General features: G+C 37.0%; 4 protein-coding genes across 8 annotated transcripts in view; 3 read left to right on the forward strand and 1 right to left on the reverse strand.

Moving 5' to 3' along the window:
* Positions 1-4,686: 4,686 nt before the first annotated feature.
* Positions 4,687-62,170, forward strand: tead3a (TEA domain family member 3 a). Of its 4 annotated transcripts, XM_073874924.1 has the most exons (14): positions 4,687-4,927; positions 20,881-21,134; positions 45,718-45,782; positions 47,526-47,588; positions 47,702-47,764; positions 48,300-48,311; positions 54,021-54,149; positions 54,440-54,483; positions 54,564-54,628; positions 55,912-56,048; positions 56,151-56,324; positions 56,713-56,856; positions 57,167-57,319; positions 59,804-62,170. In XM_073874924.1, the coding sequence occupies exons 2-14, from the start codon at positions 20,996-20,998 to the stop codon at positions 59,915-59,917; spliced, it is 1,302 nt and encodes a 433-aa protein (XP_073731025.1). In that variant the 5' UTR covers positions 4,687-4,927; positions 20,881-20,995; the 3' UTR covers positions 59,918-62,170. The 4 variants fall into 4 exon arrangements, with proteins under 4 accessions (XP_073731025.1, XP_055044231.2, XP_055044230.2 ...); XM_055188256.2 differs by lacking the exon at positions 47,526-47,588 and having other exon boundaries at positions 4,688-4,927; XM_055188255.2 differs by lacking the exon at positions 47,702-47,764 and having other exon boundaries at positions 4,689-4,927.
* A 687-nt stretch (positions 62,171-62,857) lies between these two features.
* Positions 62,858-77,795, forward strand: smpd2a (sphingomyelin phosphodiesterase 2a). Of its 2 annotated transcripts, XM_055188249.2 has the most exons (11): positions 62,858-63,015; positions 63,287-63,370; positions 64,374-64,470; positions 65,881-65,957; positions 68,122-68,215; positions 70,051-70,140; positions 70,618-70,700; positions 70,828-70,960; positions 71,291-71,395; positions 74,573-74,744; positions 76,589-77,795. In XM_055188249.2, the coding sequence occupies exons 2-11, from the start codon at positions 63,321-63,323 to the stop codon at positions 76,999-77,001; spliced, it is 1,314 nt and encodes a 437-aa protein (XP_055044224.2). In that variant the 5' UTR covers positions 62,858-63,015; positions 63,287-63,320; the 3' UTR covers positions 77,002-77,795. The 2 variants fall into 2 exon arrangements, with proteins under 2 accessions (XP_055044224.2, XP_055044225.2); XM_055188250.2 differs by lacking the exon at positions 63,287-63,370 and having other exon boundaries at positions 62,868-63,015.
* A 1,611-nt stretch (positions 77,796-79,406) lies between these two features.
* pkp1a (plakophilin 1a) lies at positions 79,407-118,812 on the forward strand. The gene is given in 15 exon segments (XM_055188242.2): positions 79,407-79,756; positions 82,249-82,364; positions 91,615-91,859; positions 94,593-94,737; positions 96,805-97,012; positions 99,902-100,079; positions 102,279-102,301; positions 102,304-102,395; positions 104,326-104,472; positions 106,431-106,598; positions 106,676-106,829; positions 106,978-107,164; positions 109,132-109,216; positions 114,966-115,057; positions 115,136-118,812. Coding segments are annotated over 14 exon segments (2,004 nt in total). The 5' UTR covers positions 79,407-79,581; the 3' UTR covers positions 115,047-115,057; positions 115,136-118,812.
* A 15,239-nt stretch (positions 118,813-134,051) lies between these two features.
* tnnt2a (troponin T type 2a (cardiac)) overlaps positions 134,052-144,179 on the reverse strand; it is a 14,585-nt gene continuing 4,457 nt past the window's right edge. The window contains exons 5-13 of the mRNA XM_055188258.2: positions 143,600-143,629; positions 143,151-143,175; positions 142,999-143,062; positions 141,346-141,462; positions 140,539-140,616; positions 140,344-140,451; positions 139,124-139,233; positions 135,903-135,993; positions 134,052-134,096 (exon numbers count right to left, since the gene is read on the reverse strand). Coding sequence (XP_055044233.2) covers positions 134,052-134,096; positions 135,903-135,993; positions 139,124-139,233; positions 140,344-140,451; positions 140,539-140,616; positions 141,346-141,462; positions 142,999-143,062; positions 143,151-143,175; positions 143,600-143,629 — 668 coding nt within the window. The remainder of the gene's footprint in view (positions 134,097-135,902; positions 135,994-139,123; positions 139,234-140,343; positions 140,452-140,538; positions 140,617-141,345; positions 141,463-142,998; positions 143,063-143,150; positions 143,176-143,599; positions 143,630-144,179) is intronic.

The following is a 144,179-nucleotide window of genomic DNA, read 5'->3' on the forward strand; positions in this document are numbered from 1 at the left end:
CATGCATGTAAATATTTAAGAAATATTTGCATGTGTATAAAAATGTGTATATTTACATATAATTTATATCATATATAAATATTTCAACCCTATATCACGCAAATACGTGACTATTTCACGTATGGACCAACGTGAAAATGTCACGTTTTGCCGCGTTTGAACGTGAGCATGTCACGCTTTGTGTCACTGTCACGTATTGGTTACTCAACTTTTTTGTCCTATTTTCAAACCATTGTCACTTCGGTTTAGGGTTAGATTTGGTGCTTGCATTACGTATATGTCACTTTAAGTATTTGTCACTTTAAGTATTGGTTTATTAAAAAAAAGATACAAGACTTATTCTTTTATATTTTCTAAACTTTAACCAATTGTCACCTGACGTTGGGGTTAGAGTTTGTTTAGGTAAGGATGTAATTTTATGTAAATCTAACCCTGAACCGAAGCGACAATGGTAAGAAATTAGGACAAAAAAGTTGAGTAACCAATACATGACAGTGACACAAACAGAAAACGTGAGCGGCAATACGTGACATTTTCACGTTGGTCCATACGTAAAATAGTCACATATTTGCGTGATATTGGGTTGAAATATTTATTATATCAATATTTTTCCTTAAAATTATACATACATGCGTTTGTATTTATATATACATAATATTTGTTGATGTACTGTGTATAATAATTATGAAAACAAAACTTTTATTCTGCAAATGAATAGTCGTGACTAATCACTAGGCAGCCCTAATATATACATGTAGACAACATTTTTGTGGATCAGGTGCCTGAAACATGAGAAATCGAGAGCTGCAGGGATGACATATTTTTGTAAGCAAAACCCAGAAGCGAATTGGGATTTTAGCACCTCCGATTAAAAAAAAAAACACCAGTGAAACCCCCACTCGTGACTTTTTAAAGCTTTAAAGTGTCTTTAAAAGGGCGGTTGCTAACAAGTTGCTACATGTGACGACAGACTTTGTCTGGGACTTTAAACGTTATCATGCATAAAGATCTCAAAAACAGTGCAACAATTCTCAAATCTCTTTCCTTATCAGGAAACAAGTTTTTAAATGTTTAATAAAGTTTAAAAGAGCTGTCAGAAGCTTGGTGGTGATGACGTTGATGTCTAGAGACTGGTGTACTCCCCTTGTAGCCTAAGGTTAACTTTTCATTTCTAGTAAATGTATTTAGTCTTCAAAATTAATAATAGATGTGTTCATCTGTAAAGATTATTGTTGGACAAAATGTGTGTCATAAACTTTTGTTAAACACACATTTTATTTTTACGATAATCCAAAAGTCTATGGGAAAAATGAATGGGCTTTTTGGCAAGGGTGTCCCGGTAACCTCTGGGTCATCCCTGCGGGACTTTATAAAGTTTGAAAGAGATCTCGGAAGCTTGATGTTCAGCGACTGAATGTGGTGCATAGTGTGTTGGCGATCAAACATCAGATGCAAACTCTGAATCAGAGTGCATTGTGGGTAAAAATGAGTAAACAGATGTAGGCAGTAGGGGTTTTAAATCAGAATCTATACTATTACTACATGGTGATAAGGGAGATAGGAAACTGCTTCAGACACGGCTAGTAACAGGTTGCATGCTCTTGAAGCCATTGGCTATACAATTGGTCTCATTTCAGAAAAGCAAGTAGATAACTACAAAATACACCCTTAGATTGTGAACTTACACTGGTATGTGGAGGACGCATACATTCTTCATCTGAACACATGACCCACAATTCTTTGCGTCACTGCCCTTACAAAAATATTTTTTTTGTGTAGTGACCATGTTTTTTGGTGTATCAATTATTACTGGCAAAACATTGGGTGTACTACAGTAACCATGTTTTTTGGGGGGGTTAACTGTAGTAAAACCATGGTAAAACCATGGACCAAAGTGCATAATGTTAAATGTAAACAACTTCTGATGTAATAAATGAAATGAAAATAAATGAAGGAAAAATGTTTGTTTAAACTTCCCAAACTGTAAATAAACTCTTCAAATACCTCTTGTGCAAAATTTTTCATTAAATTTGGCACCGTTAATGTAGATTTTTTGTTTTAACGAAATGTTATTTGAAAGTGCACATATTTCATTGCTAAAAACACATTTATTTTGTGTATTTGATATAATACAATGTGTTTGTGTGGTTTATGGATAAAAACACATTATTGTCCACATACCTTACATTTGTGAAGCTCCAGATATACTGTCTTCTTGAAATGCACAGATTTGAAAAGCTCTGTGTCCCTGATTGGCCAGCTAATCTGTACGTTGTGATTGGCCTGAATATCTCTGACATCAGCCGAAAAATGTGACGCTCCTAACCATGTTTAAAAGATTCGCTCACAATGCAATGCTAACAGGAGTTAACTTACAGGTTGCGAGTCCAAGCGGGAGGAATTATGATAATGTTGGTCTTTACTACATCACCAATCCCAGGAGGTAACAATCTCTGTGTTTGTTGTAGTCCAAGAAAACAGATTTATGTTGGGGAGATGATAACTCGAGTCATCGTTTACTTTGGGGTTTGTACCTTTTGCATATCGTTAACATGTACTAATACACTAAGGTGACCAGACCCGTTTTTTGGTGTTCTTTCCCCGACTGGAGCTGTCCCCGGAAATGTCCCCGTTTTACAGCATGTCTAAAACAACGAGCAAATACACTGAAAAAATCGATCAGCATGTAGCCTTTGTAGTACCAGCCCGGAGCAATCTTGTAATGATTATTTTTACCAGCAGAGGGGGCCGCGAGCTACACTGATTACTTTTGCGCGCCACTAATTTAGCGAAGAAGAATTTACTATGAGACACATGAGAGCGTCATCAAGTTATCGTCAATCAAGTTATCATAAGATATGAAAACAGTCAAAGTTATAAACTACTCATGTTAAAGTAATAAACAAATGAAGTGAACTGAACACAGCATAGTATTGAGCATTTGTTTTGTGTAGGCTAAATTTTACATTTTGTATTTTTCCTTCTGTTCTTCACGTTTACAATGCTATAAAATCAGCTGAAGTAGTATCTTAGAAGCAAGTGTGCCGCACAAGCCCTGAAAAGTGAAGCCAAAACTTCTCCATTGCCCCCCAGTGACTGGTCCCAGTATAGGTCATAAACCCCGCCTCCCCATGTTCTTCAATGGGACTTGAGACCAACTAAACTATTTAATTACACTTCAATTATCTTTTTTGTCATTTACTGTAGTTTTTATCATGCTGATGTAAATTCAAATGTTTGTTTTTAAAATAAGTTTGTTTTTAGTTAGTTATTTAATGATATAAAAACGGTGGTGTCACGTCATGATTGACAGCTGTGATATGCGCATTCTGCAAGAGCGAGGGCGGGGTCTTGATTTCGCGGCTGTACTTCCTGCTCACTACTGCGCAGGACTGGTCCCAAAATCGCTACTGCGACTCAAGACCCAAGATGTCAGCGCCGTATCGGGACACTGACGACTTCACTTTTTACCAATGGAAGAGAGCGAATGGGCGTCGTCCATCTTTTTTTACAGTCTATGCTTAGAAGTCATTTTTGATGAGGCTTGTCATATTTGTGCACGGAATAAAAAAAGAAAAGAAATTGATTTATGCTACAGAAATTGTTCAATTAATTGATTTTTTAAATTAAAAATCGTGGTTTTAGTACAAATATTTAAAAATTCTTAAAACAGGATTCATTTCCTTCATGAGCAAACTGACCCAAGAAAATAAGTCTAATTTTTAGACCAAAAATATCACATTCATGCTTAAAACAAGCAAACAAATCTTACACCATTGGCATTGGCATTTATTTTATTTTTTTTAAGCACAAATTCACTTCAGTTTAATATTTTTTGTCTTAAAGCTAGATATTTTCTTTGGGGATTTTCCTGAAGAAGAAAATGCATCTTGATTTAAGAATTTTTAGATATTTGTACTGAAACACACACACACACACACACACACACACACACACACAAAAAAAACTATAGTAAGTAATTTTTGCAGAACATTTTGTCCCCATTTTTTAATTCATGGATGACAACAAATGAGATTTTAATGAGATTTTGACCATTGAACTAGGAAATGCCCCCGGTTTTCATTAAAAAAATGTGGTCACCTTATAATACACACTTACACACCAAAGGAAATGTAAAATCGTGAATTGGATGATAGGTGCTCTTTAAGTAGATGTACACCCTACAGAAAAATCTAGCTAAGACCAGCATAAGCTGGTGAGCTGGTTTAAGCTGGTCTTCCAGCTTGGTGGTTTTGCTGGTGTAGCAAGCACTTTTTAAGATGGTCTAGCTGGACTTATGGTCAAGCTGGTGGGTCAGCTGGTCTTCCAGCCTGATCTTTGCTAGACTGGAAGAGCTTAAACCTGAAAGATTTTTTAGTCTGTTATATAAAAATAGGCTAAACTAAATACATTTTATCTAAAAATATTTTTAATTATTTTTAACGTTTAACATCACTAACATAATGCTATAAAATAAGTAGTCCTAGTGTTTTTTATTGAAGACTTCATAAATCCCCCTCACAGAATAGCTGTGTAAAAACTGCCTGAATAAAAAGCGCGCATTTTTTTCACATTTATTTTTTGTTTACGTGTGTTTTGCGTGTACATGATGCCCTGGGTTTTGAGACACGCAATCGCAACCAATGAGCGCATCTCGTCTGATACCCACGCCTGAGATTTGCTCGTAAAGTTTGAGTGGGGGTGGAGAGTTGACCTCCTTCTCCTCATGACTCCTCCTCGAGCGCTCCGCTCGAGTTCTCCGTGTTTCATACCGAAGTCATACTTCACATTCCAACTTTACTGTCAAATCAGGAGAAATATTTCTTCAAAAACATCGGCGTTGTTTGAATTTGTAAACGGACTCATGAGATAGTCCCTTAAATCTCGTTTTGTTGCACACACAGCAGAGCAGAGGTTTGCTTTTAAGGTAAGTGCCAAACTCTTATTGCGCTCCTTTGTTTCACGCAGTCGCCGCGCTCGCGCTGGAGTTTTTAGATCATTCTCATTTTTGGCATTTTTTCGGAGCAGCCTGAGTGATGACTGTATTACACACACTCACACACGTGGGTTTACAGATGTTAATGCATTGCTGATATACAAATGCACACGCGTTAAGGTTTTATAGTACTGTATGCATATATAAAAACGTTTGAATACTAATAAAGTGAAGCAAATTATTCACAGAAGACAATGTTGGTTTTATGGCTTTTAGTGAAGAATTTATCTCTTGTGTACTAACTTTATGAAACTTATGAAACCAGACTGGAGAGGTAGGTATACTCTTCATTTGTACCCCCATTTTTTTTTAAAGTGGCCCAGCTAAGGTTGAACGTCCTGTGGCATGTAAGTGTAGTCTTGCATATTTAATTTACTCCAAAATGGGCCCAGTATTGTCACTTAACTGGTGCTTAACTTCACAGCATAAAGATCATTATGAAATTAATATTATTATTCAATATTTAAAATTTAGAAGTGGGTATGCCATCTAATAAAGAAGTGGGTATACCCTGGACTACATCACTAACCATAAGGTGTCACGCATATGGGTCATAAGTCATCTTGAAGTTTAGGGCAAAGTTTATGAAGCTTTTTAAATGTTATTATGGTTTTAATTTTCTTTGTATATAGTAGAATTTTATGTAAAAACAAATAAATTGAATCATTTTCTACAAGTAATTATGTATGCATTTAAAAATGAGCCCATACATACAACACATAGTATTTATGTTATATACATAGAGAGGTCTTTTCATACTGTACATTTCTTTTTGTATTTCATATAGCCTGCCAGTCTTTTCTAATGTGATATGAAAACCATGCTGCTTAATTTTGTTTCTTGAGGTATAATTCAGTGTGCATACCAAATCTTCGAATGGTTCATTTACAGTTAAAGGGAGGGTAATAATCTCATTCATCTGAAGTATTTGACGTCTTTTAGGATCCCTCGCGTCTCAGTTCATTCAGCACATGTGTCAGTTCCGCACGCCTCCTTAGTTTCGCTGTGCAGAGATTCGACAGGTTTTTCAGGCTGTGTAAGGTTGCAGTGAGCAATCAGATGAGAATTTCTTGCGACAAATGTTATATACTACAGGCGTGATGCCAAAAAATCCAGAAGTTTCCTTGTTGAAGTATGACTAATTCTTTAACATTCACTACTAGATTATAAGAAGTCATACAAGACTATAAGAAGTCATCTTAAAACCCAGTCATAATTTTTTTTTGTTAAAAAGTGCAAAATTAAAATGTTTTTCATCCTTGGATGCATACACCCAGCAAGCAATAATCATTTACTGTCTATAATAACTATAGAACGGATATAGTCTGACTATTGAGCCAAAATAAACTAGAATTTGGTTACGCGTCTTTTTGCTGAAATAATTTGTGAGATGTATGATATTCCATCATGTAAGCAATTTCAATTTTCATTTATATTTTTTATTTTATTTCATTTATTTTTTGCTTATGGTTAGACATCTTTAAAATTTTAACTAGCTGGGTTTCCATCACTCTGATTTTATGCGCAAGTATCGCATAAGAAACGAGTGACGAAAATGCCAAATTTCGAATAAAATCGCTTAATTTGCAAAAAGTTTTTACGTTCACTCAATGTGCTTTTTGACTTATGTGAAAAAAGTGGGAGTAAATGCGAATAACATGAGATGTTAAAGGAATAGTCTACTCATTTTCAATATCAAAACATGTCACTACCCCAACCAAGAACTGTTGAATCATCCCTCTGTCATCCGCGCGCGCGCACGCAAGCACCGGAGCGCGCCGCCACGCCACGATAGCATTCAGCCCAGCCCCATTCATTCAATGGTACCATTTAGAGATAAAGTTAGAAGTGACCAAACACATCAACGTTTTTCCTATTTAAGACGAGTAGTTATACGAGCAAGTTCGGCGGCACAAAACAAAACACAGCGCCTCTCCAAGCGGACTCAAAAGAGCAACTACATTTCATGGCGCAATAGCACCCTTGGGAGTACCTCGACTCGCCTGAAAAGTCTGCTCCCCTTCTCACTCTCATAATGGGAGAGGGAGGGTGTTACTGCGCCGAGTCGAAGTACTCCCAAAAGTGCTATTACGCCATACAATATAGTTACTCTTTTAAATCCGCTTAGAAAAGCGCTGTGTTTTATTTTGTACCACCAAACTTGCTCGTATAACTACTCGTCTTAAATAGGAAAAACGTTGATGTGTTTGGTCACTTCTAACTTTATCTCTAAATGGTACCATTGAATGAATGGGGCTAAGCTAAATGCTATCGTAGCGTCGCAGCGCGCTCCAGTGCTTACGTGCACACACACAGATGACAGAGGGATGATTCAACAGTTCTTAGTTAAGGTAATAACATATTTTAATATTGAAAATGAGTAGACTATTCCTTTAACGCATGTACTGAATAAATTGTGGCGTAGCGAACATTAAAGGTGCAGTGTGTAATTTTTAGAAGGATCTCTTGACAGAAATGCAATATAATATACAAAACTATATTATCAGTGGTATATTAAGACCTTTCATAATGAACCGTTATGTGTTAACTACCTTAGAATGAGATGTTTTTATCTACATACACCGAGGGTCCCCTTACATGGAAGTCGCCATTTTGGGCTGCCAATTTTTATTTTACTAAGTTGTCTCCGATGATGACATGTTTTTCCGGTGGTGGCTACAGTAGCTTCTCTATGTGTTTCAAAAGCCAGGGGTGAGCAGTGGACTAAGCCGTTGGTTGCAATTCACAACCTCACAACTAAATGGCGCTAAAATTTACACACTGCACCTTTAAACTCACGGGACTGATCATCCAGCTGTATCAGCTGACGTTGTTTTTACCATATACTGTATGGGGCTCGAAGTCGTCGCAATGCTCTTGCTGCTAGTGCCTACATTAAAAATGCTGCATTCCTTTTTCTGTGCACAGCATTCATATAAGCTGCACTGCTATTCAATTTATAACATACCAAATCATAACTAAATGCAGTCCTGTCTCCATTTTTTACGCCTGTCTTGTTCTGTTTACTGTTGGTTACTAATACCACGTAATTCGCTCTAACAACTTGATGTAAACGCACCTAATTCGTATTTTGAAAAGATTCGCTTCACGTTTCGATGGAAACCCAGCCCAAAGTTTTAGCCTGGGCTGTGTTTGGACGGCTATTAGATTACTTTTAAATGAGATTGCTTGCTGGAAAGTGTTTAAACGTGTTTTCTGATTTATTAACATAAAATTTGTCTTGCTCTCGATGAATGTAACCTAATGTGAGGTGGACATTTTTTCGACACTGGCTGTGAGGCTTCAAGAGAGTCTTGCAAAACATGACAAGTGTGTTTGCTGACCTCATGGCTTTAAATAGCATCTCAGCGTGTGATTCACCCTTCAGACCGGTACACACTCGATAACTTACTGAATTACAGATGCTGTTGTTTGGTAAAAAACTTACAAGCACTGGTTTGCTTGTCAGTTTTCTATATGCTCAGAGATTTAGTTCATTAGTTTAGATTGGGTTACTCTGGCATTAGTCTGGATCAGATGTGAAGTCTGTAAATCCAAATCTTTAAAATTGTATAATTTCATGTTGATCGTATACTGTTACTAGACATCCATGATATATTCTTTATGCATGATAAAAAAAAAGTTACCACCAAAATCAGAATTTTATTAGGTCAGTATTAAAAAGAAAATTCTTAATTTTACGCAGAATCCAATATCCCTCATGTTATTCTGTCATCTTTTCTTCCTTTTTTCCCAAAACGCAAAAATGCAATAAATCCGCTCAACAAATCACAATGCACCATTCAAGGCATTGTAAACAATAATGGTGGCGCGTTGAATACACACAGAATCCTACTTTTTTCCTCATTTGCTTTTTACTTTGTGATCAACTAACAAACAAAAACAAAATAATACTTTTGATGGCCTTGATAAAAATAATTAATAATTTTCGCGAGAGGCACTCGTGAGACGGAAAAAAAATGTCGGCTGTTGCTTGTTTTCACACCCTGAATGTGGCTATCTGTGCCGCTACGCGTGGGTTGCTGCCCAGTTTAATGTTTTTTTTTTTTAATGTAATATGTTTAAATAAAGGCTTTTTATAACACTTTTTAAAATAAGAAGAGTGCCTTGGAAATTTTTTTTACCTTCATTTTTTTCTAAAATTTCTTTTGCTATTTCTGAGCACTTTGGATTTTTCCTTATTTCATGGATTTATTGCGATTGGAACCAAACTCTTCATATATTCTTTACACATGATGTGCACAACTGCATTGTTTTGTTTGCCATGTAGAAAAATAAATGTGACATTTTCTATTTATGAGTAGTACATTTACACTCGGTATTAAGACACGTTTTGGAGAGATGCATGTTTGTTTACCCCTGGTGTTTCAATCCGTCTCATTTGCACGCTTTCAACCGCCATGATTACTTTGAAGGGATGGTCTATGTGCGAATTATCAAAACACGAGCGGGAGAAATAGCGGGTTTAAATTGATGCGCACTAATATTATGTCCGAGTCCACTGCTTGTGTTGTAATAAACATGCTGCACAATGTTTTGTTCATGTATATGTAAGAGCTTTCTAAGATATTTCTGAGCAATTGATAGAATAAGCTTGCGCAACTTTCAAATGCTCGCAAAATAGAACAAAAATGTAAGGGGTGGATAGCAGGTGCTTTAGTTTTATCAGTGATTGCCTAAAGAATACTGTTAACACTGAAGTCAGGGCCGATGTAAAAACATTGTGCTCGGCACATCACACATTAGATTGGTAGGCGGAGAGTAAGTGGGTTTTTTGTGACTGCTCGAACATGCGTTTTCGGCTACCCCTGTATGTGGTTGAAATTGGACCCTGTTCAAACCTGTATTTAGCTTCGTCTACAGGGCCTAAAGGTCTGTTAAGAGGTGCCTGTTGGCAGACTTGAAAGCCAAAATGTAACTGTTGTTTTATGCATCCATAGTGTTTTAATTTTGGAAATGTATTTCTCAAATAAAAACTGTGAAAGTGAAATGGTGTAGATAGATATACTTGATACATGACAGGTCATGATAGTTACCACAGCCATGTAAGCTTGGACGTATGGAGGGGAAATTGGGTAATTGACAGGGAGAATCTGGGTGTCAAAAATATAAAATAAAAGATCACTATCTTTGGCAGACTTCAAGCTTGTTCAGTAAATCCAATTCACTAAATTTCCTACTTTATCCACTGTTACACTAGATCTTATTATCATCTGCCAAACACTCGAGTTTTATTTTCATCACTTTCCAGTACTTTTTTCTTATAAATCAAATAGTTTATAATTATTTATATTTACAGAAAACTGTTATTTGCAATCAAATATTCCTGTTTTCGACCCAGTTAAAGTTGATATCATGGCAAACAGTCCCTTTCCCTTGCTTGAAACATACTATTATTTCACAAACTAAGCCTTAATGCAAGAAAAAAGGCCGTACATTTTGAAGATGCTGTTTGCCTGAAAGGGGTTTGGGTTTTCTTAAGAAACTCGATGTCTAAGAAAACTGCAGTGGCAGGTTGATCAGGTTTAACATGGGTTGGGTCCATAGAGGAAGAGAGGCGGTTCATTTCTCCCTCCTTTTAGCATGTCTTTGTCTCTTTTGTGTGTCCAGTGAAGGGTTTTTCACATATGTGTATTTGCATTTATCATGTGCAACACCTGCACATGGCTGCTAACTGTCTGGACTTGTCAGTGTCCTGCCCACCTTACTATGAACCTTCAGGGGATTTTTAACTTAATTGAATGCATTGATTGTTGGTTTACCGCATTAGTATGTTTTTATTTAAGTTGTAGATAAAAGTAGCTTGATCATTTTTTTCACACCAACCCAGTTCAAGTTTTAGGTTCCTGTAGCTTTGCATGGGAATGGATAATGAGAGTAAATGTAGAAATAAAGTGATATTTCAAAATAAGATGATATGATGTTTTTGTTATATTAGTAACTTTTTTAGAGGTTACATTTGTGCTGAAGAGCACAAGTAAAGAACAGACTCAGAAGGCATTTTTGGAGATTTGACTGCCTTTTACTTCAACCTGACCACATTGAGTGTTGTTTAAAATAATGGGGTGTATTGGTTTTGATTAGTTATGTGTAACCACTGTCTATGGCTAAATCAAATTTAAATGTTAGAACAATGTGAGAAGTTAGAACAACTTTATGTGAGTATTCAACTTAAAGGAATATTCCATTTTCTTAAAAGAAAAATCCAGATAATTTTCTCACCACCATGTCATCCAAAATGTTGATGTCTTTCTTTGTTCAGTCCAGAAGAAATTATGTTTATTGAAGAAAACATTGCAGAATTTTTCTAATTTTAATGGACTTTAATAGAACCCAACATTTAATACTTAACTCAACACTTAACAGTTTTTTTCAACGGAGTTTCAAAGGACTATAAACCATCCCAAACGAGGCATAAGTGTCTTATCTAGCGAAACGATTGTCATTTTTGACAAGAAAAATAACAAATATATACTTTTAAACCACAACTTTTCGTCAAGGTCCGGTCCAGCGCGACCTAACGTAAATGCACATTTGCGGACCATTTTAAACAATAAACTGCCACAAAGACATTAATTAGTATCAGTTGACATACAACAACGTCGGAACGGTGCTTTTTCACCACATTTGTAAACACTGGGGCGAAGTTTCGCGTTTGTCCTCTGTGACCTCTTGACGTCATGACGTATTGCGGTGACGTAGTGGGGTCAGCTGGCGCATCACGACCGGATCTGCACGACGAGAAGTTGTGCTTTAAAAGTGTATATTTGTTATTTTTATTGTCAAAAATGACAATCGTTTCGCTAGATAAGACCCTTATGCCTCGTTTGGGATTGTTTATAGTCCTTTGAAACTCCGTTGAAAAAACTGTTAAGTGTTGAGTTAAGTATTAAATGTTGGTGTCTATTAAAGTCCATTAAAATAAGAAAAATCCTGCAATGTTTTCTTTAAAAAACATAATTTCTTCTCGACTGAACAAAGAAAGACATCAACATTTTGGATGACATGGTGGTGAGTAAATTATCTGGATTTTTCTTTTAAGAAAATGGACTAATCCTTTAATATTTTTATACATTATTTTAGTGCTAAACTTTATATATATAGCACAGTTTACTTTGGCTGTTTCTCAATTTCAAGAACGCAAAGAACACACTTGCGTTCTCGCGTAGACTGGTCTTGCCTGGCGACCTTGAAAGAATGAACTCAGAAGGTTGCGAGAACACAGAACGCACTTGTGAGAACTGAGATGTGTGCGATCTTCCTGTTGGTCACCTGACCTCTCCAGATTTCAGCAGCAAGTCTGCACTCGATGCATCCTCGATATCAAGAACACATCCGGGTATTTTCATGCGTCCTCTGTACTTGTGTTCTTGAGAATTGGGCTGCGTCCCAAACCGCATACTGTTCAGTAGGTACTAAATGAGATGAACTACTTGCTTACTGACTGTTAAAACAGTAGGTACTGTATAGTATGAATCCTAGTAGTATGAGTGCGATTCTGACATACTATATCCGCCATGTTGATACATCACGTGACATATGTCGTCTTCACGTCATGTCATACCAGTGCGAAAACGGCCGCATCGCTGTTTCGCCTTTCTTCTTCGTTGCATAACTCCGCTCCTGGGGCATCATGGGATAGTGAAGTGTCCTTCGTATGCACACTTCGAAATCTAACCGGAAGTAGTAGGTCATCCGGGTACTTTTCACATACTGTTTTTGGAATACTACGTATTCGGACATACTACTCGCCTTGCCTACTGCTCTTCGCCTACTGCTCTTCGCCTACTATATAGTATGGAAGTAGGCGGTTTTGGTTGCAGCATTGGAATTGAACTTCGACGGTTGATGATTGATGACGTAGAGCGAGAACACAAGGACGCAAGATCGCTGAAGAACGCATGTTGGGGAACAGCCTTTGGCTGAACAAAAGAAGAGACGTCAATTGCGCGTCCACTCAGTTTCATCTGCCTTCGTAAAAACTTTCTGATGCGCACAACAGGGTTAAGGTACATTCACATTATAAGTGACTAGAAGTAGGAGAGCGATGTGATCTTATTGATTTCAATGGAAGCTCGGTGGCATCTGGTGACACGAGCGAAAGTGACCGTTGACGGCGCAACAAAGTTGAGAATGTTTAACTTTATGCAAATTATGAGCAACATTAGGGAGGGACTACCAATGAGTACGAAGCAGGGGAGTTCACGTCGTCCGTCTCTCGTCAGTTACTGGAGTGGACGGAACTCATTTGTTTATGACAACCAGATATTGAAACGCCTCTTTTGAAATAGACGAGCGACACACAGCAACAAAGTCGCTTATAATGTGAATGTTCCTTAACGTGAATGTCTAAGCTGCACACGTGATAGACCAACTAAGCACTTTTAATTTACATTTTCGTCATTTACAAGGCGAGGTGTCATTTTAAAAAACGTGCACTTTGAAACCCGCCATCAAAAGTTTGCATTTTCAGTTGTCTAGCCTGTGGAAATAAAACACATTTAAACTTGGATCACAATAGCATTTAGATGTAGATTGTCTTTCATTAAATCAGATTGTCCAGCATTGCTTGTTCATGCCTTAAAATGCCTTCCTTATCTGTAATCCGATCTCAAGTAGCAGCTGCTAGTCTCCTTGTTGCCCTGTTGTTCTTTGTGAAAGGGTGTGTGTGTGTGTGTGTGTGTGTGTGTGTGTGTGTGTTATTGTGGAGTGTGTTAGGGGAGAGTAGTTAAGAGAGCAGCACTGCAGCTGTTTTCCAAGTCTCAAATGAGAACAATCTCCTGTCTGCACTCCTAAAGCCCTAGCAGATAAACAGAGACTGAGTTTGTCAATCACTTAAATTTAATTGTTATTTATCCACCTAGCAGATATTGGTAAGATCCAATAATAGCTCAGAACATAACTTTTGTTCAAAAACCAAATTTCACCCCAAATCAAGAGAATAATAAAAGATTCTTTGAATTTTGTAACGTACACGCCACACTCCGAAGTGTGTGTAATAGCAGTTAAAGATGCTCATTTAATGAACATTTGTTATCCATCAAGGGTGTGGGATGCTTTTGGTTTGTCACTTGATTCTGTAACCCGATGTCTCTTCAGTGGCCGCGCGCTGCCGGCAGGTGACCTTTTCGTGACGGGTGTTCACAGATATGGTGACATGTTTAGACTCAAGGTCAATATTTACTCATCGGCTCGAACCGAAAATTCGCCCACACTCTTTATACATTTTTTTTCATTGCTTCTTTGGTGTTTGTAGAGTCTTGAATTATTTTAGAGTTGCATGCCCGGTAAATTAGTCAGGTCTATTCATAGATTACATTCGCTTTCGTATATGAAACCAGTACTCTTAAAACAGCAGGATTGTTCTTGGGGAGAGCGCTGTGTGTTTCCTGAGCCTAAGCGCGCACCTAAATTGGTCAGGCAAGCCATACTCCGACCTCCTACTATGTCCCTGTTCCTCAGACCTTTTTTGGATTTGGACTAGGGTGCTTGTGAGAGGGAAGGAGAAGAGAGGACGGGAGGGGAAGGACAGAGTGGAGGTGCGGGTGATACAACAGAGAGAGAGAGAGACTGAGAGTGTGTTAGCGCACTGTAACTGTCTTAATAAGGACATGTCTGGAATTTCAGGCCCTTCGCTTTCTAAAGGTCCATACCAGTGGTCCTCCATGATAACCACTTTGGCTCCACTAATGTTGTTTCTGAAGTCTGGTTTTGTTGTTTGTGGCTTTTTCTGCATGTTTGCCATATTGTGGTTGAAAGGCACTAGGTGATGTTCTTGAAATTCGTTGGTTCTTTAACTACATCAGTAGCAATGTTAGACTCTAGTAACTGTGTGGGTCTTAAAGGGACATTCCACTTTTTTTGAAAATATGCTCATTTTCCAGCTCCCCTAGAGTTAAACATTTGATTTTTATCTTTTTGGAATCCATTCAGCTGATCTCCGAGTCTGGCGCTAGCACTTTAAGCATAGCTTAGCACAATCCATTGAATCTGATTAGACCATTAGCATCGTGCTAAAAAATAACCAAAGAGTTTCAATATTTTAAACTTGACTCTTCTGTTGATACATCGTGTACTAAGACCGACAGAAAATTAAAAGTTGTGATTTTCTAGGCAGATATGGCAAGGAACTATACTCTCATTCTGACATAATACTCAAGGACTTTGCTGATGTAACATGGCTGCAGCAGGCGTAGTGATATTACGCACTGGCCGAAAATAGTCCACTGCCATTGAAAGTAACCAAGGGGACTATTTTCGGGCAGTGCGTAATATCACTACAAAAAATGTTAAGCAAAAATGTTTAAAAACAAAATCTCGGAAGCAAAACATGTGGGTGGGTACAAAACATTTACTGGAGTAGATGTAATTTTCTTATAATGTATTCTAGTGCCCTTTATTATAACAATTGCTTTAAAGGCTCTCTAAGCGAATAATGTGCGACGTCACTTCCTGTTGATGTTTGAACTGTTTTCAAACAAACGGAGCGTAGCTAACGCCTCCCCCTCCCTCTCCCGCCCATGCTTTCATGAACGCGCCCAACCCCCACCCCCAAATCCTTCTTGTCGTTTATTGGCTGGAACACTTTGTTATGTTTTGTTGTGCTAGGTTTGGCCACTATGTTGATATTACCGTTTGTCGAGCCTGAGCTGTCTACAGAGATCGCGTTTTTTTACAGTTTTATCAGCGGACAGGCAGCAAGCAGATAGTGAGGAGATGTTTGCTGTATGTAACAAAAAATGTTTTATGGTCTAAAACTCGTCAATTCACTTAGAGCGCCTTTAAAGCCTAAAAGCTTTGTTTATCTTGTTGTGTTGTGGCCCGTAGGATTGCAGAAAGTAGCGGAAACATGACATGGAGTTTAAAGTGCACCTATTTCATTGCTAAAAACAACGTTATTTTGTGTTTTTGGTATAATACGACGTGTTTGTGTGGTTTATGGTTAAAAACACATTATTTTCCACATACCGTACATTTTTGTAGCTCCAGATTTCACTCTCTTCCTGAAATGCTCTGATTATGTACAAAGCTCATTGAACTGAAAGACCCTGATTGGCCTGAATACCTCTGACGTCAGACGGAAATGTGACGCTCCTTATTATGTTTGAAAGATTCGCTCACAATTAGGGCTGGGATAAACAATTATTTTTTTAATGATTAATCTAGCGATTATTTTTTCGATGCATCGATTAATCTAACGATTCATTTTATCAGTCTGATTCGACTTCGATTCGATTCTCGATTATCTCCCCATTAATTAACTAATAGCAATTTATACATGTTGATTTACATATCTGAATGTAAACATTTCAATTATGTTCATTGCTCTTAAAATTTCAAAATAAAAAAGACTATACATCTGCAAAATATGGCATTCTTAGTCAGAGGTAGCATTCAATAAAGCGTTTGCAGCTCATACTGTGTATAAAAATCTCAAGTTCAAATTACTTTATTTTACATGCATTTATGAGCAAAACCTCTTCAGTGTAACTTTTATAACTTGATTTATTTAATCCACATTGTTTTCGTGCTGTTCTAGTCCATTTAATGACAGATATAAACACAATTATAGAATTAAGAAGCACATATATTATTAAATCTCTTTCTCTTAAGTTTGTTAAGATAGATGAGGATTCATTTACTGCTGGACAGAGAGTGAATGAAAGGCAGTCTTCTGGCAACAGTGACATATTTCATTGCTTTCTGTTAAATTGCTCAAAGTCACGACTGTTTAAAACACACTTCACATTCATGATTTTATGGTAAAATTATACTTTTTCGCGTCAATCCACGAGCATTTAAACTATAAACAAAGCACTTTCACTTTCATTGAGCATGAGCAGCGCAGCAGAACCGACGCAGAAACGATTGCAGCACTGTTGCTACAGAGCCGCGAGCTCGCGCTGCTCATGCGGCGGGGTGCATGCTTGTTAACATGGGTGCTGAAAAAAACACGCGCCGCACGTACTGCTCACACTTGCTGTGTGAAACCGGCGTGGACTGAAGCCACTCGCGCTGCTACTGTTCTACGGTGCTGCCATTTTGGGTCTGACGAATCGATGCGCATATTTTAAAATACGTTGACGCGTTGTCCCAGCCCTACTCACAATGCAATGCTAACAGGAGTTAATTTACAGGCTGTGAGTCTAAGCGGAAGGAATTATGATAATGTCGGTCTTGTCTACATCACCAATCCCAGGAAGTAAACTGTTGCCTACAATCTGTCTGTTTATTGTAGTCCAAGAAAGGAGATTTACGTTGGAGACGATAACTCGCGTCATCGTTTACTTTGGGAATTGTACCTTTTGCATATCATTAACATGTACTAATACACACTTATGCTATGTACACATCAGAGATTACTAGATTACTTGCAGGATTTAACTGTTTGTCAGAGTTGAAAATGTTCAACTTGTGCGAAGGCACGTTTGAGGTGAATGGAGCTTGTTTTCGTGGACATCGTGCCGCCCAATTTGCGTAATTCGCATCGCCTGCGCAAGGACGCGTCTGGTTGCGTCTTTGCATTGACTTTGTATGTAATCTACTTGCGCAAATCGTTGAACTCGCGATTGGTGTTTATGCCCCATTACACACCAGAAGTGGAGTGGATTTGAGGAAGCAGCAGCATAGAAAACAAAGCTGTAGCTAAAACATGGAACGGAGTTTAATTTATCAGGGCATTCCTCTAGTGGGTAAATTGGAGAAAAAGTAGGTGGGTCCATTATCATTGGTCTAATAAAGTGGGTGGGTATTTTTCCACCCACATATAATGGTGCTGACGCCCATGGTTTTCTCAGGATTTTCCTTTTGTCACTTTTGATTATGAAAGTGAACTTTCTGTGTTCTACGAAAGCAATAAAGTCTTATGGGACACTGGACCACAAAACCAGTCATGATGTCGCACTGGTATTTTTGTAGCAATCGTCAGCTATACATTATATTGTTCAAAATTATAGATTTGTTATGTCAAAAATCATTAGGATATTAAGTAAAGATCATGTTCCATCATGGTAAAACAACACATTTTGTGACACATTTCTGTGTAATTATTGAAACATTTTGTATTTGTATAATACCGAGCCCCTAAGGTGACACTGGAGCAAAAATTAAATAAAGTTTAGTTTTGCGTGCTCACATTAAACTTTGTGCGATGGATTCACGTGTGCACGCGGTAGATTCACATGTGCGCGTAAAACTAAACTTTATTTAATTTTTGTTCCATGTCCCCTTAGGGGCTCCGTAGTAAAAACTTAAATAAAAAAATAACCTTATGACTGGTTTTGTGGTTTAAAGTCACATATGGGTTCAAACCAACATGAGAATGAGGAAATAATTTTTGAGTTAAGTATCCCTTTTGTAAATCAATGTTGTGAATGTAAATGGTAGACATTTTTATAAATACTATCACTTAAATTGTAATGATTTTTATTTGGCACTACAAATAAAATGCACCAAGTCTACTTATCTGCGTAAGGATTTTTGTCTGAGAATTGCTGTATGATTGAATGCAAATGGTTTGTACAAAGTGCTCACCACACATGAAATCCATCGCCACAAAAATGCTTTGGGGTGAGTTGTTATTAGTTTCTCAGTACATGCTGTTTCATGAACTCGCAGATTCATTTTGCATACGGACTGAATGACTGGGGAAACGATGGTGTTTCTTGAGTTGGATCCCAGTCTGTTTAAAAGAAGTCAATATAATCTGTGGTGAGGGGTAATTTTTAAATGTAGCATTATAATAACATTTTATTAAATGCACTAATGTTTTATTTGTTCTGTTGTAAAATTTGAAAGATATTGCGAATCTAGTGTATTTGTCTCAATAATTGAACAATAATTACAAAAAGTTATGTTTGTGTGTGACAATATAAAATTAAGCAACATCATGACACGGATTTTAAGTAGTCCATTAAGTCTGACATTAACAGCCCCACCCTCTGTCCTGACTCATGAGTTTAAAAGGACAAAGACAGAGATTTTTGATATAATGTTTTGATTCAAGAGATATTTCGTTTTATTATTACAAAATCTAAAAATAAATATCCCTGTGTGCCATTTTATGTGCTTCACCATGTTTTACCAACATTTTGATTTGATCAGTGGTTCTCATACTTTTATGGCGTGTCCCCCCCTTGTGTACGTTGCATCCCTCCATGGCCCCCCAAATAAAAATTATGACATCATAAAACATTCTAAAACTTAAAATTTGATTAAAACAAAACATATTAAAAGATACAATGCAATGCTGTTGGTTAGTAGTATGTTTTAATTACATAGAATTTAGGATAAATTAATGTATTTTATAAAATGTCATAAAACTGGGGCCCCCATGGTGGACCGTGGCCCCCAGTTTGAGAACCACTGGCAAAAGTGATGGTTTATCTGAGCTTTAAAGTCATTTACATACATTATATATAATGTATATATTTTTTGTCATATTTAAGTACAAATATCTAAAAATTCTTAAATCAAGATGCATTTCTTGATGAGCAAAATGATCTAAGTAAATAAGTCAAGTAAATTTGTGCATAAAACCAGAAGAAAAATCTTTAACTTTTGTCTTAAACACTTAATTCATGAAAAATTCAAGAACATTGTTCTTTCCCCATTGGCTGATGTTTTTTCTTATTTTAAAGCACAAATTCAATTAAATTTTATATTTTTTTCTAAAAACTAGACTTATTTTCTTAGGTCATTTTGCTTATCAAGAAAGTAAAAAGAATTTTCACTGTAAAGAATTGCTGTAATTATACAGTTGGTTGCCAGTAACACACTGTAGAAGATAAAACTGAAAGTGTTTCATGTTCATTTAACTTTGAACAAACTGTTGCCAGTAAATAACATAAATGTAAAATCTACAGTAAGTTACTGGCAGCTAGTTGCCAGTAATACCCAGTAATACCCTGTTCTACAGAATTTTTTTACAGTGTATTTGTACTAAAAACCCGACAAAAACACTAAGTAAGAAGGTCATTTTTTGCAGTGCAGAGCACTTGATGTTTTAAATATGTATGTTTTTTTTTAAGTTATATTTTTGGCCATTTTTGCCTTTAATTAACAGTAAGTAAGTTGAGGAGGGGACAGAAAAAGTACAGGTAGGAGAGAGAGGGGTATGGGATCGGCAAATGACCACGAGCCGGGAATCGAACTCAGGTCGCCGAAAGTGGGAGCGCTGCCCACTACACCATCGGCTCCGACTTAAATATGTATGTTACGTATCACAAAATAGTGAGACTTTTCAATTATGCTGCTGAGCCCTACTAGTTATTTTTATTGAAAGGACGTAAGCTCATGTTATGGTGAACGTCCATGAAAAGCTTTTACACGTCACGTTGGTCGGCCTTTGCTCAGTCTGCCTTGTTGACAACAGGAAAATCTGTCACTGTCTTCAGTAGGATGATCTTGATTTTTAATACGATCGCTATTAATACCCTCCAGCTCACAAAGGCTGTAAAGCACGGCCTTGAAAACCTGATATCTCATAACCTGAACTTCGCTTGACATCAGGAGTCTGAAAAATCTGGCGCCTTACTTGGCAGCTCAGTGCGTGCTGGCTCTCCGACATCCATTTTGTCTTTCCTTTTTTATTTTGCGCTTTCCACACAAAATACGATAAACTGTGCTTGGGTAAATGGTAATATGATCTTCAATTAAGATTATTTATGTGCAGGTTTGGAAAAAGGTCCAGCTCAAAAGTGAGGTTTAAGGTCACATCATCTGCATCAAGCGGAAGTTAACTTTTTTTTTATTTTTTGTTAACTTGAGAGGTCGATATGCTTGTACCTGGTCATGTGCTTGTTCCTTGACGACAGGTTTTAACTGTGTTTTTCCAATCTCTGTCTTTGTCCATTTCTCTGCAGTAGTCTCGGGTGTGTGGGCTCACGTAGGGGCCCAGGTGGAGCCGCCACCATTGCAGCCAACGAGTGGAGCGCCAGCGAGAGCCCGGAGGAGGGGCACGAGGATGGAGTGGATGGGATGGACAAGGGCGGAATGGACGGGGATGCGGAGGGTGTCTGGAGCCCTGACATCGAACAGAGCTTCCAGGAGGCTCTGGCTATTTATCCACCCTGCGGCCGCAGAAAAATCATCCTGTCAGATGAAGGGAAGATGTATGGTGAGTCAGGAACGCCTCTGGATAGATTTATCTAAAGCTCAGATAACTCAAAACATAAAATACTTTTAAAAGTACTTTTTCGTTTTCAAATAAAATCGGTACTTCCTAATTTGGATGCAGGAGGAAATCAATAAAAAAGTGTGGTTTATGTTTGAGACACGAAATACATTTTTCCTGTTTTAATCATAAACTTCACTACATTTTGTTAGATTTCTTTGAAAACAAGACTTTTATTATGTACCAGTTTAAAGTAAACATATCTCTCTTTAAGGATGTTTTGGTTTTTTTCCGGTAAACAGAATCATTGTTTAGTAGAGCAGCGCTATTATTGAATCAACATGGATAAGTCAAAACAACATGAGGACAAACACATCCAAATCATTGCATGGGAGTTTTACCACAGTGAGTCAAATGGTAAACTTGTGACACTCCACACCTCCAGATTTTCCTGTTCCCACATGGGATCCACTGACAGGAATGCTGCCTGTTTCTCCTATTTGAGTCAGCATTCTCAATATGGTCACTAATGCTAGCTCTTTATCAAGAGCTTTGACTTTTTTACGTATTAGAGTCATCATTACTGAATGCATGATTCAGAGTTAACAGTAAACAGAGATACATTCATGCTTGACTCATTTTAGTCTCCATAGACTATTGGATAAACTTGTTGAAAGAGGTCATCAAAACATTCCCAAGTAATTTTGTAAATGTAATGGAAAATATATATATATATATATTAGACACTCTAAACTGATTTTAATGTTTTATGATATACAAAAACGTATGCCAGCAGATCATTTTCAAATTATCAACATTATAAGTAGCTGGAGATGAACTTCATGTAGATCATAAATCATTGAGATCCGTTTTGGATTGTAAACATTACTATGCATTTTATCCTTGTTTTTTGTATATGTTTATAGAGCAGTCTTTAGGATGTACTCACACTTTTTGAATCAAACCCCAAAGTCTGGTATTGTTGATTAGCGTGATTGCTAGGGCTGTTACGGTTGTCATAACCACCGCACCACCGCGGTGGTCAAGTGGGGCTTGCAGTGGTGTGCACATCACAAACGATGAAAAATATAAAGTACAATCTTGCCAAGCGAGATGTCTTCAAGTTTGTGTAAAAGCAAACGGCTAGCAGCCTCAGAGTTAATGCGCTATTCGCAAGGGGAGGAAACCGAATCAGTGATGATCTGCTGGCTTAAGGGCGGAACAATGAGGCAAGATATTCTCTCTTGGTGACTAAATGTTGCGAAATAGTCTCATTCTCCATATCCAATGCGAAAAAGTCTTAATCTGCGCTGCCAATGCGAAAAAATCTCAATCTGCGCTACCAATGCGAAAAAATCTCAATCTGTGCTACCAAAAAATTTCAATCTGCGCTACCAATGCAAAAAGTTTCAATCTGCGCTACCAATGCAAAAAGTCTCATTCTGCGCTACCAATGCAAAAAGTCTCAATCTGCGTTACCAATGCGAAAATGTCTCAATCTGCGCTACCAATGCGAAAAAATCTCAATCTGCGCTACCAATGCGAAAAAATCTCAATCTGCGCTACTAAAAAGTCTCAATCTGCGCTACCAATGCGAAAAAGTCTCAATCTGCGCTACCAATGTGAAAAAATCTCAATCTGCGCAACCAATGCGAAAAAATCTCAATCTGCGCTACCAATGCGAAAAATCTCAATCTGCGCTACCAAAAAATCTCAATCTGCGCTACCAATGCAAAAAGTCTCAATCTGCGCTACCAATGCGAAAAAGTCTCAATCTGCGCTACCAATGTGAAAAAATCTCAATCTGCGCAACCAATGCGAAAAAATCTCAATCTGCGCTACCAATGCAAAAAATCTCAATCTGCGCTACCAAAAAATCTCAATCTGCGCTACCAATGCAAAAAGTCTCAATCTGCGCTACCAATGCAAAAAGTCTCAATCTGCGCTACCAATGCGAAAAAGTCTCAATCTGCGCTACCAATGCGAAAAAGTCTCAATCTGCGCTACCAATGCGAAAAAATCTCAATCTGTGCTACCAATGCGAAAAATCTCAATCTGCGCTACCAAAAAATCTCAATCTGCGCTACCAATGCGAAAAAATCTCAATCTGCGCTACCAAAAAGTCTCAATCTGCGCTACCAATGCGAAAAAGTGTCAATCTGCGCTACCAATGCGAAAAAGTGTCAATCTGCGCTACCAATGCGAAAAAGTCTCAATCTGCGCTACCAATGCGAAAAAGGCTCAATCTGCGCTACCAATGCGAAAAAGGCTCAATATGCGCTACCAATGCGGAAAAGTGTCAATCTGCCCTACCATTGCGAAAAAGGCTCAATCTGCGCTACCAATACACCATTAGAACGCAAAACAGTATAACCACAATAAGGTTCCTCACTTGAACCGTGTGTTGTTTCACAGATGAAAGTGCTACAATAAACAAGCTCATAGGTGCCGATCCCATGTGTTCTCCAGGGCTCGGCTCTAGCACCTACCGGAATGGCCAAGAACATATGCTCAATTTCTTCACATTTTGTGTCGAAAACCACACAGACAAACGTGACACTGCCGCTTTCCTCTGCTTGGGTGCTCCAGAACGTCTGCCGTTTTTTTTCAACAAACTCTTTATGGAATACTTATTGGCTTGATGTTGTGACAAGCACCCACCGGCGGAAAAAGAAATTGGCGCCTATGAACATGCACGTTTGTTATCAAAACATATATCTGATCCTTGTTTACATTTTATATTTCAAAATATATGTATACATTATATATAAGCCTATATGCATCAATGTCCATGTGCACATACGCGTTGTTGGGGGTAACGCATTACATGTAATGCGCATTATGTAATAATATTATTTTTCTGAACTAACGAGTAAAGTAACGCATTACTTTATAAATATACATATTAATATTTGAGTGCTTTTCCACCATACAGTATAGTTCTCATTTTTGTCTGCTTAAAAAATCGGCACATTTTATTTTGTGCCACCATACTTACTTCTGTAACTACTAGGGATGTAACGGTATCAAAATTTCACTGTACGGTAGTATTACGGTAGGATGCCCACGGTACGGTAATTATTGAACCATTTACAGGAAGGAAAAAACAAATGAAGACTTGTAAAAACTGCCATAAGTGTTTATTAAACAAGACTGAACATTACAATGATGTACAAAGTGTAGTGTAGTGTTTACAATTTTCATTAAAAGGAAAAAAATAATTAGACCATGTAATAAAAAAACCTCCCTCAATTGACCTAGTTTTTTAATTTATTATTATTATTAATGCTAATGCTTGGTAGTCCTTTGAAAACAACAGTTGTGATTGTAGAAGATTGTAGAAAAGATGATGGGTTTTAAGACGGGTCAATTCCTGAAAACAAAAACAAAAAATGAAAACAGCAGCTTACTTATTGTAGCTGGACCTAGGCCATGTTTACATTAGAGCATTTGCGTTTTAAAACGGCATTTTAAAATGAAAACGATCCTCGTTTATACTGGCATTTTTAAAAGAATCTTCATCCACACTATACACCACCATAAACGCATGAAACATGACCAATCACGTAACTGGGCATGCGCATATAAGTGTAAAATATCTTATTACTCTACTAATAGCTTACCTTTGCACGTTTACGCAGCCTATAGGGGTGTGCGATATTGACAAAAAGTCATACATGGGTCCTTTGCTGGCAACTATAACAGACACTATTTTTGAACCTATAAAAATGTGTTTGGGAAAGTCTTATACTGTTCTACTTCCCCCCTACAACATATTAATATGATTAATAGGTTAATTTTTATTTTATAACTAAACAGAAAGGTCTTTATGATTTAAAAAGAAAGCATTCTAAACAGTAGCAAACTTGAAGCAAAAATAAATTTCAGCAAATGCAAACTTTAATCAAACATAGTAAGAGGTGAAGAATTGCTTTAGCCTACCAGAAATGCTTATTGCATTAATTTTTAAAAGTGTGCGAGGTCCGTGCACGTCCTCCGCTAGCAACACACAAATAGCTAAAAGCGCAAGCGCCTAAACGAGCATCATATTAATGACGTTGAGTTTATTGTTTTTATTAATTTATATTCACAAAACTTATCAACAAAACATCGATTAAAATTAAGAGACAAATTATCTGAAACGAAATTCATTTTAAAGTAGCAAACAAAACTTACATTAAACTGGAAAATAATGTCTGACCCATTACAATTCTCCCTTCATATTGGCCTTTACAACGCCTATATTGCGTTTAAAATTACAGTCTATCTTTCGTAAGCTAACTAAATTTAAACAAAACATAAACACTTATACTGTTCTAGCTCCCCCTACAACATATTAATATGATTAATAGGTTAATTTTGATTTTATAACTAAACAGAAAGGTCTTTATGATTTAAAAAGAAAGCATTCTAAACAGTAGCGAACTTTAAGCAAAAATAAATTTTAGCAAATGCAAACTTCAATCAAAATATAGTAAGAAGTGAAGTATTGCTTTAGCCTACCAGAAATGCTTAATGCATTAATTTTTAAAAGTGTGCGAGGTCCGTGCACGTCCTCCGCTAGCAACACACAAATAGCTAAAAGCCAAGCGCCTAAACAAGCATTATATTAATGACGTTGAGTTTATTGTTTTTATTAATTTATATTCAACAAACTTATCAACAAAACATCGATTAAAATTAAGAGACAAATTATCTGAAACGAAATTCATTTTAAAGTAGCAAACAAAACTTACATTAAACTGGAAAATAATGTCTGACCCATTACAATTCTCCCTTCATATTGGCCTTTGCAATGCCTATATGGCGTATAAAATTACAGTCTATCTTTCGTAAGCTAACTAAATTTAAACAAAACATAAACACATTAAACCCAACAATACTCAAACATTAATATAAAACAGACATTATCAATAAGGATACATGTTAAAACAATCCGATATAGCGTTTATAATAGCTGGTTGGTAGATGTTTACTATTTTTGGCAAAACCTCCATTGCAAACCAACATTTACATTAATAAAATAATTTTTACTTTGAAAATGATGCGCTGTCACGTAAATATCAGCTGTTCGTTTACATAAGACTCCGTCTACGTTCATTTACACTCAGAGCAACGTCTGAGTTCTCAAACTAAAACAGGGTCTTCAGCGTTTGCGAACGAATCCGTTTATGAGGGTCGAAAACGGTGATGTAGTGTAGATGAAAGGCGTAAACGTAGCAAAAGTAACGCGTTTTAAAGCATAAACGCATTTATGTAAACATAGCCCTAGACCTGAGGTCAGCTCACTCAAATAGGGGTGCGTTTCCCAATCGGAAGTCTGCAGCCTCCATAGGTCGCATTTGTAGGCTGCATTTTTGTCATGAAGACCATCTTATTTCAAAATATTAACATTTTTCAAGTTGACTATTATTCTTATTTAATCGTATATTGTTGTAACACGCTTATGACTTGCGAATGTAATACTCAGTTAACTTAAATACACCAGGCGTGTAATGACGGATGCAGCCTGCATATGCGACCTAGGGAGGCTGCTTTCTTATTGAGAAACGGCATACACACTCTGCTCATTCACGGATTTACTCACACTCGGTTTTTGTATGTCCATCACATTTTGTCCTTTCTCATTTCTTGTCACAGCGAACGCATCAGATTTAAAATGTGCTTTTTTTTGCTTCTGCCATTGTAGCTCCACTTATAGAGACGCATCAGAGTGGCACGCATGGGATTTTGGGAATTGTAGTCCCTCCACTCGCTTCACTTGGCCGGAAAAAAACTACACGTGTTGCCCGGAAGACCCAACGTTTTACCGAATCATGTGACCCTGGTTGTACCGGGAAAAGTTTATACCCGCAATACCACAAAATTTATAATACCGTTACATCCCTTATAACTACTCATGTAACAGTCTTTAAATAGGGAAAACATGGACGTATTTGGTGGCTTTTAAATTCATCCCTGTTTGGATCCTAAGGAATGAATGGGGCTAGACTAAATGCTAACACATTCACAACATGTTGTACAAAGATTTAGTGCACATATTGAAAAAGATAGTTATGTATTAATTCATACTAAGTTGAGATAAGAACATAGTAAAATGTTGAAAAACGGGGGTGTTTTCCTTTAACTGTGCCGTTGTCTTCTTGCAGAGGTTGTCTCTGGTACGGTTAAGTTTGGTTCAGGGGCAGCCCGCAATAGTATGAAGCACGACTCTGAAAGCTTGATGTGAATTATGTGACTGTTTATCCTCCCTCAACTCAGCTGTCACAGTAAAAACCCTTCTGATACAAACAGCACGATTATGTACAGCCGCGTGCCACTGCGTCCCAAATAATAGTTCCAGGCTAAAGTCGCATAATCTAATGATGATGATACATATCAAAGTTTAATTATTGAGTTCAGTGTAATTTCAATCTTTGACATGACATATTTTGACATAATCTTTGACATATTTGACAATGTTTTTTATATCATGTAGGATGAGTTTATGTAGAAAACAGTCGATCACAAACAAATGACTCTAGGTGGGTTTTCACAGGTAGTGACACCTCATCCCTCTACAATTTCTCTGGTACACTTGTGATATTTCCAAACATGGATAGTAATTGGTTAGGATTAGGTCATCATCTGTCTTAATTAACAAACGCTGCTTTATGATTTACCCATAATCCTTTTTGTTAAACTATTACGACACTAAGCATCGGGCTTTAATACAGGATTGTTAGCGCGGATGAGCTCATTTGGCTTTGGGGTGTTTTGACCTTTGACCCTCTCTTCAGAAAAGGCTTACGGAGACCGGCCCACATTCTTTCTTTTTCCTCGGCTTGAAGGGGACACACATTCCACAGCTCTGTGGCCTTGTCCCGCACCCTACCACTCAACCCACGCCTGTCACATGAGCTCTAATCCCCCACTCAACAGATGAGGAAGGTTTGTTTCAACAGCCAGCCGTTTTGTCCTTTTGTGGTAACATGGGCTGTCAGGGTCCCTACAGTGTCTTACCAACTTTAAGTGCTGTGGGTTTGCTCTCTGAACCCTCATATAACTCTATATGACAAGATCACCTTTTTAGGGACATTCACACTAAGGACTAGAATGATAACTATAAGTACAAATATTTTATTAAATTGTTTTATGTTAAAGAAAATCGCGTAGTTCGGCTTTTAGGGTCAGATTTTGGAGGAACAATGTTTGGCATTATAGTTATAAACCAACAGCGGGTCATCTTCATCCTTTTTTGTCCCTAAAGGGCCGTTCACGCTTTAATCATAACTGTAACATTAACTATAAAGATTATTTTTGCGTCCACACCAGCGGACAATAATTTTGTTAATTCGGTCACGCTCCACAGTATTCACGCAAATCATTTACCTTTAAGTAATTTCCTGCTAATCTTTTTTTGACAAGTTGCCCGCCAGTATTGTTTGTGATTTTCACAAAATGCCTTCAAACTTTCTTCTAAAATATATAAACATACAAATATATCAAATGAAAGAACAGACCCTCTGCTTTCAAACAAACAATAAACAAATAAACAAACAAAATGGGGAAAAACATTTCATCGTATCTATATTTTTTTCTCTTGAAACTCTGAAACATTGGTATTTTTCTTCAAAAATATATTTTTTTTTTAACAAAAAGCTGCATTTTTGCAAAAAGCTGCAATTTTGTTAGAGATCAGATTCAGAACGATTATCAAAACATACACGGAGTGTAAAATTAATATTTTTTTGCTTCAGTTTTTCATCTAGTGGATAGTCGCGGTATTACAGATAACCATAAAAACTCATCTGGAACACATTTTTTATACAAATGTTTTTTCTTAATTGACGAGATAACTTGTCAGTGGCGGGGAAAGAGTTAATGGCCCTAATGTTGTAGATTTGATAAAAACTTCTGCAAATGTTTACAATGTCATTAAATGAATAAATATGCTGTTTTTGTTGCATTTACAGTGGCTATAACCAGCAAATAAATATTCTGCGGATCTTTAAAGTCGCCATGAAACGGAAGTAGCGATTGCCTTATTTTTCCAGTGGTGACGTATATCCGAATGAAACGGCTTTTGAGATGAAATAAGGCAGGGCTGGATTTGAATTTGTCCATCGAGATCTGATTGGATCGTTTGAAGTTGGGTCGTGTTGCTAATTGCTAATCGCTGCGATCATCTCCCGGACCCCGCCCACCTGCCATACTTTTGACCGGAAGTGAAGAGAGATCATTTTGAGGAGGGGAGGAGATTTACATTTTTGATTAAAGATTATGAGCACACACAAATTTTTAAAAAATAATGAAGCTCACAGATAAGTCATTTGTTAATATTTCGAAACGGATAGAGAAGCTACGGTAGTCACCCCATGGACAAACATGTCGTCGTCTGACATAGCGTAGGGACGAAACACGCTCTGTAGAGCAGTTTGTCCATTTAGGGCTACTGTAGAAACATGATGTCGACTTCCATGTAAGGAGACCCTTAGTGTATGTAGTAGGGCTGTAACGATTAATCGTGCGTCCCATTAAAAATGCCTGTCTGAAATCGATTCTGAATCGCAAGGCTGCGATTCTGTGTTTCATGCACAGCTTGTGCGTGTACTACGGGTCTTTGATCAATAGGAAGTCATTATCAATATAAAATCATTACGAGTCAGAGTCGTTTTAAAAAAGCAACACTCGTTAAACAAAATCATTCAAAATATTCTTTATTATCATGAAAATACCTGAAACAATTTGAAGAACAGCGATATAAATATTCCTGTAGACATTTCCTGGAATAGTGTTTGTAATGCTACTTCTTCTGTGGCACAAAGGGAGTTTCTGCACGAGAGCACCCCCTGGCTTTTGGATGTGGCGGCATTTCACCGTAATTCATTCAAATTCATTCATTGAGAAAACGCGCATTTGCACGCTTAATCGTTACAGCCCTAGTATGTAGATAAAAACGTCTCATTCTAAGGTAATAAAAACAATCCAGTTCATTTTGTAAGGTCTTTATACACCACTGATAATATAGTTATGTAGATTATATTTCATTTATGTCAAGAAATCCTACTAAAAGTTACACACTGTACCTTTAAACGGTGAATCTAGTTTGTGTAATCGATCATCTTATTTATTGGCATAAGCAGTGTAGTAGAAAAAAAGCATTACTTAGTCAACAAGAGGTAATTTTAGCTAATTTTATGTTATGGACCTCAGCGATGCGCTTCTACACAGTGTCACCTTCAACTTCACTCATTAAATTTGAATTGATTTAATTGGCTGTCAATGGTTTATCGTTTATCAGCTGGAAAAAATGTATGAATACCGTTTATTGTATTTTTATCTTTACAGTTGTGTTATGAACTCTGATTTTATCTTTAAAGGCGGGGTGCGTGATTTTTGAAAAACACTTTTGCAAAATGGAGTCGGGCCGAGTACCAAAACACACTTGTAGCCAATCAGCAGTACATCATTGCCTGGGTTGCGTATGTGTGGAGCAAGTCTATAAAAAAAGGTCCAGATTCTATTGGGGTAGGGGCGTGTTTGTTTAGGTGATTTCAAATATCAACATTGGCTTTCAGAGATCATGCACCCCGCTTTTAAAGGTGCATTGTGTAGTAACTTTTAGAAGACTCTCTTGACGGAAATGCAATATAATCTACATAACTATATTATCAGTGGTGTTTAAAGATAAGGATGCACCGATATGGAAATTTTGGCCGATACCGATAACCGCTAACTCTTTATATTTGGGGGCCGATAACCGATATATATATATATAGGCCGATAAATATTCATATTATTTTCACAATGAAAAACTCCCAGACCGCGGACATCTTGTCTTTGCGCTAGACTAGCATACTCTTCTTAAAGCTCGCAACACGTGTCATCTTCGTGCTATGTCACAGAAAGCACCAATCAATACTCCACATGGCCAGCAATGAGCAAGTGAAGTGGTTCAACAAACCAAAATAATCCATCATTTATCGGCTTTCATTTATCGGCCTAATTTTGCTATCAGACCGATAACCGATAATATTAAAAATAAGCAGTTATCGGCCGATAACGACATGTCGGCCGATATATCATGCAGCCCTATTTAAAGACCTTACATAATGAACTGTATTGTTTTTATTTACTAAATATAAGCCATTTTTATCTATATACACTGCGGGTCCCCTAACCTGGAAGTTGCCATTTTGTGCCGCCATGTTTCTGCAGTAGCCTGTTATGTCACTACGTTGTCTCAGACGATGATGTTTGTCCTGTAGTGGCTACCATAGTTTCTCTATACTTTTTAAGGGAGGGGTGAGCTGTGGACTGAGCCATTGGTTGCAGTTCACACCCTGACAGCTAGATGTCGCTAAAATCTACACACTGAACCTTTAATTTAAAAAAAAATTAACTATAAAGTTATTGTTAACACTTAACACTGCAGGGCGGGAGTTTAGAATGAACATTATCAGAATTGTCTATTAGTGTTAATGCTAGTATAGTTATAGTTATTGTCATAGTGTGAACAAACAGGCTTGTTCCAGACGTTAATGCCAGGACCCTAATGTTAATCTCCGATGGTGCACTGGGTATCCTGATATGCCCTTCACCTCCAGTGCTTACAAGTTCACCAGCCGCAATGTATACTTTGACTAGACAGCACTAAAATAGTCTGGCCATCTGGGGGAGACATCGGAGAGATGTCCCAGTTGACTTTGTGCTTTCGCCATCCAAATCTCTTACCCATAGATTAGATCGTAAAGATTCTGATTTTTCAAAATGTTACCACCGTCTCACTTGTAGCTCTATTCGAAAACCTAAAGCGTTGCTGTCGACTACCTATATAAGCAGCTGTCTTTTAACTTGTGAATTTATGACTCATACGGGGGGATTTATTAACTTTAGCGGTGGATGTGTGCCAATACCAAAAATTCTCGCAGTGGGGTATCCTATTCATAATTTCGCTAGCCATTAGGGTTTGTAACAGAGCCTTTGTGCCGGGACACTTTGTTCACTGGAAACTGAAAACTAAACAGTCAAGCTTAATTTTGTCTTTATCATCAATGCCAACATTGTTAATGCTCCTCAGAGCTTCATTACTCACTGCAGATCTCCTGCTGTCTCCTAACAGAAAGCAGCTCTCCCAATAAAGTTCACTCTCTTTGGAACGTGGGAAGACAAGTTAAACTATCCAGCGTTCTCATTGTGTGTCTGGCCGCTTTAATGAGCTTGATTTGTCATCTAACACCTGTGATGTGTTGCCAGAATGTTTTTTTTTAAGTCTCGACCTGCAATCACTTAAGTTTATTGCTTGTGTGTCAGAGCTGTTGAGTTTTAGACATGATATCAAGGCTATCACTTCGTAAATGATCTCAAGGTCTTTCGCTGGAAATCTGTTTGCAATTATGCTTCTTTTCTTGTTATGGTAGTAGCTTTTTATTGAAGTTGTTGATAGTTACGGTCGTCTGTTCTCGCAACCTTGCGAATTAGCAGGCGCATGACATCATCATCTCAGCTGCACAAGCTCAACAGATGTGATGGTTTTTTCCGAGGAGATGACACGGATGCATCTGTGTGATAAATGATAGCGAAGCTGATTTCCAAGAAGCTGTGGCAGATGTGAGAAATCGAGAGGAAGTCATTGGCTGGCACTGCAGTCGGTACACATGTTAAGCTGAGATACAGGCGACGCAGGCTCAAGTCTGGCCTGCAACAATTTCTTCTCTCTATCCTTTTCTTTATGAATGTGTATCTAATAAGAAAAACACTAAGCAACGTAGCCTACGTTTACACAACAACAAATGCACTTAAACAAAAATTGTCTCCTTTGTGAGAAAAATCTGTATTATACGTGTTTCACATTTTTGCATTTAAAACCGCACGGAAATGCGACGGAAATGTTTTTTCAACATGGCATTCTGAAAAGTTGAAGAAGTTTCAACTGGCTGCAGCGCAATCTATTTGAGCGCACTCGCTACGCATCTACATTCAAAATAACGTGTTTGCACGCGCAAAATATTAGAAAAGTTAACTGAATCTTACACACGCTTGGCCAGTAGATGGCAATGTTACTTTGTAAAGAAACACTACATGTCTGCGCAAGTCCAAACAATCAAGATGGCTAAAACGCCAAGCGGTTTTCTTTGGATGGACAGTGAGGTACGATAACCTGGAATATAAAAAGCTGAATTTTTTTGTAAACTTTGTCGGAGAAACGTTTATTAAACTCAGTATCTTGAGAGGCACAAACACTGGGTCTCCTTCACTAATAATTGCGTACGTTTTTCGTATTTTTACGCACACTTGAACTTCTCATGAAAATTTTACGCCTAATTCACAACACATGCATTTCACATGAGTTTGTTTTTATAGTTGTTCTTACGTTAGTGAATTTGGAGTGCTCTACATGAGCGGTCGCGTGCACAAGGTTGGTAATTTCCATAAAACACACCCAAACCAACTCCATATAAGGGATTTTTTGCAGGCTGGTCCACAGAAAACTTTAGAGCAGTTTGTCGTAGAAGCAAAAGAGCTCGAAAAGAAATTCATGATTAAATTTATTTTCGGTAAAGTTACGTTTTGCTTAGAGCATTTTTTATTTGGGAGGTTTTGCTGTCGCTGGAGGAGGCCAGTGCTATCCACCGACCGGAGTAACACTAAGTAAGTATCGGATGCGTTAACAAATACGACATTTAATTAATATGACAGAGATTAAAATTAATCATGTTAATTTTATATATCAACATTATTATAAACATTATAATTATAGCCTAGTATTTGATTATAGTGTACGTAAATATTGCGTACGAGCGGTTTTAGGTTTTCTTGAATAGAATATTTGCGTATTCTATTATACGAAAGTTTTTGTTGAATCACGATTTGTTCGTGAAAACATCCCTATGCACATCTCACGCACAAATTTGTGCCTCGTCGAAAATAACACATGCTTCGGTTAATAAGACGCGGGGAGACGGCGATCATGAATCACTGCTGTGTGAAGGGAAGTTTGGCAGCCGATCTGTAGTTAACATTGTATACATTATATGCCGTAGTACACATTTTACACAGTAACATTAGATTAGTGTAGTTATTGATACGCTTTAGCTATGATTTGAACTAAGGTAATCTACGTGTTGTTTATTTTGCTTGTTACTACTTTGTTATATTGCGAAAGTTTACCGGAAGTTACGTATATTCCACGAAAGCCGTTTGTTTATGTTGTTACTGCTGAAACCGTCTATAGACTAAACACATAATACGCATACACGTGATGTCATAGTTTTTAAAGATTTTATTTTTGTTGTTTACACAGAAACAATAATGGTGACTTTAATACACTGTTGTTGTGTAAACAAACAGACAAAACACAAAAATATCCGGTTTTTGGCTTAAAACGTTGTCGTGTAAACGGCCCCTAATAAAGACACTGGCTCTCCGACAACAACATGGAGTGATAGAGCCGTGATTTAGGGAGTTGTTGAGATATAAAAGGTTAGACCGGGGGAGGGCCGCCCTCCAGGGGTTGTCAGAGGTCAGGGAGTGTACATTTAAAATTTTGTGTACTCCACTTCAGATAAGTGCTGGCCTTGAGTGACCACTAAGACTGTGAGATGAAACTTATTTGATCCTTTGACCTCTCGCTGCGGGGACGGTCCACCCATCTTTAACTCAACCGGCATGTTTTGACAGCTTATGTGTGTGCTCGTATCTGTTTTCAGAGCAAGTAAGAACACGTTCTGCAGGATTGCCAGAGGTTCAGACTGGCTCTTCCAGAAATGTGTGAACTCACACTTATATATTCATGCACATAATGACATACTTGCAATAATTGCAAACATAGTCATTATGTGTCTTGATTTAAATCGTGACTTTAATTAGTTCATTATGGATTCACTGACATATCTGTGTATATTATTACTGTTTTGTTTTTGTATGAATCTTAAGAAATGACTAAAGAAACCTGTTTCTGTGCCATCAGAAAGTTTGGCCATTTTATTAAGACTCTAGAAAGAGTGTAACTATTTGAAGTATTTACTGTCTGTAAAGGTATTGCGCAAATCAAACAAGTACTGTAATTAAGTTGTGACTAACTCGTATTTTGTACTTCAGATGCACCAAGTAGGTTTGTAAAAAATACCTCCTTGATTTATATAAGGCTTTATGCAGCACTGATTGTTTCAAAGCAGTTTCACGATAATAAAGAGTTAAATAAGGAGAAATTATGCTAACTTAATTCAGTGTGCATGCTAAAGTAAATTTGTTCGGGTTAAGTTTGATCAATTTCAAGCTGGCCATGTTGATATAAATAACACTAAAGATTACTAGTACTACTTAATTTTTACATTTAATTTATTACATTATGCAATTGACAGACACTTTTATCGGAAGTGACTTACAGTGCATTTAAAGGTGCCAACGAATGCATTAAAATAATCTGTTTAATTGCTCTCTGATATCTACATAGAAGGTATGTGGCTTTATTAAGTGCAAAAATCATACAAGAGACGGTTTTACGTCCATTTAAAACCCTAGGATTATCCCACAGAATGAAATGGTCTATTATTACCTTATTTGAAAGGGTCATGAATAATAATGTTGAGCTCTGCTCTGATTGGCTGTTTTTCAGAGCAGCTCCTTTAGTAGCTATGTGTGTCTAAACAGACCTTGGGCCAATGCAGTGCAATGTGTGCGACACAAGTGTCTATTGCAAGTTTCAATCTTGCGCAATTATTATTTTTACATTTAGCGGCACTTTGTTTAAATAGCAAATGCATTTGCGCCCAATTTTGCGCCCATGGGCATTTTATTCTGAAAACGAGGTGTGTTCAGGCGCATTGTTGGCGCGTTGCTATTTTGAAGCAACTAAAATAGACTACACCATTGACCAACTAAAACATGCTCTAAAGTTAATGGCGCAGTATTGTTTTTGTTATTTAATGAGCGTGTTAGTAACAGTGGCGGATGCAGAACGTGACATATGGGTGGGCATGGATTAAGTCCGGGTGGGCCTGAATCTATGGGTGTCACTTTTGAATAAGAAACTATAACAAGTCTATAAAATTCGTCAAAACTTCAGAACACTAATTTAAACAGAATACACACACACCCGAACTGCACGTCACATTTTTGACATTATTGATACTTTAAATTGTAATGCAATGTGACATTTATTAAGCCTTTTTGGTAAAAAAATATTGGGCTCTCATAGCCTACAAAAAAGAACCTGCACACAGTGACAGGAAATATAAATGAACCCAAAAAAACCTTATACTTTTTTAAATAACCTATTAAAGTGTTTAAATAAATACGGTTACTAAATGCTTAAAATGAAGCTTCTAACATCATATTCTCTTCATGCAAATCACTAAAAATATATGTTCGTTCTCACATATTTAAGTTAACTTAAATAGATAAAGAAAAAGGGAATTGCTAGAATAATGTTAGACTCTGGGGTTAAACGAAATGACAAATAAATAAACATTTAATATACTTTTTGATGAGCACAAGAGCAAGCCTACTCGTGAAGAGCGGAGCCGAGGAGCGCGCATATCAGACGTGAACGAAAGGAATAATGGATTGAATGCTTTCACTTAATTTCCTGACAGTTTCACTTGTTAGTGAGGATAGTAATGGCTAACAAGATGACGCCGAATTACATACAACATAATTACCTAACTAAATCTGAGAGAATGCAAACACATTACAATATTTTTCTCCGCCCGACGGCCAAGGCGCATCATTTTTTTTTAGCCCGACAGGAATTCGCCATAGCCCGTAATGGACGTCGGGCAAGCGATTTTGCGAGGTTTGTTTTGTAGAAAGACTTGCTTTAAAATGAATTTCGTTTTGTATAAATTGTATCTTAATATTAATCAATGTTTGATCAAACAATTGCCTCGATTTAATAAATAAGAAGCAAACCAAGAACGTCTGTGGTGTGGATTGAAGTGAACCCACTATATTTCCGCAGCCTACGTCTTTCTGCTTTAATGCATTTCTTAAATTAATGTCTCAATTACACAGTAGGCTTATAGGTTGTTATGATAGGCTATTTGTTGCTTAAAAGCAATAGGCTATATTGTATAAAGTGTAGCAATAAACGTGGCGTGACATATAGTGCTGCTATATCGCTATATCAAACAACATCACTATGATCAGATGTTTTCTTTCTATTTTTTACCCCGCTGTCATATTTGTTGTGTGTTTATGTTATTGAGAGGAAAGCGCGCAGCACATATTTATAACGTGTTGTTATTCAAAATACGTTTTCTACTTGCTTGCAAAAAAAAGATCTCAAAGTGATCATGGCTGAAAGCTGCTCGGGAATATTTCATTATAACGCAACATTCAACTGCTTTAATAGTTTTTAAATAGTTATCACGCTTACTTATAATTTTACTGTTTTTAACATAACATGCAATAGATAAATTACACCACATAAAGTAGTATACATGTCTAACTATACAGAGTAGTATTTTTTACATTTCTGATTGGGCGGGCCAGCTGTCAATCCGCGCCTGGTTAGTAATATGCGCCTATAAACGGGACTACAGCGCACGTTTGCTTATCACAGACATGGATGCGCAGCGAAGTTTTTGAATATGAAAAATGAAAGGATTAAAATGTAAATGTTTATTATTGAGTCTCTTGGACATAAATGAGGACCGTTAATGGACGTTTCTGAGTGGTAAGTTTGTGTTTTTTCAGTATGGACACGCAAAACGTAACTGTAACTTCAATAGCAGAACTTTAGCCTAAACACTAGCATATAGCATTATGTCCACCGCTCATCCCTTCCTTTCTAAAATGCATAGAGAAGCTATGGTAGCCACCACAGGACAAACTTGTCATCGTCTGAGACAATGTAGTGACAAAGGCGCATTATAGAGCAGTTTGTCCGCCAGTATGTGTGTTTTCTAGGATGAAACCCATGACGTTTTGCACTGCTATGCAATAATTTACCAATTGAGCTACAGCAGCATATTTGTCCACATCCTGATGTATTGTCTGAGATGCCAGGGAGTGGATTGCATCAGCTTGTGAGAATCTGGTTTTAGCCAGCGCAGGAAGGCATGACACCTGTTTTTAATTGGCCCAGCGGTTTGGGCTTTCTCCTGATTGGCAGTTTCTAATCCTTGACTTTTTACTGCGGGCCAACAGGTGGGTGGTGGGAGAGTTGTTAAAATGCAGGTGGTTTTAGTCAATAAACACGCATGCATCTGGTCGGATGGAGGGTTATCCAGGGTGAACCAAGAAGGATACTGTGAAAAATGATCCATAAACAAAAGAAAAACTAGTGGAAACATACTATAGACAACATCCTTATTGATTTCGTTCTTCCCAATGGACAGTCTCACAGTCAGTTCTTATAAGGCTTAAGCGCTTAAATCTGTGTCCACCATCAAACAGTCTGGGAAAGTCAAAATAGCCAAACACCTTTGCCATGGTGATTTATATCCCAGCAAGGTGCCCTTTCTAATTTGAGAAAGGTCAGAGTCATTAAAAAAAGTTTTTTATTTTGGGGATAAATGCGTACAAAGGAGGTTTCATTTCTCCCGTGCTTTTCCTGGATGCACTTTAGAGGAATCTTTAAGCGAATCGGCACTTTCTTTGGAACGTCTTTAGTCAGATCTGCTTCTTTTAGATTCAGCACTTGGAAAAATGTATGGTTAAACTATTTCATTTTCCTACCAAAGAGAGAGATAAACGTCTTTAAACTTTCTACTTTTTTTCCTGATGTGGTTCTTGGATTGTGGCCATACTGGATGGCTGGTGTGCAAATGATCTCAAATTTAGCTGATTTTACTTATAGTGACAAATGGGAGACACGGAGAGGAAATGAACCGGTAGACGTAAATGGGATCGGGACTTGACATAATCCAGATTTAAACATGATTCTCCCACATGACTGCCATACAACTGTTGTCACAACCCAAAAGGAAACACTATAGTGCTGAAAGATATGGGATGGTAACCACACAGTTTTAGGTTCAAGCTCAGGAAGAGTTGCTTGAACCCACTTTTGGTTATTTAGCTGTGACCAATGTTCTTAAACAAAGCACACGATGACTTGCATAAAGTAGCTTGAGAGAGATTGTTAATGCATTAAGATGCTTTAGATAAAAATATCTGCTAATCTCAGCAGTCAGAAACAGATGTTTTGCAGCCTGTCTAGTATGAATTACATCTAAGCTGCAAAGACCTCTTGTTTCCAGTTTCACATGTTTTCCTTACTTCCTGCTACTTTCTCCCAATGTTATCTGTCCTTTTTTCCAAGCCTCCCAGGAAGTACAGCATTTAGTTTAGGGTCATAAACACACTATTTGTGGGCAGGTAGAGTGCAGCCTTCTGAAAGCTTTTGGCTGGGATTCAGGAGTTCAAGGCTGTTGGGAACGGTCCAGATTCTCTCTGCCTCTATATCACGGTCTCCTCTGTCTGTCTGGAACAGAATATGTTTGCCCTCTCCTTTCCATGTGCATTTTTTTATTTAGCTGTCTGGCCGTCTAATCCCTTTTTGACATCCACCTGTGTTATCATTTCATCAGTACTGGTTCATTAAATAAAAAAGCCTCAAATTTGTTGGGGTTGGTGTGATAAATACTAACCCTAACCCTGCACATGGTAGCTATTGGTGCCAAGCATTTGTTGATCTTAAAAGAACTTCAATATGTTTTTTTGTGTGTTTGGTATGTGTTGTACAGCCATACAAATATCTAAGAAGCATGCATTATATGTGACCCTGAACCACAAAACCAGTCATAAGTACCACTGTATATTTGTAGCAATATTTGGCCGAGATACAACTATTTGAAAATCTGGAATCTGAGCGTGCAAAAAAGTTTTGAGGAAATCACATTTTTGATCATTTATGGTAGGAAATGTACAAAATATCTTTATGGTGCATGATCTTTACTTAATATCCTAATGATTTTTGGCACAAATGTTGATAGTTTTGACCCATACAATGTTTGCTAACGAATCATCAACATGATCTCACTGAAACTCGTGTTATAGTCACGCAAAATTTTATTAATTTATTTGTGTCCATTGCACAAAATGTACTTTTTTTCGTGTCTTGAGCACAAATGTCTTTTTCTTGACACTTGCACGAATTTCTATGAATAGTTTCTTGTGTCCGTGGCACGACTTTCTTTTTCATGTAATTTTTTGTATTGTTTTCAATTTTTTTCCCTATTTTTATATCATTGTCGCTTGGGTTTGGGGTTAGATTTGGGGTTTGGGTGTAATTTTATGTATTGGTGTCTACATGTTTTTCTTCTGCTTTTAAAACTATTCTCGCCTGGAGTTGGGGTTAGAGTTGGGGTTTGGGTTAGAATGTCTAAAAATATAACAGAAAGTGATTCTAATTCCAACGCCAAGCAACAATGGTAAGAAAATAGGAAAAATCAATAAGAAAACAATACATAAAATGAAACGAAAAAGAAAGTCGTGCCACGGATACGAAAAACTGTTTATAGAAATTTGTGCGAGTGTCACGGAAAAGCTGAATTTCGTGCCATGAACACGATAAAATTTTGCGGCACTATAACATTTATAACAGACTTTCCGTGAGATCAGTCTGCAAATCATACATCAATGGAAAGCTTATTTATTTACATTTCAGATGAAGTATAAATTTTAATTATTTTAATTTATTTAAATTATTTTTTACCCATAAGTACAGCAATTAAAAGTCGACAAACTGGCCGTATCCACTTGTTTTGCACAATATTTATTCAGTATACATTTTAAAATAAAAAAATATTTATATAGCATATATATTACTATTTTACATTGTTTCAAAGTAACTGTACATGACAAAAGAAACACTTAAAAAGTGAAGCCTACTATTCTACGCAAAACAGTAGGCTACAGTAGGCTACAGTACTATTTAAAAAGGTTGTTTATAAAATGGGCAGTTCTGGTTCTTCGTTCTAATTGGTTGAAACCTGCGATCTTACCCAACTTAAACACTGACGCACAGGGGCGGAGTGGGACCAAAAAATCTACCGGGAAATTTCGTATACCACCGGCCCTCCGTGGTAAAAAAAAATGTCTCGTAGCCTATTTGTAGTAAAACTATGGTAATACAAATCGTAATCAATTTGCCCCCAAAAAAACATTTTCATAATATTAATAAAATCATTAAATCATGGCTAATTTTCCTAAATGAGTAACTATACAAAATGATACCTGGTTGAAAGACGGAGATGCGCACCTGTCAATCAGCTATTACATAACAGAGCGAGTATTATGGAATAATTTGTGCATCTTTGAATAACTGTAAGAATATTTCCTTTAAATATAATTTTTGTCATATAAAGTTTTGAGAGATAATAATGTTTTTTCCACGGTTATTGCTTATTTATTTTAACGTGTTTGGCTCATTACCTCAGAGTTTATTTCAGTAATATTGCTTTTTTCCCGCTAATAATAATACAATTTACATGCCAATCCTGCTTCCTTGTCTTTTTATTAATTTCATTATGCTGTAATGTTAATTTATATGTGGATATTTAATGGCATATGAGACGTTCATTGCCGTTATATTATCTCGTCTAATATTCAAATCATATCCGGAATAATGTGTGCATCTTTGAATAACGGTAAGAATACAGTTCATTTGAAAATAATTTTTGTCAAAGTTTTGAGAAATAATAATGTTGTGAGGATATTTATATATTTCAGTTGAATACCTTCGTCTATTAATATGCAAATCTAATAGAAATCTAATAGTAGGAAATATAAAATGTGATACTGCAAAGTTACCCTTCTAAATTTTATTTATTATATATAGTCATATGGAGATAAACCTTTGCAAATGTGCTGATTTTATCCATTCAAGCACTGACCACCAGGCTAGAGATTTTAAACATCCTTAATCCACACTTTCTATCAAATAGTCTCCGCTTGATGGATCAATCCGACCGCATATGTACTGAAATAAACAGGCATTCGGCGACGCGGCTTTTCACATCAAAGGCCGACAGGCTATGCAATTTGGAAAAGGGGCCGTTCAATAATCCCCCTATATTTTTTTTAAATCCTAAACATGGTTGGACCTGCCGAACAGGTTGAGCACTTTTATATAGCCTACTGTGTTGAGCAAAGAGGCTGCACAGTTTGACCAGAGGGAAGCGGCCGCACATCAGGCCGCCAGACGGGGTTGCTATAACTTGCAATGTATAACTATTATCCATTATCAGACCAGCCCTCGCAGCCTCAAAACACTACCGGCCCACCGGGAAATGTCCCGACTCTCCCGATGGCCACTCCGCTACTGCTGACGCATTTACTCAACACTAAAACACTGTGTACGTTTTGATCAGACACTGAATCTGATCTTCACAAAAATGGAATTATCTCCGCTTTTAGCTGAAAATTTGGGTAGGATGAAACAGTTTTTTTTGAAGCGGAGGGTCTGTTCTTTAATTTGATATTTTATGTTTATTTAAACTAAAACTGGGTGGCAACTTTAAAAATATAACGCTGACGGGGAAAGAGTTAAGCATGCTTCCAAGCATATTTGATTATCACTTCAACAGTTGCACGATATAAATGTTAATTTATAAATTAGATGAATGTTAATTTATAAAATTAAACACCTCAATCTTTAATCATATTTTCATTGTGTCTTTGCTGCATCTGTGTTGGTTGGGAACTGCGCTCTGTTTCAGCAACACTTGATTCTGAGGAACTACTTTGTTTGGCGGAAAAGTAATATTTGTACTAATATAATTACAACTTATTTTTGTTTTATTTGATGAAATCCTGCTATGCATATGAAGTAACCGTTTTAAAAAAGCAATAAGCCCTGCGAAGCAGTGGTGTTACAGTGCATTTTATAACAGCTTAGGGGGTTTTAGACACTTTGCTTCAGGTCGTGCCTAACAACGCCCCTTAGTTGTTATAAAATGCACTGGTAACCCCACTGCTTCTTGGGGCTTATTGCTTTAATACACTACACTTACTGTATGTTGTTACACTTAGTTTAATAAAAAATAAATGTAAAAAATCTATTTAAACTATTCTGCTTATGTTTTATAAACAAGAAATCAAAAGACATTAAAAATGTTGATAGGGTTCAGTCAGAAATTGGTCAAAACTTGGCCCGTTTAGTATATTTTTATATATATATCGAACCCTCCCTCCCAACAGAGCATCCCCACAAAACAAATCCCAATTTAACCCCTGTACATATACTATATATATATTCTCATTATTTTTAACACATCTGTAGTTATGCGCTGGCACAGAGTTAGACTCTTTTGACTCCACACAGAAACAGCAATGCATGCGGCATGACATAAGGAACATCCTGGTTCTGTTTTTTCGCTCTTATTTATTCTTTTTTTTATGTATTATAGAAGTATCGGATCGGGACTCGGTATCGGCAGATACTCAAAATCAAATGACTCTGACTCGAGGGCAAAAAAACCTGATCGGGACATCCCTAATAATTTGTGCGAATTATGACTGATATTATTGCAACCCCATAAGTAGCACAGGTATATTCGTTGCAATAGCCAACAATACACACTGTATAAAATGCAGCATTTTTGTCAAATCAACATATATTTTTATGTAAGTTAAACAATTTCAACTTATTTTTATAAGTTATGTCAACTTTTCACAAGGTAAACCTTAAAAGATTAGATTGAAATGACTTCCAAATGCAAGTTGTTTTAACTTTATGCTGCATTTTTTTACAGTGCATTGTATGGGTCAAATTATAGTTTGATATATAATTTTATAGTTTTTTTTTTTTGCCAAAAATCTTTAGGATATGAAGTAAAGATCATGTTCCATGAAGATATTTTGTAAATTTCCTACCGTAAATATATCAAAAAGATTTTTATTATTAGTAATATGTGTTGCTAAGGACTTTATTTGGTTAACTTTAGAGGCGATTATTTAGATTTTTTTGCACCCCCAGATTTTCAAATAGTTGTATCTCGGCCAAATATTGTCCGGTCCTAAATAATAGCACATCAGTGAAAAGCTTATTAATTTATTAACATTATTTATTATGTCTTATGAATTGGAGTATCATACTGCATTAATGTGCTAATGTATTTGATATTTATTTTAAATATAATGGTTTGTCGTGACCTGTGTGTATCAGTCTCTGGTGTAATATGGGAGCTGGGGTTCATGTGTATGGGCCAGGAGGTCTGGCCGTCAGTCAGTCGGATGTGTCGGGGGGTGGTGGGACGTCCAAAAAAATCATGGCTGAAACTTTGCACAGCTGTTCACAAGGTCGAACCCTTTATAAACCGCGATGAAATCCTCTTTATCTCTCCTCCCCCGTCTTCCTTTGTTCCCGATCATTTCTTCCATAGCATCATACTTATGGTATTACCCAAACAGATTTATTGTTGTAAACATCGAATAAATCGCCCTTTGTATGAAAACATTTATCCGCTCGGTGTGACCCGATTGGCCGATGCTTCTTTTTCATTTTGCCAAGTCACCACCCACATCACCTGACTCATCTATCACAAGCCTTGTCTTTCAATGGTCTATAAATAAACTAATGGTCACATACGAGGCTTTACACCCTGCTGTGATGTTGCTGGTAGAGGCATTAAAGCATTCTGTCTATAAGAGTCCTTGTTTCCACAAGCTTTATGTGAGAAGTGTTAAATTACGTGCCAAGGGAAAAACATTTACATGTATTCGTTTCAGACAAATTGCAGCACATACATCATATCAGCACATGTGTTCCCTGGGAATCGAACCCATGACCTTGCTGTTGGTGTCATGCTTTGCTTTATTAGCTGAGCTACAGGGGTCAAAAAGAAAATTCAAATCATTTCATATAAAAAAAAGAGTTATATAAATGCTTAAGTGTGATATTTAAGACATATTATGTTTCATTACTGCAATGGTATTGTTATTATTTTAAAGGAGACATTTAATGACATTTTTTTAAATGTAAAATAAGTCTTCATTGTCACCACCAGAGTGTCTATGTTAAGTTTTAGCTCAAAATACCCCATATTTTTAGGTGTAAGCACCACTTTGTAGGTGTTTCACTTTAAATGCAAATAAGCGGATATAATGCAAACACTGATCACCATAATGTTTTTTTATTTATTTATTTAAACTCAATTGTGCTGTCAATTATTTTCTCTCTCACTCTCTATCTTTGTTCTAAATGGTTGCCGTGGTTGGATAGTGCAGACTAAGGGGTGATACTATTGTAATAAAATCCCCTTCTGACATCACAAGGGGAGCCAAATCTGTATGACCTATGTTTTTCACATGCGTGCAGAGAATGGTTTACCAAAACTAAGTTACTGGGTTGTTCTTTGTCACATTTTCTAGGTTGATAGAAGCACTGGGGACACAATTAAAGCACTTAAACATGATAAAAGTCCAATTTTCATGATATGTCCCCTTTATTTCTTTTGTTAGTCACTTCTATCAAAAAAATTATAATTATGTCATATCATTAAACTGATGTTGTTTGCATTGAGCACATAAATGTTTAAGTGTGATATACTGTAAAGGCCTATATTGTTTCTCGTATTATATTGTCATTGTGCCATTGCATTGCTGTTTTTTTTTACAAATACTAATCCTGTTTCTCTTATTTATGCTGATCCAGGTCGCAATGAGTTGATAGCAAGATACATAAAGCTGCGGACCGGAAAATCCCGAACACGAAAGCAGGTATCATCAGTATTACTTGTAATAAATACAAATGTACACTACACAGGTTACTTTGCATACTGTTATTTCTGTTTTGCCAAACCTTCACTCACCTTCTAGGCAATAAAAAAACCTAAATGTGAGAGTTTTCGCATTAACTCTTTCCCCACCATTGACGAGTTAACTTGTTATTTATGAGAAAACGCTTGCGTGCCAATGAGTTTTTACGTCAATCCGTATTTCCGCTATTATCCACCAGGTGGTGCTCTTACCCAACTTATAAAACGAGGAAGTAACCACTAAGGCCAAGCAGTAAAAATTCTGTGTATGTTTTAATGATCGCTCTGAATCTGATCTCTAACAAAAGTCCTTTACAAAAATCCATTTATCTCAGCTTTTTGCTCCAAATTTTGTATTTTTAAGAAACCTACCCATATTTGATAGGTGATAAAAAAGAAACAAATGTAGATAGGATGAAACTTTTTTTAAAGCAGAGGGTCTTTTCTTTCATTTGATATATTGTATGTTTTCTGGAAGGCATTAAATTTGTAAAAAATCATAAAAAATGCTGGTGCTTTAAAAAAACACTGGCGGGGAAAGAGTTAAAAGAACACGCCCAGATTTTGGGAGTTTAGCTTATTCACCGTATCCCCCAGAGTTAGATAAGTCCATACATACCTTTCTCATCTCTGTGCGTGGTGCTGTGGCTCTGTCTGATGCGGCCCCCGCTAGCTTAGCTTAGCACAAAGACTGAAAGTGAATGGCTCCAGCTAGCAAACTGCTCCCAATAAGTGACAAAATAACGCGAACATTTTCCTATTTATGTGTTGTGATTTGTATAGTCACACCGTGTACAAATAACAAGGTGATATGAGAGAGCCATCTTTTAACAATGTACATACTGGGAACTATATTCTCAGAAGATGAAGCACTGCTACATGGGCGGAGTGATTTGCACGACTCTGACCGAACTCTCTGCTCCTCACCAGGGGCTTCTTGCCTGCTGCGAGCAAATCACTCCGCCCATGTAGCAGTGCTTCGTCTTCAGAGAATATAGTTCCCAGTATGTATACGGTTAAAAGATGGCTGTCTCTCATACCACCTTGTTATTTGTACACGGTGTGACCACACAAACCACAACACATAAACAGGAAAATGTTCGCGCTATTCTGTCACCCATTGGGAGCAGCATGCCAGCTGGAGCCACTCACCTCCAGTCTCCGTGCCAAGCCAAGCCAGCGGGGGCCGCGCCAGACAGAGTCACAGCACGCACGGAGATGAGAAAAGGCATGTATGGACTTATCTAACTCTGGGGATACGGTGAATAAGCTAAATTCCCAAAATCTGGGCGTGTTCCTTTAAAGGTGCAATAAGTGTTTTTTTTTTTGTTTAGTTTATTGGTTAGTACAACAGTAGTCTTGGAGTTCATTAACACCTAATGGTGAGAATGCAGTATTGCAAAAAAGTTTTTGTTGATGCATAATATGAATTTATTCAGCAAAACAAAGTAGTACAAAGTAATAATAGGAGGCATGTGATCTCATGTAATCTCAATATGGTGCATGCCATTAAATGAAACAATTCGTCATTGTTAAATTCAAAATGAAAATGCTAATTTTTACTGTAATCATGGACATTCTTGTCCCCCTGGAATGCAATAATAATATTATTATGATAGAAAGTATAGCTTTGGTTCATTGACAAATGTTTCAATGTGTTTGTATAAGAATTGTACCAAATGTCTGTGGCCATGTTTTACCTCAGGTGTCTAGTCACATTCAAGTGTTAGCCAGAAAGAAAGTGCGGGAATACCAAACAGGCATTAAGGTATGGCTGTGCTGCCACCTTGTGGCATCTTGACTCCATCTCTTTTCACTGGCTCGCCTCTCTTTCTTTTCCTTTCTTTCTTTCTTTCCCCTCCTCTGGCTTCCTCCCTGCAGGTGTCTAGCCATCTGCAGGTTCTTGCGCGGAGAAAGTCTCGCGAGATTCAGTCTAAGCTGAAGGTATGCGCTTTACTGCAGATTCAGCCTGACCCATGCTGTACACTTTACCTGTCTAGATACTATTCATAAAGACGTTTATTGAAACAAATACACTGTGATAGAAATTAACAGCATGGTTGCAATGTAATGCCATCCTTTGGAGGTTCACTGTATTCTGCGTGGCATGCTAGTTGTATTGCTATATTGTGTTTGGATCAATCTGAACCTCCCTCCTTAATCTCTTCTCAAGACTAAATCATTGCTCATTCATGTATTTACTTTGTGGAAGTATTTGGTTACTTTCACAGACAGGTTCACATATATGTACTAAACAAACATAATTATGATTTTTGTATCATATCTGGGTGGGGAAGTAATGGTCGCATGACCTCCCAAAAGTGTGAAAAGAAGAAGTAAGAACATTCTTTAAAAGTAAGACGACATTTAGAGAAGAACGACATTTTCTGTGGTGTACGTCGCTGAGGACGCAGTCTCAATTCACTTGATCCGTTTGTGTCATCAGCATTTTAACACTTTCTCTTCCCTTCAATTTTAGGCCATGAACTTGGTAAGTGAAATGTTTCCTGTTGTCTGCTTTGCCTTTAGACGCACACAGACACCTGCAGATGCTTGGCTTTGGCTGGTTATGTCACATAGGTTCGGGCAGTTGTGTGCTTTGGCTGCCAGTTGTGTGTCACCGACCTCACCTGTTTAAGTTGTGTTAAGCAACCATAGCTGTTCTTTTTGTTTTGGGCCTAAGTGTTTGTTTATTCAAGGTTGAAACAAAATATGTGGTGTTTTGTGATGTTTCATTACTACAAGGGTATTATTTTAGGGGGGTTTCACATAAGCCCTTTTGGCCCGCACCCAGGTTCATTTAACGTCAAAGTTCGGTTCGTTTGGATGATGTGAACCCTGTTTTCCAAACACTTGAAAAGGGTGGTCTGGGGTACGGTTTGTGTGGACTGCGGTACTGTTCGCTGCTGATATGAACACAACCGAACTAAATCGCGAAAGTAAACCGGTATTAAAGGGACATTCCACTTTTATTAAAAATATGCTAATTTTCCAGCTCCCCTAGAGTTAAACATTTGATTTTTGCCGTTTTGGAGTCTATTCGGCTGGTCTCCGGGTCTGGCGCTGCCACATTTGGCATGGCTTGGCATGGTCCATTGAGTCTGGTTGGACCATTGGCGTCGCGCTCAAAAGTAACCAAAGAGTTTGGATATTTTTCCTGTTTGAGGCTTGACTCTACTGTGGTTGCATTGTGTACGAGTCGAAGATATTATTTTTTAGCGCAATGCTACTTTTAATTTTCTGTCGGTCTTGGTGCGGGATGTGACTGCAGAGGAGTCACGTTTTAGATGGGAGAAATGTTAAAACGCTTTGGTTATTGTTTTTTAGCGTGATGCTGGTGGTCTGGTCGGATTCAGTGGATTGTGCTGCGCTGTGCTGAGGGTGGTGGCGCCGGACCCGGAGATCGGCTGGGTGGATTCCGGGACAGTAAAAATCAAAAAGGGCAGCTGGAAAATTGGCATTTTTTTTTTTTTAAAGTGGAGTGTCCCTTTAATGATGCGAGTGGGTGTGTTTGTGCTCTTTTACATTGATGGTAACCGCTTGCGGATATTTGGGTGCGAGAGTGATGCGCTGTAAGCATAATTTCTGTTAATTTTCTGCTTGCCTCAGCAATCATTGGTGGACAGCCCACTTTCTTTTGTACAAGTTAAGTACTTTTGCAGCAGACAGATGCAAGTGGGTTTCTGCATTTATTCTTTGAAACCAAAGAACAATGAGGATACGAACATCTCTGTCTATTTTGCTGCTTTCTCTTTTATAAGGACTACTTGACTGTCAAGTTCGTCACCGCCCCTTTTTAGGGGAAATAAACTAGACTTCCATACAAAATAGTGGCACAAAGTAATGTTCGTACACAGCCAGCAGGCTTGAATAACTTAAGAAATCACTCAATTATATGTCCACCCTGCTTGCCATAGAGCGTGAAAGATACATCCACAAACTTAATTTGGTCAATTTAAAAACATCCCTTCATTGTCCCAGCGTCAAATTTGTGTAACAACGCTACCCAGTGGCTCGAGTCAACAGGGAAATACTTTCGTATTTGAAAGTAAACATCTTTTAAATGTATATGTCTTTATATTTACAGTACTGAGTGCACTCTTCTGTCCAGCCATACAACTAGCCTGGCTTTGCTTTCGATAGCATCATGATTTTAAGCAAAGTATGGATGATGATGGCAGGTAGCCTGGGATAGCTGATAACAGACATAGACTAAGATAGCGCGGCAGTTACATTGAGGAGGGTGGGTGTTTGGACGCCCTGCTGTTTTGCAGGTTCTCCCACTTAGAAATCATGGAGGGGTCTGAAATTGTCATCGTAGGTGCATATCCACTTTGAGAGACATAATCTAAAAAAAATCCAGAAATCACAATATATGATTTTTTTAACTATTTATTTGCAAATAAGTATTTAAACACCTGTCTATCAGCTAGAATTCTGACCCTCAAAGACCTGTTAGTCTGCCTTTAAAATGTCCACCTCCACTCCATTTATTATCCTAAATTAGATGGACCTGTTTGAGGTCGGTAGCTCAGGGATATGGGGAAATTGCCAAGCAGCTTGGTGAAAAAAGGTCTACTGTTGGAGCAATCATTAGAAAATGGAAGAAGCTAAACATGACTGTCAATCTCCCTCGGACTGGGGCTCCATGCAAGATCTCACCTTGTGGGGTCTCAATGATCCTAAAGGCCGGGGTGTACCTTTTTTCCGCGTTCGGCTCGCGCGCGCACACGTCCGCGCAGCTTTTCGAGTATACTCCCCACCGCTACACGCGGATGGCTGCATTCGACACTATACGCAATACAAATGATTTCTTATTCAAATTATTAGTCTAACAGGCTGTCAGGGCAGCACTGATTTGGCGATATTTACAGTACATTAAAACATTAGGATAGGTGAAGAAAAGTAACTGATCCACCATTGCAAACACAGTTTAGAACAAACAATAAGACAACAAAGAACAGGAATCAAACAAACATGCTCCAGAGCTTTCTGTTCTTGGAAGAAGTAAAAGTTAAAGAAGAAAAACGATAGTGTGTGTGCTAGGGGTGTAACGGTACGCAAAAATCACGGTTCGGTGCGAACCCCGGTTTTGAAGCCAAGGTTCGGTTCATTTTCGGTACAGTAAGGGAAAAATGCAAACAGTTTAATGTAAACTGCAGGTTGTTTATTACTATAAACTTTGTTTACAATTTGTTTACACTTTTTTCAAACACTTTTTATTAAAATATAACATATAAAATATATATAAAATGAAAAAATAATAAATAAAATACTACAGCAAAGTTATTTTTTACATTATTTTATAACAGAAGGTAACTCTTTTCTTAACCTTCTCTTAAACTTTTTCTACTAAAACCTTGAACTAACAAATTCAATTCCTGAATACAATTATGAACTATTAGTCTACATTTTTGCCACCAAAAATGTTCTGTTTTGATTTATTTTGGATTGTTTAACTCACAGTATTGAATTGTCTATGTACCATCTCTGTATAAAAATAATATTACTGCTCTATGTGTAACTGCATAGCAAGCAACATGATGATATACTTATTATACATTCATTTTGAGATTAGCGAGTTGCATACATAGCCATCTTTGATCTTTTGCACGTTTCTCCTAATCTTTGCTTGTGTTGTCAATGTAAGCTGCCTTTGAATTTACTAACGAATCCCTCCGCAGCTGAGTAACAGCTGAGTTAGCCCAGGTTACAGCTCTTCTCTTTCCCGACCAGCTGATCGCATTGTGACAATGATATGATTGACGTGAGGTGCAGATAAAAATTCTGATCACGCATTCCTTATTCTCGCTGTCACAGAAAGCGCGTCTCATGAATGCGTAGCAACGAAAGACGCGCAACCTCTCACGCACTTTTGAAAGAACAAAGCAGCGCGTTGACACGCGTTTAACATGCACTTTTAGATACGACACGTAAACGTTTTTACATCAATAATCAAACGGATATACAACTAAGTAAATCAAAAAATTCGGCCCGCAGAAAGAATGTTATATGTTTGACAGAAGACTTGCGCTGAACGAGGAGACTTCCGCCACTTAATATGCTCGTGCGGAAACGCACGTATTATGTTCCGCACAGGCGCACACAAAATGCATTTGGCCTTTCGGTGCACGTGTGCACCGTGCCGAAAGCCCTGAACCGAAACGGTCCGGTTCGAATACACGTACCGTTACACCCCTAGTGTGTGCAAATGCTGTCTATTTCCTTTGTATAATTGTTTATAGTGGAGTGCTTTATCTAAATATTTTCACGCGCATGCGCTGTTGTACGCAGACTGTCCGCGCGGTCTCAAATTTTGGGCTGCACGCGGACCGTCCGCGCGGCCCGCCGCGGACCCTCTTGATGACGAAAATGACGTCATGCGGACAGCGCGCATACGCGGACGGCCCGAGTATACTTTCGGCTTAAGATAGCCCAGCAGTAATGTAAAAGATAGGTTGTTAAAAATTGGAATTGTGGGAAGGTTACACTAAACTGTAGTTTAAGGTTGCTAGTGTCCTGCTTTATCGAGCTTGAGATGCCATGCACACAACAAATCCTTTCATGAGACTTTTTTAAGATAAAATAAGTCTTCATTGTCATCAGAGTGCGTATGTGAAGTTTAAGCTTAAAATACCCAATAGATAATTTATTATAGCATGTTAAAATTGCCACTTTATAGGTGTTAGCAGAAATGTGCCGTTTTTGGGTGTGTCCTTTAAATGCAAATGAGCTGATAAAAACACTGATCGCCATAATGTTTTTGTAATTGAAACTCAGTTGTGCTCTCTCTCTCTCTCTCTGCACTAAATGGCAGTAAAGTGGTTAGATTAAAGGAATAGTCTACTCATTTTCAATATTAAACTATGTTATTACCTTAACTAAGAATTGTTGATACATCCCTCTATCATCTGTGTGCGTGCACGTAAGCGCTGGAGCACGCTGCGACACTTCGATAGCATTTAGCTTGGCCCCATTCATTCGATGGTGCCATTTGGAGGTGGAGTTGGAATTGACCGAGCACATCAACGTTTTTCCTATTTAAGACGAGTAGTTATACGAGCAAGTTTGGTGGTACAAAATAAAACGTAGCGCTTTTCTAAGTGGATTTAAAAGAGGAACTATATTTTATGGTGTAATAGCACTTATGGGAGTACTTCGACTCGGTGCAGTAACACCCTCCCTCTCCCATTATGAGAGTGAGAAGGGGAGCGGACTTTTCAGGCGAGTCGAAGTACTCCCAAAAGTGCTATTACGCCATAAAATATAGTTCCTCTTTTAAAACCGCTTAGACAAGCGCTATGTTTTATTTTGTACCACCAAACTTGCTCGTATAACTACTCGTCTTAAATAGGAAAAACGTTGATGTGTGTGCTCACTTCTAACTTTATCTCTAACTGGTACCATTGAATGAATGGGGCTAAGCTAATTGCTATCGAAGCGTCGCAGCGCGCTCCAGCCCTTACGTGCACGGACACAGATGATAGAGGGATGTATCAACAATTCTTAGTTAAGGTAATAACATATTTTGATATTGAAAATGAGTAGACTATTCCTTTAAGGGGCGGTATTATTATAATAAGATCCCCTTTTGACATCAACCTATTTTTTCACATGCTTGCAGAGAATGGTTTACCAAAACTAAGTTACTGTGTTGCTCTTTGTCACATTTTCTAGGTTGATACAAGTACTAAGGGACCCAATTATAGCATTTCATGATATGTCTCCTTTAATTTTTTTGTTAGTCAGTCACTTCTATTGTAAGGCATAATAACTAGGTGTGAAAAATGCAGACAAGAATATAACTCAATCAGAGAGACTTTAGAAACACTGGATGGGCCAGAAATCTGTCGTCGTCTTTCTGTCTGTTTCCTTTTCTTTTTCCGCTCAGCTGAATGATACGTGCTTTGTTTATGCTTTGTTTGGGTTTATTGCTGGTGGTTGCAAAAATAATGTCATGTAACAATACCATGATATTTGGCTGGTGCTCTTAAAACGCATGCTACCATATATCAATCTTTACTAAAAACTGCACTCGAATTTATACATTATGCTTAATAATAATAAATGTTTAAAATGTAACTTTTACACGGGAGACCCAGCCCCTAAAATATAATGGTAATTATACATCTTAGAACTAGTATTAGTTTAAGTATCCAGAGTGTCTTGTACATTATTCCATTTTACTCCCGTCTCTCAGGATCAGGCCTCCAAAGACAAAGCCCTGCAGAACATGGCCGCTCTGTCATCTGCTCAGATTGTTTCTGCAAGTGTGATGAAGAGTCAGTTGCCTCCTCTTCCTCAGCACCCATACCCTCCTCCACCCAGGGTTAGTTGCACGCTTAAAAAGCAGTAATACACTATCAGAAAAAATTGGTTTAAAAAAGGTCCCTAGCTGTCACTAGAGTAGTACCCTTTTGAAAAATGCACCTAAAGAGTTCAAATTACTCAAAGGTACATATTGGTACCAAATGTATACATAACTGTTATGATTATGATTGTATTTTAAAGTGTACTGCCCCAGTGACAGCTTCTGACCACAATAGTGCACACTTTAATACACTTTAATAATGTAAACTTTAAACTCAGTGTGTTTTCTTGCTCTGTTTTGTCAACTAGTTTTGGCCTGGCCACATCCCAGGACAGTCTGGACCTTCTCAGGAGTAAGTATTTCTATAACAATGACATCTGATCATCTGGTCACTTTGAAAGCCTGCTGATCTTAATTTTTGTGTTTTTATAGCATTAAACCCTTTGCACAGAGTCCATACGCCAGCCTACAACCCCCACTACCTACACCTATATCAAGTAAGAGAAATTTATATACAGCAGTGTATATTTGAAGAGTTTTGTTGCAATTTTTTTTCTTTTTCAGAAGTCTTGCTTTTTGTTTGTGCATTCCAATTAATATCAGTTCAACTGCAGTTGGTTTGGTTATAACTTAAAAAATAAAGCTAAGTAGCATCATAAAACAAAATAATAACATGATAAAATAATAATAAACATGTTTTGACAAAAATTTTAAAAATGGATTTATCTCGTTTTGCAACGAAACTCTTCATATAGTATTTGTATATACTATCTACTTGGGTCAATGACATGATATGCGTAATACTTTTGTGTACAGGGCATTATTTCCTTTTAAAATAACTTGATCATTTATAACATTTGTCACTTTGTAACATATATTTAGTTTTAATACATTTTTATTATTTTTTTATAATAAATATTCCTTTTGGTATCTCAAACTTGTAAAATGACAGGTGGTGCAACTGTCCAAACCGATTACGATAACTATTAAAAATGGTGATTAAAATGATAAAAAATTCAAAATAAGACACTCAGGCATTATTTTATATTCGAAACCTTTCCTATAAACATTTTAAAGATTAAAATATTTAAAAAAAAAAAATATTAAAAAATCTTTAAAATTATGCTTGAAATGGACCAAATAATAAAGAAAAAGAAGCGAATAAGAGCTGATAGATTTAGATGTGAATTAATACTTCAATACTATTTAAAGGGAAACACCACCGTTTTTCAATATTTTACTATGTTCTTACCTCAACTTAGATGAATTAATACATACCTATCTTTTTTTAATCCGTACACTTAATCTTTGTACAGCGCTTCTTGAATTTGTTAGCATTTAGCCTAGCCCCATTCATTCCTATGGCTCAAAACAAACGTTTTATTTTGTGCCACCATACTTACTGGTGTAACTACTCATGTAACAGTCTTTAAATAGGGAAAACATGGAAGTGTTTGGTGGATTCTAAATCCATCCCTGTTTGGATCCTAAGGAATGAATGGGGCTAGGCTAAATGCTAACACATTCAAGACTCGCACGATTGCTTTTTGCAATTTTTAGGCAAATATAGAATATTCATATTTATATACTAATATATTTTAATATATAATTATATATTTTAGATATTTTGATACAAACTGTAGTTATATTTGTGTCATATAGTTTATCATAAGTTTACTATTATGCAAAAAATATAAATATAGAAAAAGTGATCCCTACAGTTTACTCTTTGAGGTTTATAACTGATCACCCAGTCTAAACTAGTATATTTCCTCAACAGGTTATGAGCCCTTAACCAACCAACTCCCTCCCACCCCAACAGCGATGCCTGTATGGCAGGATCGGACCATTGCCTCTTCTAAACTCCGCATGCTGGAGTATTCTGCCTTCATGGAGGTCCAGAGAGACCCTGAAACTGTGAGTGCTTTTGTTTTACAGTGAATTCTTTACATATCTACCTCATGTGTGTCATGTGTATAAAGGGGAATAAATGTTACATTTTCTCATGTTGCTCCACAGTATAGCAAGCACCTGTTTGTCCACATCGCCCAGACAAACCCCTCATACACCGACCCCCTTCTGGAGGCGGTGGACATCCGTCAGATCTACGATAAGTTTCCGGAGAAGAAGGGAGGGCTGAAGGAGCTGTATGAGAAAGGCCCTCAGAATTCCTTCTTTCTGGTCAAATTCTGGGTTAGTTCATTTTAATTTTTAAAGTCCCGGTAAAGTCAATCTTGAAAATTGTTTCGCATTATGAAGGTTAGAAATGTATTGCTGAAAATACCACAAAGACTAAACTATGTAGTACTGAATTGCAGAGTTTGATCGCTAAACAGTTACACCGCGCATGGCCCCGCCCCTAACACAATAACAAGCATCCATTCAGTTTGTAGTGGTATTTAAGAGGTTGAGAGAGACAGCAGCTTTCCTGCGAGTAATGGAAGAAGCAGCAAGTAAATATCACACATAGTAATAAACCAAACTAATAAAGACAGGACAAGATCAGATCACTGCATTATAATGCATTATCAAATTACCTCATCAGGAAGAAAACTGATTATTTGATCACTGGATCTTTCAGGCTGATCTGAACAGTAGCAATATTCAGGATGGGGCCGGCTCGTTCTATGGGGTCAGCAGTCAGTACAGCAGTGCTGAAAACATGACCATCACTGTGTCCACTAAAGTCTGCTCATTTGGGAAGCAGGTGGTGGAGAAAGTTGAGGTGAGTTCACTTTTTATGCCGTCCCTTTCATAACCAAAAAAAAAATTAAATTTGGGTTAAAATATTTTGCAGTAATCTTGTCATTGAAAGTTGAGCTTTTAGCGGTGAAGATTGTGTAGTGAATATCTGATTGTGATAGCCCTAGTCTCAAATGACTTAAACAGTCAATAAAGAAATCAAACAGGAACAAATACTGTAGATATAATGGGTGTTGTCCACATACTTATGATCATATAGATAAATACTGACTATAGCCGTTAACATTTAGAAATCAGCCTCCACATTGAAAGTTTGAGTTTGTGACCCACAGACAGAATATGCTCGTGTGGAGGGTGGGAGGTACGTTTACCGGATCCATCGCTCCCCTATGTGCGAATACATGATCAACTTCATCCATAAACTCAAGCACCTACCAGAGAAATATATGATGAACAGCGTTCTGGAAAACTTCACTATACTTCAGGTAAGACTAGCGCAGGGTCAATGTCAAAAATCACTATACTGCATAATGTCATATACTGTACTTTACAATACGAATAAATGTAAAAGAAAGTTTACTGTACTATACTGTATAATGTAGTTTATTGTCAGAAACAAATAGTCCTTAGCTCTCACTGGGGCAGTGCCATTTCAAAAGATACACATTTAAACTAAACTAAAGAGAGTCAAATAGTGAATATAAGTACCCCAAAGGGACATATTAGGACCCCATAAGGACCCCAGAGGTACATTTTGGTACAAAAGAGTGATTATAAGCACCTCAAAAGTACATATTAGTATCTCAGAGGTACATAGTAGTACCAAAGAGTGCATACTAGCACCTCAGATGTACATATTTTGGTACCAAAGAGTGAAAATAAATACCTCAAATGTACATATGAGTGTCTCGCAGGTACATATTAGTACAAAAGAGTGCATACTGGCACCTATAAGGACCCCAGAGGTACATATTGGTACCAAATAATGCGGATAAGTACCCCAAAGCTACATAATAGGACCCCAGAGGTACATATTGGTACCAAAGAGTGCATACTAGCACCTCAGATATACATATTAGGACCCATAGGTATATTTTGGTACCAAAGAGTGCATATATGTACTTCAAATGTGCATATTAGGAGCTCAGAGGTACATTGAATATAAGTACTCTAAAGGTACATTTTGGTAAGAAAGAGTGATTATAAGTACCTCAAATGTACATATTAGGACCCCATAAGGACCCCAGAGGTACATATTGGTACCAAAGAATGCGGATAAGTACCCCAAAGGTACATATTATGACCCCATATTAGGACCCCAAAAGAACATATTGGTACCAAAGAGTGAATATAAATACCTCAAAGGTACATATGAGTGTCTCAGAGGTACATATTAGTACCAAAGAGTGCATCCTAGCTCCTCAGATGTACATATTAGATCCCAGCGGTACATTTTCATACCAAAGAGTAAATATATGTACTTCAAATTGACATATTAGGACCCCAGAAGTACATATTAGTACCAAAGAGCGAATATAAGTACGTCAAATCTGCATATAAGGACCCCAGAGGTACATATTGGTACCAAAGAGTGCATACTAGCACCTCAAATGTACATATTAGGACCCCAGAGGTATATTTTGGTACCAAAGAGTGCATATATGTACTTCAAAGGGACATACTAGTATCTAAGAGGTACATTTTGGTATCAAAGAGTGAATATATGTACTTCAAATGTGCATATAAGGACCTCAGAGGTACATTTTTATGTCAAAGAGTGAATATAAGTACTCTAAAGGTACATTTTAGTAAGAAAGAGTGATTATAAGCACCTCAAATGTACATATTAGGACCCCATAAGGACCCCAGAGGTACATATTGGTACCAAAGAATGCGGATAAGTACCCCAAAGGTACATAATAGGACCCCAGAGGTACATTTTTATATCAAAGAGTGAATAGAGTGTACCCAAAGGTACATATTGGTACCAAAAGAGTGATTATAAGCACCTCAAATGTACATATTAGGACCCCAGAGGTATATTTTAGTACCAAAGAGTGCATATATGTACTTCAAAGGGACATACTAGTATCTAAGAGGTACATTTTGGTATCAAAGAGTGAATATAAGTACGTCAAATGTGCATATTAGGACCTCAGAGGTACATTTTTATGTCAAAGAGTGAATATAAGTACTCTAAAGGTACATTTTGGTAAGAAAGAGTGATTATAAGCACCTCAAATGTACATATTAGGACCCCATATTAGGACCCCAGAGGAACATATTGGTACCAAAGAGTGCATTCTAGCACCTCATATATACATATTAGATCCCAGCGGTACATTTTCATACCAAAGAGTAAATATATGTACTTCAAATGGACATATTAGGACCCCAGAGTTACATATTAGTACCAAAGAGCGAATATAAGTACGTAAAATCTGCATATAAGGACCCCAGAGGTACATATTGGTACAAAAGAGTGCATACTAGCACCTCAGATATACATATTAGGACCCATAGGTATATTTTGGTACCAAAGAGTGAATATATGTATGTCAAAGGGACATATTAGGACCTGAGGGGTACATATTAGTACCAATGAGTGCATGTTAGCACCTCAGAGGTACATATTAGGACCACACAGCTACATATTGATAACAAAGAGTGCATATCAGTACCCTAAAGGTACATTTTAGTATATCAGAGGTACATATCGGTACCAAGGGTACATGTAAAGGTACAGATGAGGAACTTTTTAAAGGCTACTGCCCCCTTGGGGACATTTGTGACATTTTTTCTGATAGTGTACAGTACTAAATTAATGTGAAAGAAAGTTTACTATACTGTATACTGTTGTTTACTGTACTGTACAATACTAAAAACCATTAAAAGTTACCCACACTGCAGTGCATACTGAAACTGTATAGTGTTACATTTTCTAACGTATATGTTATTCCTCTCAACAGGTTGTAACAAACAGAGACACACAAGAGACTTTGTTGTGCATTGCATTTGTGTTCGAGGTGTCCACAAGCGACCACGGAGCACAGTATCATGTTTACAGACTCGTGAAGGACTGAACGACGACGCTGTGCCAAGTGTTTAAATGACTACAGGCAAAAAAATGAAACAAATTTTAGACGAAAACACAAACAAGGACAGAACCCAAACCAGGATACTATGCACTAGGTTGTATTGTATATTTAGTAAAGTTCTTTAAAAGGAAAGAAAATGTACTTTCAGGGATAATTGTTTCTTTCTTTGTATTAAATGTATTGTGAGATGAAAGTTATTGAACGTGGGTTGGCTACAACCCTTTTTATGGTAAAACACTAAAGGCACAAAGGTCTTTTTAAAGCGATTGTATGCAAATAGCAAATGAATGCTGGTCAATTCAAGTCCATCTCCAATCAGGAACTTTCCCAATCTATTTTGATCACAATCTTCCATTTTGACACACCAGCACACGCTACCTCTAACCTTTAACAGATTAGGGGGGAGGACAATATGACTGTCACAAAACTTATAGGAGAGGAACGTTGAATGTTTGTTACGATGGTTAAGCGCAAGTTACATGAGTGAAGCATATCAGGGTCATGTTCAATGTTACACACGTTTGAAAGCGTTGCTCTTTATTTGGCTTGAATTTCTGTTTTTTTTTTAAGTGTGTGAGCTGTTTCTACCTCCTGGCGTTACATGCATTTGGAGCATTTTTATTTGTTTTGTTTTTTTAGTTTGAAAGGTCTCAAAAATAAGTACAACTGCCAATGCAATGTTGGTTATTGTGAAAAACACTGCATATGCATGGTGTTACTTGATAGCCCTCATTTTGAGTGCCTTGTTCGCGGCCTATCTTCAATATATCTGTGAGTTACTACAGTATTCTGTAATCAAGTATCATTGTTTAAAGCAATACAGAACAACCATGCTATTGGTTTAATGGGTCACATGGCAAATCTCAAAAGGCAATGTCAGAAAAAATGGTTTAAAATGTTGCCAAGCTGTTGCCGGGAAAGTACCCTTAAAAAAGGTACCAGGCTGTGAGGGATGAACGTCCAGACCGTGCGCTTTAAACCTATGGATCATGGATTGTTAAAATTAAAAGGGACATATGATCTCATTTTGAGATAAGAGCAGCGCAATGTGTACATTAAATCTGTTTTGTTATTAGCCTGTTGGCTAATCGCTAATGTCTAATGTTGTAAGCATGCATACTTTTCTTTAAAGCAAGTATTTTCTGAATGACCACCATCCTGGTACAAAACAATAGGTTTAAAGCGAGGTCCCTCACAGCCTCAGTTTGAAATCAACATGGCGGCGGACTATAAATGCTGTATTTCTATACATTTTGTATTAATATGTACCTAGTATGCACTGATACATGTGCCTATAGGTTCCGCCCCAATGACAACTAGGAACCATTTTAACTATGATTTCTGACAGTGTGTAATGCTTAGTTTTAAATTTTCACCAAATTTCATCCTCACCAAGCAATTACGAACACATTAGCTTTGTTTTTTATGTGAAACTGAGTAACATTTAATGCAAGACTTTGTAAACAGATGATTTTTAAGTGCACAAAATGAATTTAACCTTTAATTCCATTGCAAAAGTGCAATAAGGTTTGGACTATCCCGACTCAAGGGTTCTCAGGTTCCTTCAATAATATAGAAACACACTAGGTTCAGAATGTTAGTAGTACGCAATACTTTGAGTTTAGGTTACTGTATACATGTTTATGCTTCCATTAATGGCACCCATAGCTTATGGACCATGGATACCTTCGTATGGTTTTTCTAAACAAGTGTTATGGCACTGTATCGAATATAATTAGTGACATTTATTTACAATCATCTGTTTATTCATTTATCACATTTTGGTACGTTTATATACGTCTGTGCTAGGCTTTATGCACATACTGTATTGATTTTACATTGAGGATGACTGTAAATTTCTGTAGGATATTTTCGTTTTGAAATATTGAATGCAAATAAAACGTTTTAAAAGGGTTCTTTTAAAGACTTATAAATGATGTTTTAACCAAAGAGGTCTTTATTCGGATGACATCCAATTGAATGTGAACAGCATCCACCACAAAACTTTGTGTAGCCTTTTTGTGTGGTTCAGATCATCTGTGACAAGTCATAATTTTGTGTGTGTGTGTGTGTGTGTGTATATGCTTGGATGTGTGAGAGAGAAAAAATTGATTTGTGAATTGTGTATATTTTAAGTATGTTAACAGGAAACGCTTTTATTTTGGTTCTTCTCTTTCATTGCTTTGTTCAAATATCATTCAGGCTCTGGTTATTAATAAATATGGGTTGTAAAATCTATGCAGCGTTTCAAGTTTGTATATGTATTGTACAATTGTATATTTTTAAACGACAATAATATTTTGACAATTCATATTAGGCTACAGTGGTTGTTGATATCTTTAATTATGTAGTGTTTAATGATGCACAAGTCATATTTTAAATTTAATTTATAAACTAATCCATGTGTTTTATCCTCTCTGTCCAGGTAATATGCTTTAAATGATAATCAATTTATCATTTTTTTCCTGTGTCCAAACTATGACTAGAACCATATGGAATTTGATAAATTATCTTATGTTTTGTGGTATTCGTATTAAAAGTTTCTCTCTAAAACATTACATTGTTTAATAAAATGACAAAAAATATATATAAAAATATTATTGCTTATACCACGGTAACCACAAACATTGCTCTAGTCTAGTGGTTATTTTAAGACATTTTACAGGTCAAGTGTGCGTTTATCAAAAAATAATGCAATAATGCTGTTGACCATTTTTCAACCAATCAGAATAAAGCATTCAACAGCCCCGTTGTATAACATATAGCCTAATAATAAAATAAAAATCTCTAGGTATAAACACACCGTCGCATTAAACTGTCGGTGAGCGGTGGTCTAACCTTAGAGCTTCATTTATCAGCGCGCTATTAGAACACTGACTACATTACCCACAATCCATGCGGCTGTTTACATACAGTATGTCATGCGCATGCGCTGCTCTGTGCTGCGTACTGATACAGTGGAGGTCAGACTGGACTGGACGATGACAATCATCGATATGCACAGTGAAAGAACACTGTCACGCGCTCGCCAATGGAGTTTTTACTGAGCGCTGGCCAGCGATTTGAGTGCCAGTCTCATGCAGGTATTTAAATTGCATATTAAAAAATTAAATATGTAACCCGAATACTGTGCATGTATTAGGCAAGTGAATATCTCATTTATAATAAAAAAAATTAACACGTCGAGTGTTCGTGTTAAAAAGAAAGCGTCCATCCATGAGTTGGATCGCTTTGTGAATTAGTTATAAGCCCCGCCCCTTACACGCTCGAGTGTGTGTGTGTGTGTGTGTGTGTGTGTGTGTGTGTGTGTACAGCGGCTTTAAAGCGCGCACTCAAATGACTCTCGCTTTACAGGCGCTGCTGACTGACTGAAGCCTGCAGCGGCACCATGGCAACCGGGCGGCCCGCCAAACTGCGCGTCTTCTCTCTCAACTGCTGGTGAGCGCAAATGATGCGGTTATCTTATGATAGACAATTCCTGCGTGTTTTTTTACTCATATTTACTTATTCTAAGGGCCTAAAGAAGTGTAGCTTGCTTGTTTAATTATGTATGTATTTATTTATGAATATTTTATACGTTTTCTGCACACGTTTAAATGAGTGCAGTGTAACTTAGGCAGTTTAGGAAATGTTTTAGTAATAGGTTCATTCACTGTTTTGTCGTGTCTAAACAGTAAAAGAAATACAAAGAGTAATAATATGACCTCTTTCGTTTCAATTGTTTAATAACCAAACATAAATACACCATCTGTGATGCTAAAACTTGATTAAACACAATTGTCTTATTACAGACGTCTGTGTGATAGAAAATGAATTGGTTTGGAAATATAGTTGACTGTATTTATTTATTTACTTATTTGTTTATTTTATTACGACTTTCCCACAGGTTTAGGTGTAAAGTAGGCTACAGTGTTATTTTTAAATTATTTATTTAATTTGTACTAATGTATTTCTATTTTGCATGCATTAAGTTCTTTAAACTATATCCTGTGCTTTCCCATGTTTTTGTGCCTATTTCATTTGATCTGTCAGTAAAGTGTTTCTGGATAAATTCCTCTGTAGAAGTGTCTGGCATTCGTGTATGTATGAAGGTGAAAGCACATGATCTGACTGCACTGGTCACATGACGTTCAGTCTGGGCTCTGTGCTGCTGATGCCAGCACCATTCCAGAACAACAAGCGAAAATTCTGCAAGTGACACTCACGCAGCTTGTGATTGTACTGCTGAAACAGAAAATGTGGTTTTCAAAACTTCCACTTATTTTGCTGACACATTGTTTCATTAAAAGCGCACATGCCGTTGATTGAATGGTGTCAGAGGTCAGCTGATAATGCAACGTGATATTGTGATGCGACTGGAGTTTTCAGGGTGGGTTAGGGGTCGACCGTAAGACAAAAGTGCCTGTGGTTTTGTGTTTCTGATCTTTTGCTGTGTTTTCAGGGGAATTCGATTCTTCAGTAAACACTGTTCACCGCGGTATGAGATGATTGGAGAATTACTCGACCGAGAGCGGCATGACATCGTCCTGTTACAGGAAGTGAGTTGCACTGTACATACTCTATTTTCAGAGTTTTGTCCTCCAATCTAATTCCAGCAAATCCAACTTTTACATACTTTACATAATGTACAAGTAACTTAAATAGCAGCACAAAAGGTCATGGGTTCAATCCCGGTGAACACAAAAGCCCCATTCACACAGCACTTCGAATCCAGAAAATTTTCATAAAATTGGCAGAGATAAACAAACACAGGACGGGACTGCTCCCGTAGAGGGGACCTTGTAACATTGCCGTTACATTTACGGAAAGCTTTGTGTGAACAAAGACAGAAACAATGCTGTAATGCTGCGTTTACACCAACCGCGTTTGAGGCTTCAAAATCGCGCCTAGTTTCACTTTTGAGTCACGTGACGTTTATCGACCCGCGCCGTTTATTTTCCCCCTATAGTAAGCTGACTAAATACAAACCAGTAACTCTCTTGATAAATGCACAATCAACATCAGCCATCCTGCAAACAGACAACCACATAGCACTTGCCCCTTCCACAAGAAGCGGATTTTGCCTCTGACGCGCGTCAAATGCTTGCTTTTTCCGCGCGTCTACTTCACTCTTGATGCGCAAATGCATTCAGACTGTTCAAGCAACAAACTATGCGCGTTAGACACGATTTTGACGCCTGAAACGCGGTTGGTGTAAACGCAGCATTAGAATGCATTCGCGCGTCTAGAGCGAAGAAGACATTCAGGAAAAAGCAAGCATTTGACGCGCGTCAGAGGCAAAATCCGCTTCTTGTGGGAGGGGCAACTGTGCAAGTGCTATGCGATTGTCTGTTTGCAAAATGTCCTTACTTTATAATCTTATAAAGGATAATAATTGATAATAAGCAAACTTCAGACACTGTGGAGAAAAAAACTCTTTTAAACCCTTGTCAGGATCTTTACGGCATGTGTGTGAATGCACGCAAAGATTTCGGAAAATCATTGACAGCATAAGCCAAATATCAAACCATCCCGGACAAATCCCGGGCGCATTTTCCATGTATTTTTCATAATGTCTATGTGAAAAGGGCCATACGGATAAAATGTATACCTTGAATGTAATTTAGGTCGGATAAAAGTGTCTGCCTGGTGTGTGTATGTTAAAAGTCACAGCCACTTCATATACAGCTTAAGTATGTGAGGTGAGATTTTGAACTAATAAGCCAATGAACTTTCACTGTGGACGGAGCCAATCATACACAATGGAAAAGCAACCAAACGACCAAAAAGTGTTCTGTTACTTATGTATAATGTGGCAAACATTTCCCTATCGCTATATCACGTTGTGTGTGGACATGACCACGCTTTGCATAATATTCAAATATAAAAAACATCCTTATGCTTAGCTGTACACTGTGCAAAAGAAACTGGAATTGTTTGTAATCTGGGCTTGTTTGACACTTTTTCAGGTGTGGAGCGAAAGAGATTTCATGTTCTTGAAGAGAAAGCTCTCCAACTCTTATCCATATGCCCACTATTTTAAAAGGTCAGTTCAAATCAATACAGCATACAGTAGAGGAACTTTGAATGTCGCTTTGTACTTCAAAGTGATTTGGATTTTAAAGAGACTTTCTAATCCATAATCCAAGTGGGTAGACTTTCTCACACATTCCAGATGAAGAGACTTCAGGTCAAAACAGGCCAATTAAAAAGAAACCTCAAATGACCATTTCTGTCAACTTAAAGGGCTGTCAAGCAACAAACACAGCATAGAAGAACGATAAGATAGTCCTTATGTCTTGTGAGCTATATTTGATATCTTCTAAAGCCGTACAATATCTTTCTGTTGCACATTCAGTTAAATTTGACATAAAGCGTATTTTTGGGGGAACTTTTCCTTTAAGAAATGTCTGAAATCTTAACTTTGGTTATAATGTGTAGTGCAGTCCCCCATTGGCTGCTGTCTAATTCGTATCATTATAAGACAAGAAAAAATACTGATCTTAAAGATCCACTGTGGAGATTTTTAGTGGCATCTACTGTAGCTTTGAGACCAAATTGCAACCAACAGCTCAGTCCGTAGCTCAACCCTCCTTTCAAAATGCAAAGAGAAGCTACAATAGCCACCATAGGACAAACATGTCATCGTCTGAGACAAAGTAGTGACCTAACGCTCTCTATAGAGCAGTTTGTCCGTTTAGGGATACTGTAGAAACATGACAGCGACTTCCATGTAAGGGGACCTGCTGTGTATGTACTGTAGATAAAAACGGCTCATTATGAGGTAATAAAAACAATACAGTTCATTATAAGGTCTTTATACACCACTGATAATATAGTTATGTGTATTAAATATTGTATTTCTGTCAAGAGATCCTTTTAAATGTTACACAATGCACCTTTAAGGGGCCCACTTGTGGGTCTGTTTAGTCCAGTTAATGGCTAGCAATGACAACGTTTTCGATATACTATAAGGTATTTTGGTATAATGTTATTATCATATATGTGTAACCATATTTCCATTTAAAATATTGTGGCTATCTGTTAAAATGGGTTACGAAATAAAAAGTTTGGGAAACCCTTAAGGCACGGCATCAATAAAGTTGAATTTGCGAGCAGCAGTACTACAGTATCTACAGTCAAGATTAAACTAGTGTTAGATGCTCACCAAAGCATGGAGGATATCACATAACAGCTTATATTAGTGGTAATGATTACTTAATGCAAAGTGTCTGTACGAATACATAACCCATAACTTGTTTACCACTGTTTGAGCCTCAAGCATGTATGCTTTTGTGCAAATTTGTGCAGATTATTGAGGAGGGTTTTAATTTTTCTAAAGAATCAGGTTAATTATTTTTGCCTGATGGCAATTCATTTGTTCCCTGCCTTTAAAAAATTTAAAGGAAACATTTCACAAGACTTGTTTAAGATATAAAATAAATCTTTGGTGTCCTCAAAGTACATACAGTATGTGAAATTCTAACTCAAAATCCCATATAGATAATTTATTATAACATGTTAAAATTTTTAAAGTTAAAAAGTTTTTGGATGTGTCCTTTTAAATGCAAATGAGCTGATCTTTGTACTAAATGGCAGTGCTGTGGTTGGATAGTGCAGATTAAGGGCAGTATTATCCCCTTCTGACATCACAAGGGGAGGCAGATTTCAATGAGCTATTTTTCACATGTTTGCAGAGAATGGTTTACCAAAACTAAGTTACTGGGTTGATCTTTTCCCATTTTCTTGGTTGATAGAAGCACTGGGGACCCAATTATAGCACTTAAACATGGAAAAAGTCAGATTTTTATAATATTTTCCCTTTAAAGTTTTTTTTGTGATTTATTGTATTATTTACATTATTTATAATTTAAAGAACATTCTGTGAAAATAAATGACAAAGATTAAAAACAATGTGAAATCTTATCATTAAGATTATGAGACTTTAACCTAAATTTCACAGATAGGGTCACAAAGGTGAAAAAATATCATAAGCCCACACTGAAGGATGGACTTTTTTCTCAAATACATATCCAGTTTTCTTTTGTTACCCTATAATTTCTTCAGACAAAAGTCACATTAAAGGCTTTAGACAGAATGAGAGCAGCTTTGTGATTTTTGGCTGATGTGTTCACAGAAGAAAGCACAGCGAGAGATGTGTTTTCTCTTTGTATTACTTACCTTCATATATCTGATATCTGTTTTTACAGTGGAGTTATTGGCAGTGGTCTTGCTGTGTTCTCCAAACACAGAATCCAAGATGCCTTCATCTACCAGTACTCCCTCAATGGGTATCCATACATGGTGAGATATTTACTATATGTGCGTATTATATATGTGTATAAATACATTTTATGTTTATAATATACATTGAGGAAAATAAGTATTTGAACACCCTGCTATTTTGCAAGTTCTCCCACTTAGAAATCATGGAGGGGTCTGAAATTGTCATCGTAGGTGCATGTCTACTGTGAGAGACAATATATAAAAAAATCCAGAAATCACAATGTATGATTTTTTTTACTATATATTTCTATGATACAGCTGTAAATAAGTATTTGAACACCTGAGAAAGTCAATGTTAATATTTGGTACAGTAGCCTTTTACAGAGGTCAGTTTTTTTACCAGGTTTGCACACACTGCGGGAGCGATTTTGGCCACTCCTCCACACAGATCTTCTCTAGATCAGTCAAGTTTCTGGCCTGTCGCTGAGAAACACAGAGTTTGAGCTCCCTCCAAAGATTCTCTATTGGGTTTAGGTCTGGAGACTGGCTAGGCCACACCAGAACCTTGATATGCTTCTTACAGAGCCACTCCTTGGTTATCCTGGCTGTGTGCTTCGGGTCATTGTCATGTTTGAAGACCCAGCCTCAACCAATCTTCAATACATGGTCCCGGTCATCCTCTCCTTAATACAGTGCAGTCGTCCTGTCCCATGTGCAGAAAAACACCCCCAAAGAATGATGCTACCACCCCCATGTTCACAGTAGGGATGGTGTTCTTGGGATGGTACTCCTCATTCTTCTTCCTGCAAACACGTTTAGTGGAATTATGACCGAAACATTCTATTTTGGTCTCATCTGACCACATGACTTTCTCCCATTACTCCTCTGGATCATCCAAATGGTGATTGGCAAACTTAAGATGGGCCTGGACATGTGCTGGTTTAAGCAGGGGAACCTTCCGTGCCATGCATGATTTCAAACCATGACATCTTAGACCAACAGGTCTTTTCAGGTCATTGACCAGCTCCTCCCGTGTAGTTCTGGGCTGATTTCTCAACTTTCTTAGGATCATTGAGACCCCACGAAGTGAGATCTTGCATGGAGCCCCAGTCCGAGGGAGATTGACGGTCATGTTTAGCTTCTTCCATTTTCTAATGATTGCTCCAACAGTGGACCTTTTTTCACCAAGCTGCTTGGCAATTTCCCCGTAGCCCTTTCCAGCCTTGAGGAGGTGTACAATTTTGTCTCTAGTGTCTTTGGACAGCTCTTTGGTCTTGGCCATGTTAGTAGTTGGATTCTTACTAATTGTATGGAGTGGACAGGTGTCTTTATGCAGCTAACAACCTTAAACAGGTGTGTCTAATTTAGGATAATAAATGGACTGGAGGTGGACAATTTAAAGGCAGACTGACAGATCTTTAAAGGGTCAGAATTCTAGCTGATAGCTCACAGTGGACATGCACCTATGATGACAATTTCAGACCCCTCCATGATTTTAAGTGGGGGAACTTGCAAAATAGCAGGGTGTTCTTATTTTCCTCACTGTATGTAGGTGTGATATTTATAAGACAAATATGTTTCATGTTATTGTATCACTTTATTTCCAACATATTTGTTAAATAGATGTACTATACTGTATATGTACTGTATAAATAATACGAATTAGTGAGTGTGAATGGATGGCCTTTGAGGTATTGCGAAAAGTCTTGGCCAAACATTAGAGTGTATTTCTGTCATGCTTTTATGCATGTCCTAAGCTTTTAATGGAGTGTAAATGACACTGAATGTAATGTTACTAAATCTAGTACGGTAATCTGAGTGTTTTCACAGTGATTCATACAACAACCTCCTTGCCCAAATTAACTATCTGACATGTTTTCTATGTTTGTCTTTTACATGTGTGCTCATTTTAGCTTCGCCATGGGGACTGGTTTGGGGGTAAAGCAGTCGGATTGGTCATTATAGATGTGTTTGGGATGAAGGCACACGTTTATGTTACACATGTAAGTGACACATAAAATAATTGAGCTTAGCAAATGTACATTTATTGTTTTGCTCAAGAATAATTTATTAATAATATTATAATACATTATTGTTAACATGCTGGCAAAAATATTAATGTTGCTTATACTCATGTAAGGGATTTAGTAAAATTCACACTAAATGTTATGAACAAAGACCAGACTTTCATTTGGCAGCTAAATTGGTTCTCAGCGACTTAAGATTGGGCTTTTTTTAAATTGGGACAGTAAAAACAAAATACTTTAGCGACTGCATAGCAAGGCCATGGCAATCACCCATCCTGGCATGGTGAGATTTGCATGGGTTAGACCCAGTGATGTTTTTTTCTTAAAAACACATAAATAGTTGTAAATCTAGTCAATATGCAATTTAGTGTATAAAGTGTTACAATCAGGTTTATTTGTGCGTATGTAATTGGAGACGCTGCACTTTGAGTAATGATACGTTTTTTTTCTCAGTTGCATGCAGAGTATTCAAGGGCTCGGGATGAATACTTGCCCCACAGAATTGTACAGTCGTGGGAACTAGTGCAGTTTGTGCGGTAAGAGACAAAGTGTTTATTGTTGGTTGACAAGTAAAGGTCAGAGAGATAAAGTGTGTAATATAGAGAGGATCAGAGGTGTTATAAACATGGTATAAAATTCACTATTGTAAATCTCTGTCATTAGCCACACATCTTGTGGAGCGGACGTGGTGATTTTGGGAGGGGATTTGAACATGCACCCTCAAGACCTTGGAAACCGTCTCCTCAGAGCTCACACTGGACTCAGAGACTGCTATACTGAGACAGACACATTTGATGTCAGTCTGCTTTGTTTAGCATGTACATTTAATTTTTTACAGTTTGTTGTATGTCTTTTTGTACACAAAGGGGCGGTTTCCCAGACAGGGGTTATCTTAAACCAGGACTAGACCTTAGTTTAATTAAGAAAAATAACTAGTTTGAACAAACATGCCTTACTAAAACATTACTTGTGTGCATTGTGAGGCAAAACAAAGGGCACTGATTTAGATATGTCCTTGTTTTCAGTTTGAACAGCTATTAAATTTATTTAAGTCTAGGACTAGTCTAATCCCTGTCTGGGAAACTGCTCCAAAGAGTATAAAGTATAGTAATGTTTTTTTCGGCAGGGATGTGAAGATGGCCACACACTCATAGCAGATAACCAATTTACAAAGAAGCAAGATCTTGTTCCTTTTGAGAAAGGCATCAGGATCGACTACATTCTCATAAAGGTAAAACAAACAAAACTACTACTTACTACTAAACAACAAATGATAATGCAGTGTGTGGTCACACTATATTTATGTCCTTGTTACAGTGTAATTATATATGTACGTATTGAGTAAAAATGATTAACAACATGTAATTAATATAAGGTTGAGGTTAGGAGAATGAAGGCCTTTAAAGACTGGCTCAGGCACAGGCATACTTTTAAAAATGTTACCTCTGGGAGAAAAACAGAGACAGTAAAATATAAAACATGGTTTAAAAAGTTTTTTTAGAGGTTATTCTCTGAATGAGAACTTAAAACAGAGATAGTTTTTTTAAAGAAAAGGGGAGGAGGTAATTTTTGGGGGGTAAGGGTTGGTAAAGGATGGTGTTTATTTCAGCGGTATTAGGGTTAGGACTATAAGATGGTTGGGATTTCAAGGGGTCTAGAGGTTGGGGTTAGAGGAAGGAAAGTTGGCGAGTTAAAGGACAAGTTCGGTATTTTACACTTAAGCCCTGCTTTCAGATTGTTTATGATGAAATAGAATGGTTTTGACTGAAATTTCGACATATGCGGCTGCCCCGAGAATTTTCGCGTGTTTGTGTTTCACCTCCCACCTTTACAATGGGTTTAATGGTGCACTGGAACAATCCTTCCTAAAATGCATTAAACTTTCGTTTACAAAGACGTGAAACTCACCGAGTGGTCAGGGGTGTTCACTGATATGCTCACACAAAAAATAATATTATCGTGCCTCTGGCCTAATCACAGCCGTGATGATATAGAGCTATATCACACGACTCCGAAAGCGATATTGCTTTTATACAACAGTTCGACGGCACACGTTTGAAAAACGAAAACTAGAAAACAACAACGGAGTAATTTTAAAAGCCTCTTTGTTTGAGAACTACTTCTTCCACCACGGATTTGAGGGCGGCCAGAATGACAGGAAACACTTTCGGCTGCTTTGAATCTCATATTAATTCAATGGACGGATTCGCCATTTTTAAATATTACAATTTCTTGGTCACAAAGTGTAGTTTTAAGATTAGTTCAGTCGAGAATATATATGTATTATATTTAAATCTACAGTCGATTTGTAAAGATAGCACCTGTTTGAATGTTTGCTTAGTGAGATTTGGTACGTATGAGAACCAAAGCATGAGCGGACGTCAGTGTTCACTCCCCTGCTGACCACCGCCCTCTCTGGGCTACATCTCTGACAGGGATACCCTTGCTCTCATGTTGGCCTTGTTTTTTTATGATCGTCAAAATGAAATCAAATCAGCAGTATTTGGTGTCATGATGAAACTATTACTTGTTTTCTTATTCATATTTAGTGTCTTTTGTGTTGTTATTGTTTTGGCGCGAAGTAAAAGTGAATAAAACTATACTTCTATAATGTTACTATTGGTTTACCATTTCATCTTAACGCGATACGAGCACTCGGTTATTATTACACTTCGTTCTTGTCAGTACTATATAAAACCCTAACCCTAACCCTTTTTATAAGTGTCAGAGAGATGTTTTTGCATGCTGCTTATAAATATACCAGTGGCGATATCTCATAACATGTTTTAATAGTCACGTCGCGATTAAATAAATAATCAATGTCCACATTTAAAAGCTGAGATGCTTACCTGCAGTTCCACGGTGTTTTCGCGTTCTGATAAGAGATATTGCTCCAGAAAAAAATGAGTGTTTACATTCCTCTTTCCAAGTGTTAATCGTCCACACGATGTGACAAGATATTACTCCCATTAACTTTAACGTAACATCCAAGAGCGCTGATCTTTGACGGAATATTAACTTCCGATTGGGGATTCACAGACTGATTTATTAGCTAGTGAACTAATGAGACACACGGAGAGTGATTCAAAACAGCGCGGTTGTGTGTGTCTGCAGGTTTTCCATTCAGAGATGAGCCTGTTTAGGACCTCCATTCACTAGCTGGCGGAATGATATGAAGGTGAAGCGGTTACTGTGCCGTTATCAGTAGAATATTGCACGCCTCTTAGCCAATCAGATTCGAGAACCAGAAAGAACTGTTTTATAAATATATATACATAATATTAACTTATGTTTTTTTGTTATAGGTCATAAATAAAAACTTTTAATTACTGAAAACTCATATTTTCTTTTTTTAATATTTTAAAAACAATTGCAGTTTAACATTGCAAGAACCAAATTTTAATAGTTCAATAAACATTGCACACAAAAGTGCAAGTGTAAATAATAACGTAGAGCTCTTAAACATCTTTTATTTATAACTGTTTAACTTACATAAATTGTTACATTTCAAGTATTCACAACATATAGTCTTCTTCTAATGCTAAAATTGCACTTCATGTTTTCTTTTTTAATATCTTAAAGATATAAGGGCTGAACCGCCTTTCAACTGTACACTACATCTGGACACGGCTGGCATTCCAGGCAGCTTATTTCTGACTCTCTTTCCATATTTTCAGCTGTTATTTGTCATGTAAAGTAGAAAGTTAAAGTAACTACGCTGATTTTTAAATCAGACAAAGATGACTGGCGTGCCAGATAAAGATGATTGGAGGGCCGCATTTGGCCTGTGGGCTGCCAGTTGACTAGCCCTACCATATAGTGAACTTTAATGGACCTCAACGGTTTACAGTTTCAATGCAGCTTCAAAAGTCTCTAAATGCAATATAAGGGTCTCATCTAGCGAAACGATTGTCATTTTCGCAAAAAAGGTATTTTTAAACCACAACTTTTTGTCATGCACCAGCGGTGTGACACGCCAAGTGTGACCAAGGAAATCACTCACTTCTTAACCTGCAGACAACAGCAGATATCACTCTCTTGCCCGGCAGTGGGGCAGTCCCATAAGTGCAATAAAATGTATAAGTTGACCAAGCTGTCTAACTCTAAAAATGTTGTAAAGGTGAATAGCAAATTAAATCAGTTTTTGCGTTTAGAGTCATAAGTGACAACCTATTTGCGAATAGATTCATCTTTTTGATAATGGCTGAGATTTGTTACAATCTATACAAAAGTACATGACATCAGTGTTTAACTATATTTATTATTTGTAACTGATTAAAAAAATATGCAAACTTCAGATCAGTGTTTAACTCAATAAATTGGTTATGAACCACATGAACAAACTAAATTTTAGTTTTTTTCTCAAATAAATGAAACCTTAACAATAGTGTTTGACTTATTTGTGCAGGACTCGAAGACAGTGGGCATGAAATGTGAGTCCCTTTCCACCACCAAAGGTTCAGTGGCTCATAAACCCTTTCCATATTCTGACCATGAGGCTTTGACAGCTGAACTGGCCCTGCTTCAGTCTGAAGAGAGCAAACAGCAGGGACAGAGGAACATCAGGGACTCAGATACTGGTACAGTATTACTGCAGAGTGTTTAGACTTACAAGGGAAATGGATTGTAAATGGAATAGTTCACCTATAATTAAAAATTCTCTCATAATTTGCTCATTTTAATGACGTTATGAAGGAGATTAAAACGATGTAGATCACTTGCACCTGCAGAAGCATCAGCTCTGCTTATTTGCGATCCTGAAATTATTTGCACTGCTCTTCAGCTGTTGCGCCTCTGTTATTTAAATTCCTTTTTGGTAAATAACCCGCAAATATTACCACTCCCATCTGCGCTTTTGGAATTGCGCTCTCACACTAATTTGCCCTGTTTAGTTAGCCTGGCCCCAAGTCACTAAAAGGGCGACAATTTTCAAGGGAGACAAGGGATAAGCTATTATTTAAAACAGGAATTACATACAGCAAAAATATACTCTTAAATTTATTTTTAAATATATTTCAAAATATATATATTTTTTTTATATAATAATAATTTGCTGAAATATATTTTGGAATATGTTAACATATTTTGTATTTCCCACTAATATATATTTTTTGCAATTTTATGTATATTTTGAAATATATTAAAAAATATATATATATTAAAGCATATAAAATAGGGCTGTGAAAAGATTAATCGCGATTTATCGCTTACAAAATAAAAGTTTGTTTTTGCATAATATATATGTGTGCACTGTGTGTAATTATTTTTTTTGTATTTTGTAGATTTGTATATATTTTGTAATAAATAAATACATTTTTTCCCTTAAATTTATGCATGTATGTATGTATTTATATATAAATAATATTTACCCACAATACACACACAAATATAATATGCAAACACAAACTTTTATTTTGTATGTGATTAGTCACGATTAATCTTTTGACAGCCCTAATATAAAACATATATTTAGCCCTTCAGATATTTCAAACCAAGGAAATATATTTACGTCACATTGGAAGGAAACCTTTATTTTATGTTACAAAACTTCAAAATATACTTTATAAAATTAACTTGTATTTAGCATATATTTAAAATATATTTTGGCCAAGAATACATTTCCATATTGTAAAATAAGAAATGTATTTGCTTGCCCTTGAAATACATTTTGAAAAATTATTTTTCTGGATTTACAAATCCTTAGAAACTTTTTGAATATACAGTACACAACTTCCTAAAATACAACCCAATGTGCAAGTGATTTTTAGATATTTCATTACAATAATCTTACATATTATGGCTTCAATGTCAAATAAATTATTCATCTGTTGTTACCTAAAGAAAGGATGTCATATACATTTGAAAAGGCATGAGGTTAAGTAAATTATAAGCAAATTTTCATTTTTTGGGTAAACTATTCCTTTGATGTTGTAGCAAGGCTTGTTTATTTTAGGATGTTGTCACGTAATGCTCTCACATGTTTGAACAATGCAAAATATTGAAGTAGGGACAAAAGCAATAGATTTTTATATAATATTCACTATACTGTTTAAATTAAATATGTTTGTTTTGTATACCGTAATGTTTGAAATAGTACACAGACTGAACAAAAGAGCAGTGTTACCAAAGCAAGGTTTTGGTGGTGCATGTCTAAATGTGAACTGAGTGAAAGTGTGTTAGAAAATGTACTGTGGGGGAAGTATGAAGAAATTGTATAAAAACAGTTGGTTTTGCTTTAGTGTTTAAAAGGAATGCAAGAATACTGGATTACTGAGCAACTCAAAGCAGCCGATATGTAATTACTCTTTGAAGAGTTATGCACTGAACTGTCATTTTCGCAGGTTTCGCGAGCGGTTTGATTGATATACTGTAACTGCAATTTGGCTGTACAACCACATATTTATCCATCATTGACCTCTTACAGGAGTATCAGAGCAGATAGATGCAGTCACAGAAGCATGTGCGGTGGTTACAGAAGGCTTGAGTCGCACAGAAACCCTGCAGGCCAAAGCCTTGAATCTGATGGGTGGAGCTCTTCTGTTTCTTCTGCTGTCTCTGGCCATGGCTCTCCTGCCCTGCTTATGTGCAGACAGCCTTTTCTCTCTCACCACCACAGGGTTATTAGTGACCTTGTGCTCGACCGCCCTGCTGTCCGGAGCGTTCCTTTACATTTTTTTCACATCGCACATCAAAATCCTGAAAGAGACCGAAGACCAGATGAAACTGACCTCAGATTACCTCCAGAGCAAACTGGCTGGGTGCAGAGCGGCTGGGTCTTCGTCCTCTGATGGCTCTCCAGAGCTTCAACCGTTGAGTCCTTTTAAATGGGAGGAGTGAGTTAACGGTTAAACGCTGGTCCTGGATCAAGGACTGTACCTCAGTGTTACATAATAGCTAATAGGATATTACTTGAAATGCTGACCGTGGATCAGTGCTGTGAGGCTGTATACCTACCTCAACACGATGGAAGTGGACAGCTTTTTTGGTTTGAAAAATCTGAAAATCTGGAAAGTTATCGAATCTGCATATTTTCTCCAACTTATAATATCATGCAATATATAAAACACAATAGCTGTGTTATGAATGAGAGTGTGCTCACTTATATTTTAGTGCTGTACATTTCTGCAATAGTTTTTTTGTTACATAAGTAGTACCATAATATAAGCATTTTAAACACATGTTCAGTCATGAAACATTTAATTTTAAAATGTTTAAAAGTTCCTTGCCATTCCACAAGGTAGCGCTCTTATTACTGATCAACTCATTCTTGCAGTACACTTACATAATAGCAAATATGCCCTTACTGTTTTTTTACAAATTAACCATGCTTACTGTAGTAAAACCATGGTTAGCACAAAATGACCATGGTTTTCAAAAAGCAAACCATGGTTACTGTAATAAAACCATACTTTTGCTTATAGAAATCCATACACCAAAAATCCATGGTTATTTTTTGTAAGGGTGCACAAAAATAAGGTATTTACACATACAGTATGTTTTCCCACTGGACTTAACAGCAAAGGTAAAAAGTGATTGATTACATTATTACATTTATTCATATATTTGTCTACTTGAAAAGTTCCCAAAGGATTGATAATTAAAAAATAAAATAAAAAATAAGTGCAAAACAATTCGGCTATTGTTTTCTTTGAGAAACACTTTCTCTAGTGACGTAAAGCGTCTGGTTCCTGACGCAGAACAGCAAACAAATGAACAGCAACCTATTTTTAACCTTTAGCTGCTTCCAATGAACTTACACGTTGATTCCAAGGAAGATTCAAACAATATACATTACTATGTTTCTTTTAACATTCCAGGGAGTATGTTTCTATGTATGTTATATAAAAATAACAGATTTAGATCTTGGCTTTCTATATAATCAGTTATAACAACAGAATAATCCTGCCTGTCTATCATTTTGAATACAACCTTAAAGGGATAGTTCACCCAGAAATGAAAATTCTGTCATTTACTCATCCTCATGTTGTTTAAAACCTGTATGAATTAATTTTTTTCTGATGAACACAAAAGAAGATATTTTGAGAAATGATGGTTAACACACAGCATATAGTGTCCACTGACTTCCATAGTAGGAATAAAAATATGATGGAATTTAATGGGTACCATCAACTGTGTGCTTTCCATTATTTATCCAAATATTTTTTTCATCATTCATCACAAAACTTCCAAAATATTTTTGGAAGTACTATGGAGGTCAGTGGACACTGTGTGCTGTGTGTTTGCCATCATTTCTCAGAGTATCTTTTGTGTTTATCAAAAAAAATAAAAAAATAGATAAAATAAAGAGAAATTCATACAGGTTTAAAATAACACGAGGATGAGTAAATTATGACAGAATTGTCATGTCATGTCAGAGATTTAAATTAAAGTGAAATAAAACTGAAAGACCAGGTTGGTTGGTTTTAGCTGGTTTTCCAGCCTGTTTTTAGCTGGTTAATATGGTATAGCAGGTTGGTTTTAATGGGTTTTGGCCACTGTGTTAGCTAAAATGGAAGTAGCTGGTTTAAACTGTTTTAAAGGCATTTTGACAGGCTGGAAGCACCAGTTAAAACCAGCTACTTCCATTTGAAACCAGCTTCCCTGCTGAAAGAAAACAGCATAGACCAGCATTCTCATCACCAGCATATTGGCACCAAAACACAACATATGCTGGTCTTGCTGGTAAGCTGTTTTTTCCAGAAGGAATTAGCCAACCAAACAGCCTGGTCAAGCTGGTTTAAATGGATAGTTCGCCCAAAAATGAAAATTCCGACATCATTTACTCACCTTTACAAACCTGTATAACTTTCTTTGTTGATGAACACGAAGGAAGATATTTTGAGGAATGTTTGTAAACGTTCATGATCAGCTCCTCTGTCTCCTCTGGGTAAAATATTGATTCTGTTTCATGATTATATTGTGTTGGTTTGGTGCAAATGTGCAGAATTGTATTATAAGAGTGTCAGTCCTGCAAGATATCTATGAGCAATGTGTGACATAAGCACCTAGTCATAAAATGTTTAACATAAGTGACATGGATGAGTATAGATAAAGTATTTCTGCAACAATTACAAGCATGTTGACATATGAGACAACATTATTATTATTATTTTCTTCATATGCTTCGTTCTACGCACCACAAGTATTCGTGTACAGGCGTGCACTTTTGCTTTTATTAATAACGTACACGCTGGCGTACTGCTACAGTTTAATTTTTCCAAACGGTTGCTATGAAACGCCAGGTAACTGACAGGTTAAAAAGTGAATGGAGGCCTGCGATTGGTCGGCAGTGCGACACCTTCGGTGGGCGTGACCTGGGTGTGGCTCGCCACAGAAGTGCGAAAAATCCGCAGGACCGCTTCCAGAGTGAAGACGTGCAGAAGATAGCGAGACGGATTTGGGTGAACATCAGCGAAGATGGCGGACCCGCTTCGTTCGGCCAGGAGCACCAGCGCGACGGAGGACACGTCTCTTGTCCTCCCGTCCGACAAGAACAATTTCACCGGGAAGCAGCGAGTCATGCAGCAGGTGAACAGCATCAAGAGAAGCAAGTCAAAAATAGTCAGAAATGACACGGGGCAGTCACCAACATGTAAGTTTGCTGCTCATATGCACGAATTTCATTGCACTTTTTTGCTTTTAAAGCTAAAAGAGAGCGCACGTTAACTTTCCTGTGTGAGTCTGGCATCTTAAAACATTTTTTTATCAGCAGCAAGTTGAAGCAAGTCTGTGAGGTCGAGCTTTTATTTGTAATCAATATCACAAACGAACTCGAGGATTTTCGGGCAAACTCACAATGGGTGTGTCTTCCCAAAAATATTGTCCCGAAAATATGAGGCGGTGGTGCCAAAAATGTAATAAGGGCTTACAAAATGTTTTAAGACATACCCAAAATGATAGTAGGCTATTGGATCCAGTGATGAGAACTGACGCATTGCCTTAATGTGTCATCCAGTGCGGTCGCAGACTGTATTTTTTTAGGTTTTGGTGACACTCATCTAATGACTTAACCACTAACCATATAGACATACATAATAATTACACATACTTTAGTGTAAACTAGTTTTGGACACGTGACATTGCATTGTTTGACATGTACTGCATCAGTTTACAAATTACCACTAATGACCTACTAACCATTATATAATGTATTGCTGTTTGTAAACGGTTACTGTAAAAAGTAGGCTAATAGTGAACAGTAAATAGTAATTAGTTTCATTTAGTTATTTATTTAAAGAAAACATACTTGATAGACGCTGCCTCAAAAGCATCTCGAGTTTGACAATACAAGTGTTATTTAGTTTAACACTGTTTAATGAATACAACTAGTAAGGTGCGTATTGAAGGTGCATTGTTTATGGAGGTGGTCACTAGTGAACTGGATATAAACCTAATGTTAGTTACACTAAATCTTGCTTAGGCTAGCATTTTAAGCGTAGTTAATCTGCAGATAAGTTTGTTGTGATTAGGGATGGGACGGTATGAAAATTTCATATCATGAATATAGTGACCAAAGTTATCACAGTTATCAATATTATCATGGTTTTGTTAAAATGAGATGGAAATGTTCAAAATGAACTGATACACACAATGAAAACATTTTTAAAAAAGTTTTATTTTTGAAAATCACAATTTAATATTTCATGTCCCTGAAATTATTTCTGTGAAATAAAACGGTCTAATACACTGTAAAAAATACTTTGCTGACTTAAAATTTTTTGTTGAATCAACTCGGATTTACAAGTCATTCCAACTTACTATTATTTATCTTGATGAGAGATGATTTGGTATAACTACAGGTAAGTTGTTATAACTTATAAAATTAATATATATTTTATAAGTTGTGACAACTCATCTCTGTTGACACGACTTGTAAATCTGAGTTGATTTAACAAAAAATTTTAAGGCAGCAAAATATTTTTTACAATGTAAGTTTTCCGTGAATTATTACAATACATTATCCCTTAAATGCCTTCTTGTGCAAAAAACTATGTTGCATGTGCGCACCTGCATCAAACTGATTCTGGCTGGACAGGATTTACCGCGAGTTTCAAAATCATGGTAGTCAAACAAGGTTGTAATGATAATTACATTTTAAACGGTAATACTAACTAGGGCTGTCACGGTTATGAAATTTGGCTGACGGTTAATTGTCTAATACATTTTTTGCGATTATGACAATTAATTGTTTTAGTGTTTTGACGATTATGACGATTAATTGTCTGTTTTATGCTTTGACATTTAATTCTCATACATTTTTGTTTATTTATGAAATAATTTTCAAGTTTGTGATTATTTAAATTAAATATTTTGCAACGTTTACCTGGCAGTAAATATTAATACACATAACACATATTTTAAAGTAATCTGATCATGTCTCATTTATACAGGCACTGCAGCTCCCCCTTCTGTTTTTTAGAGAGATGTGCAATCATTGCGGTGATCTGAAATCATCGCGATGAGATCAAACAATCGCGATGAGGCATCATTGTGACAGCCCTAATACTACTAACCATCAGGACATTTTATTGTGGTTAATCGTGAAACCAGTAATTGTCCCATCCCTAGATAATGCAGGCATACAGCCAAGTAGTAGTGGGCAAAGATGAACTGCGATTAATCACATACAAAAAAAAGTTTTTGCATAATATATGAGTGTGTGCTGCTATATATATATATATATATCAACCCATTCTCACCAAATAGCGTACAAATGACACGCAGTGTGATTATCGTGCAATAGATACGCCAAATTCCGATTTTGCGTGCATATGATACGCCAGTCCTTCCCATTCACTTATATGGCAAATCGTTTCGTGTCGTTTTATTTATTGTTTTCTCATTTGTTTTCTGTTTTTATCCCTTTGTCGCTTTTCACGCCTGTTACATGTAAACTGTAGAGTTGTTCAACTTTTCCTGACTCTTAAAATGCCTTAATTAGAAACATTTAAAATGTAAAACGTTAAAATTGACGTTAAATGACAACGATGTTCATAGTGTGCCTGAAAGAATAGAAATAGTAAAAATAACTACATTATAAATTGTTGCATTGATTACAAATTTGCTTGTCTGTTTTTCCTGCAGCTCCATCATCTGCGACGGAATATAGTGAGCCTAAATTCCAGTTTTCCCCAACAAAAATGAATGGCTCTCTCTTCAGAAAGAGCTCGGCCAACATGAGCAGACGCCAGAGCAGAATGGTACGGACTTCACTTACAGTAGGCCCTGCAAAATCTTTCATTTATGCTGAAGGACATAGTTTAATGATCATGGTACACGCTGGTTCAACAGATTATAAAAAAAAATTGTTTCATAAAGTTGTTTGCACCGCATACTTCTGTTACTTCTTTTTTGATATGGTACTGTATAGTTCTTTTATTAGATCATGATTCAGAGTTTATAATAGTTTTATTCCTGATATGAGATAACCTCGATGATCTATGCAGCTGACAAATTTGACCCTTCGGAGGACACAGCCATGTGATTTTACAATGAGAGAGTTTGGTTTTATTCTCTGCATCGCTACCCTTGTTGTTTATACAACAACACTACAGCATACCTAAGAATTTCCAGTGTAAAGGAGTGTTACGCAACATTGATTGATTGATAACAAAGTGCCAAGTTTTAAAAAGTGACATGAATGTTAAACCCAGCTATCAGTGTGTTGTTTTCATAGTGATAGTGAATGTCTAATGGAAAGATGTTTGATCAGGTTCATTTATTATCAGTTTATTAAACATTGTGGTTTAACTCTGATCAGACATGCTTTTCCCAGAGTTTATTAGATTATGTCTTATTCTTAGTCTTAAATTATAAAGTATTCGTTTTATAAGAAATCATTGATCCTTACTAATATGTAAAACAACTCAAGCTAAAACTCAAGCAGAGCATTTTAAGAAACAAATCAGATTTTTCAAGAAATATTTTTTATTGAAAACTTTTTATTGAATTAGCTTTGATATAGCTATAATTTATTTTTACATTTTATTTAAGTAAACATTTAAATATAAGTGCTGGTAACTAATTAAATCTAAAACATCATACTTAGCTATTAGATGTAGGGAAGCACCTTCATATCACCTATTTAACATTGCATATTGGTTTTATAGCTCTGCAATCACAGTCATTTCAGTTCACAAGCGTCTGTTATTTGCATGCGTTTTGAAGTCCTGAAAGCTTAAACTTTTAAGGGGATTTTACAGTCACACACAGATTAAGTAATAAAGTTTTGTTTTGCATGCTATTGCTATAAAACTGCCAAATATACATAAGCAAAAATACCCAAGGTTCACATAAACGCAGTCAATTATGGGAATGTAAACATTCAGATGTGTATTAGTATATTGGAAAGGGCAATGTTAGGCAAGCTATTGATTTTTTCTTTAATTTTGATTATTTTATGGCGTAACCATTAAGTTTATTTAAAAATAATATTACATTTTAATAATAATGTCAGCTCAAAAAAATGCTATGGGTTAAATTAACCCAGAAAATGTTTATATTTGATCCAGCATTTTGGTTTAAAACAACCCAGCATAGGTTTATTGAGGAGCTCAGATGCAAAAGCCGCTAAACTCACCTCCGTCAAAAATGAAATGATGATATTAACCGAATGGTATCGTCAGGTATTATACGTTCATCAAATAGTTTCGCTTCAAATCCACTTAATCCCAGCCTCGGGTCATTCAGAAACAACGGTTTGTTGGCCCAAACCTTTAAGAGTCTGATAAAAACATGTCAAATGCTTGTTAACCCAACGGGTTGAGTTTGTCCTTTTAATTGAAACTAGTCATTCTTTTATTTCATTCTAACCTATATTGTTTTTAGCTGAGAATGAAAAAAAATATTCCCATAATATGAGAAAATATATCAATATAAACACACACACACACACACACACACACACACTTTAATATGCTGTTAAACTCCAACTCAATGTACAGCCAGAAATTAAGCTTTTGTTTTTTGCACAGGCCTACTAAAGGGTTAATGGGGCCACATGGTGATTAAAGGACAAGTTCGGTATTTTACACTTAAAGCGCTGTTTTCAGATTGTTTATGATGAAATAGAACAGTTTTGACTGAAATTTGGAAATATGATGCTGGCCCGAGAATTTTCTGGTGTTTTTTCTATCACCTCCCACCTCTACAATGGGTGCACTGGAACAATTCCTTCCAAAATGCACCAAACTTTCGTCTACAAAGTCGTGAAACTCATTGTGTGGTCAGGGGCGTTCAACGATATGCTCACACAAAAATCGCCGCAAAAGATGCCTTCCAACAGGTGTTTTAGCATTCGTTGTAAACTTGTGGACCTATTTTTCCAAACACCTCACACCCGTACATTCTTTTGCTGAGAGCTTGAATAATAAACACTCCAGCCCAGTTGGTGGCGCTAATCCACCCTTGCCAAATGCAAGAATAGAAACAAAGTTCCCTGCGCGGAGTAATACCTCACAGTACATCTAATACAAGTCAATGGAGTTGGACAAAAACTACGATAAAACCTGTTGGAAAGCATATTTTGCAGCGATTTTTGTGTGAGCATCTCAGTGAACACCCCTGACCACTCGGTGAGTTTCACGTCTTTGTAAACTAAAGTTTAATGCATTTTAGGAAGGATTGTTCCAGTGCACCTATGCACCCATTGTAGAGGTGGGAGGGGAAACAACAAACACCTGCAAATTCTCGGGCCAGCATCATATGTCCAAATTTCAGTCAAAACCGTTCTATTTCATTATAAACAATCTGAAAACAGGGCTTTAAGTGTAAAATAAAGCAATAAACCCCAAGAAGCAGTGGGCTACCAGTGCACCCCACAACAGCCAAGGGGCGTTGTTAGGCACGACGCGAAGCGGAGTGCCCAAAACCCCCTTAGCCGTTATAAAATGCACTGGTAACCCACTGCTTCGCGGGGCTTATTGCGTTTATAAAACGGTTGCTTCAAATTATGTATAGCAGGATTTCATATAATAAAACACAGCAAATAAGTTGTAATTATATTAGTACAGATATTAGTCTTCCGCCAAACAAAGTAGTTCCTCAGACTCAAGTGTGTCTGCAACAGAGCGGTTCCCAAGCAAAACAGACGGAGCAAAGACACAATGAAAATATGATTCATTAAGACTGTGGTGTTTATTTTCATAAATTAACATTCATCTAATTTATACATTAACATTTATACCGTGCAACTGTTGACGTGTGGATCAAATATGCTTGGAAGCATGCTTAACACTCCCTGCCAGCATTTTTTAAAAGAGTTGCCACCCAGCTTTAGTTAAACATTAATGCCTTCCAGAAAAATGTTCTTCTTTAGATATATAAACATACAATATATCAAATGAAAGAACAGACCCTCTGCTTTCAAACAACAAAATAAAAACGTTTCACCCTACCTTCAATTGTTCTTTTATCCTCTCAAATTTTGAGCAAAATGTTGGGATAATTCCATTTCTGTGAATGACTTTTGTTAGAGATCCGATTCAGATCGCTGATCAAAAAATACACTTGAGTTTTAAAGTGTTGAGTGAAAGCATCAGTGTTTATGTTGTTGTGTAAGATCGCCACCCAGTGGATAATATACGGTACAACTACTCCTCACGGAAGCATTAATCAAGAAGAAAACTCAACAATATTTATTGACACTTATCTGGATATCGCCATTAATTGTTCAATTGTTGAGGATTATAATTAATACAATATAATATAATTAGCCCACCCAATAAATCAAAATTGACAACAAAATCCGACATTTTGACAGTTATTTTCTACAGTACACAACAACAGTGGCGCAGTGATACAAGCTATGTAATACGGTTTGAGCCGTGGGTTTACTGGTGAGTTTTATCACAGCTGAGAACGCGTTTCAACCAATCAGAATGAAGAACCAGAACTGGCCGTTTTATAATACCCAACTTGTCTTTTAACGCACTGTCCACACATCGTACGTGAATGTACAGAAGAGATATAATTTCTGCGTCAACAGCCTGTGCAGTGGTATGCAAACCCACGCTGACTGACAAGGGAAAACATACTGTCACACCAAGCAGACCATTTGATGGTCCTCCAGCTTTTTGCAGTTGCAAATATTTTGTATGCTTTGCATATTTACGAATAAACATTGCAGAACATTGAATTGTGGCGAAATGCATTCATTTGCATAAATGTGGTACCAATATGTACCTTTTGAGATACTAATCGGCTCTTTAGGTGTACTTTTTGGGTGTACAGTGACAGCTATAGGGACCATTTTTTGACCATTTTCTCTGACAGTGTATAAAGAAGAATTATGTGTTTAATTAAGAAAATGTTATGGACCTCTGAAAGCCTTGGTTTTAAAAGTGCCTTCCAGCAAAAATTTGTACAGCAAGTCTTTTCTTGCAGATTGTACGTTTGTGTTAGTTAATTTTTCTTAAAATTGTTTCTTATGGATGAAAAGACCTCAGGTGGCCTTTAATAGTTGCATTGTTTCAGGAGCTTGGCCTGTGAGCGGGACACAAATACCCAAATTATTACCAGTCCACTGTTTCTTAAAGGAATAGTCTTCCCTTTTGCCATATTAAACTATGTTATAACCTCAACTTAGACGAATTAATACATATCTATCTTTTTTCAATGCATGCACTGTACAACGCGTGGTGAATGTGTTAGCATTTAGCCTAGCCCCATTCATTCCTATGGTACCAAACAGGGAAGCCACCAAACACTTCTGTGTTTTCCCTATTTTAAGACTGTTACATGAGGAGTTATACCAGTAAGTATGGTGCCACAAAATAAAACTTTTTTTGGTACCATAGGAATGAATGCGGCTAGGCTAAATGCTAACACATTCACAACGCGCTGTACATTGCACGCATTGAAAAAAGATAGGTATGTATTAATTCATCTAGGTTGAGGTAATAACATAGTTTAATATGGCAAAAGGGTGGACTATTCCTTTAAGTTATATAGCATCTGCTTAACATTTTCTGCTAACGTGGCTAGTTTAGACCAATTCAGTTACATTTCAGATTTATTTCACAATTTTGCATGGTTGCAAAGCAGCTACTGTTAGAGAACAAACGGTAGAGACATACAAAATAAAAAGTAAGGAAAAAACAAATCATGAAAAACTTGAAAATTAGGATATATATAAGACATGGTGTTATTGCGAATCTTTCATAAGATATACATCAGCGTAAAAAATGTCTGTAGGATTGCAAGCAGACCACTAAATTCTTACCACTAACAGCAAATTTGTGTCTTAACATGTGATCATATCTCATAGTATGTGAAATAAAGAGAACAAATTTAAATCACGATGCACACTGATAGATCATAAAGTTACATAAGAATTTAAAATAGCAATTTAAAGGAAATAAATGTAATTTCATAAAAATTCAAATCAGTTTACAAAGGGATTAAAGTGTAGTCAGTGTGAAGCAGCAAAGTGCTCATTCAGTAAAAGCAGAGTAAAAGGAAAACACCACAGTTTTTCAATATTTTACTATGTTCTTCCCTCAACTTAGACAAATGAATACAAACTTATCTTTTTTCAATGCATACACTTAATCTTTGTACAGCGTGTCATGAATATGTTAGCATTTAGCATAGCCCCATTCATTCCTTAGGATCCAAACACTTCCATGTTTTCCCTATTTAAAGACTCAGGTGGCATTTAGCACTTAGTTTGCAGCACTTCGACCTCGGTACGCAGTAACATCATCACTCCTGACTATTCCCACTCTTGCTCAAACTTCCCTCAATATTACTGCACGCGAAACTAAGTGCTTCCGCCATACAATATACTTCTCATTTTTAGCACTTAAAAAAATTGTCTTTTTTATTTTGTTCCTCCATACTTACTCGTGTAACTACTCATGTAACAGTCTTTAAATAGGGAAACATGGACGTGTTTGGTGGCTTCTAAATTCATCCCTGTTTGGATCCTAAGGAATGATTGGGGCTAGGCTAAATGCTATTCATGACGTGCTGTACAAAGAATGTATTAATTTGTCTAAGAACATAGTAAAATATAAAAAACGGTGGTGTTTTCCTTTAAACAGATGTGTTTTTAATGTAGATTTAAAAGTGTTTACTGTTGAAGCACATTTGATCTCTTCTGTAAGCTGATTCCAGCTATGGGTGGCATAATAGCTAAATGCAGCTTCACTTTCTGTTTTAAGTGAACTGGTTTAACCCTTGGTATTTCTCACTGATTTGATCCTAATGATCTGAGTAATCTGTAAGGTTTATTTTCAGTTAGCATGTCTGCAATGTATTTATGTCCTAAGCCATTGAGTGATTTATAAACAAGTAGTAACACTTTAAAAAAATTTCTAAATGTAACTAGAAGCCACTTTCTTAAAAAAATCCTGATAATTTACTCACCTCCATGTCATCCAAGATGTTAATGTCTTTCTTTGTTCAGTCGAGAAAAGTTTTTTGTGGAAAAAATCCATGATTTTTCTCTATTTAGTGACCTCAACAGTTCACAGTTTCAATGCAGCTTCAAAGGGCTCTAAACGATCCCAACCGAGTAGGGGTGCAATGGTTCTGGGTAAAGAATAGTACCACCCCGTTTTCCTCCCACTGTTTGGCACGAACGTGCATCACGGTGCATCGTGTTTGATTCGACCACGCATTTCTAATATAGCTAAAAACAACGCATAGAACCGCTAATGTATGGTTCTGAATAAGCTCTGCGTGTGTTTACGTGAGAGTACCTCTCCAATCAACTCGAAGTATGCAAATCTGTTGCCAACCTCATAGTTCCTCCTCACGTGTTGGTGTGTGTACGTGTGTTGCGGACCATTTAGCGCGGCAAGATCATTTAAGTCTACTGTAGAAAGAAAACGTGGACAAAACTGTGAAATTTGCTTGGTGCGGGTGCCGTATTCTCAAGGCAATGCATAGATATATACACTAGATGTCACCTTGGGGTTCTAAGCATGCGTCAAAACCGCCGCCATCTTGAAACAGGGGTCTTGTCATAGGAAGTAGCCATAGATATGTACACTAGATGTCGCCTTGGCTACGGCAGTTCATTGGACCGAATGCGTCAAACAGAGCCGCCATCTTGAAACAGGGTAATCCCGCATCAGCGTCATTGTAGGCAATCGTGTAACAGAAATAAAACCACCATAAATCGTCATGAACACGATTTTCTTGGTTTTCGTTGGGTTCGTTTCAACAATCAGATATGTATTTAGCATTTAGTACAGGTAAAAAAAAAAGTTTAGATTTTATGAAAATGTACTTTTTCTAACTGTAATGCATAGTGCTAGTAGCCCTTTCATCCATGCGCAGCACAAAAGTCCGCCATCGTTCATGAATTCGAAGTACAGGCGGAGATAGCAGCTTTACCTAGATACTTCCTATGACAAGACTCCTGTTCTAAGATGGCCGCGGTTTTGACGCATGCTCAGAGCCCCAAGGCGACATCTATCTATGGGAAGTAGCTAGGTAAAGCTGCTATCTCCGCCTGTACTTCGAATTCATGGATAATGCCGGACTTTTGTGCTGCGTATGGATGTTAGGCCTACTAGAACTCTGCATTATAGTTAGAAAACGTAGATTTTCATAATATCAAAACTTTAGTTTTTTTCTGGACTCAATGCTAAATACATGTCTGACTGTTGAAACGAACCGAAGGAAAACCAAGAAAATCGCATTCATGACGATTTTATTTCCGTTACACCATTGCCTACAATGACGCTGATGCGGGATTCCCCTGTTTCAAGATGGCGGCTCTAGCTGACGCATTCAGTCCAATGAACTGCCGTAGCCAAGGTGACATCTAGTGTACATATCTATGAAGGCAATGCATCTAATATGACGAGTTGCTTGCGCCGTCATCACCAGGGTGTTGTTGATAGCACGCGGTCGCAGCTGAGACGAAACAGCACACATTGCCTTCTGTGTTTAAATGTTAACAAACCGATTTTCTTGCGAAAAACTTGAAGATGGTTAAAAACTGCTTAGGTTTTTATTTTTGTAAAGAAGCCTGTTGTGACCAAAGTGTTGGGTAAAGAAATGTATTTTCTTTGAATTTGAAAGTAGCCTTTTTGTCCCCGTAAACAAACACACACCGAACGTACCGAAACCGTGACCCCAAAACCATGACAAACACCGAACCATGAGTAATTTGAACCGTTGCACCCCTACAACTGAGACATAAGGGTCTTATCTAGCGAAACGATTGTCGTGTTCTGCCAAAAAAAAGTACTTCTTGTCTTGCACTAGCCGTGTGGCGCACCAGCGTGACCTTACATATTACGTAATAACGTCGAAAGGTCACACATTAGTTATGTAAAACGCACACTTGCGGACCATTTTAAACAATAAAGTGACACGAAAACAATTATTATCAATTAATATCAAGTTGTATTAGTATCAAACAACGTCAGAACGCTCCTCTTTCTCCACACTTGTAAAAACTGGGGTGGTAGTTTCGCATACGTCATGCGTGACCTTTTGAGTTGATTATGTAATGTGTAAGGTCATGATGGCGCTTCACACTGATGAGAAGCAAGACGAGAAGTTTGGCAATCGTTTGGCTAGATAAGACCCTTATGCCTCGGTTGGGATCGTTTAGAGCTGCATTGAAACTGTAAACTGTTGAGGTCCATTAAAGTCCACTATATCGAAAAAAATCCTGAAATGTTTTCCTCAAACAATTTTATTTGCTCTGGAAAACTCTGTTTAGGTCAGACCCTAAAAATACTGATTTTTGACTTTGTTTTGTCTATTTAGACCCCTAAAATCAAGGTATGTGTTTCCAAATTTAATAACTTTAGGAAGTTTTGGTGCATCCAACTGTTAATTTCATCAATGTACTGGCATAGGGAGTCAATGGGGTTGTAGTCATTGGGTAATAGGGCTAAGTACTGTATATCTGGGTGTCATCTACATAGCTGTGGTAAACAATTTGTTTCTTTTTCATTATTTGCCCTTTTTACAATTATAGTAGGTGACAGTGCTACCCACCTTATTACTAAAAGCAACATTAGGTGGCCACCTCACATGTCCAGATGTCCACTTCAAGATTTGGATTGTAGTAACAGCAGTGCACGGCAGAAGAAATTTGTTTTATATAGTCTTTATAATTTGAATGTTTGAATGTTAAATTGAAATCTTTACTTCAGAAAATCTTTAGTGCTTTAAATGTTGTTTTAATGATCTCAACAGCCGATGATTCACCAAAGAAATATTACATGGTGGATACAATACTGTAGTTTAATTCTATGCAAGATCATTGCTTTAAATAGAAAGGGGAAATGTCTTACCGTTCAAAAGTTAATAAGTTATATGGTCAGTTTTTGGCTGGTTATGGTTCAGTGATTTTTTCTTTACATTTAAGTTTTGGTTATTACCCTGCTACACAGCTTTATCAGACCAGACCTATGCTCTGTCCCAATCGAGAACTTTAGATGCATCAGATTAAATGCACTTTTCTCATTTTTCCCTCAGAATGGCCATAGCGAATCTGTGCGCAAAACCGTGAGAAGACAGATTCAGAGCACCAGCCAGTTTGAATCTCAAATGCAGATGCAGACAGCATTCAATGGCATAAAGCCCAGTGGCAGCGATCCCACCTTAAATCACGCCGCCACCGTAATGAGGGGCAACCTATCACGTGCCGCAACCTATCATGTGAAATCTGCCAGCTCATCACAGTCGATGACGAAACCCAGGAGCAAATCAGAAGCGTTGAGGTAAGCGTTCAAAAAATGCCTATGAGGAAAAACATCTTGGCTCCGTCTAAGTTCACATAATTATACTATGTACTAAAAGCGTCATTGCCAATAGGGAAAGCCTGTACTTTGTTGCAGTGAGAAAAGTGTAACCAGCTTATGCTTTAGCAACTGTCTATGAAATGTGATAACCTGTTAGGTCTATTTAAAATCTAGTGTGGCAGATTTTGTAATGTTTCCAACAAGATTTTGTGAGACTGTTGGTGGTGGACCTCTTTGCTAGCTGACATCATTCACATATTCATGGAGTCACAATATTTGCATGTCTGTCTTACAGATATTTTGCATCTCGTACTGTATTGTAATACATCTGAATGTCCAAAAAAGCTGTTCTCATTTCCATTTTCTGTTCTCAAACAATCAAAAGCAAGGATGAAATAGTGACTAAACTTGACTCATTAATAATGTTACTACATGTTACTTAGCAGTCACTTTCACTGAACTGCTACAATCCTGATTTATAACCAGTTATGTCATCTGACAAAATTACCTACACGTTTCGGAGCAGCTATTTTTATTTTGTCTACGTTACTTCCCTATTTGTTTCTCTTACAGCCTCTGTCTGTGTAACACATGATGCACATATTTACAGACAAGCTGTGTTCATGTTCATATGTTTAAACAGTCAAATTAAATTGTCTACATTTTAAACAAAGGAGGAGCAGACAATATACAGTGACAATGTCGAATTTGATGAAAAAGGTGCAAGAAATGTCTGTTTTTTAATTTAAACTGCAAGTAATCGCAAGTGAAATTTACCCAAGTTTTACATGGCATTGACAACACTTTTAGTTTGCAGTTCTGTTTTAGTAATATTATTGACAACATTTGGTGAATTTGCAATAAAAATCGCATTTTATACCCGAACCCTAAAACTGTGGTTGTCACTTAAAGTTGCCAAGTAACAACATTCATGTATCCCAACCTGATCTGGTGCGACACAGGGCTACTGCAAGACGAGAAGTTGTACTTTTTTGGCAAAAAACTACGATAGTTTCGGTAGATAAGACCCTTATGCCTCGGTTGTAGGGGTGCAAAGGTTAAAATTACTCATGGTTCGGTGTTTGTTGTGGTTTTAGGGTCACGGTTTCAGTACAATCTGATCTCCATCATGGAATATTTAGCTAATTTTTCCGTGGCCCTACCACGGACTTTCTTTTCCGTGGCATTCTCACGTATTGGTTACTCAACTGTTTTGTCCTATTTTCTTACCATTGTCGCTTCGGTTTAGGGTTAGATTTGCATAAAATGACATCCTTACCCAAACCCAACTCTTAACCCCAACGCCAGGCGACAATTGTTTAAAGTTTAGAAAATATAAAAAAACAAATCAGAAAAAATAGTATAAACCAATACTTAAAGTGACATACTAACGCAAACACCAAATCTAGCCCTAAACCCAAGTGACAATGACTTGAAAATAGGAAAAAGCAGTTGAGTCTTTTCCTGGGCATTCTCACGGATTGGTTTAAGTCCGTGGTAGGGCCACGAAAAAATGCGGAGATCCGTGAGAATGCCACAGGAACAGGAGCAAAAAATTCTGCGACTATCCCACGGAACTTTGTGAGATCACGTTGCGTATCTACACAAGCAGTTGTTCAAGCAAATTGGCTTTGGGAGACTTTTATCTTGAATACTATTTATAAGGCTGGCTTTACACTGCAAGTCTTGATGCCCAATTCTGATTTGTGCCCTGCATCTGATTTTTTGGACGACCCGCTTACATCATCTTTTAAAAGCGACTTGTATCTGATATCTGCATTTACACTAAACACTTGGCAAACAATTCAGGACACCTTAAACCACAGATAAAGTAAAATGTCACGATATGCAATACACAGACGATTATAAGAAGATTATAAAGATAATAAATTTTTCTGTAGCAAAATGTACAACTTCAACATTACTCCACTAAATGGAGCTGTCGACCTCCATTGCGCTGCTAAGAAGAGTCATGTGATCGCGGGTGGTGTCCACCTGAGTTATTTGCCAGCGTCGCATTTTCAGTGACGCATGACACATCTTGATGGGAATATCTGATGTGTCCGCTTACATTGCGGACGCGAATGCATGTATCTGATTCATATCCGATTGATTTCCACACATGAATATGGCCTGAGACCAATCAGATCATATTGAAATATATGCGCTTTTTTGCCTTCGTACACGTTTGCGGAATTGAGTCACTTTTAACATGCAGTTTATACAGGCAATAGTAGGCATTCACATTTGCATGTCACTTCTTCACAATTCAGTTTCTCTTTGTATGTGACATTAATTGTGTTCCATGTATTTTTTGATAATATTTCTATTAGCATTCTTTAGGGCTTTACACACTTGAAATAGTTAATCACAAATTTTTCTAAACCCCAGGTAAATGCAATCCTTGGTTTCACACTGCTCCTTCCTAATCGGATGTTACACACTGTACATTACAAAATCCTGGGTTATCGTGTTGTGCATTTTGCATATTTACAGTAACGACTGGAAAAATACAGCAGCATCCAACAGTGAAGTCACTGTGACTTTACACAGACTCTGTTCAGTTCTGTTTTTAACCATTAACTATTTAACCCCATTGTTTCACTACACACATTCTGCCCGCAATGCAGTTTTAACACGGTTTCTAAATTATAAGTGTGAAAAGTTTGACAAACTCATTGATGTCATTAAATCTCTTTGTTCTCCATTTAGTACAAATGATCTCACAGCAGCTTTTGCTGGCATGACTCTGAAGGAAGCGGTGGAGTGCCTCAAACACTCAGACGACATATATCAGTTGCGTGGAGCATCATTCATACAGCATCACACCTTCACAGAGGACAGTGCCAAAAATGAGGTCAGTTGAAATGTACAAAAATTACAAAAACTACCTCCATATATATGGAGGAATCGCAAACAACTTTGTCCCGGTCCGCAAACAATGGCCCTGTCCCAAATGGCGCACTTCATGTGGACTTTCGGTCTCATGGCCTTAAATTGCGCGTGCTCGTTTGGTCTACGAGTCCGTAGGGTGTCCCATCTGTCATTTTCACGCTCCGAAGTGTGCTCATCAGCACCCCCTTTGCACCCTTGATGCGGTCTTCAGCGAAGTCCACACTGCTCCACTCCAGTTTTAGACACGCACTCACAAACTTCCCTAAACACTTTCCCTCGGGGGAATCCCTGTCACCATTTTGAAGTGCGTTCCACTTTGTCAAGTGAACAGGGGAAGTTTATATGGACAGACCCTCGCTCCCTTGTTTTTGACGGAGAGAGCGAGCCTACTTCATATGTACACTTCAGGCAGCTGTCCCGGTTTAAGGCCACGAGACCGAAAGTCCACATGAAGTGCGCCATTTGGGACAGGGCCATAGTTTGCGGACCGTGACAAAGTTGCGGTCCGCATTACTTTGTCCTGGTCCGCAAACTATGGCCCTGTCCCAAATGGAGCACTTCATGTGGACTTTCGGTGTCGTGGCCTTAAATTGCGCGTGTTCTTTTAGTCTACAGGTCCGTAGGGTGTCCCATCTGTCATTTTCACGCTCCGAAGTGTGAGCATTAGCACCCTCTTTGCACACTTGATGCGGTCTTCAGCGAAGTCCACACTGCAGCAGGCTTCATGCACTTAACCAACCCAGAAGTCCTTGCAAAAGAGCAATCAGACCAATCAGACGATGGAAAGGAGGAGTTCACACTGATAGGCAACTTTTCTTTCTGGTTCCGGCGTGATGCATGAGTCTGTCCCAAAATACAACTCCGGTGAGCCCTCTTGCCTGTGTTCCAGTTTGTTTTTTATGACCTTCCCTTGCTAACTTTCCTCATTCCCATTCACTTGGATGTACGTCATTGCTTACATTGTACGAGTGCCCACTACAGCTGGAACACTTGAAGTAGGTTCAAATGGATTGCCCTAAGCCCTTGATCACACAGAAAGTGGAGACCGTCCCCGCCATGAATTGAAACGTGCAAAGTGCGAGTTGCTGAAGTGACGTCACAATCGTGTTGCTTTGTGGTATATGGAGCTGCCTGAAGTGTACATATGAAGTAGACTCGCTCTCTCGGTCAAAAACAAGGGAGCGAGGGTCTGTCCATATAAACTTCCCTTGTGACAGGGATTCCCTCGAGGGGAAGTGTTTTGGGGAAGTTTGCGAGTGTGTGTCTAAAACTGGAGTGGAATGCAGCCTTGGACTCGCGTCAAGGGTCCCTAAGGTCTGCACTACATGATGTCATCAAAGTGTGGACTCTTAGGAGATCCACAAGTATGGAGTGAGCCATTTGGGCCAAAGTCTCACAACCAAACGCATGCAAGAAGTCACGCAAGGAAACAACGCAAGGTCGCGATGCAAGACCGTGGGACTGGGATTATAACTCCTCCCCGAACATCCAGCTGCCCTGTATGTTGCTCTCTCATTGGCTGTAGGTCATCATCGATGTTATTTTCAGTCAGAACACATTTCACAGGGCATGAATTTGAATCGCCGACAAGTCCAGATATCTAGCATGCCAGATATCTTATGGGTGTTTCTGATTTGCTGGGGAATATTGGTGTTTGAAAATTCACATTGTGTGTTTGTCACTCGCGTGCACGAGACGCGAATTGCATTTGATTTCAGGCATATATTGGCGATTTCTTAAAACCTGTCGGCGAGTCAAAATCAAGGCTAAAATCGTGCAGTCTGAAATCAGCAAAAGAGCAAAAACAAGGACAAGAGGGCAGAATCATGACAATAATATGGTGATGATAATGACAAGCCTCCGGTTCTTGTGCTTGCTCTTGGTTTCTTGCTTTTGTTTTCAACACATAAATCCACATTTTCTAAATTAAAGAAGTAAAATCATTACATGATGAAAGTACCAAACACAGACTATGACACAACAGTTTTTCATATAATCTAAGTTCATGAGCGTTTGGCTTCTCTTGAAGGTTTGGCTGTTGGGAGGGATTCCTGCTCTCGTTCAGCTTTTGAAAATTGACAATACTCAGCTGCAACAGACGGCGGCTGCTGCACTACGTAACGTGGTCTTTAAAGACATGAGGAACAAGCGCCAGGTGGAGAGTTGTGGAGGATTAGAAGTCATTAGGAATGTGCTTGCATCCAGTAACGACACGGAAACCCAGAAACACCTCACTGGTAAGACCAAAGTTTGATTCATGTCAATTAAAGATGATTTGTGTAATTCTCAAAAAATATTAGATGGCTGCCGTTATATATATTTTGTTGACATATGAACTCATTTTATTAAATCTATTTATTACCTTAAAATTTTTTTTTTTATTTCTTTGGCTTTTTGTTCTGTTTCTTCTAAACTTTAAAGAAATAATTGGTCATAAGAACATTCACTGAATTGATATTCCAGTGTTCTTGTTGTAAACTACACATTTTATACACTTGAGTATTCCCTGCAAACAGACAGTTTGCATATGGTGTACAATATTCATACGAAATACTGTTGTATTTGGAAGAGCATCACGTTAGCAGCGCAATAAATTTAAATTCCCAGGGAACACAAACTGATATTAAATGTAGTGTAAATCATTTTGGAAAAGTGTGGGAATACTTTGGGATTATACATACTATAACTATATATGTTGTTGCTGTACTGTAGTTATTTTGGAAGAGCATCACATTTGCAGGCAATGCGGATTCAATTTCCTATGGAACACTAATTGATATCAAATGTAGTGTAAGTCGCTTGCAGGAATACTTTGGGAATACTGTGTACAAAATACATACTATATACTAGTGTTTCTGTATTGTAGTTAATTTGGAAGAGCATTGAATTAGCAGCGCAATGAATTTCCCAGGTAACACAAACTGATATTAAATATACTTAAAGTCGCTTTGGGAAAATGTGGAAATACTTTAGGAATATTGTGCACAGTATACATACTATAACTATATATTGCTGTTCCTGCATGTACTTCATTCGGAAGAGCATCGCATTAGCAGCACAATTAATTTGATTTCCCAGGGAACACAAACTGATATTAAATGTACCATAAGTCGCTTTGGGAAACTGGGAATACTTTGGGAATACTGTGTACAGCATACATAAACTATAACTATATATTGTTGTTCTTGTACTGTACTTCATTCGGAGGAGCATCGCATTTGCAGTGCAATAAATTTAAATTCCCAGGGAACACAAACTGATATTAAATGTAGTGTAAGTCATTGTGGAAAAGTGTGGGAATACTTTAGGAATATTGTGTTCAGTATACATACTATAACAATATTATGATGTTCCTGTACTGTAGTTATTTTGGAAGAGCACAGCATCTGCAGGCAATGGATTCAATTTCCTATGGAACACTAATTGATATCAAATGTAGTGCAAGTCGCTTTGGGAAAGTGTAGGAATACTTTGGGAATACTGTGTACAAAATACATACTATATACTGGTGTTTCTGTATTGTACTTCATTTGGAAGAACATTGCATTAGCAGTGCAATGAATTTCCCAGGTAACACAAACTGATATTAAATATACTGTAAGTCGCTTTGGGAAAGTGTGGGAATACTTTAGGAATATTGTGTACAGTATACATACTATAACTTTATATTGCTGTTCCTGTACTGTACTTCATTTGGAAGAACATTGCATTTGCAGTGCAATAAATTTAAATTCCCAGGGAACACAAACTGATATTAAATGTAGTGTAAGTCGTTGTGGAAAAGTGTGGGAATACTTTAGGAATATTGTGTACAGTATACATACAATAACTTTATATTGCTGTTCCTGTACTGTACTTCATTTGGAAGAACATTGCATTTGCAGTGCAATAAATTTAAATTCCCAGGGAACACTAACTGATATTAAATGTAGTGTAAGTCGTTGTGGAAAAGTGTGGGAATACTTTGGGATTATTGTGTACAGTATACATACTATAACTATATATGTTGTTGCTGTACTGTAGTTATTTTGGAAGAGCATCGCATTTGCAGGCAATGGATTCGATTTCCTATGGAACACTAATTGATATCAAATGTAGTGCAAGTCGCTTTGGGAAAATTTAGGAATTCTTTGGGAATACTGTGTACAAAATACATACTATATACTGGTGTTTCTGTATTGTACTTCATTCGGAAAAGCATCGGATTTGCAGTGCAATAAATTTAAATTCCCAGGGCACACAAAGTGATATTAAATGTACTGCAAGTCGCTTTGGGAAAATGTGGAAATACTTTAGGAATATTGGGCACAGTATACATACTATAACTATATATTGCTGTTCCTGCATGTACTTCATTCGGAAGAGCATCGCATTTGCAGTGCAATTGCATTGTTGTTCCTTTTCTTGTCGTTAATTTGGAAGAACATTGCATTAGCAGCGCAATAAATTCAATTTCCTAGGGTACACAAACTGATATTAAGTGTACTGTAAGACACTTTTGGAAAGTGTCTGCCAAATGCAAAAATGTAAACGTACTGCAGGAAGTGGTATAGTGTGATTTTCCATAAATGTGGACATTTGTACAATTGCTCTGTTTGTTTGTATGTCATATGTGACCCTGGCCGACAAAAACAGTCTTAAGTCGCACGGCTGTATTTGTAGCATCAGCCAACAATACATTGTACAGGTTATTGATTTTTCTTTTATGCCAAAAATGATTAGGATATTATGTAAAGTTCACGTTCCATGAAGATATTTTGTAAATTTCTTACTGTAAATATATCAAGACTTCATTTCTGTGAGTGGATGCTTTTGCTAAGGACTTCATTTGAACAACTTTAAAGGCAATTTTCTTAATATTTTGCTTTTTGCACCCTCAGAGTTGTATTTCGGCCAAATATTGTCCTATCCTAACAAACCATACATCAATGATGTATAAATTTCAATTTCAAAAAATTACTTATGACTTGTTTTGTGTCATGTTTTTTGGTCATATTTTTCTTTTTATTTCAAGTGATACTAATTTTGTGCATTTTAGTTTATGGATGAAATGCTATTTTTTTAAAAAATAAACGTGTTATACTTGAACTATATAAGTGTGACGTGATGTCTGTGTTATACTGTAGGTTTGTTGTGGAATCTTTCCTCGGCTGATATTTTGAAGCCAGAGCTCATCAAAACTGTCCTGCCCCAGCTCACAGAAAGCATTGTGGTCCCATACAGCGGGTGGCCTGTCAGCAGCACCGACAGCACTGACAAGCATATCGAACCTGAGGTCTTCGACAACACCACCGGCTGTATAAGGTGAGAGTTGCTAGTTGCCAGCCAATCCTAGCATTGTTGGATCCAAGAATCCTCAGGACACTTTTCTTCTGTGGCACACGGATAGGTGTAAAATAGTCTAATAAAAAATCTATTGAGATTATATCTTACTTAGGTAAATCTTCAGGCTGATGGTAGAAAGTCTGGCCTCCACAGCAGATGGCTTTTACTTAAGAGACCATTACATGTAAAGCAGCCAATCACAGCTGAATGTGAAGTTGATGTTCACATTCAGCTAACAACTGCAAAACTTCTCCGAAGTGTTTCCAGTCTTATAAATAAAAAGTTCAGCCAGCTGTCTGTGGGCATGACGTCTGAGGTTGAGACTTCCTGTTTTATTAAGCCTGGAAAAGTGTCCAAAGTAATTGTTTATTTTGTCAAAATAGTGGGTTTCGATTTGTCAAATGGATTCTTTTTGGCTTTTTATTTGGGCAGTAAGACAGAAAACTGTATGGGAGAGGGAGGCAGGTGAACAGAAGTCAGGAGAAAAAGACAAGCCCAGGACACACAAACTTTAGTTAAACCAAAAGTGCTACTGCACAATGTGTCGTAGGGTAGCACACAAGGATATTGGCACAATGTTTTTTTATATGTTATGTGTGCTTAAAAGACTTGGCATCATTAGCTTGTTCTGTTTTCCAGCTGTTTAGTGAATAGCAAGCAACTTGGAAAGCACCATCCCACCCTTCTTCAGATCGCTCTCCAAAGCCACGCCTCCTCCAAAACACATGAACTTTGCTTTTAGCTATTTCTTGATCCAGATTTTTTGTGCCATGTTTTGTCTGGTCAGAATGATCATACATTTTTGCTTGGTCTGCATGGCGTAGTGGAACCATATCTGCATTTCAAAACTAGCCCAATAATCTTAGCCCAAATACCAAACTTTGCTTTTTTAAAGGGGTCACATCATGAAAATCTGATTTTTTTCTATGTTTAAGTGCTATAATTGGGTCCCCAGTGCTTCTATCAACATAGACATTGTGAAAAAAATCAACTAAGTAATTTAGTTTTGCTACACTATTCTCTGCAAGCATGTGAAAAATAGGTAATTGAAAATTGGCTCCCCTTGTGATGTCAGAAGGGGATCTTATTGTAATAAAACCCTTAATATGCACTATCCAACCACGGCACTGACATTTAATGCAAAGAGAGAGAGAAAAAAAATAATTATATTATAAAAATAATTATTAATAGCACAATTGAGTTTCAATTTCAACAAACCACCATCATTGCGATCAGTGTTGGCATTTCATCAGCTCATTTGCATTTTAAAGGACACACCCACAAACAGCACATTTTTGCTCACACCTATAAAGTGGCAATTTTAACATGCTGTAATAAATGATCTATATTGTATTTTAAGCTAAAACATTACATATGTACTCTGGGGACACTAAAGATTTATTTGACATCTTAAAAAAGTCTTGTGAAATGTCCCCTATAAATAAAATCACATTACCTTTCAATTGACAGCTGACTGATTTAACCTGTAGAAAACACGACCAGCGGCAACAGCTAAAAAGTAGTCCAGTTTTGCGGGAAAACCGAAAACTTGACAACACTGCTGATGCACATATGTATGCAAAAACATAGTTTGACGGGAAAGTAAGATGTCCATTTCAGCCAAATGCAACAATTGGGGAACATTTTATTGTCTTTCCCTTTCTAGACGGATATATATATATATATATTATAATTTTTTTTTTTTTTTTCTATAAATGTAAACCACTTAGTGATTGGTATTAGGATGTGAAAAGATTTTCAACCAGCACCACAAAAAGTGTTTCTGGACAAAATTGTTTACCTTGCCCTTAAATGCTCATTTGTTATTCTCATTGTTTAAGTCGCTTTGGATGAAACAACTGCTAAAAAACGTAACATAATATAAATGTGATGAACCGGATATTGTGCAAAAAACTTCCAAGCGGTGTAAAAATTTCTCAACTGGCTTCTTTAGGAATAAGAAGCAAGTTACTACGTTGGGCTTACAACAATGATTTCAAAGGTTGGAAAGTTATTAAAGGGTTTTGCTAGAGGCGTTTGGCAGAAAATTGGATATCCTGTTTCTTGATGAAGTTCTTGGTTCAATACATGTTCAGTCTTATCAAGTGCATTGTGGCATATTGTTGATTACCAAAACATATCATTTGAACTTTAAAGTCTGTTGTTTTGCTTTTACAGAAACCTTAGCTGTGCAGATATGGAGGAAGGATATCGATGAGAGACTGCCCAGGCCTGATCGACTCTCTTATGACATACGTTCAGTCCCAGGTGGAAAGATACCAGCACGACGACAAGGTTATCATGCCATTCTTCTTTGTTTATTTTGCAGTCATCTCTAGGAACAGATGGGTGTTCCTTTAATTACCTGGGGTTTCTTTATTATTCTTTTTGATCTAAAAACTAACATGTGTGACACTGGAACACAAAACCAGTCATAAGGGTTTCAATTGAGATTTACAAATTATCTGAAAGCTGAATAAAGCAACTTTCTATTGATGTAGGGTTTGTAAGGATAGGACAATATTTGGTCGAGATACAAGTATTGAAAATCTGGAATTTGGGGATGCAAACGATCAAAATATTGCGAAAATCGAAAATTGCCCTTAAAGTTGTCTAAATGGAGTCTTTAGCAACACATATTACTAATATATATATTTATATATATATATATATATATATATATATATATATATATATATATATATATATATATATATATATATATATATATATATATTTTTGCATATTATATATATATATATATATATATATATATATATATATATATATATATATATATATATATATATATATATATATATATATATATATATATATATAATATGCAAAAATAAATCAAACTGCAGTTAGTTTGTTTTGATTTAAGCCTACATAAGTCAAAAATACAGCAAAGTAGCACAATAAAACACAATAAAGGCATGATGACATAATAAACATGTTTTGACAACAATTTAAAAACGGAGTACAACTCTTCATATATTTATAGTTGGAAATTTACTAAATATCTTCATAGAACAAGATCTTTATTTACCAGTAATATCCTAATGATTTTTGGCCTTAAAAAAGAAATTGATTATTTTGACCCATACTATATATGTATTTTTGGTCATTACCACTAATATACTCGTATGACTGGGTTTGTTGTCCAGGGTCGCACTTTTTTTGCTACTTTTCTCCAACCTTGCTCCTGGTGATCTCCAGCCCTGCAGATTTTAGCTCCAACCCCTTTCAAACACAGCTAAAGCAGCTAATCAAGGTGTTCAGGGGTGCTTGAGAATTACAGACAGGTGTGTTGGAGCTGGCCCTGTCCCAAATGGTGCACTTGATGTGGACTTTCGTTCTCGTGGCCTTAAATTGCACATGCTCGCTTAGTCCATGAGTCCGTAGGGTGTCCCATCTGTCATTTTTACGCTCCGAAGTGTGCCCCTTTACACCCTTGATGCGGTCTTCAGCAAAGCCCGCACTGCAGTAGGCTTCGTGCACTATACCAACCCAGAAGTCCTTGCGAAAGAGCAATCAGACGACAGAAGTGAGAAGTTCACACTGATGGGCAACTTCTTTTCCTATTTCTGGCGCGACACTCGAGTCTGTCCAAAACTTTGGTGTACCCTCTTGGACTCGCGTCAAGGGTCCCTAGGGTCTGCACTACTTGATGTCATCAAAGTGTGGACTTGTAGAAAGAAGGTCCACAAGTCTGGAGTGTGCAGTTTGGGGCAGGGCCACTGAAGTTTGCAGGACGGTAGCTCACCAGGAGCAGGGTTGAAGACCCTGCTAGACCCACCCAGACATCTGAAACATACAGATCCTAAACATATAACTGCTTTTACATACTATTAAAACAATAAAAATCAAAACAAACATTGCATATATAAGTAACATTTAAAATGTTCAGTATATATTGATATTTATTTTTAACAAAATGCAGTTTAAATCAAAATCTAGTGTACTGTTATACAACATTATGTACAGTTGTGTGAAAAAGTGTTGGCCCTCTTTCTGTCACACTTGAATGTTTCAGATCATGTACCAAATTTAAATATTAATCAGAGGTAACACAAGTAAACACAACATGCTGTTTTTAAATTAATTTTTTTATTATAAAGAGACAACAAAATCCAAACCCACTGTATATATTGCCAAAAATGTAGTGGAACATAGATGTGACCTGAGTGTCCTTCTGTTCTTTTTGCGACGCTGGAAGCAGACGGTGGAAAACTGTGTCTGTGTACTTCATAACTTAAGCTACCAGCTGGAGACGGAGGCTCCGGAGTCTTTTTCTATCCCAGATGAATCCCCAAAAGACACAAGCAAACAGGGCTTATTCAACCCCAAGAACTCCAAGATTCAAAAGGTATGAGCTGTTCCTGTAAAAAAAGACTACAATTGCAGGTCCTAAAACACTACACCGGTCAACTAACTTCAATTTGGTTTTGCTGGTGAACACCATGACACCAGCATGGATATGTACTGTATTGAATTTGTAAAGCAACCCTTTCGGCAAAAGTTTCCATATGTGTTTGGCGGTTCCAAGTTTAAGTGGTTTCATGTTTAATGGAATACACAACCGTTTTTCAATATTTTACTATGTTCTTACCTCAAATTAGACGATTAATACATACATATCTTTTTTCAATGCGTGCACTTAATCTTTGTACAGCGCGTCGTGAATGTGTTAGCATTTAGCCTAGCCCCATTCATACCTTAGGATCCAAACTGGGATGAATATAGAAGCCACCAAACACTTCCATTTTATTAACTATGGCCTTACGCGTTTTTATGAGAGTGTTTTATATCAGGGCCGGGTTTCCCAAAAGCATCGTAAGGCTAAGTAGATAGTAAAAACGATCGTACGAATCATCTTAGAATTACGGGCTGTTTCCCAAAAGCTTCGTAGCTTAAGTTGCACTTGAAAATCATCGTAGATCTACGAGTGGTCTGGAGTAATCGTTCATTCTTAAGTGCATCTTAAGACAACAGAGTTACAAGGTCACCTACAGGACAACCAGCAAATTGCACTCCTGCAATAACGATAATGTAATGTTTTAAATGTTTATTTATTCATTGGTTCTTCTTTGTTTATTTTATATTAAATATATAATATAATATAATATAATATAATATAATATTTAAAATTCAAATGAGAAATCAAAATTAAATGACTAAACATAAATGAATAAAGAAGGAAAACATATTTTGTACAAGTTGGTAAAAGTTTTTTGTATTTTGGTAAAAGTTGGTATAGCAAATTGATAAATGGTTCATACCGATTGCTGCTATAATTCATCTAAACATTATTTTGAAGGGAAATGGCATCTAATTAAAGAAACCAAATAAATATTTACGGTACAATGCAATAATCCATAATAATAAATAAACATAGATAATAAACAACAAATAATAATAATAATCTAAACTATAATATAAAATGCCATTTCGCAGTGGGACGAGTCCTAACTAAATACGGAAAAGAATATTTAATAAATTATTAAAACATTTAAAAAATCATTTAACAATAATGAAAATATATTATTAAAAATATTAGTGCACATCAGCTGAAGATCATTAGCCTAAACAAGCTTCTGCTACAAATTCGAGTCATTCTATTGGTGACATTTCAGCACTTGGATAGCGACTCGTAAGTAGCACTTAAAACCCAGCTGCGAGCGATCGTTTCACATGCATCTTTGGGAAACGCACGTAAATGAACAACGAATGTTCGTTAAGTAGCTCGTAGAAAGCGCTCTTAAGTGCTAAGTTCAATCGTTATCGGGAAACCCAGCCCAGGCTGGAGGCTGACCGTCAGAAAACCCATCGCTTCACCTTGAAAGACATTTAATAACTGTATGGTTTAGTTTTTGATTGATTGAGATGGGTTTTAAAAAGTGGGGCACTATCCCATTATAAGGGGATGTGTACACCAAAGCATTTAAACGAGGCTGAAAATGCTAGGTGGACGCCAACTGTGGCCACTTGCCAGCATTTTTCCAGCTAAGCGCTTTGGTTCCTATGATTGTTCAGTTTTGTGTATCAGTCATTGAACGATGCAACGTTTGGTTGTTGTGATGTTTGTCCCGCCCCTCCTCCACTATGATTGGATGGCAGAGTAAAAAGTGACATTGGTGAGCTGAGCGTTTCACCCAACTTTAAACATTTTTCAACTATGGGCAGTGGGCACCAGTTTGACCTGTAAACAAACAAATAAAAATATTGTTTATGTACTCTTTCATTCTTTTGTGTCTGTTGCTTAAACAAAGCAAAAGCGAAAAATATTATTTAGTGCATCACTAATCACAGTTCTTTTTGTATTAGGACATTTCATTTCCATCAATGGATAAGAAGAAGCCTAAGGGTGTGAGTTGGCTGTACCATATAAAGTCCCTGCAACTGTATTTGACTCTGCTGAGCTCCAGTACGAATGTAGCCACACTGGAGGCGTGCTGTGGAGCTCTACAAAACCTCACTGCTTCCAAGAACACTGTACGTACACACGCATCAACACTGATTTAACTCAATAATGAATCGTTCAAGTACATTTTGAATGGATCTCTGTCCAGGTGTCCACTCTGATGAGTAAGACCATTGTTGAAAAGTTGAATGGCTTGCCTTCCATCTCTCCACTGCTGAATTCGCCAAACCCCAGCCTGCAGAGGACGGCAATGTCCTTGGTGGGAAACATGTCCCGGGTGACAGAACTGCGCGGTGCTTTGGGTAAGATGAGTGCATTTCAATTGAAAGTAAATAAAATGGTTAACCAAAGTTAAACGGCTACAAGTTGAATAAATCTGCACTACACTGTATTTGAAAAACGCAGCATTTAGTCAGTCCCTAAAATGGATGATGTTGTTGTGAACCACAGCCAAGGAAGTTCTCCCACACCTCTCATCGCTCCTCTTATCTGTGGACTCCAAAATGGCCGGTTCTGACTCCACCATCAGCTCAGCGTGTCGTGTGATGCACACACTCATGTTGTCCAAGGCCGAGCTCAGCAAAAAGGTGCTTAGCAGAGATCTGATAGACTCTCTGACACAGCTGAGTAGAAACATGTAAGTATATCAAAGGATATTCATCGCCTGTATGATTTTCCTTTTCCATCGCATAGTACCACACGGTTTGGTTTGGGTCAGCTCTCCTCAAGCTTGGTGAGCTTTTCCATCGAGTTTAGTAACACTTCAGAGTGGGAGGGATTAAAGGCGTGTTGTTATATTTGCGCTGCATACTGCTGTGACGACATAGAAGTGAGTGTTGTACATTCCCAGATATTCATTTATTTATCAGTCTGCCACAAAATGATAATTGACCACCGCAAATAAATGTTTGCACATCGCGTTTATCACTACCGCTGTCTCACATGACAGTTTCTGTACAAACACTGATGGAGTCCGTCAATGTGCTCCGCTGAGCCTCATTTAAGCATAAATGCGGACATGCGCATCGCGAATGTGCCACCACAAACTGCAAGTCTGGAAAAAACTGTTATGGTGTCCCTGATTCTCAACCTGTGGATGTTTTTAATCGCTAAAAGACAGTTTGGGAACTTATAGCAGAGCACAGATGACAACAGGTTTACTTGAGACAGCGCAAGCTAGCATGAAGGTAAAGCTAATTTTTTACATATAGCAATGACGCTGGTAGTGGCGATTTTCTCAGACCAATCAGTGATTTACAGTGTTTTCTAGGGGTGTAACGATATTACAAACCGAACCGAATGATCATGATACACCACCCACTATACGAATCGCGAAACTCCTGTGACGTGTCCCGGTACTCTCACGCCTCCTGCTGCCCATTGTTACGGTTAATGTCATTTATCTCTGACTAACTAATCTATTAATTAAAAAAATATATTTGCACACATTTGATTAAATTGTATTAGTAACGCCTAATAAGAGCTTTTTAAATGCTGTTCTAAATAGTATATTCCAAAGTTACTGTTTTCCAAGTGCGTGTCATGTCATTTGAATTGGGAGTGAGCGCACGTCACAGGATGGCTGCTCCGCCTGAGATTGCAGGGTGGGTACGGATCAACTGCGATCCATTCCAGCACTATATCCTATAGAGTAGTATTACATCCTTCATATCTCCAAAGAGTCTTTAGTTTTATCAAATTTATAAAGAACAGATCAGCTCTCGCGATTGTTTCCGGAGAAGCACAAAATCTCAAAGGCGTCCAGCGGGAGAAGCGAGTCATGAGCAAGCAACACACACAAAACATGATCTCACTATCTCTTAATAACTTATGATTTATTACATGTTCGTGTTGCTTACATTATAAGCACTTACGCGCCGATTACCAAGAAAACACAGACATTTGATGCAGTTTTACTTGCTATTCATGACCCGGTTGGGACTGACCCATTTCAACGAAATCCAGCATTAAACAAACACACACACAACTCCGCTGCTATCCCAGATAAACAAACTACATTCATTGTTTCCTTAAGGCTAGCTTACTTGGAAAGCTAAACAAACTTTCTTCTCCTTACCTCCAAAAACACACTTCTTTTGTGCCATTCTTGACTTTTGATATAAAACAAAAGCTGTCGTGTGCAGTGATGAACAATGCTAATGAGCGTCCTGGTCATTCTGGCTCTCACTTTGATTGACGTGTGGGCGTGCTTTTCCGGGGGAAGTGCCCATAAAAGGAATATGGGGTCAGTGATGCGTAACAGGTACCCATGTTCGAAAAAACTGGTTGGAAAGAGGAGGAGTGAGTTTCACAAATACTTTGTCACACGTTCAACTGCTTTTTTGACACTTTGCATTTGTTTAGCATGAGGATTACAACTCTTAAACTGTGTTAAAAGGGCCAGAATGCATGAATAGCATTAACCCCTTCAGCTTTTGCAGACTGTTTACATTTACTTACAAACGCATGACACACTGCATGAAAGATATTTTTGCGATAGCATAATATTTGCTCTTTACTACTTTTTTGAATGGAAAATACCCAAAAATACAAAAATTTTAATTCCTTAGCAGATACCAAGCTGAGTTTCTCTCTCGCTTGCAGGGTATTCACAGATGGAAGAAGAGCCGCCGGAGTTCTTCTGTACACTATGTGGGGCGAAAAAGACATTCGCAGTATCTTAAAAAAGGTAAGATCACCCTACTGAGATGTACAGCTTAGCAGCTGTGCTGCAATCGTTTCAGCACCGAGTCTATGTGGCATCCATACATAATATCTATGGCTCGAACTGCTTACCACACGTACAGCTGTATTGATGTGATTGGTTACATGTTTGTGACGTTGGAAAACCATGTGGAGGAAATACTCCACAATGGTGTTGAATGATGAATTAAAGCATATTTAAAACACAGCATAGACAAATAAACAACAATACAATCCTGATACTTTAAGAATACACCAAGTGTATGATTACAATAATGTTACAACACTTCACACCCTGATGTCACGTGTCTTTACGGGATATTTACAAAATCTGTGTGAGCACGTATTCCAGAAAATCACTGGCAGTGTGAATGAACATGTCAAATGATCCCATGACAAATCCCGGACACATTATCCATGTATTAATCAAAATCTTTGCGTTATTGATCACACTTCTTTTTAATATGCAAATTTAATGAAACCAGAAACTTGTTTAACCACGATGATTGTTAACGAATTGAGTATCCAAAGGGAGCCAGACATGTCTTTGCGAGTCTTTCGCAAACGAAAGACTCTCTAAGAAGACTTTATTGATTATGTAATCTTACATGTCATTATGTAATGTATTGCTGTTGAGCAATAAAAAAAAACTTGGTTTATTTTTTCTTTATTATATTGTGCCCATCAGCACAGTAGTTAAAATGTGTTGCTGCCGCAGGGAAGAGCGATGGTTTATTTTCATTATTCTTGAGGGATCTATTAAGATAAAAGGAGGAGCAACCTTAGATTTTTAGGGAAAAAAGGGTGTGCAGGTCTGTGCACCCCTGCGTTGGGTTAAAAAACCTCAGGCTGCCATACATCTTTCTTGCCTAGTCATTAACACATCAAAGAAGACTCTCAGAGCACATTTACACCTGGTATTAAGATGCGTTTTGGTCGATATATCAGTTCACACCTGGTGTTTTAATGCATCTCTTTTGTCTGCTTTCGACAGCTTCTGTCCTGATAACTTTAAGTTAATGGTCTTTGAGCGAGGCGTCAAAACATGAGCGGGAGAAATTATGGGTTTAAATTGGCAATAATAACTAATATTATGTCAGAGTCCGCTGTTTGTGTAACACAGCATCTTAAAGGATTAGTCCATTTTCTTGAGCAAGATCTAGATGGTTTGCTCACCACCATGTCATCCGGGGTGTTGATGTCTTTCTTTGTTCAGTCGAGAAGAAGTTGTGTTTTTTGAGGAAAACATTCCAGGGTTTTTCTCATTTTATGGACTTTGTTGGACCCCAATACTTCAACTCTTCAAAATTTCAGTTTCAACGCAGTTTCAAAGGACTCTAAATGATCCCAATCAAGGCATAAGGGTCTTATCTAGCGAAACGATTCTCATTTTGGACAAGAAAAATAAAAAATATGCACAACTTCTCGTATATCTCTGGTCCTGTGAAGCCCCAGCGCGACCTCACGTAATTGCGTAAAGGTCACGTGTTACATATATGAAACGCACATTTGCGGACCATTTTAAACAATAAACTGACACAAAGACATTAATTTGTATCATTTCACATACAACAACATCGGAACGGTCCTCTTTCTCCTTGTAAACACGTTTGGGATCGTTTAGAGTCCTTCGAAACTGCAATTTTAAACTGCATTAAAACTGTTAGGTGTTGGGGTCCATTAAAGTCCATTAAAATGAGAAAAATCCTGGAGTGTTTTCCTCAAAAAGCATAATTTCTTGGCTGAGCGGGGAGGGACATCGGCATTTTGGATGACATGGTGGTGAGTAAATTATCTGGATTTTTTGTAAGAAAATAGAAATCCTTTAGTACCAATTGTAAACAGGCCACACTTGCTTGTACAAACTGTTTTTAACACATACGCACACTTCCAGGCCCTGACTTGTACTTGTACCACGGAAGTGGTTAAATGGAATAAGCAAGGAATCTCGGGAGACGAGTTCTGTCTCTCTGCCGATCGGTATTGAAAGTCAAGGCAGCAACGTTTTACACAGTGCACTCTGGATGTGACCCTCCAACCCCCATTAGAATAACACAGGGGTGTTTCGTCACCTGATCCTAGAAAGATTTATGCTAATGGGGTATCTGAGCAGACATGACCAAAAATAGGTGCATAATAGAGCTGAATGCTTGGTTGTAAGAAATGCAATCGTCTGCTGATATAGTTTACTCAGATTTATTTCGTAACACTTTAACTCTTTCCCCGCCAGCGTTTTTAAAAATGTATTTTTCATAATGTTCAACGCCTTCCAGAAAATGTTCTTCTTAAAATATATAAACATAAAGTATATCAAATGAAAGACCAGACCCTCTGCTTTTAAACAAAAAAACCTGTTTCATTCTACCTTCATTACTCCTTTTCTCACCTCTCAACTAGTGAGTAGGTTTCTTCAAAAACACCAAATTTGGTGAGATAATTCCATTTTTGTGAAGGACTTTTGATAGAGTCAGATGCAGAGCGATCCTCAAAACTTACACGGACATACAGCTGTTTGCCCTAGGGCGATACTTCTGGGTTTTACTAGTTACCTGGTTGATAATAGCGTTATTGCGGAAAGCCGTAAATACTCGCCATTGGCAGGGAAGCGATTTCTCTTAATTGACGAGTTAACTCGTCAATGGCGGGGAAAGAGTTAAAATAGGGTTGTTTTTGTTGCATTAGTTAAAGTCCACTTGTGGTGAAAATCAAGTTTTGTTTTTTATTTTAGTTTTGTTTTATTTATGTCTATGTGGTGTTTTTAGATGCTAATCTCATGTTAATCTTGAGTACCTATAGAGTAGTAGCATCTTATTTTTTGTCCCACTCCTCCACACAGATCTTCTCTAGATCAGTCAGGTTTCTGGCCTGTCGCTAAGAAACAAAGAGTTTGAGCTCCCTCCAAAGATTCTCTATTGGGTTTAGGTCTGGAGACTGGCTAGGCCACGCCAGAACCTTGATATGCTTCTTACAGAGCCACTCCTTGGTTATCCTGGCTGTGTGCTTCGGGTCATTGTCATGTTGGAAGACCCAGCCTCGACCCATCTTCAATGCTCTAACTGAGGGAAGGAGGTTGTTCCCCAAAATCTCACAATTCATGGCCTCGATCTTCTTCTCCTTAATACAGTGCAGTCGCCCTGTCCCATGTGAAGAAAAACACCCCCAAAGCATGATGCTACCACTCCAGTGCTTCACAGTAGGGATGGTGTTCTTGGGATGGTACTCATCATTCTTCTTCCTCCAAACACGTTTAGTGGAATTATGACCAAAAAGTTCTATTTTGGTCTCATCTGACCACATGACTTTCTCCCATGACTCCTCTGGATCATCCAAATGGTCATTGGCAAACTTAAGACGGGCCTGGACATGTGCTGGTTTAAGCAGGGGAACCTTCCGTGCCATGCATGATTTCAAAGCATGAAGTCTTAGTGTATTACCAACAGTAACCTTGAAAACAATGGTCCCAGCTCTTTTCAGGTCATTGACCAGCTCCTCTCTTGTAGTTCTGGGCTAATTTCTCACATTTTTTAGTAACATTGAGACCCCACGAGGTGAGATCTTGCATGGAGCCCCAGTCATGTTTAGCTTCTTCCATTTTCATTGCTCCAACAGCGGACCTTTTTTCACCAAGCTGCTTGACAATTTCCCCGTAGCCCTTTCCAGCCTTGAGGAGGTGTACAATTTTGTCTCTAGTGTCTTTGGACAGCTCTTTTGTCTTGGCCATGTTAGTAGTTGGATTCTTACCGATTGTATGGGATGAACAGGTGTCTTTATGCAGCTAACGACCTCAAACAGGTGCATCTAATTTAGGATAATAAATGGAGTGGAGGTGGACATTTTAAAGGCAGACTAACAGGTCTTTGAGGGTCAGAATTCTAGCAGATAGACAGGTGTTCAAATACTTATTTTCCTCACTGTAACAGAATTAGTATTCGAATAAAACTTTCCAAAAATGTTACGAACCTCGACGAAGTGCATTTGGCACAGAAATACTTCATATTTCCAAATTGTTCTTTGGATTTTTGCCCATGTTTAGCATGACTCTCCAATAATTAATTTCATTAAACGATGAGAACACTCAAAAAGCCATTCTCTGACGCTATGTATGTTTATCTAACTAAGTTCAGGAAGAGCATTTTCATGTAATTCAACCAATCAGCATGATTAGGTCTCAATATATGGCCATCCCTTACCTCTGTCTAGTGACAGGTGTTTTTTGCAGCATCTCTTCTTCACCCCACCACCTCACTCTCTGCTAGTACATCTATCCCAGTTAAAGAGGGGGGAGTACTCTGGGTTCGGGCTAATAGCCCTCCCCTTGGACAGCACGCCAAATATGCTTCATCTCACAACCTTATTGATTACATGTTAATGTGACCTCGCAAAATCTATGGGTGATGCACAATGTCAGTGTATAACGCATGCATGTACTGCTTTTAACTCTTTCCCCGCCGGCGTTTTAAAAAAAGTTGCCAGGCAGCGCCAGCATTTTTCATGATTTTCACAAAAGTTTAATGCCTTCCAGAAAATGTTCTTCTTTGAATATATATACAAGCAATATATCAAATGAAAGAACAGACCCTCTGCTTTCAAACAAAACTTTTTATCACCTCTCAAATATGTGTAGGTTTCTTCAAAAACACCCTATTTTGAGCAAAAAGCTGAGAAAATTCAATTTTTGTCAAGGACTTTTGATAGAGATCAGATGCAGAGCGATCTTTAAAACATACACGGAGTATATGTGAGGCGCTATTTCATTGGCAGGGAAGCGTTTTTTTCCTAATTGACGAGTTATCTCGTCAATGGCGGTGAAAGAGTTAATAATATGCATTGATTACTGACTTTATCAGCACAAAAAGTATTCTTGTCACATTACAAATTGTTACCATTTGATTTTTAAAAATTAAATAGCAAAAAAAAAAGTATTGTTTTATCTATATATGAAGAGTTCAGATGCAAAAACTCAAGTGCATCTAGCATGATTTCTCCTAATGGATTCTGCCTAAAAAACTGTATTTCTGAATTGCCCGCAGGTAAGATTAAACAGATTTCATGCGAAAGTATTTGATGAACATTTAGTTACAATCATTATCTAATTTTTGACAAAGGTGGCGTTTAGCAGCTTATGCATTTGAACTTTTCATATCTTTATCTAATAGCTATAAGATACAAAGAAAATGACAATTTGTCTGTTAGGGGCATTGGTGGTTAAACTAGAGCGTGGGTTGTTAGTAAATACAGTTCAGATTTCAAACGACAGGATATTTCAAAAGTTGCATAGTTTCTTTTTCAACAGCGTTGCACTTGAAAGCTCTGCTGGAATTTGTGCATGAAATTGTTGAAATTGTTGCATCTTACCTGTTCAATACAGTGTTATTGTACAGCAGTTGCTCTGAGCATGCATTTAGACATTTCAAAGATTGGTCAATATGTAAAAGGTAACACGTGTGCTCACTTCAAACCAGCTGTAATTGTGGAAATGCTTATTTATATGCTTTATTTATATTAGTTGTAGTAATGTTTCGCACCACTGAAGAAAAGTTGTTTCACTGCTCAACGCATGCACTGAAGCAAGACAAAGTAATGATTTATTTCCTTCATGCCTGACTTCAGCATAAACCTTGTGAACTCCAGCAGGCGTGTGCAAACATGTGGTTATAAAGCCGAGATTCTGAAGAAAACGGTGATGTTTATTTAATATAGTGATGCATATGTTTTGAATTTCTGTTTATTTACAGCAAGGGATGAACAAGGACACGTTTATAAACGACGTCACGGCTGCATCGTACAAAATAGTAACAAGCAGTCTTCCCCGCTGATCGACATGTTGGTTAGTATTAAGCAACTCGTTTTTAGTATCTTGATGCCCTTAGCTATCTGTTTTAATATGATTTTCAATCTATCTCAGTTTTGCAGATATGGTCTCTGTGAAGCCACAAAGAGAACAGCAGTTTGGATTGCCTACATATACTGTTGGGTATATTTGCTTCTTGCTAGCAAAATCCTTTTAGTGCCTAATGTGCACGTTTACCATGGGAAACAGTTTGTACACTTTGGCCTGCCAAACTTGCACTACTGGTCTTGCAGAACAGTAATTCCTGTCATCTTTTTGTATTGCTTTTCTACGCTGTTATTTAGCAATATTGAAACTTTCTCGAATGCCTAATATTAAGATACATGCTGATTCATGAGTGTTTCTTAATGCCGTATGGCCTGTGTGGTTGTCAGTATCTAAATGTCCCTTCGTGTAACGGTGTTTGAGCACTTGAGCGTCTGAAAAATGTAAATGTTAGGGCTGCAACTAACGATTATTTTATAATCAATTAATTGGCCGATAAATTTTTTTTTTCGATTAATCGACTAATCGGATAAAAACAAAAATGTTAGGGCTGCAACTAACAATTATTTTATAATCAATTAATTGGCCGATTATTTTTTCGATTAATCGACTAATCGGATAAAAACTAAAATGTTAGGGCTGCAACTAACGATTATTTTATAATCAATTAATTTGCAGATTATTATTATTATTTTATTTTTTCGATTAATCGACTAATCGGATAAAAACAAAAATGTTAGGGCTGCAACTAACAATTATTTTATAATCAATTAATTGGCCGATTATTTTTTCGATTAATCGACTAATCGGATAAAAACAAAAATGTTAGGGCTGCAACTAACAATTATTTTATAATCAATTAATCAGTCGATTTTTTTGATTATTCGACTAATCGGATAAAAACAAAAATGTTAGGGCTGCAACTAACGATTATTTTATAATCGATTAATCGGTCGATTATTTTTTTCGATTAATCGACTAATCGGGTAGAAACATAAATATTACTCAATTACATTTTTCAATTTTCATTATAGCTAAATAAAGCACTAAATTAGGGTATTCATGTGTAGAAGTGTACTTTTAAAAGTGCATAGTCACAATTTTTATAATCGATTAATCACCCGATTATTTTTTTATTAATGGACTAATCGGGTAAAAACATAGATATTACTCAATTACATTTTTCAATTCTCATAATAGCTAAATAAAGCACTATATTAGGGTGTTCATGTGTAGAAGTATACTTTAAAAAGTGCAAAGCCACACACTACTACACAGTTCGCCCTCTATGAAGAAACAGCATCTGACTTTAATTATAAGCGCACAGTTAGCGCTGTATGAAGCAGATGCGTGTCAGCACTGTCCGACAGTGATGCGGGAGCATGTGAGGTCAAAGACCAACTTATCAATAAGGAAAATTGTTGACAACGAATTTCATTATCGAATTTAATCGACTAGTTGTTGCAACCCTGGTTTATACGGTCTATAAAAATGAATACTTTTGCCCTCATGAACTGCATCATGTTAGTGCTTTGTTTTGGGTGCAGTTATGGGATGTCATTGTATCCATATGTATGAAAATGCAAATGACACATTATCGTCCATTTCTATTGAGCATTGCTAAAAGTATAAAAGTTCAGTTATAATTTTACTGTAACCTTTCAAACGCACTTTTTTTTGCTTATTGCTTTAGAAGATTTGAAACGTGGGTTAAGTTGCGTGTTGTGCACTTTTTGGAGCTCGAATGTTTAAACCTTTATTGAATTGACAAAACAGCTATAACATTTATCAGAATATTATCGTTCAGACTGCCAGGGACTTTCTCACTGTGTGTATCTCTTTTCTCAATGATCACTGTTGCCGGTCAAGTCGGAAGCTTCTATTGAAATGAATGAGATCATGTCGCTCTGCCACTACTAGTCACTGGCGTCAAGTAAAAACATTTGTTACATTTTCTTTCATGTTCATTTTTGTTCATATGCATTTGTAATGGTTTCTTGTTCAAAACCAAATGCAATGCATTACGTATACTGACTTGCATAGGGGATTCTAGGTACTGTACATAACTTGATTTTTTCTCTTAGAAAGTACTCGATTAAAGGCGGGGTGCACGATTTTTGAAAAAACACTTTGTCAGGCATTAGCAAGGTGCGTGTCTACTAACCGACATCTTTGCTGGGTTGCGTATGTGTGGGTCTATCAAAAAAGGTCCAGATGATAGTTAGGGGTAGGGGCGTGTTTATTTAGGTGATTTCCAATGTCAACATTGGCTTTCAGAGATCATGCACCCCGCCTTTAAGTAGCTTTAAAACAGCAGGTGCATCATGCATTTAGTGCTTGCTCAGTTGACTTAAGATGAGTTTGAAGATGAACGAAAGTTTACTTAATGCATAACTGAACCTACGCAGAGGATCGACTTGCTTTTATGACTGGATGAGGAGAGTGTAAATGTTGAAACTGGGTGTTATTGTGTGTGTGTTTGAACGTGTTAATGTTTACTGTTTTGTTACAATGAAATATCATAAATAACAAAATACTGTTATGTATGAGATTTGGAGATCAGCATAGAGGTAAAGAGTGAAGGTATCATGTAGGTTAAGGGCAGATATTGTATGTTGTGTTCTTGCATGTGCTGTTTTTCACAGCGGGTAAATAATGTGCACTAATTTTTTTTCTGTTGCCTCCTACCTGCACCATATCCACATGGTTAAAAAAAGATCATTTTAATTGTTTGTCAAGTTAACTGGATCAACACAAATCAACTATTTTCATTACAGGTCTATACAATTCATCCAGTTTAAGTTCAGATTAATCTAGTGCAAAATTTGTGTGGAAAAACTTGTAAAGCAATTTGACATTAGTCAATTTAGGGACCATCTCTAAAGTTACACTTGAATATACACATTTTTACTTTTAACAGCATTTAAATAAAATGACTTATAGTCAACAAACAGTCACAAAACAAACTGTACTGTATGCATGTGGTTGTCAACTATAATGGAAACTTTTTAGATTTTTGAAATGTATTAAAATAAACTGTTAAATGCTATTGAAAAAAAAATGTAGCTTTTGAAGTGATCCCTAAATTCACAAACCTCAACCATCCATCATGGGCAATTATTAGCTACAGTTGTGGTGACGGCGAAGACCCCAACTCATATGTATCAGCAGTCAAAATATTATATAGAAGAAATTACATCATGAGATTTGGATTATGTCAGAACTCAGAAAAAAAACTTTTGTTATCTCGAAATCATGAGAAAATAGGTTGTGGCTTAAATCAGGACATTCAAGGGTTTGGACCGCAGCAAACGAACCCGGTGTAAAAATATCCTAAATGATTGTATAGAAATAGTTGCCATATGTTGTTGGTTCGATCTAAAAACATTGTTTTGTTCTTTAGAAAGTTAATAATGTTTTCTCTGTTTTTTTGACCCTTTAATAATATGCAATTATGGAGTTTACTTTTAACTTCTCATCCCCCTTCTGACAACACCTATATGTGGTTTTATTGTACAGTATACTGTGCTTTGCTGTTTACTAAATCTGTCTCATATTGTGTTTTGTAAATATTGTTTGTTTTATGATGCTATGTGCAGCTTACTTTTGCATTGTATTTTTTATCAGACTTAGTGATGTTGAATGGAAAACAGAGACATTTAATTGCAAAACTTACATTTTGTATTAAAATATTAAATGTCTAAGTTGTTCATATTCATTTAAAATAAAAATGCTTTTGCACCTGCTCAGTTTGCAGTTATTCATTCATTACTTATGCTGTGCAGTATAATAAAAATTTTGGCAGAATTGGGTATGCCTGAATTTAATATTCACAAATGAGACAACATTTTTGGAAAATAAAGAGATGTAATATTAATATGTGACCCTGGACCACAAACCCAGTCATAAGTAGCATAGATATATTTGTAGCAGTAGCCAAAAAGACACTGTATGGATCAAAATTATCCTTTTTTTTAATCCCCCCAAAAATCGAAAATTAGGAGTCATCTACCCACATTATTTATGTAATAAATTTATAAAAATGGTCTTATTCTGCAGAAAACTGTGCTTTTCCACAATTTATATATTTAAATAACAAAATTTAATGACCTGCCGGTGGGTCCACAGAGTTTAAGGGTTAAATGTACATTTTAGGTTTACAACATTTTTTACACGTTGATCATAAGCCAAACTACAAGTGTCAAACATTGTTTTTACATAAATCGTGCAGATATATTACAAACGATCCGTTTCCCCAGCACAGGCAGAACTTTTCTTGTTTCTTTCCAAAGGAGACATGTGTCTTAATCTCTTGGTGAGCCTACTGGATGCTTATCTCCTCCACCCTACACAAAAAATGCTAGGCTGTGAGCCAAGAAAAGATCTTATGAGTCATGCAAATTCCCCAATATAAAAGCAAGCTCATGCATTCCTGTCATAGGGAAACCGAGTACTGCACTGCTTATACAAACAACTTTTTAGGTCGTGACTTGTAACAAAGTTCATTTGCATAATTGTGCTCATGTTTTTTGTATTGTAGAAAGTGCAGTATAGTGATTTTTGAATGTTTTAGTCTCTCAGTTTTTACACACGCTGCATTGAGTTCTGCTTTCATTCACACACACTGGGATTAACTTCAAATCAAACTGGTATTTTTCTTTCATTTATTGTAATGCAAGTTTATAAATAGCTACAAATCAACATTTCCCAAACTAGCCTGATTTAAGTTTGTTTCAGGTCTTATAATTGAACTGAATAACTTCGTTGAGCATGCATGTTTTGTTAATGCTATATTGAGTAATGGATAAACAGCATGCTGTCAGATATGAACAGCAGAAATTTATTGCTAAAATCTAATTGGAGTGAAGGCGTTTAGGCATTTGCTAAAAAATCCTGTTTGTGGGTGGAGATCCTTTACTGTATATCTGTTTAACACTGAAACTAAACAAAGGCCTGAGGGCACAACAGCATCTTTCAGTAGTTTATTTTTGTCATTTCAAAATGAAGAGTTTCGTTGCAAAACGAGATAAATCCATTTTTTAACATTTTTGTCAAAACATGTTTATTATTATGTTATCATGTTATTATTTTGTTTTATGGTGCTACTTAGCTGTATTTTTTAAGTTATGAAGGTTTAAATCAAAACAAACCAACTGCAGTTGAATTGAAATTAATTGGAATGCACAACCTAAAAACAAGATTTCTGAACAATTAATAAAACGATGGTTATCTCGTTTTGCAACGAAACTCTTCAAATATAGTTCAGCACATAGTTTGGTGTAACTTATTTGTTTTGATGATAGTTATTTTGTCATGTTTCCTCTTATTTGGCAGCCTTAAAGATTTTGGTGAGACCATCTATAGGAAGCTACCATTAAAAGCACAAGATTCCTCTTTCCCTTCAGATCGCTTTCCAAAGCCACATCTACTCCAAAACCCGTAAACTCTTTTATTAGCTATTTCTTGATCCAGGCGTTTCTTATTCTTCAGTCTTTTTACGTCTTTATCCAATATTTTGCCGTTCAGGATGAACATAAGGTATTCGCTTTGCCTTCCTTTCTTGTATGGTCTGCATTGCATATAGAGGAACATGCAGGGTTGCCAGATCTGCCAGCACAGCAAAAGTCTAGTCTTAAATGAACTCTCACAGAGTTCATGTCAACATTTTTTCAGAGTTTATTATAGCTCCACACTCATCAAAGTTAAATGAACACTTTCAAGATAGTAAATTAGGCCAGAGTTTCGTCACTAAAAGAGATTTCACACTGTTCAGAGAGTTAGCTTTAACTATTTAGGTAGTACTAGTTTAACATAGTACAGAGTTAAATGTTTAACATGATTCTAGAGTTTCTTTTACTCACAAAAGTGTTAAAGGGGTCATATTATGAGATTTTTAGGATAAGTCTTTGGTGTCCCTGGAGTATATATGTGAAGTTTTAGCTCAAAATACCATATAGATCATTTATCATAGTGTGTTAAAACTGTCACTTTGTAGGTGCAAGCAAAAATGTGCTGTTTTGGGGTGTGTCCTTTCTTTAAAATGCAAATGAGGTGATGAAATGTCAACACTGATTACAATGACGGTGACTTTAAATGAAACAACCAAGATCTAAACCTAAGTTAAAGGGGTCGTAGCGTAAAAAATCTGGCTTTTTTTCTATGTTTAAGTGCTATAATTGGGTCCCCAGTGCTGCTATCAACCTAGAACATGTGAAAAAGATCAACCCAGTAGTAAACCATTCTTTGCAAGCATGTCAAAAAATAGGTTGCTCAGATTTTGCCTGTTTTGTTTCTTTGTTTTATTTGAATCGCCATTAGCTTCAGCATGAGCTAAAAGCTATTCTTCCTGGGGTCCTATAATCTTTCATGTGACAATACATTTACCAAATCCCATTATTCGCAACATTACTTCAAACTACACAAAATTAATAATAAATATTAAAGGTCTCGTTCTTTCTGTGTTTTTGAAGCTTTGATTGTGTTTACAGTGCGCAATATAACATGTGTTCATGTTTCACATTTAAAAAAAACGCTGTATTTTTCACTCAATTGACTTATCTGTATAGCGCTGTTTTCACTGTCCTTCAAACAGGCTGATGTGTTCCTTGTTCTATGAAGTCCCTCCTTTAGAAATACGTATCGAGTTGTGTAGTTTGTTTAGTGTGTTGTGATTCAATAGCAGCTTAGCTTGCCGTTAGCTTAGCTGGCGACTGACGTATTCTTGTGGGCGGAGCTTAGCAAAAACTTTACTATTGACGTCATAAGTAGAAGTAGAGGGCTGTAGTCCAAACCGGCAATTCGCTGTAGGCTTTGAAAGGGGAATTCTGTTAAAGAAAATATATCGCCTGGTAGTGAACTTTAAGCTTTGTCATTTTACAGGTATTATTTATGCTATTATAGCAACATTACAAATCAAAAATAAGATAACGAGAGACCTCTAACAGAATCTCTTTAAATTAATATTAAATATTGAAATATTTTTAAAGGTAATATTTCTTCAGTGAAATTTTATAACCATAATAAGTATTTTGTTTGTTATAATTTTCTATAAAAAAAAACATTAGTGAATACAGATCTGTTTTTAAATGCTTTCATGCATGTTATCAACATTTGATAAAAAATAATTTTTAATTTGTTGAAGTAGGGGAGAGTAGGGGAGAAAGTAACATTTTTCAGAAAAACTTAATTTTAAAAGATAATGTTTTAGTTAAGCAATATCGCTCGAGTAGGAGTGTGATATAGCTCTATATCATCACGGCTGTGATTAGGCCAGACGGAGGCAATCACAGCCGTGATGATATAGAGCTATATCACACGACTCCGAGAGCGATATTGCTTTTATACAACAGTTCGACGGCACACGTTTGAAAAACGAAACTAGAAAACAACAACGGAGTTATTTTAAAAGCCTCTTTGTTTGAGAACTACTTCTTCCGCCACGGATTTGAGGGCGGCTAGAATGACAGGTAAAACTTTCGGCTGCTTTGAATCTCATAACAACTCAATGGACGGAAAAGCCGTTACTTTATATTACCGTTTCTTGGTCACAAAGTGTAGTTTTAAGATTAGTTCAGATGAGAATGTATCTGTATTATATTTAAATCTGCAGTCGATTAGTAAAGATAGCGCCTGTTTGAACGTTTGCTTAGTGAGATTCGGTACGTATGAGAACCAAAGCATGAGCGGACGTCAGTGTTCACTCGCCCCGCTGACCACCGCCCTCTCTGGGCTACATCTCTGACAGGGATTCCCTGGCTCTAATGTTGGCCTTGTTTGTTTTTGATGGTCAAAATGAGATCAAATCAGCAGTATTTGGTGTCATGATCAAACTATTACTTGTTTTTTTATTCATATTTAGTGTCTTTTGTGTTGTTATTGTTTTGGCGCGAGGTAAAAGTGAATAAAACTATACTTGTATAACGTTACTATTGCTTTCTCATTTATTCTTAACGTGATACGAGCACTCGATTATTATTATTAAACTTTGTTCTTGTCAGTACTATATAAAACGTTTTTTTATAAGTGTCAGAGAGATGTTTTTGCATGCTGCTTATAAATAGCGTTATACCAGTGGCGATATCTCATAACATGTTTTAATAGTCACGTCAAGATAAAGTAAATGATCAATGTCCACATTTAAAAGCAGCGGTGCTTACCTGCAGTTCCACTGTGTTTTCGCGTTCTGATAAAAGATATAGCTCCAGAAAAAAACGAGTGTTTATATTCCTCTTTCCAACTGTTAATCGTCCACACGATGTGACAAGACATTTCTCCCATTATCTTTAACGTAACATCCAAGAGCGCTGATCTTTGACGGAATAATAACTTCCGATTGGGGATTCACAGACTGATTTATGAGCTAGTAAACTAATAAGACACACGGAGAGTGTTTAAAAACAGGGCGTCTGTGTTTTTCCATTCAGAGATGAGCTTGTTTAGGACCTCCATTCACTAGGTGGCGGAATGATACGAAAGGTGAAGCGGTTACAGTGCCGATATAAGCACAATATCGCATAGCTCTTAGCCAATCAGATTCGAGAACCAGAAAGAACTGTTGTATAAACAGATATATTTTTTGCTGTGGTCAATAACTCACAAGTGTGGTCTATCAATAAATTTTGATCAAATGTAAAACGACTTCTGTTCAAAGTTAAATTATACTGAAGTAGTCAATTGTTACTTTTAACCCCACCTGCAGGGACGAAAGTAACACAACAAAACAAGTTAGATTTTTGTGTTGGGGGAGACCGGGGCTGGTTGTCTCACGGGTTGGTTGTCACACTGCTTATTCCAGACACACTACATGGCGCTGTGGTACAATTTTGATATCTATTTGTTAGCCTTTAATAGCTTACTCATTTGCACTTGAAATTTTGCTGAGCAGACACAAAACATTGAGGTTAGGAGACAATTTTGTATTTTTATGGGTCAGAGTAAATATTCATGTTGGTGTTGTTTTTGTGTTGAGATCTTGTAGGATATTAGTCATTCAAAAACAAAACACTCATTAAAAAGCTAAAAGTAGTAGCTTTATTTTGAATCATCTTTTAGCGATCAAGTTAAAGCCGTGTGGCAGCTAGCTTAGCATGTTTGTCAAGAAGTCTTGGTTGGTTGTCACATAAGATTATTGGACATGTAGATCTTTTAAGACTGTTTGTCTGATTGTTTGTTTGTTTTTGTTTGCTGTTAAAAATAAAATAAAGCATTAAATATAGAGGTTTTAACACTAAAAATTATTTCATTTTATTTCTCAACACAGTAGACAATAGGCTTTATGCCCAGCTGCACTACTTCCTGAACTTCAGCCAGCTTCTTGTTTCCTGTCTGCCATTATTGGACAAACTGATTAATCCAGGTGTGCCTGACCTCAGTAGTCACAACAACAATAATCAGACAGACCTGGATTAATCAGTTTGTCCAATAATGGCAGACAGGAAACAAGGAGCTGGCTGAAGTTCATAGTGCAGCTGGGCATAAAGCCTATTCAAGTAACTGATCACCCACTTGAATCCCATTGTTTAAACATAAGGGGCATTAATAACAACTATCATAGGGGTGGATTCATATTAAAACTTATTTGCAGTTTCTAGCTTAAAAAAATAAAAAGTTACACATTATCTTTTCAGATCCCAATTTATCAATGAAATCCTTTTGAACCTCTATAGGGACAACCAACCCCGTGGTGGGGTTGGTTGTCACCTTGTGTCAGAGTGTCTTTGATGGTTAATTACTTCCTGTTACAATACATTCGAAAAGTAAAACGTATACACATTTAAAGCCAAGACTCCAAAGTTTCATTTCATATAGCAATTACTGCTGAAAGATTTTTTGAAGATGAGCAATTCATGCATGAGTAAAAATTGTGACAACCAACCCCGGTCTCCCCTACACTTGTTTTTATTAAATATACATGAGTATGACCTCGTTTATATGTAACTGCAAACATATTTTGTCATTTATCTTTGTAAAAAATAATTAAATTACATTTTCATTTTAAATTTCAGTTTTATCAAAATTTTCATAAGTAACCAACAGTGCAAACCTAAATTGTTGAGAATTAAACATATTTTTCAACAGTTTGAACACTATAAAATTAAATCAAATCAAATTAGAAAAATAGCAACGACAGTATCTCCTCACATTTAACTTTTATTTTGAAAAACTCTGAGAAGTGAAACATCAGGATTACAGCACTAAATAACCGGTAGATTGATCAGTACTTCAACACAAAACACAATGCGTTATAAGAACAAAATGACCGCTTTAAGAATTTACTTATCATAGATGAAAACCGCTTTCTGGATCTACACGCAGAAAACTGTGAGTAAATAAAACGATATTTGTCAGCTCTGTCAAGGGTTTGTGTGCTAAAGATGCTGTCGTAGTTTGGGATGCAAATGTCCCTTTGTTACTTTAGCCCTGTGTTACTTTTGCCCCGGTTATCCCTTACTAGACCAAACCACAGAGCAAAAATCAAGTTGTGAAAAAAACAAAGCATGAAGTACTTGTTTTTTTTCTGTGATGTAGGTAGAAAGTCTTATTATAATAATACCACCCCTTAATCTGAACTATCCAACCACTGCTGTTTAGTGCAGAGAAAAACAAAGAGAAAAAAAATTGACAGCACATTTGAGTTTCAATTTCAACAAAACACCATCATTGTGACCAGTGTTTGAATTTCATCCGCTCATTTGCATTTTTAAGGACAAACTTAAAATGGCACATTTTTCCTCAGGCCTACAAAGTGGCAATTTTAATGTTAAAATAAATTATCTATATGATATTCTGAGCTAAAACTTAGACACCAAAGACTTATTTTACATCTTTAAAAATTCATAATATGACCCCTTTAACTCTGGGGATTTTGCTGTGGGGTTCAAATAAGGACACCAAACATTAGAAATAAGCATAAAACAAGTTTATAAAAGTTCATAAAAGGTAAAACCAGAGCATTAAAAAAATGTGTGTAAATCATTTAGTTTTACTTATTGTTCAATCTGCAGGACACATGGAAAATGTCAAATTGAAAACTGAAATGTCTAGGCGGAGTGTAATTAAAGGTGTAGCGGAGGATTTTCTTGAATTTTAAAAAAGAACCGCCTTCTCCACTTTTTAAAAAATGCAATTGCGCAATACTCCTGATTGACAACTAGGAGGACCAATAGTCTTGATGATCCACCCGGAAAAAGAAAATCCTCCGCAATACCTTTAAATCTCTAAGGAGTTAACACTGGCATGATTAACTCTGTCAATTAACTCCAACACTGAACAACAATTTACTCTAAATATGTTTAATTTACTCTTTAGGTGTTAAATTCAAATCAGAAATGTAAATGCAAATGAGCTGATGAAATGCAAACACTGATCGCCATGATTGTGGTTTGTTGAAGCTCAATTGTGCTGTCAATTATTTTCTCTCTGCACCAAATGGCAGTGTGGCGGTTGAATAGTGCAGATAAAGTGGTGGTATAATTATAATAAGATCCCCTTTCGACATCACAAGGGGAGCCAAATTTCAATTACCATAAGTTACTGGGTTGATCTTTTTCACATCTTCTAGGTTGATAGAAACACTTTGGACCCAATTATAACACTTAAACATAGAAAAAGTCAGATTTCCATTATGGTCCTGCACCTTCCACAAAATATATATAATATAAATATATAAATATATTTACACCACTTTAGTGATTGCTATCAGGATTTAAAGAGATTTTCATCTAACATAACTAAAAATGTTTCTGGAGAAAATCGCCTACTGTACCATGACTTTAAAGTTTGAACAGGGAATGTTTTATAAATATTATGTGCTCCAATAATATACTTCTACAAAGTTCGTGCTATTATCAAATGTATGAAAATGAAAGATTTTTGGCAATGTGTTAAACTTCCCAAACAACCTGAGCTTAAAAGTCCTGCTCGAAGGGATATTGTATGGCTCCATGTGGAGCTTAACCCAGTGACCTTTTCATTTTAAGTCACTACCACCTATCTTGTCTCGTCTTAATATTTTTTCTAGCAATTTCTCAGAATTTTCCCTTCTATATATATTATATCTGGACTAAATTTGATTTAACTGTCTTGTATAGAAGATTACCACCAATTACATTTGCAGTGGCTTCATATGATATTGCTTGGGGCAAACACACAGAATGGTCCTGTAGTCTCTTAAACAGAAATAGTATGTATATATTATGTATAGACATTGAATGTCAAAGTGAATGGCAGGTCTACGTCCTTGTTGACATAGTTTTGCCCTACAGTGGCAGATTTATGTTATGTGTAAATAAAAAAACACAGATTTCAGTTCTGAATTTTTTCCATGAATTAATGAATGATTAATAAATAATAAACTAATGGAAAAAACACCCTATCTTGGGGAATTTGCACATATTTACACACATTGCGGCTAATTCGTGTTAATTCATACGAACATATTCATACACTTTTGTACGATTTGCTTTTGCCCCTGTGATGTTGGGGTTAGGTTTAGTTTTTTTTGGTAATGATATGTTTTCTTACGAATTCATACAACTTAGCTTACTGGTAAAATAAGTACAAATTCTCGTGCAATCAGGCTGAATAAACAGTGTTTTACAAAAGTAAAATATATCAGACAAAAATATTGCTGGTTCAATTTCTTATTTATTTTTATTATTTTCTGTGCGTGTATGTATATATATATGTGTGTGTGTGTCAGACAGACAATTATTTTAACATTGGGTTTTTTATAAATTACGATATTCAATTTAACGTTAATTATTTTGGGTAAAGTATATGCAGCTCTCTGTGGGTTAGTGAGGAGTTCAGCTCTTCAATACAGGTTCACTTCCTCAGGCCTCTCTTGGTTCTCTTTGACCTGTAGAAGCAATAATAACAGAAATAAATGAGATGCAACGTCATATCAATGTTTGAAAATAGCCAGACTTAAAGGCACGATATGTAATTCTTGGCCGCTAGTGGTTGCTAAACACTATAACGGCGTAGCTTGATGTCGCTGTGAAAGAGCATGAAACAATGATAGTCTTCACTTTTACTTTTGATATTAAATCATGTTAATAAATGACGTTATTAAATAAAGTTTTATAACCGTTACATTATATTGTAAACTAACAGTGTGGCTTTATTGAAATCGACGTGCTAGGCTAGCATGCGGTACTGCGCAGATTGTTTGGTATCAAAATATCATTATAGCCATACAACAGTATTGCTTTGAAGCGCCCTCATGATATTTTAATGTCATATGCCGACTTGTTTTAGCACAGTGCCACATAAAGTCAAACACACAAATGATTTCTATGCCAATGAAAGCAGAAACCGAGGATAACCCGGACATGATGCCATTGATAAACAATACGATGAAAAAGTGTGGGGAGCTGATTAAGGGGCGCTTCATATTTCACGTCTTTTGCGCATGCAAATAATTACTGTGGGTTTACACCAGCCGCGTTTGAGGCGTCAAATTTGTGTCTAGCGCGTCTAGTTTGCCGCTTGAACATTTTGAGTTTACTCGCTTCATTTGTGTGTGAAAGCCACGTGTGGAATTCTAGTCATCGAGACAATCAGGCGGAAATTTGCATCATAGTTGGGGCTTCTGCGACTCTGCTCACATCCTGTAATCACGTCACTACTAGAGCAAGCTTGTGATTGGTTAACGCTGCGCGTTTATCCGCCAAAGTTAAGATTTTTCAACTCGCGTGTTTGCCGTGGCAATGCTCAGGTCGCGCGAACTAGACGCGTGAATGAGGCAGAATCGAGTCTACCGTGCCGCGCTAAATGCCTCATTCGCTCCTTCACATTGACTTAACATTGAAATCACTCTTGACGCCTCTACCGCGGCTGGTGTGAACGCAGCATTAGATGTACAGCAAGAATGTATTTTTAGAATGTAGATGCGCAGCAAGTGCGCTGAAATTGAGAGCAATGCGCACGTGGTGCGCATACGATGCAACACGCTCTTTTTTCCAGCCGTGTCGGCGCTGCAGCAAGTGAAGAGTTTCGTTGCAAAACGAGATAACCACCGTTTTTTTAATTGTTCAGAAATCTTGTTTTTTGGTTGTGCATTCCAATTAATATCAATTCAACTGCAGTTGGTTTGTTTTGATTTAAACCTTCATAACTTAAAAAATACAGCTAAGTACAGTTGTGTTCAAAATTATTCAACCCCAACTGAAATTGATTGTTTTGGCCGGTTTGACATTGATTTTGATCATTCAGTCATCCTGCTTACAATTACATCAAAGAGGGATGTGTAGGTCAGACAAATATAACATAACATTTATAATGAAATAACCACAAATGTCTTTTCTGTGCTCACATCATTATCAGTTTTATTCAACCCCCAAGTGACATTCAATCTTAGTACTTAGTACAACATCCTTTTACAGTTAAAACAGCTTTTAAACGTGAAGCATAGCTTGACACAAGTGTCTTGCAGCGATCTACGGGTATCTTCGCCCATTCATCATGGGCAAAAGCCTCCAGTTCAGTCACATTCTTAGGCTTGCGCACTGCAACTGCTTTCTTTAAGTCCCACCAGAGGTTCTCAATCGGATTTAAGTCTGGTGACTGCGATGGCCACTTCAAAATGTTCCAGCCTTTTTTCTGCAACCATGCCCTAGTGCCCTACCTTCCCTGTACCTGCAGAAGCAAAACAGCCCCAAAGCATGATTGACCCCCCACCATGCTTTACAGTAGGCAAGGTGTTCTTTTCTTCATAGGCCTTGTTTTTCCTCCTCCAAACATAGCGTTGATCCCTGGGCCCAAACAGTTCTAATTTTCCACAGAACACTATCCCAAAACTTCTGTGGTTTGTCCACATGACTTTTGGCATACTGCAGTCGACTCTTCTTATTCTTTGGAGACAGCAAGGGGGTGCGCCTGGGAGTTCTGGCATGGAGGCCTTCAGTACGCAGGGTGCGCCGTATTGTCTGAGCAGAAACTTCAGTACCCACATCTGACAAATCTTTTCTCAGTTCCTCAGCAGTCACACTGGGACTTTTTTCCACTCTACGCTTCAGATAGCGCACAGCAGTCGCAGTTAGCATCTTTTTTCTGCCACGACCAGGAAGCGTTTCAACAGTGCCCTTTGCCTTGAATTTGCGAATGATGCTTCCTATGGTGTCTCTTGGTATGTTTAACATCTTTGCAATCTTCTTATAGCCATTGCCCTTCCTGTGAAGATTAATCACCTCTTCTCTTGTCTTCCTGGACCATTCTTTTGACTTCACCATGTTTGTAACCACACCAGTAAATGTTTAGAAGGAGTTGAGTATCACAGTCATTTTAAAGCTGCCTAATTGGTGCTTATTAGGCTTTATTGCTGTTCCCTGACATCCATAGGTGTTTTCAATACCTGATTGAAAACACTTCAATGAACCTCTGTTCTTCAGAGTGGTAGTTCTTTAAGGGGTTGAATAATTGTGTCAATGAAGAATTCACAAAAGAAACATTTACTACTATATTACAAAACTAATTGATGTCATTTTAGTTGCATTTGGTTCTTTAAGAAGTCATTGTAGGATTTCATTCTGAATACAATTACAAATGTACACTAAATTCCCTAAAACCCTTAACAGCATTGGGGGTTGAATAATTTTGAACACAACTGTAGCACCATAAAACAAAATAATAGCATGATAACATAATAATAAACATGTTTTGACAAAAATGTTAAAAACTGGATTTATCTCATTTTGCAACGAAACTCTTCAAGTATACTTTAACTTCTCAGAATGCTGTATGGAAAGTGCTTTGGAAAGAAGGAGGAAATTGTCGCAGTTGCGTTTTTTTAGATGCGAAATTTAATCTGACCCTACTTCTGCAAATTCATTGTTGAAAACTTTGTAAGAGTACACATGTGAACAGAATATATAACTCTGTTTTTTAATGCAAAAAACTTACATATTGTGCCTTTAACATTTCTTTGAACTTTATCTTGAGTGAAATTTGCACTGAGCTTGAGCCTCGTAAAGTAATTCGGTCAACACAAGGTATCCAACACAATCTCAAGGCAGTTTGTTACTATTTTACAAGTTGGCTAACATTGCTACCACATGACACAATTAGCTGGGTTTCCATCACACTGATTTGCCGAAGAAATTCTGACGTAGTAAAAATAAAAAAATACAAATCTAGCTGCATCAACTGACGTTGTCTTTACCATATATGGGGCTCAACATCGTCACAATCATAGATATTTATAATCAAGGCTAGATGTCTTGCCCGTGCTGCTCCTTTCGGCCATCTTGTCTCAACTGTTTGGTTTGTTATAAACGTCAGAGATGAACCTATGACACTGCATGCTTATGAATAATGTACAACCCCAAAACAGAAAAAGTTGGGACACAGTAGAAATTGTGAGTAAAAAAGGAATGGAATAATTTACAAATCTCATAAACTTATATTTTATTCACAGTAGAATATAGATAACATATCAAATGTTGAAAGTAAGATATTTTGAAATGTCATGCCAAATATTGGCTCATTTTGGATTTCATGGGAGCTGCACATTCCAAAAAAAGTTGGGACAGGTAGCAATAACAGGCCAGAAAAGCCAAATGTACACATAAGGAACAGCTGGAGGAGGACCAATGTTTAGGAATAGGAATGTTGTCCTATTCTTGTCTAATACAGACTTCTAGTTGCTCAACTGTCTTAGGTCTTCTTTGTCGCATCTTCCTCTTTATGATGCACCAAATCTTTTCTTTGGGTGAAAGATCTGGACTGCAGGTTGGCCATTTCAGTACCCGGATCATTATTCTACGCAGTCTTGATGTTGTAATTGATGCAGTATGTGGTCTGGCATTGTCATGTTGGAAAATGCAAGGTCTTCCCTGAAAGAGACGACGTCTGACTGGGATCATATGTATCTAGAACTTGGATAAACCTTTCAGCATTGATGGTGCCTTTCCAGATGTTTAAGCTGCCCATGCCACACGCACTCATGCAACCCCAAACCATCAGAGATGCAGGCTTCTGAAAAGAGCGCTAATAACAACTTGGGTTGTCATTGTCTTTAGTCCGGATGAAATGGCATCCCAGTTTTTCAAAAAGAACTTCAAATTTTGATTCGTTGGACCACAGAACAGTTTTCCACTTTGCCAAAATCCATTTTAAATGAACCTTGCCCAGAGAAAACGCCTGTGCTTCTGGATCATGTTTAGATATGGCTTCTTTTTTGACCTACAGAGTTTTAGCTGGCAACAGCGAATGACACGGTGGATTGTGTTCACTGACAATGTTTTCTGGAAGTATTCCTGAGTCCATGTTATGATTTCCATTACAGTAGCATTCCTGTATGTGATGCAGTGCTGTCTTAGGGCCGGAAGATCACGGGCATCCGGTATGGTTTTGTGGTCTTGACCCTTACGCACAGAGATTGTTCCAGATTCTCTGAATCTTTGAATGATATTATGCACTGTAGATGATAATAACTTCAATCTCATTGCAATTTTTCTCTTAGAAACTCAGAAAACAATTTTTCGCTGCAGCTTTGGGGGAATTGGTGATTATTTGCCCATCTTGACCTCTGAGAGACACTGACACTCTGAGAGGCTCTTTTTATACCCAATCATGTTGCCAATTGACCTAATAAGTTGCAAATTGGTCTTTCAACTGTTCCTTATATGTACATTTAAATTTTCTGGTCTCTTATTGCTACCTGTCCCAACGTTTTTTGGAATGTGTAGCTCTCATGAAATCCAAAATGAGCCAATATTTGGCATGACATTTCAAAATATCTTACTTTCAACATTTGATATGTTATCTATATTCTACTGTGAATAAAACATAAGTTTATGAGATTTGTAAATTATTCCATTCCTTTTTTACTCACAATTTCTACTGTGTCCCAACTTTTTCTGTTTTGGGGTTGTACATGAGTCATGTTCAAGCATCCAGAATTATAGCCACGTTAATAACATTTGTAAGAAACCAAATCATTTGAAAATCTGTAGAAAATTGATCAATTATGGTCATTTAAAACTACATGCACCATTTAAACACAATGCTACGAGTGAGTGAGCTAACTGAGACAAGATGGCCGTCGGTGATTATACATATCTATGGTTGCAATGCCCTTGATGCTCGTGCACCTGCTTTAAAAATCCTGCATTCCCTTTTCTGTGCACACATTCAGTTTGGCAATTACAAGCTGCACTGCTAGTTAATTTATAACTTGCCAAAAAGTAACTAAATGCAGTCCTGTCTCTATTTTCTAAGCGTGCCTTGTTTTATTTACTGTTGGTTACTAGGTTACCAATACCACCGTCATTCGCTTAAATAACGCCATTCGCTCGTACGTTGGAGTCACGTCGTTCAAATTCGCACAAATCAGCCAGCTCATAAAATTCTTAAAAATTTACAGTAAGATCGAGCTGAGGTGTTCTGAAAGGCATACAGGTAATATTCTCCTGACAGCCGTTGTGTCTGTAATGTTTTAAATGTTGTAAAATTAGGCAGCTAATTTGGTTTTGGAACAGAGATAGTTTTTCTGTTGACTTGTTTTCTAGAGGTTTGGTTAAACGTTTGTATTGGATATGAAGCGAAAGTTCTCACTTTGTTATTCACCACATCGCAACCAAAAAACCTCATTCTTCCCCCAGGTCTTTTAGTTTTGGCTCTCGCGTTAGTTTTCCGCCAAAAAGCAGGTTTAACACTGTCCCCGCCAGCCAGATCGCTGATCTGATGGGTGTTCACAAACATCTCTGTGTCTGTGTTCCATGCCTGAGGCAGAAACCGATGAGTCAGAGATTGGTTTGAATGTGAATTCCCTCGAGGAAACGTAGCAGAGTTTTCGATAAAAAAACATAGCAAGCCTGAGAGAGCAGTGCAGGCATGCATTAAAACCAAAATGATAGCCTGAGAACCAGTTCAACAATGTTTATTTATTACAAGATTTGCACAAGAAGTCAGCCTGGCGTTTGGAAAGTTTGGGAACTCTTTTAATTTAAGAGACAGATAATGCTGCACGTTTAATATCGACTTACGTTTTCTGGTGGTCACTGACTCTGTTCCTCAGGACGTTGATCTGTAGAGGACATTCATAATTATTTTGTTACTGTACTTACAATACTGTACATCCCACTGAACAGAGGAAAATGGCACCATGACCTTAAATTACTTATGCTTACTTTCTATTAACTTCTACAGAAATAGACCAGGAAAGGATTTGAGTAGATGAATGCTTTTCTTGTGAGTCACTGTAATACCTACACTAAGTTCATGTATTTTTCCATGTGAAACAGGATATAAAACTGGTGTAGGACAGTATTTACAGATCAATTTATTATTATTATACACTCACCTTAAGGATTATTAGGAACACCATACTAATACTGTGTTTGACCCCCTTTCGCCTTCAGAACTGCCTTAATTCTACGTGGCATTGATTCAACAAGGTGCTGAAAGCATTTTTAAAAAATGTTGGCCCATATTGATAGGATAGCATCTTGCAGTTGATGGAGATTTGTGGGATGCACATCCATGGAACGAAGTTCCCGTTCCACCACATCCCAAAAATGCTCTATTGGGTTTAGATCTGGTGAGTGTGGGGGCCATTTTAGTACAGTGAACTCATTGTCATGTTCAAGAAACCAATTTGAAATGATTCGAGCTTTGTGACATGGTGCATTATCCTGCTGGAAGTAGCCATCAGAGGATAGGTACATGGTGGTCATAAAGGGATGGACATGGTCAGAAACAATGCTCAGGTAGGCTGCAGCATTTAAACGATGCACAATTGGCACTAAGGGGCTGTAAGTGTGCAAATAACACATCCCCCACACCATAACACCACCACCAGCAGCCTGCACAGTGGTAACAAGGCATGATGGATCTATGTTCTCATTCTGCCAAATTCTTACTCTACCATCTGAATGTAGCAACAGAAATTGAGACTCATCAGACCAGGCAAAATTTTTTCAGTCTTCAACTGTCCAATTTTGGTGAGCTTGTGCAAATTGTAGCCTCTCTATCATATTTGTAGTGGAGATGAGTGGTACCCGGTGGGGTCTTCTGCTGTTGTAGCTCATCCGCCTCAAGGTTGTGCGTGTTGTGGCTTCACAAATGCTTTGCTGCATACCTCGGTTGTAACGAGTGGTTATTTCAGTCAAAGTTGCTCTTCTATCAACTTGAATCAGTCTGTCCATTCTCCTCTGACCTCTAGCATCAACAAGGCATTTTCACCCACAGGACTGCCGCATACTGGATGTTTTTCCCTTTCACACCATTCTTTGTAAACCCTAGAAATGGGTGTGCGTGAAAATCCCAGTAACTGAGCACATTGTGAAATACTCAGACCGGCCCGTCTGGCACCGACAACCATGCAAACACTCAAAATTGCTTAAATCACCTTTCTTTCCCATTCTGATATTTAGTTTGGAGTTCAGGAGATTGTCTTGACCAGGACCACACCCCTAAATGCATTGAAGCAACTGCTATGTGATTGGTTGATTAGATAATTGCATTAATGAGAAATTGAACAGGTGTTCCTAATAATCCTTTAGGTGAGTGTAGGTTTCTCCATGTTTTTGTCTATTTTTAAACCATGGGTGCTTGGAGTTGGGGTTACAAATGGGGTTTGGGTTAGGATGTCATTTTATGTAACAAAAAGTTGTTCTATACCCAAGCTACAGTTGTAAAAAAAGTGAATGTAAAGGACTGGCGTATCAAATGCACGCAAAATGGTAATTGCACAATTTTTTTAACATTAAGTGCAATTTATACGCAAATCATGAGAATGCGCTGGAAAAAGTAGATGTGGTCAATTTTGACATCATGTCATGTGACTTATGTGTGGGCTTTCGTAGAAATCCTATTCAAGTGAATCACCTACCTCATATTTCTGTTTGTTAAACTCATACTCTAACTCAAATTTCTCTGCTTCTAGTTCACGCATCCAAGTCCAGAGTTCTGTGACTTTTTCCCTTGAGATAAAGAAAGAAAGAAATGGTCAGTTATCAGGTCTCCATACATCTGGTTTATTGTATAGAATGCTCATACAAAGATTAAGCAGTGTTAAAGTTTTTTAAGTTAATGCTCGGTTAAAAAAGGGACACGCCCAACTGTTGGGTTAAATTCAACACAGAAAATTTTTATATTTGACCCAACAATAGGTTAAAACAAACCAGCATTAAGTTAAATTATAAACCAACGGGCTCTTTTCGACCCACATTTCTGAATAATAAAGATTATGGGCCCTATTTTAACAATCTAAGCGCACTGTCTAAAGCGCACAGCGCAACGTCTAAATGGGCGTGTCCGAATCCACTCTTGTTAATTTAACAACGGGAAAAATGGTTTGTGCGCCGAGCGCATGGTTGAAAAGGGTTGGTCCTATTGTAATGAGAGTATTTTGGGCGTAACGTGCAATAAACCAATCAGAGTCTCAGCTCTCACCCCCTTTAAAAGCCAGTTGCGCTGACGCGATGTCTAATCCCTATTTAGATGATGGACTTTGTAATCTGAAAAACTAAGTAGAGTTAGAAGACCCCCAGTTTAAGATTGATGTTAAATAATTGTGTTGTTTTTCACTTGTATTGAACTTGTTATTTTTTTATTATAACCTTTAAAACCCGTTTTCTTTTTAGTCATGGAAGTAAAAAAGAAGGCTTATAGTTGCTTTAAATTTATGGCTATCCAATATCATCAAAAAATAATTTACAAGTATGTAAGATAAGGTTTGTACTCTAAAAATACTTTATTTGTTAAAAACAGGAGATAATGAATTTACAAACGGCTCTTCTTTCAGCACTTGGACAGCGTCAGTTTTTTTTAAGCATTACTTAAATATGTTTCTCATCTCTCCATATCTACAGGTACAGAGTCATCATATACAATAAATCCGTGAGGTAGAATTTAAAAACATTTAAAAACAGATGCATTTGTTTTAAGCAAGGCATTTATTTATTTACAGCTACAGGTGAAGCAGCTCTTTGTGCCTTCTAACGTCTCATAATTAGTCCTCATTTATGTCCAAAAGATTCAATAATAATCTTTTACATTCAATCCTTTAATCTTTCATATTTAAAAGTGTTTTTGTGCTGCTGCATTTATGTGTGTGATAAGCAAACCCACGTTGTCGTCCCGTTTATAGGCGCATATTACTAATGCGCTTTTTAAATAACAAAAAACATATTGCGCCATTGACTTTAGACTTTAGACCAGGTTTTTGTTGGTCAATGGCGTAGTTTATTTTAGTTGCCTCAAAATAGCAACGCGCCAACAATGCGCCTGAACACACCTCGTTTTCAGACCAGAACGCCCATGGGCGCAAAAGGGGGCGCAAATGCATTTGCTATTTAAACAACGCGGCGCTAAACGTGAAAATTATAATTGCGCAGGGTGGAAACTAGCAAAAGACACTTGCGTCGCGCATTGTGCTGCATCGCGCCGGGTGTAAGATAGAGCCCAAAGTAGTTAATAAGAGTCCAGATAGATGTGAATTCCCTCAATATGATTTTGGTGAGACCTCAAGAAGCTTCTTGATAAAACGCCTCATTTAGTACATTTCTGTAAATTATTGGCAAAGGGTTACAACAAAAGATGATCAAATATAGCATAGTTTTTATTTCGTTTTAGATCACTAAATAATTTTAACCTATCCTTCAACCCCTCCAGGCCATATGACCATTAAAGGGACACTTCACCCATTTGCATTAAGCTTTGTATCGTTAGAACCCCAGTCATGTTTTTGAATGGTCGTGCATCATTTTCTCAGTTGCCGCTGAGACAGAAGAAATACAGACTTCAGTGTTGCACCTCCTTCTTTCAATGATGTAAAAATCATTATTTTGCATCATTGAAAGAAGGAAGTCCTATATATTTGTTGAGGAGGGTAAGACTACAAACACCCCTTTTTTCAATAAAGATTAATGTTTCTACGGGTGAAATGCTCCTTTAAGTCCAAATATGACCCACAGAGGTGCCTCGTTCACATTTTGTCATTATGAAGTAATATATTTGCGTATAATTTCCCAATGATTACATGTATTGGGATAATTTTATATTTAAATTGTCAGGATTAATTTTATTTATATTACATATTACACTATTCAGGACATTTTGAGCAAATAATGTAACGCATTTGTTTATTAAATAATATAAAACAAAACAGCCTAAACTAATGTTTTTTAAAAAGTACTAATAATAATATGAGAAACAGATGCGAAAATGATCACTATCTGCTGTATACCTCAGTCCTGCTGCGTTTACTATTATTTTAAAATGTGCAACAATTTTAATATGTGACTCTAAATGGTTGATTGACAGTGTAGCCTTTGTACTTATTACATGGCACTCTAAATTGCTTGATTCTGATTGGCCAGTTGCAACATTCCAAGGTTTGTTAAGTAAGGAATAATTGATGACGAGCCGTTGAATTATTCGAAAATAATGCCCACCCGAGGTGGTAATGCGGCACAACGATAAGCGGAGGTTGTTATTGCAAAATAAGCCCATTTAGTGTGATCCTGGGTGATGATCACACTGTCGGGGCTTATTCCTACACTGTAAAAAAACTTTTCTGCCTTTTTTGTTGAACCAACTTGGATTTACAAGTCATTTCAACTTACTATTATTTATCTTGACTAGAGAGGAGTTGTTATAACTACAGGTGAGTTGTTATAACTTATAAAATTAAGTTGACTTTTCTCAACTATATTTTATAAGTTGTGACAACTCATCTCTGTTGACATGACTTGTACATTTGAGTTGATTTAGCAAAAAATTTTAGGGCAGCAAAGTATTTTTTGCAGTGTATACATTATACCTTACAAGCCATACAGTACACTTAATTTATTAATCTAAGTATACTTAGATTAATAAATTGTATTGCTTGACTTTGTTTATTCTGTTGAACACAAAAGAAAAACAAATATTATAAATATTATAACTGTGTGGTAGCCATCATTTATTAAAATATCTTTTGTGTTCATCAGAATAAAGAAATACATGAAGATTTAAAACATTATGAGGGTAAGTAAATGACAAGGTTTTCATTTTTTGGTGACCTCTCTCTTTAAATTTACTGTAGCAGTAAACTTTAGCAGGACTAACCTGAGAACAGATTCAGTGGCATTGCTAATGTCCAGAGGTTTGCGACGATCACCAAGAATCTTCTTTTTCTTCTCTCTCTCAGTCTGTTTCTTTCCACCCCGCCGGTCCGTCTGCAAAGCAACGTCACACGTGAATGTGATTTTTATCCCACAGAGAAGATGTTTAAAACAATATTTAGGAATTTGCTGGTTGCACACGTCATCATGGTGTTTATGCATGTTTGTGATTTTGAAAAATTACGCTAAATGAATTTATCAAATAAATGACATCATTGGTTTTCCAATATGATCTCGTAGGAGTAATTCTGAAATCATTCCCAATGTGCTGAATTTCAGATTAAAATGTGTTAAAGGAATAGTCTACTCATTTTCAATATTAAAATATGTTATTACCTTAACTAAGAATTGTTGATACATCCCTCTATCATCTGTGTGCGTGCACGTAAGCGCTGGAGCGCGCTGCGACGCTTCGATAGCATTTAGCTTAGCCCCATTCATTCAATGGTACCATTTAGAGATAAAGTTAGAAGTGACCAAACACATCAACGTTTTTCCTATTTAAGACGAGTAGTTATACAAAAAAGTTTGGTGATACAAAATAAAGCTTAGCGCTTTTCTAAGCGGATTTAAAAGAGGAACTATATTGTATGGCGTAATAGCACTTTTGGGAGTACTTCGACTCGCCTGAAAAGTCCGCTCCCCTTCTCACTCTCATAATGGGAGAGGGAGGGTGTTACTGCGCCAAGTCAAAGTACTCCCATAAGTGCTATTACGCCATAAAATGTAGCTCCTCTTTTAAATCCGCTTAGAAAAGCGCTACGTTTTATTTTGTACCACCAAACTTGCTCGTATAACTACTCGTCTTAAATAGGAAAAACGTTGATGTGTTTGGTCACTTCTAACTTTATCTCTAAATGGTAGCATTGAATGAATGGGGCTAAGCTAAATGATATCGAAGCGTCGCAGCGCGCTCCAGCGCTTACGTGCACGCACACAGATGATAGAGGGACGTATCAACAATTCTTAGTTAAGATAATAACATATTTTAATATTGAAAATGAGTAGACTATTCCTTTAAAAGCACAATCCTTTAAAATATTTCAACAGACTATGGAGTCCACATTACAATGGTCTGTGATTACAGTGGATATATAATACAACTGTAACTAAATCTCTGCAATAACTGTAGCCATGGGGTTTTACCACAAGCACAACTCTGACCTTTTGCATGTAGCCACCAAAGTGCAAACTGGTAAGCGTCTTCTTTTTTTTGGCATCGTCCTCCGCCCTCTTTTTGGCCTCTTCTTCCTCCTTCCGAGCTCTTTCGTCCTAAACATTTGAAAAGCCAGCTAATTCTGGTTTACCTTTATTAGTATCAGATGGCAGGTAATGAGAGCGCATGTGCCCTTCACTCACCTCCAAACGCTTCTGACGTTCCTTCTCACGCTCGCTCCGGATCCTATGCTGCTCTGCCCGCTCCGAACGCCGTTTCTCCTGGGGAATTAGTTACAGACGTGTAAAACAGAGATTAAAATATTAGTTAGGCATTTGTGCTGTAAAAGTTGATTGATGTGACTTAAATTCACAAATAACGTTTTGAACAGGGATGTTTAGACCGGTGTGGTCACGTTTCACATGTCTCCGCTTTAAGAAAATAGCTTAAAGGGCCCATATTATGCAAAATCCACTTTATAAATATAAATGTGTGTTGGCAGTGTGTGAACACAACAACCCTACAAAGAAAAAAAATCCACACACTCCTCCCTTTTTAATTGGCATTAAACCAGAGCAGTCTTATTAAACATGCTGTTTTGATTCTCTTGTGAATGTGATGTCACACAAACAAAGCCCCACCCACAGCCACTAACTGACTGACTTTACCCAAAAGCCTTTCTAAATGTGTTTGTTAGCACATTGTAGTGCTAACGCAGCTAAAGATACTATTATCAGATCTATTTTTAACCCAAAGCTGTAGCTCATTTGCATATAAAGGTACAGACACGCTTTTTTGCTCACACCCAAATAGGGGCATTGTGGACATGCTTTAACAAATGATCTGTGTGGAATTTTGAGCTGATACTTCACAGACACATTCTAGGCACACCTGAGACTTATATTACATCTTGTAAAAATGTTATAATATTGGCCCTTTAATACAGTCAAACAACTAGTAGTTTTGCTAAATTAGTAGCTTTAAGTTCTTAGGCCGACATGCTCACTCACAATTCGTTCTTTAAGGCTGATCAGTTCTTCTTCTTCCTTCTTACGGCTTTCAAAGTGAACTTCTATGAGTGTCTGGAGCTCGTTCAGGTCCTTCTCCATGCGCTTACGGTGGATATCCTGATAGGGAAGGAAACATTTCAGATCATGCATGCAATAATTTCCCATAATGTAATATCTACAGTAAATCAGCATCTACTGTGTTAGAAGTTACACTTTAAAACATGTTGGGTTATTTCAACCCATGCTTGGATCAAAAGAGATTGTTTCAACCCAAAATACTGTGCTGTTTAAACCTATGCTTGGGTCAAATGAAAACATTAGGTTAATTTAACCCAGTGGTTGGATTTGTCACTTTTTGACCCAACCATGGGTTGAAAATAACCTAGCATTTTATTAAAGGGATAGTTTGCCCAAAAATGAAAATTATGTCATTAATGACTCACGCTCATGTCATTCCAAACACGTAAGACCTCCGTTCATCTTCAGAATGAAAGTTAAGATGTTTTAGATTCAGTTCGAGAGCTTTATGACCCTCCATTGAAAATCTAGTAAAGTATACTGTCCATATCCAGAAAGGTAATAAAAACATCATCAAAGTAGTGCATGTGACATCAGTGGGTCAGTTAGAATGTGTTGAAGCATCGAAAATACATTTTGGTCCAAAAATAAAAAAAATTACGACTTTATTCAGCATTGTCTTCTCTTCCGCGTCTGTTGTGAAGCGCATGCGTGAGACTAAAGTTACGTGACTGCAGTGACGTGGAGGACGTGTTATTCTCAGACATGTTTGCAAAATTTTTTTTTTTAAACTTACAGCGTGTGTCTCCCTCAGACTGTAAACGAAGCCCGGGCACACAAAAAAACAAACAAACAAAAAAAAAACAGCTGGGGCGCACCAGATAACACGTCAGCTGCATCACTGCAGTCACGTGACTTTAGTCTCGCTCATGCGCTTCACAACAGACGCTGAAGAGAAGACAATGCTGAAGTCGTAATATTTGGACCAAAATGTATTTTGGATGCTTCAACACATTCTAACTGACCCACTGATGTCACATGGACTACCTTCATGATGTTTTTATTACCTTTCTGGACATGGACAGTATACCGTACATAGATTTTCAATGAATGTTCAACAAGCTCTCAGACTAAATATAAAACATCTTAAATTGTGTTCTGAAGATGAACGGAGGTCTTACGAGTTTGGAACGACATAAGGGGGAGTCATTAATAACATTATTTTAATTTTTGGTTGAACTATCCCTTTAAATATATGTAGCATATGGTAAATGGCATGTATGTGTACTGTAATATATTTTAATGTTTTTTTATTAGATAAGTATTGTAGGTATGGGAGGCTCAACTATGTTTGTCAGGAACTATGTGTAGGGGCCGTTCAAGATGTTTTCACAATACTGCATGATCTTTAAATAGATAAAACATACATTATTGATTTAGAACATTTGAATATTATGGATTCAGAGTTCCTCTTCCAATAGGAAATATAGTCTCCGGTATGTAAATTGTAACAGATTGTGCTATACAAATATACAGTAAATATATTAACACAGAAAAGAAAGTTCTCTCTTAAAGCTAAATTGAATGTCACTTCAAGCCAACCATAAATATGATTCAGTCATCTGAGATACTCACATCAAAATCAACTTTTTCTCCATCTGGAATCTTTGGGGGCACCAGGTTTGGCAACACAAAAGGCCTAAAAAAACAAAAACATATGTACTTATATTGTTCTATATAAAAATACATTCAATATTCTTGGACAAAATAAAACAAAATCAACTTACTTAAGGACTTTACGTTTAGCCTCCTCTGAAGAATCAAACAAACAAACAAAGTTAACCATAACATAAATAGATGAAATATATGACTTTTGACTTTTATATTGTCATTTTTACATGTATAGTGAATTTGACAGTCACTTACAAAACCTAACCAAAAAAACATGGTTACCAAAAACTGGTTTTGCCAATGGCAATTAATCAATACATAAAAAATAATGATATGTTTTAATCTGTTAACCATAGCAATATAATATCAGTCAGTTGATGCATTGAACTTTATTATAATGGGACTGAATGATTTCATGCTTGGAACGAAGGAATTATTCAGAAGGGTGTGTGTGTGTGTTTGTGTGTCATAATACAAGTTTCCACAGGCGTTAAACTATTCCTCAAAAACCATAAATCAATCTTAGACTAAACAATACAATTAAACATAAGTTAACAGCAAATACCTCCTCCGTCTTCTGTCTCATCTTCACCGTCTGAAAGAAAGAATGAATGAATGAAAAAATGAAAGTAGTATTAGAACAATGATGGAAAGACTGAAAAGAATCAAAATTGATAACAAAAGAATAATGGAGAAAACAAACATCCAGGGAAAAAAAATTTAACTTTTCGTTGTAATGGATCAAATGTTTGCATATATATTAAAGTGTCAAAAAAGACTTTTGGAGGACATCTGAAGGAGCCATCGATATTCCAATAGCTCATTTGTTTCGAGACTTGGGGCCAGATTCATAAAATGTTTTTAGGAGGAAAGTTCTTCTTAGCTGTGAATTTTTTTAACATCAAATATAAGAAAAAATTTAAGAATATTTTGTATTCTCAATCTCAATACAAAAGAAAAGTACTCGAAAGTAATAAAAATGTAATATAAAGAAACTGTTGTAAATAACATCTTAAAGATAGGATAAGTTCACAATTTTAAAAAGGTAAGGATGTTTAATGCGTTTATTTTGTTTTTTAAATGTGTCATATATTGTGTAGTCTGCCTTGCTTTCCTTTAAAACATGTTAATGGAAAGATACTGTA

Source organism: Misgurnus anguillicaudatus, chromosome 13 (genome assembly GCF_027580225.2).
Source record: "Misgurnus anguillicaudatus chromosome 13, ASM2758022v2, whole genome shotgun sequence".
NCBI lineage: Eukaryota > Metazoa > Chordata > Actinopteri > Cypriniformes > Cobitidae > Misgurnus > Misgurnus anguillicaudatus.

Bases quoted from the DNA above. Each gene is read 5' to 3' on its own strand.
- tead3a (XM_073874924.1), top strand. From the start codon at position 20,996: ATGGACAAGGGCGGAATGGACGGGGATGCGGAGGGTGTCTGGAGCCCT. The intron at 47,589-47,701 runs GTATGGCTGTGC...TCCTCCCTGCAG, and splicing joins AATACCAAACAGGCATTAAG to GTGTCTAGCCATCTGCAGGT. The intron at 54,484-54,563 runs GTAAGTATTTCT...GTGTTTTTATAG, and splicing joins CAGTCTGGACCTTCTCAGGA to CATTAAACCCTTTGCACAGA.
- smpd2a (XM_055188249.2), top strand. From the start codon at position 63,321: ATGGCAACCGGGCGGCCCGCCAAACTGCGCGTCTTCTCTCTCAACTGC. The intron at 63,371-64,373 runs GTGAGCGCAAAT...CTGTGTTTTCAG, and splicing joins GTCTTCTCTCTCAACTGCTG to GGGAATTCGATTCTTCAGTA. The intron at 68,216-70,050 runs GTGAGATATTTA...TGCTCATTTTAG, and splicing joins TCAATGGGTATCCATACATG to CTTCGCCATGGGGACTGGTT.